The sequence below is a fragment of the Panthera onca genome, chromosome D4, assembly GCF_046562875.1.
Source record: "Panthera onca isolate mPanOnc1 chromosome D4, mPanOnc1 haplotype 2, whole genome shotgun sequence".
Classification (NCBI taxonomy): domain Eukaryota; kingdom Metazoa; phylum Chordata; class Mammalia; order Carnivora; family Felidae; genus Panthera; species Panthera onca.
The window spans coordinates 31,029,327-31,151,012 of NC_138351.1; the positions used below are offsets into that span (position 1 = coordinate 31,029,327).

At 39.1% G+C, this 121,686-nt stretch overlaps 2 protein-coding genes and 2 pseudogenes across 4 annotated transcripts; 1 reads left to right on the top strand and 3 right to left on the bottom strand.

The window, feature by feature from the left end:
• Positions 1 to 15,561: 15,561 nt before the first annotated feature.
• LOC132663401 (syntaxin-18-like) lies at positions 15,562 to 20,364 on the top strand (annotated as a pseudogene).
• A 3,279-nt stretch (positions 20,365 to 23,643) lies between these two features.
• SLC35D2 (solute carrier family 35 member D2) lies at positions 23,644 to 83,229 on the bottom strand. 3 transcript variants are annotated; one of them, XM_060609868.2, is made up of 13 exons: positions 83,010 to 83,126; positions 82,614 to 82,713; positions 75,880 to 75,913; positions 73,787 to 73,873; positions 68,774 to 68,841; positions 60,311 to 60,382; positions 59,342 to 59,410; positions 54,597 to 54,699; positions 53,224 to 53,316; positions 48,297 to 48,364; positions 26,576 to 26,654; positions 24,969 to 25,051; positions 23,644 to 24,337 (listed from the first exon to the last, which is right to left on the bottom strand). In XM_060609868.2, the coding sequence occupies exons 4-13, from the start codon at positions 73,871 to 73,873 to the stop codon at positions 24,235 to 24,237; spliced, it is 825 nt and encodes a 274-aa protein (XP_060465851.1). In that variant the 5' UTR covers positions 75,880 to 75,913; positions 82,614 to 82,713; positions 83,010 to 83,126; the 3' UTR covers positions 23,644 to 24,234. The 3 variants fall into 3 exon arrangements, with proteins under 3 accessions (XP_060465851.1, XP_060465848.2, XP_060465849.2); XM_060609865.3 differs by lacking the exon at positions 82,614 to 82,713 and having other exon boundaries at positions 83,010 to 83,228; XM_060609866.3 differs by lacking the exons at positions 23,644 to 24,337; positions 24,969 to 25,051; positions 26,576 to 26,654; positions 82,614 to 82,713 and adding an exon at positions 31,407 to 31,652 and having other exon boundaries at positions 83,010 to 83,229.
• Positions 29,171 to 31,259, bottom strand: LOC132663524 (large ribosomal subunit protein eL33 pseudogene; annotated as a pseudogene).
• A 2,480-nt stretch (positions 83,230 to 85,709) lies between the features above and the next one.
• Positions 85,710 to 111,927, bottom strand: ZNF367 (zinc finger protein 367). Its single transcript, XM_060609864.3, has 5 exons — positions 111,298 to 111,927; positions 95,257 to 95,407; positions 92,087 to 92,206; positions 90,855 to 90,993; positions 85,710 to 88,269 (listed from the first exon to the last, which is right to left on the bottom strand). The coding sequence occupies exons 1-5, from the start codon at positions 111,712 to 111,714 to the stop codon at positions 88,047 to 88,049; spliced, it is 1,050 nt and encodes a 349-aa protein (XP_060465847.2). The 5' UTR covers positions 111,715 to 111,927; the 3' UTR covers positions 85,710 to 88,046.
• Between the last annotated feature and the right edge of the window lie 9,759 nt (positions 111,928 to 121,686).

Below are 121,686 nucleotides of genomic sequence, written 5' to 3' on the forward strand. Positions count from 1 at the left end.
TAGTAAGGGAGACAGACAATATGCAAATAAGTAAGATAATGTCAGATATCAGTGCCATGAATAAGTGCTATTGAGTGACCTGTTCAAGCGACTAGTGGACAATTACTTTAGAGAGTGTGTTCAGGAAGGGATCCTATGGAGAAGCAGCATTTAGAGCTGAAATTTGAATTAAGAGACAGAGCTAGCCCTATGAAGATGAGGTTCCCCATCCAGGCTGAAGGAACAGCTAGCACAAATGCCCCGAGAGAGATCCATGTATTTGAGGAATAAATAACACTACATAGCAGAAGGAATGGTCTGTAGAGAGCAGAGAAAGAGTCAAGTAAGGTGGAGGCCTGGGGAGGAGCCAGATCCTCTAGGTGAGGAGTTTGGACTTTAGTCTATAAGCAACAGGAAGCCAACTGAAGAGGCTCAGGCAATAGAGTCATATAACTTGAATCATGCTTTTGGAAGGTCAGTCTGGATGCTAACAGATCATGACCTTTTGAGGGTGGGAATGGAGGGTGAGAAAGACAACCAAAGCAGGGGGTGTGAGGAGACAATGGCAGCCATCCAAGAAGACTGTCCCAAAGCTCAGACCTTGACCCTCTTCTCTTTCCTATCCATGCTCACTCATTTGGTGACATTACCTGACTTTTAAGTCAGCACTTTAAGTGAATTGCTTGACTTTAAGGACTTTAAGAACTCTCTCTATGTTGAGGACCTCCAAACGTATAATTTCAATGGTAACCCAGGCTGGTCATCCAGACTTGCATATCTAACTGCCTACTTAACACCTTCATTTGAATGCCTAAAAGGCATCTCAAATTTAATGTATATGAAACTGGCTTCTAAGATTATCTCCAAATGTGAAAACTGCTCCTTTTTCAGACTTTCCTATCTCAGAGAATGGTAATTCTCATCTTCCAGCTATTCAGATTAGAAATCTTGGAGATATCCTTGACTCCTCTTTCTCTCACATACCGCAGCCAGTCTGTCTCCTATTGATGAAGACTGGATTTGTTTTCAGTTTTAGATTATGCTGAACAACACTGCTGTTGATATTCTTGTGTATCTACGTTATTATACATGTGGAAGTTCCTCCCTGTCTCTGTCTCTGTCTCTCTTTGTCATATGCACACACGCACACTCACACACATGATTTCTGGGTCCCACATGTTATATATATGTACAACTTCAATTCTACTAGTATATTGGTCATATCCACTCAGAAGACACAAACCACACAGCAGTTTGAATAGGGACTATTAAATTATTAACTATTTATAGGGAATTAGCTACTAAAAGGTCACATAAAAGAACTCAAAGGAGTCTAGGGCTAAAGGAAAGTATCTAAGAAACAAACAAATGTGAACCCAAGGCTGGGTTTCAGACCTCACCGGAAAGAGTGTGATTGCAGCCAACTGGATGGTGAAGAAGTTCTCTGGGTTGCCTGAGACAGAGCCCTTCACAGTCAGGAGGATAAGACTGGTTGGCAGGGAATTGCTGCCTGAGACTGGAAATCCCCATGGAGATATTGACAAATGTGAGGGTGCTGTAGAACTCACTGAAGTGAGCCCTACTGTGACTCAATTTAGGAAGAATTGACATTTTTGCAATATTGAGTCTTTCAACTATAAACATGGTCTATGTCTCCTTTTAGGTCTTCTTATTGTCCTTCTTAATGTTGCTCAATAATTTTTTATAATTGCTCCTAAAATTCTTGCAATCGTAAAAGTTTATATTAAGACAAATATCAAAAACATACAAAAGTAGGAGACTAACTTAATGAACTCCCATTTACCCATACTTTATGAGTAACTATAATGTAACATAAGAAACTATAGCATATTAAATAAATGCCCTTTATTTACTGTGCTTTGTGTACCAGAAATTAACTGTCATTTCATTGGCCATTGTTAGTTTGTATATACCCACTTTCCTTACCCTCCTCACTCCATGACAGCAAGGACTCTTTAAAAGAATAACATAAAAGCTGGGGTGCCTGGGTGGCTCAGTCGGTTAAGCATCTGACTTCAGCTCAGGTCATGATCTTGTGGTTTGTGAGTTTGAGCCCTGCATCAGGCTCTGTGCTGACAGCTCAGAGCCTGAAGCTTGCTTTGAATTCTGTGTCTCCCCCTGTCTCTGCCCCTCCCATGCTCATGCTCTGTCTCTCTCTGTCTCTCAATAATAAATAAACATTAAAAAAAATTTTTTAAAGAATAACATAAAAGCAATATTGTTGTTACAACTGAACAATTAATAGTAATTCTCTGGCACTATCAAATATTCAGTCAATACTTAGACATCTCTGATTGTTCATTCATATTTTTAAGTTGACTTTTGAATCAGGATTTTTCTTAAAAGCCTACACTTTACATTAAGTTGATGTGTTTCCTACAGGTACTCTCTCCCACTCTTAAAAAATTCTTGGGGTGGGGCACCTGGGAGGCTCAGTTGGTTAAGCATCCGACTTTGGCTCAGGTCATGATCTCACGGTCTGTGGGCTCGAGCCCCGTGTCAGGCTCTGTGCTGACAGCTCAGAGCCTGGAGCCTGTTTCAGATTCTGTGTCTCCCTCTTTCTCTGACCCTCCCCTGTTCATGCTCTCTCCCTCTCTCTGTCTCAAAAATAAATACATGTTAAAAAAATTTTTTTTTAAATTCTTGGGGCACCTGGTGGCTCAGTTGGTTAAGGGTCTGACTTCGGCTCAGGTCATGTTTCCCCAGTTTGTGGGTTTGAGCCCCATGGCTCTGTGCTGACAGCTCAGAGCCTGGAGCCTGCTTCAGATTCTGTGTCTCCCTCTCTTTCTGCTCCTCCCCTCCTCACACTCTGACTCTGTCTCTGTCTCTGTCTCTCTCCCTCTCTCTCAAGAATAAACATTAACAACAATTTTTTAATTATTTTACTAGCATTTACTTGTTAAAGAAATTAATTTGTTTTATTTCATAGATTATTTCACATTTTGAATTTTGCTGATTACTCTCTATGGTGTCACTTAAACATGTTCCTCTGTCCCCTATATTTCCTCTAAACTATTAGAACTAGAGCAAGGACAGCAAACTGTTTCTTTAAGAGGATAGATAGTAAAGATTTTAGGGTTAGTGGGCTGAAGGGTCTCTGTTGCAAACAAAGACCCTGGCCATTGTGGTTCAAAAGCAGTCACAGGTATTTAGTCACAAATACAATAACTATATGAATGGGTGGATCTCAAGAGTATTATGCTAAATGAAATAAGTCAGAAAACAAAAGACAAATACTGTAATATCTCTCTTACATGTGTGAATATAAATACATGTTTATAATTTATATATAAATAATGTATTAATAATTGAATAATAATATGTGAAATATATACCTATATATACACACTAAGCCCATAGATGTAAAGAACAGATTGATGGCTGCCAGAAGTAGGGGTTGAGGGATGGAAGAGATGGATAAAGTGTTTTTGTTTTTGTTTAGTTTAAATAACTTAAACCTTTTTAAAAAGAAAGTAAGAAAGGGGTTGAGGAGAGAGATGTGCAAGAATCATGTATAATCAAAATGTTCCCACCTTCTCTGAACTTCAGAAGTTATAAATGCCTAAATAACATAGTCTAAGTCTCTATTCTACTGCCATCAAGGAGTTCAGTATTTTATTTTTTTTTTCAATATATGAAATTTATTGTCAAATTGGTTTCCATACAACACCCAGTGCTCATCCCAAAAGGTACCCTCCTCTATACCCATCACCCCTCCCTCCCACCCCCCATCAACCCTCAGTTTGTTCTCAGTTTTTAAGAGTCTCTTATGCTTTGGCTCTAGGAGTTCAGTATTTTATTAGGTTTTTCCTCCTCAAGTAATATTTGGGTACCCCTAAAGAAACTCTTCCCCAAATCATCTCCTTCCAGCCAGGCAATTCTATAGTCTCTGGGTCAGGACAATGCTCCTCTTCTGCTGGTCACTCCTTGCCATCCTGTTGCTTATCCAGGCTGTTGTCTCTCTGCTTCTTCCCAAGGGCAAATAAAAACATTTCATTATAAAACAGCTTAAATCTACATTTAAGGGGGAAAAAATAATGCTGTAGACCAATAATTCAGCTAGCTATATTCAATTTTTATTCCAAAACAGAATATTTAACATCTCAGTCTGAAGCATTTGCATATATATATATATATATATATATATATATATATATATATACACACACATACATACATACATACATACATATATGAATTTAATGGGAGTCAGAAGTGGTAGATGCATTAGCATTACCAAAAGATTCATCAAAATGTTGCTTCTGGAATTAAAGAACAGTCTGCACTCTAAAATACAACCTTCAAATGACAGTTCATTGTAACCCTCCAAATGACAGTATTCCAACTTGAAAAAATTTAAGACCTTGTCTCTACCAGCTATAGAGGTGGAAATGTAGACTTTGTTAATCAAAGAGAAATTTGGTAATAAGTGATGTGATCCCTGGATTTTGTTTACATGTACAGAAACAGTTATCATCAGCTTGGCTAAGCTGGAGCCAAACATATACTGAAAGAGAAGTCTAAAAGGTCCTTGGCAGAGAAACTGTGTGCTAATCTGATGACTGAAACTTCCTACCTTGAGTTAAAATGTCCATACTACCCAAATTAATCTACTGATTAATACCTGCAGCATTTTTCACAGAACCAGAACAAATAAAACTAAAATTTGTGTGGAATCACAAAAGAACCTGAATAGCCAAGGCAATCTTGAGAAAGAAGAACAAAACTGAAGTTATCACAATTTCAGACTTCAAACTATACTACAAAGCTGTAGTAATCGAAACAATATGATACTGGAACATAGATCAATGGAAGAAAACAGAGAGGCCAGAAATAAACCAACACTTATATGGTCAATTAGACTATGACAAAGGAGGCAAGAATATGCAATGGGGAAAGATAGTCTCTTCAATAAACGGTGTTGGTAAAACTGAATAGCTACATGCAAAAGAATGAGACTAGACTATTTTCTTACACCACATACAAAAATACCTAAATGTGACATCTAAATGTGAGACCTGAAACCATAAAACTCCTAGAAGGAAACATAGGCAGTCATCTTTTGGACAGCAGCTGTAGCAACATTTTCTGGATATGTTTACTCAGGTAGAGAAACAAAAGCAATAAACTATTTGGACTACACCAAAATAAAAAGCTTTTGCACACCAAAGGAAACCATCAACAAAATGAAAAGGCAGCCTAATGAATGAGAGAAGATATTTGAAAATGATATATCCAAAAAAGGTTAATATCCAAATAATATAAAGAACTTATATAACTCAACACCAAAAAAACAAATAATCCAATTTAAAAATGGGCAGAGGACCTGAATAAACATTTTTCCAAAGAAGACATACAAATGGCCAACAGACATGTGAAAAGATGCTCAACATCACTAATCATCAGGGAAATGCAAATCAAAACCACAATAAGATATCAGCTCACACCTGTCAGAATGGTTAAAATCAAACAGAGAGGAAATAACATATGTTGGCAAGGATGTGGAGAAAAAGGAATCCTCATGTTCCATTGGTGGGAATATAAATTGGTACAACCACTATGGAAGACAGTATGGAAGACCCTCAAAAAATTAAATATAGAATTACCATATGATCCAATAATTTCATTAGGTATTTACCCTCCCCCCAAAAAAAACACTAATTCAAAAAGATACATGCACCCTTATGTTTATTGCAGCCTTCTTTAAAATAGCCAAGATATGGAAGAAACCTGTGTTCATCAATAAATGAATGTATAAAGAAGATGTCACACACACACACACACACACACACACACACACACACACGGTGGAATAATACACAGCCATAAAAAAGAATGAGATCTGGGGCGCCTGGGTGGCTCAGTCGGTTAAGCGGCTGACTTCAGCTCAGGTCATGATCTCACGGTCCGTGAGTTCGAGCCCCGCGTCGGGCTCTGTGCTGACAGCTCAGAGCCTGGAGCCTGTTTCAGATTCTGTGTCTCCCTCTCTCTGACCCTCCCCCGTTCATGCTCTGTCTCTCTCTGTCTCAAAAATAAATAGACGTTAAAAAAAAATTAAAAAAAAAAAAAAAAAAGAATGAGATCTTGTGCTACCTGGGTGGCTCAGTCAGTTAAGCGACTGACTTCAGCTCAGGTCATGATCTCGCAGTTCATGAGTTCGAGCCCCACATCAGGCTCTGTGCTGATAACTTGGAGCCTGGAGCCTGCTTCAGAGTCTCCCTCTCTCTCTGCCCCTCTCCCACTCACACTGTCTCTCTCTCTCAAAAATAAAATAAACATTAAAATTTTTTTTTAAAAAAGGATGAGATTTTGCCATTTGGGACAATATGGACTAGAGAGTATGCTAAGTGAAATAAATCAGACAGAGAAAGACAAATACTGTATTATTTCACTTATATGTGGAATCTAAAAAACAAAACAAATGAGTAAACCAACAAAAAGCAGAAACAGACCCATAAATACAGACAACAAACTGATGGCTGCCAGAGGGGAGAGGGGTGGGGGGGATGGGCAAAATGGGTGAAGGGGAGTGGGAGACACAGGCTTCCAGTCACAGAATGAATAAATCATACGTATAAAAGGCACAACAGAGGGAACGTAGTCAATGGTACTATAATAGTTTTGTAGGGTGGCAGATGGTAGCTACACTTGTGAACATAGCATGCAGTATAGAGTTATAAAATCACTATGTTTTACACTTGAAACTAATGTAGCATGTGTGTCAACTATACTCAAATTAAAAAAACTTGTAGGAGCTATGAAGAAGCAAAGAGACTATAGATAGTTTCATATATATATATGAATATGAATATATATAATTTATATATAAATATTGGGAGATAGAATCTAAAAGGAAAGACCAGCATATAAATAGTGAGACCATCTTAGTCTGAGTTTTTCCTGATATAAAGGCCTTATGAAGGTAATTATTTTGGAAAGTGATTCCAATGAGCAAGACTTAGGTTGGGACCAGGAGATTAAAAACAGAGAAAGATGGAAAGATGTGTCCCTTCAGCTGGTCACTGCTAAGTTTCCATCCTGGAAAGGCTCTGAGAAGCCATAGAATGCACTGCAGCCCCTTCTGCCCTAAGTACAGAAGCAAAGTGTGTTTATGTATTGGCCCTCATGCCCATTGATCAAGGTTGCCCTGTGGACTATTACCTCCCTCAATTCCAGGTTTGCCTGTGTGTCAGGTGACCAAATGAATTTCTGTGGGTAAAGAGAAGCCCCAGGGACAAAAGTGAGACATACCAGCTACTGTCAAGTTCAGCCTGCATTCCTTCCAAACTGTGCCATTTGTTGATCATATCACTTTCAGCTAAGATCTTTATCTGGAGCATCTTCTCAGTGCAAGGGTCAATTGCTCATAAAGCTACGAGATGCCTGAAGAAAGCACAAATAGTGTGAAGAGTGAGCTAAAAGTAGAGCAAAAGAGATGGACTTTGCCAATGGCAGCTCCCCTCTCCTTCCCATTTTTTCTGGCCACCCTGTATTTAGTATGCTTTTTGGGTTTTTTTGGTTTTTTTTTTTAATTTTTTTTTCAACGTTTTTTATTTATTTTTGGGACAGAGAGAGACAGAGCATGAACGGGGGAGGGGCAGAGAGAGAGGGAGACACAGAATCGGAAACAGGCTCCAGGCTCCGAGCCATCAGCCCAGAGCCCGACGCAGGGCTCGAACTCAGGGACCGCGAGATCGTGACCTGGCTGAAGTCGGACGCTTAACCGACTGCGCCACCCAGGCGCCCCTTAGTATGCTTTTTGTATCAGACACTGCATTAAGTACTTTACAAGGACTACATATCTTGTTTAATCTTCATGAGGTGAATATTATTACTCCTCCCACTTGAGGGTTGGTTGGCAAAAGCAGGTGTTGTTGATCAGTTATCTCAATACATCCACACCTGGGGATGTCTGGGTGGCTCAGTCAGCTAAGCATCCAACTTCAGCTCAGGTCATGATCTTGCAGTTTGTGAGTTCGAGTCCCCCCATTGGGCTCTGTGCTGACAGCTTGGAGCCTGGAGCCTGCTTCAGATTCTGTCTTCCTCTCTGCCCCTTCCCTGCTCGTGCTCTCTCAAAAATAAATAAACATTTTTTAAAAATTAAAAAAATTCAGTGCATCCACATCTGTTGCCAAAGGAGTAATAGACTTAGACATTTGATAAATATGAAGACAACAAGTAACTATTTTTGCTAAGGTTTGGTAACAGGCCAAGCCAAGCCCACCTCCCATCACTCTTTCCCATGACTCTGCTTCTTTTTTCTTCTGAGTATATTATTTATTGTTTTATTTATTTACTTATTCTTGGCCTCCTGCTGATGCTCCATTGGAATGAGACTTTATCTGTTTTGTCAGAACAGTGCCTGGAACATAGTAGGTAGTCAATAAATATTTACTATTGAATGAGAAAGGAAAAATGAACTTTCACTGGTGTGGGTGCCATGAAGAACTTTTTGACGAAGATGTGATATACTCTTGTACAGGTAAAGGGAAAATCGCAAAGTCTCAGAGACCAAGTACAGACCTTAACTGGAAGCCCATGAAATGAGGAAATGAGAAAAACAGGATGAAAAAGGAAAAGATAGAAAGGTATTCATTCATAATCACCCCGCTATTCAAATGTTTATTTGGGTGTTTTATCTATCCCAGTACATAATAGAGGACACAAGAGTTTGCCTACAATGTGATAAGGTATTTAGGAGAGAGCAAAGGGGAACCAGAAGCTGAGGCAATTTAGAGGAGGAAACAGGTGTGAAGAAGTTCCGAAGAAGGCTCTCTGTAGGCTGTTTGTAAGGGCCTGGTCTTCTCTCCAAAACATCTGTGTAAGTGATCTGTGGTATGTGTTAGGGAAAAGGATTACAGGAAGTTTCGCACTAGAGAGACCTGAAGGGAATTTGACTTTGTGGCCAAGTTTTCAGAGTCGAAGAGGGCAAAGCTGATGTTTTCTACGGATGCAGATCATCCAGAAATGGAGAACAAGTTTTCCTGAAGAAACACAGAGAACAAACAATTATGTAAAAATTAGCTCCCTGAGGGTGAATTTCTTAAAAGTGATAAGGTTTAGAAAATCTGAGAGGAGAAAGGAACAAAACAAATTATCTCGGGCTTGGGGGTTGTGGATGGTGGAATTGGATGCTGTGTATCTAGTCAGTAATTGAACCGGAACCGTTTGACCAGTGAATCATTCTTTCCTTGGTCAAAGGTAAATTTGTCAGATAGACCCTCAAAGGGTTCAAGGATCCCAAGGGTCATAGCATATGTGTGTCCACTCCTCCTTCTTTGTTTTATAGAAAGAGACCAAGGGCAGGCTGCTCCAAGATGGTTCACTTTGGCATGTAAATTATTCTGAGCAGAAAATAATAAAGGCCCAAAAGTCTCAGAAAGAAACTTTGACCTCTCCCTCACAACTCTGCCTAGAGGAATTTAGAGAGAAGACCTGCTCCAGAAGGAGAGCTGTCACCACAGAGAACTATATCATGATATGAACTAGGTATGGTAGACAAGGAGGAACCTAGCAAGGCCTGTTCTTTAAAAGTTCTCTCTATGTCCCTTTGTTTCTGAGTGGCCCCAGCAAATATTTGGTTTTCCAAACATTTACTCTTCTTGTGAATTGCATTGCTTACCTTTGTAGTCCCAGACCTCTACCCCCTTCTTTTTAGTTCAGGATGGCATATACGGTTAATTTTGCCTGACAGTCTTTGGAATCTCATGTCTATATTTCCCCATACATACAGAGCTAAATTTGATTGTCTTTTGTTAATCTGTCTCTCATGTCCATTTTTTTACATTTATTTATTTATTTTGAGAGACAGCAAGTGTGAGCAGGAGAAGAGCAGAGAATCCCAAGCAGGCTCCACACTATCAGTGCAGAGCCCAATATGGGGCTCAAACACATGAGCCATGAGATCATGACCTGAGCTGAAATCAAGAGTTGGATGCTTAACCAAGTCACCCAGGTGCCTCATGTCTTCTTGGTCCAGCTAACAGAACTTTGAAGGGTAGAGGAAAACTTTTTCCTCCCCAACAGTATCAAAACCCCTCTCCCACTGTTGTCTGCAGGGCTACATTTCCTTGTTTGTGGGGCAGGGTATGGTTGGCTCTAGAGGCTGGAATCAGAAGAGACATTCCTGACTCCTACACACCCATGTTTCTTCCCCATCTTTCAGTGTTGGAAATCTAGGAACCAAATTCAAAATGGCATTTCTGGACTTTCCTGAAACTCTCTGTGCTGTTCTAACAAACAATATCACTGTTATATAGGTGATATAAGGCTGACACATACTGCCCAGGGAAGAAGTACATTTAATGTTTTGATTTCTTCCTTTCTTTTAACAAAAACTTGTTGTTCCCATCCATTTCTGCTAGGGCAGAAATAAAGTCCACTTGGGGAGGAGACCATTTTGTTTGCACTTTAGCCTGGTGCCTGGTCAGGATGTCCCATTGAGTACAGCATAGCCATGGTGGAAATGCACAGTGTGTGTAGGCCTAGGCTTGCACGAACAAGGTGCTCCAGCCTCCACATTGGCTCTCATAAGATTTTCAACCATGGCCAGGTCTTCTTAGTGCAGAATGATTGCAAATTTGATAAAACTTCACTGGATCACATGGTTAGTAGAGCCTTAAGTTAAGAGGTGAGTCTGAATTGAAGAAATACTTTTTGCCTAATAGAGATTACATTTATTATTAAACAGATTGTGAAATCAGTACCCTTTGTGGGATCAGCCTCCTTTCTCCCAGATACCCAGGCTGGAAAAATTAGAGTGCTTGGGAAATTTCTCTCTTTCCTTTATGCCCTAGATAGAAGCAGTCACCAAATCCAATCTTAGAACCAATCTCACCCAGTGATTCTTTCCTTTCCATGCCCTGCCATCTCCATGGTGCAGCTCATGGTCTACAAGGCAGCTGGGAGGAAGCCATAGGCTCTGAGAAAGACATTCTAGATGTGCATTTTGGCTCTGTCATGTGAGTTGGACAAGCTCAACTTTCTGCCTCTCAAGTCATTCTTATAAAATTGATTGATAATACTTCTTACTTTGGAGAGTTATTGCGAAGTTTAAATGAAATAATAACATTATAGAAGTGCAGGTGACTAAACAGTGTAGTCCCAACTGTTCATTTAGACATGACAATTAGTAGAAAAGAAATTATAAGGTTATATACCAAAATGTTAACAATGTTTTTCTAGTGAGATGGTGGATTTAAGGGCTTGTTTTTTCAACTTGCATCTTTGGGCTTTTTTATACTTTTTAAATCTCCACAATTAAATCTCCACAGAGAACATGTACTACTTTTATAACTAAAAATCATAAATTTGAAAAAATAAAATTCCACCAAACCTTTAAGAACTAGCTGAGTTGATACTTCCTTTATTAAAACTTTCCAGATCTTCCCATTGGGAGAGATCCTTCTCTGAGCAAGTTACTGGATCACTCTGAGACATAGCTTGCTCAGCCACAAAATAGGGACTAAAACCTTTAAATGAAAAATATATATACACTATTATGTATATAAAATATACATATATATTATACATAAATATATATTTTATATATTATATATAGATTATATATTACATAGATTTTCAATATATATTTTCTCTATATATATTTTTAAATGTCTGGGCTATAAGAAGTACTTAATAAATGCACTTTTCTTTTTCTGAAAACCAGAAACAAACAAGCAAACAAAAACAAAAAAAAAAAACTATGTGAATGTGTTCCAGTAAAATGTAATTTACAAAAACAGTCAGTGGGCCAGATTTGGACTACAGGCCATAGTCTGCCAACTCCTGTCCTAAAGACTTGATAAGATTTGGGGTTCAATTTTTCAGTAAGACTTCTTCATATTCAGTGTTGTGTGTTTCTAGAGGAGATATGTGATGTCCAGTTGTCTCTTTTTCTGACACTAGCAGTCACTGATGATCAATGCCTAGATCCAGTCTTTTTCTTTTTTTTAAGTTTATTTATTTTGAGAGAGAGACAGCACAAGTTGGGGAGGGGCAGAGAGAGAGAGGGAGACAGAGAATCCCAAGCAGGTTCCACACTGTCAGCACAGAGACCTGTGTGGGGTTTGAACCCCTGAAACCATGAGATCATTACCTGAGCTGGAACCAAGAGTCAATGCTTAACTGACTGAGTCACCCAGGCACCCCTAGGACCAATCTTTAATTACGAATTGCAAAATGGTGATATTCTAATTCTATCATTTTTCTTCCATTGTTCTAAAAAAAAAAAAGAAACTGAGCTACAGGACTACACTGAACACTGAAGTATAGTTAACACAGAAAAGGTGAAGTAAATGCTTTATTCTTTCTCTTTATTTACTGATTTTAAAGTAATGAATTGGTTCCCTGGTATCCTCCAAGGTGGACCAAAGACCTGGTTGGTTATTTTTTGTGGTTTTTCTGTTTTTGGGGTTTTTTTAAATTTGTTTCAATTGTTTGTAGTTATTGTTCTTATCAGTGCTCAAAGTGGCCCAACTTTGGCCAGGGGGGCCTCTTCACATTCACTCCTAGATTCTTTAGGCAAGATTGACAAGACCCCAGCAGTCTTTGCTAGTGTCCATGTTTTTCTAGAATGACATCTTGTCTAGTTCCTGCTTCAGACAAGAAATGTGTTTTTTCTCAAAGAAGCCTGATCTTTTAGTGGAAAATGAGTATCCATCATTACTAAATTTGTCATTATTTCTAACCCTTCTAGGGCAAAACTGGGAACATTTTTTAAGCAAATATACTTCATGAGTCATTCAGAGTTAGGATTATATGAGTTTTACTTAATATCTTTGATGATTTTATATTTGGATTATTTTCATCTGACACTGAAAATCTTGATTCTTTATGTATTAGCTTTCTCCTCTTGGATGTAAATATACTTGTTTCTTTTGTTTTCATTTTTTCAGAGAGTGGATCTTTTTTAATTCTTTATGGTTTAACTTTATAAATGTGTAAAACATTTACATGGCTTCAAAGACAAATTTACAAAAGTAATTACATTTGGGAAAGTCTTGAGTCTATCCTTTTTTAAAATTGAAATATAGTTTACATACAATGTCATATTAATTTCAGGTGTACAATATAGTAATTTGACAATTTTATACATTATTCTTGCTCACCATGGTACGTGCAGTTACCATCTGTTGCCATATAAAGTTACACAATATTTTGGGGTGCCTTGGTGGCTCAGCCGGGTAAGTATCCACCTTTTGGTTTTGGTTCATGTCATGATCTCATGGTCCATGGGATTGAGCCCCACCTCAGGCTCTGCACTTGCAGTGTGGAGCCTGCTTGCAATTCTCTGTCTCCTTCTCTTTCTGCCCCTCACCCACTCACACAGCCTCTGTCTCTCTCAAAATAAATAGACTTAAAAACATTTTTTAAATTTGTTTTCAAAAAGAAGTTATTACAATATTATTGACTATATACCCTATTCTTCTGGATCACACATATCCTGAGCAAGTAAATGCCTTTTGGGATCCCAGTTTTACGGAGAGATGTTCTTATACCAGACTCTTCTTGAGTCAGTTTTTGTCCCCACACAATCAAAACTGACACTCAAAGTCACTCCATTTAACTAATGTGGTTTCAGTGCTCAATATACTTCTCTAGACTGAAGCTTACTCCCACAGTGGAATATTTTGCTGTCTTGGTAGCTTTTGATGCTTTTAATAAGATTTTTAAGAATATATCTTCCTATACCCACAAAAAACAAGACTGAAAATCAGACATTTTGTTGAACAAAAGAAACCAGACATCAAAAAGTACTGCACTAGTTATCTATTTTGTAGGAAAATTAAGCCAAAACTTAGGCCCTTACAACATTACTTATTATCTCATGCTTTCTGTGGATTAGGAATCCAAGCATGGTTGGCTGGGTGTCTCTGGCTCAAGGTCTTTCACAGGCTGCAATCAAAGTACAGCCATGACTGCAGTCATATCAAGGCTCAGCTCAGAAAAAATGCATTCCAAGTTCACTCATTTTTGTTGCCTGGATTAAGTACACACACACACACACACACACACACACACACACACACACACACACAGCTGTTCCTTGGCAGGTGGGCCTCTCCATAAAGCAGCTCACAAAATGGCAGTTTGCTTCACCAGGTCAGGCAAGTGAGTAGAGTCAGAGAGAGAAAGATAGAAGCCACACTCTTTTATGATCTAGTCTTGAAAGGAACATCACATCACTTTTGCTGTATTCTGTGCATGAGAAGCAAGCCCACATTCCAGCCACATTCAAAGGGAGATTATGCAAAGATGTAAATATAATGAGGTAGGGATCATTGAGATCCACTTTGGAAGCTATCTACCACATGTACATACTATAATTATGCCATTTATAAGAAGTTCAAGAACAGACAAATCTAATCTTCAGGAAATTATTTAGAACACTGCTTTCTTAGTAGAAGTGCAGGATTGACTGGTTAGGGTCATAAGGAACTTTTCTAGGTTGATGAAGATGTTCTATATTTTGTTAAGTGTATGTGTTTCATGGAGTATGCTATTATTAAAACTCATTGTACTGTACACTTAAGGACTGTGTAATTACTGCATGTAAATTATACTTCAATTTTAAACAAATGTTATCCTACAATTAATGGGCAGAGGAAAGATGGGGGTGGATAACTTAGCCTTCCATATTACCAGATATGGAAGCTGCAGCTCACTTCTGTACTTGATTTTGAACCAAAGTTCTCACCTTTACTTCACAATATTAAAAAATATATTCCAAGGCGCCTGGATGGCTCAGTCAGTTAAGTGTCCAACTTCGGCTCAGGTCATGATCTAGTTGTTTGTGAGTTTGAGCCCGTGTTGGGCTCTGTGCATCCCATGATTTATTTATTTTATAGCTGGAACTTTGTACCTTTTGACCTCCTTCACCCACCGCCACCCCACCCCTCTAGCAACCACCAATCTGTTCTCTATAAAGAAATTATTTTTTAATATTTATTTATTTATTTTTGAGAGAGAGAGAGAGAGTGGCGGAGGGGCAGAGAGAGAGGGAGACAGAGAATCTGAAGGAGGTTCTGCACTGTCAGCACAGAGCCCAATGCTGGGCTTGAACTTACAAACTCCACAAACCTCACAAACAGTGAAATCATGACCTGAGCCAAAGTCAGATGCTTAACTGACTGAGCCACACAGGTGCACCTATAAATAAATTATTTTTTAATGTTTATTTATTTATTTTTAGAGAGAGAGAGAGAGAGAGAGAGAGAGAGAGAGCACATGCACAAGATGGGGAAGGGAAGAGAGAGAATCCCAAGGAGGCTCCACGCACAGCACAGAGCCCAGTGTGGGGCCCAGGTCCCACGACTGCAAGATCTTGCATGACCTGAGCTAAAATCATGAGTCTGACACCCAACTGAGCCAATAAATACATTGTTTTTAAAGCACAATAATTAGTAACAAAAAAATTTCCCTACCATACATATCTAGCAACTCTGCCTGGGTTAGACACAGATAGTTTGAAAATGGGCCTCTGCAACTAGGATCAAAAACTCAAATGCCTAAGGCCTGGCCCAGGTAGGAGCCCAAAGGAGGCTCCAGGTTCAGGACATAATGTCGAGGGCAAAAGCCAAAGAACACCTTGAGGTAAAAGACGTAAACAGAAAATTAAATACAGAGGAAATACAATGAGTGTGCAATTGTGTGGGGTAATATTTAACCTCCTACATCATTAGAAATGCAAATTAAGTGAATAAAATACTACATTTATGTAAATTATTAAGTAGAACTTGAAGCTGTGGCTCAGAATTCATGAGGATGCAGTAAAACTGAACTTTTCCCTCATGTCCTAGTGGTGGTAGATTAACTGGCAAATGTTTTTGACATGTACTATAAACAAAGCAGGTCTGGGGCACCTGGGTGGCTATAGGTTAAGCGTCTGACTTCAGCTCAGGTCATGATCTTGCGGTTCCTGGGTTTGAGCCCTGCGGTGGGTTCTGTGCTTCAGATTCGGCATCTACCTCTCTCTCTGCCCCTCCCCTGCTTGCACTCTGTCTCTCTCTCTCTCAAAAATAAATAAACATTAAAAATATATTTTTTAAAATAAACAAAGCAGCTTAGTGGTTGTCTAGGGCTAGGGCTATGATTAGAAATTGACTGGAAATGGGATGAAGGCTCTTTCTGGGGTGATGATGGATACATTCTCAAATTATTTGGTGATGGGTGCACAACTCTATATATTTACCAACAAATCAGTAAACACTTGCAATTGGTAAATTTTATGGTATTTAAATAATACCTCAATAAATCTGTGTTTTAACATTGACAGAGCTAGGATGTAAACCCAGGCCATCTGATTCCAGAAGCCACCCTCACACAGCTAGTGCCTTCCTATACAACCATAACAAGAGAATAATATCGCAGTTGGAAAATGCAAGTCATCTAGATGTCAGCAATTTCCTCAATTGGTTTCCTAAATAAAACGCACAGTACTGGACCATTCCATTCAAAATTACATACATGGTAACACTATCCGCTCCCTGCTCTTCAAGCCAATACCATGCCAATACCTCAAGTCTGAAACAGGAATGCATGAACAACTCAGTCTAGAAGAGTTGCCCAAAAGGGAAGTCCCCAATCCCCTGGGGAGTTCTGAAAAAAGAAATTACCACCCTCAAGCAATTTTCAGTATCCCTAAAAAGTCAATTGCTCAATAACATCCCATCACAAAGCTGTAAGGGCTAAGAGAGAGCATAGAGTAGAGTCTACCAAATGTGGAACTTCCATTATTCTCTCCATGGAGTCAGGACACATGACTTTCCTAGCATCAGTGTGCGATAATATGCATGGAGTATTGCCAAACCAAACCTCAGTGTTCAGAGTTTTACTGGGGCTTCATTACATAGACATGATTGATTGCCCATATGGCTGATGTCAGTCTCCAGCCTCCCCAGGCCTCACCCAGGGTCCCCACCCTAAACCACATTGTTGGTCTTCCTGGTGTGGCCAGCCCCCATCCTAAATCATACTGTCAGACTATCCAGTATGACCCAGAGACACGAGGCAAACAATAACATTTCTATCAGGCATAATATTCCAAGGGCATAGAATTACCTAGAATCCAAGGGCAAAGGCCAGACATCTTTTTGTGTAAGGTCAAATTCTTCACTGCACAGACTGCCTCTTCTGGGCACACTGTCTGAGCCACTACTCTGAATGCTGGGCAAGGTGGTAGCCTCTGGTCTTGTCTGCTTGCCTCTCCCTACATCACACCTCTGCCCTATGATCAAGTTGGGGCAGGGTGATTGGGAACCCAATATTCTTGGCTTCCACACCTGGGTCGACCCTCCATCCTATGGGTGAGGGGTAGTAAATGGAGGCCCTTTCCATCTGCTGAACTCACCAGGAATTGCACCTCTTCTACTTGGAGAAGAGGAGAAACAATGGCGGCCTCCCCTCCTTGTCAGATATAGTAACCCTTGATTGGGAGCAGAGAAGAGAGGGAGCCCCATCTTCTTAGCCACACCTTAGCCCATCTTCTTGATGGATGGAGCTTCCATCAAGCTGAGCTGAGGAAAGGGAAAGGGAGAAAGTGTCAAGGCTCAAATGCCACATTCTCAGTGTTCTTGCCAAGTTTATTAGGCTTTCTTGAATCAATGTTTCCTCATTTGCTACATGCCCTTAGGATAGTTTCCAGAGACCTTAAATGGTTGTTTTTTACAGTTTTCTCTAGTTTTGTGTGTTTCACTGAAGAGTGGGTCCACAAAGCTCCTCACACGGCTGCTCCACCTTTGCATAGACCTTCAACATTATACTCCAGGTAAGCAGTCACAGGATTTGAAGAACAAGGTTCTGTACTGCGACACAATTGAGGATCCGCATTTCTGTCCTGATGTTCGAATGAGGAGGATATGGCAGTGAAGCCTAGCTGCCCTATTCCCATTGTCGGTCCCTCTCTGCTTCTCTCTCCTGCTCTCACGCTGGCCCTCCAGTTGCAGACAACTGACCACCACTGGCTGAAGGATGACCCCCCCCCCACCAGCTGGCAGATACAAGATACCTCTCCTAGGTACCTCTACACCCATTTGGACAACAAACCTCCACTGGTAGAAAGGCCAACAATGTAACAATTTCCTGAGAAAACATAATCTGGAAATTTCTCTTTCCCCCTTTGGCAGGGAATCCTTCCTTTTTCTCAGTGCCATGGACCACAGCAGTAGCTTAGGGATGGTTACAGCCTCCTCCCCTAAATAATGGCTTTAAATGCCTAGAATAAAATACATAAAATTATAAAGGAAACCAATTTCAAAAAAAAAGTTAAATTTTCTAAATATGATGTACTAAAAATATGCTTCTTTATGAACGTATTAAACATCAAGAATGAGTGGAAGGTCTGATAACTTAGAATCCTCAGCAGGGCATAAATGATTTTTCTGCAGAAAGTGTAAGGTGATCTGAAAATATCTCCACTTCCACTGGTAACAAAATCAGAAATACAGCTAATACTACATTGTTTTGTCTACATTTTCAAATGAAAAATGCTAAATTTTGGTTAGGGAGCATCAGGATGTATTCTTTCCCTATCCACATTCACCAGCCCCCTAAATCCTGTGAATCCCTGTCTGAGAACCACCAGTACTAAAAGTATGGCCTGGACCAATAGCCTGGGATGGTGCTTCTCAAATCACCTGGGTCAAAATGCAGATTGTTTGTGTGCACCCCGACATTCCGAATTTCTGACAAGTCCCCAGGTAACGCTGATGTTCGGTCCAGGCTGTGGAGAAAAGGCTCGGAGGCTTATCACAGGGGGAGTGGAGGTAAGAGTCAGAAGGCACACAGACAGTATTTCCTGACCCTGACCATCTGCAAGGGTGCCTTGGGGTTTCCTGGCTTCATCCCAAGGGGCATGCTTTCTTTTTTCCATGTATTTCAGTATCTTATGACAGAAAAGAAACAGAGATTCTGAACTGCTGGGCACTCTCAGCTTCATGAAAGGTGCCACGGAGCAGCAAGTACCGGTCACCTAGGCTGTTAACCCTCACCAAGTCCCAGCACCCAAAATGGATGCACGAGCACACGCATCCATTCACAGAAAGCAACAATGATTCACAAGTCCAAGTCACCAGGACTTTCAAGTTGAAGTGGTCTTCCACCTTTGTCCTCATCTGATAAATTCCTAGCCATCCTCCCAATACACCTTCTCTGTAGAGCAACACTCTCTCCAGAGTTCTTCCCCACCACAAATAGAAATAAGAATGGTAACAATAATAATCACAACAGTAACAAATTTTATTGGTCACTAGGGGCCAAGTAATGCCAAAACATTCTACAGGTGTTATCTCATTGAATTCTAGAATAACCCTTAGAGGAAGTGCTGTCTTCATCTGGTGGATCGGAATGGCTGTGGGTTGAGGGGAAACAAAGGCCTGTGGCCTCTAGCTCGGTGCCTTGCATACCTGCTCTGTGCTGGCACTGACTGCACCCAGCTGGTCACCACCCATGCGCTTCTGTCCTGCATAAGCTTTTGCACACTGGCAAACTGAGAAGTTATCTTCTGGAACACAGGACAGATTACATTAATGCTTATAGCCACATCACGTCTGGGTGTGAGAGGATGACACATATCAGATAGACCAGGGTGCTCAGACATTCGTGAGGATCTGCTCAGAAGCAACTCAGCAACTTAAGACACAAGCCCACAAGAAGATACGTTTCCAGCAAGCACAGGACTGCTGTTTCAGTGTGTTGCACCACGGAGCCTGCTTGGGATTCTCTTTCTCTGCCCCTCCCCAACTGCTCTCACATTCTCTCTCAAAAATAAATAAATAAACTTAAAAAAAAAAAAAGACTATGTAAACTTTACTGAGAACAAAGAGCCACTAGAGTTAAACGAACAGTGATGAGAAAAGATCATGCAAGTTGGAACCAGAACCAAATACAAAGACAAGAGAATTTATGTCTTCTGAGAAAGTTTCACAGAATCCTTCAAAAGACTATGAAAAAAAAAACCTGTCACTGAGGAATACCCAAAATAGACTCCGAACAAAGCACAACCTGAATTGAGCATGTGGGGAGATGGCAAAGGGGAAGATGAATTATCCCCAGAAGAAATACAAATGTTTGAACAAGAAAATCAATGCCTCATTGGTGAAGAGAACAGCCTGTTTGATGAACTGGGGTAAATCAAAGGAATAGTGGTTGAAATTTCCAGTCTCTAAGAGATAGTCACAGACAAGGGTTTACAACAAGAAGCTGAAACTGAAGGCATTCACCAATGGGTTACAGAAGTAACTGAGGATATCAAGGAAAGCGATGAAGAGCAGCCCTTAAGAAAAATGCTGGCTTCCAAGTGTGGGTGCTCTTCTTCTGGTGATGTGCTCCTTCTCCTTGCTCTAACTTGATATGCACCCACCATAGTCTAGGCAACTGCTATGGTGGGTGCTGCCCCATTACTCCTGGCACACGGTATGCTGTCCTGGGTCTCCAACATCAGAGTGTGGTTTGTGACCACATGTTATCCCAGAGCCACTGGGGGGAGGGATGCTGAGATAAATATGTACTCTCACAGAAGGTACACCAAAACCTGTGGTTTTAAGCTTATTTTGTAGCTGAAAAACAATGAACACAAATTGAAAAGAAAGGAGAAAATTAAGTGCAAATGATTGTGCAAAAAAAAAGAAACTAAAGACTATGAAATTATGGACATTTGTACCTTCACTATTTTCCTGAGGGCACAGAAAAATATATATAGAACACTTCTCTAAACTAGGTTCTATTCCCTAAGAAAACTCAGCTGTCCAAAACTCTAGTGCCTCTGTATTTGAGATACATTTAATATGCAGGCAAAATATTAAAAGAGCAGGAAAAAGTCTAAGTTAACAAATGGTGTCACTGTTATTTGCAGTACAACAGCTAGGAGTAAGCAAAATATCAAAGATATTAGTTTATTTTCTTTGTCCCACCCAGAGTGGCTTTTACAACTTCTTCAGTAAGAAAAGAGAAGTCTGAAGATCTGGGGCATTAGGCTGCATTTCCCCTTTAACCTCCTTGAGGCTAATGAATCCCTTTTGTACCACCTCTCTGCCACCCAGCTTCCTCAGCTAATCTTAATTCCAAAGCCAGACCGAGCTCCCACCAACCCCACAGCTGGAGAATCTGGGTCTTTAAAGGTACTGTGGAAATTGCTAATTTCAACCCAGCTACGAGGGCTGCTGAGCTGCTCTTAGGGTGCCCTCTGCTGGCCATGCATGGAAGCAGGAGAAGACGCCTCCATAGGAAGGTAAAAAAAGGGTCATATAAAAAAAGGCCAAGAAAAGTACTCAGGGTGATTACAGAAGAAAAAAAAAAAGTAAATAAGAACACCCAGGAGGCATCCCAACTATGAAAACAAAGGATTAATCATTTTAAGAATAGAAAAACACAAAATCATCTTCCTTTAAGAATTCTGAGAATGAAAATCAGAAAAAACATTTTGAAAGAAAGCAAAAACTTGCTACTTTTGGTTTTGTCACTGAAAACATGAGTTGATGTTTACAGTTGATGTTTTCAAATCTTAGCATTTTTGGCCTCTGGGTTTCAGAACTGGTGTTCATGACACAAGAAAGTGTTACAACAGCTTGGGAGCCCCAAAGGTCAGACTCTAGGAGCCTTTTAAAAGGAAAAGGGAAACAATAAAGGACTCTTGCAACTCAACAACAACAAAACAAACAACCCAATTCAAAAATGGGCAAAGGGTTTAAATAGATTTTTTTTAGAGAGAGAGAGAGAGAGCCAGTGGGAAAGGGGAAGTGGGAGAGAGAATTCCAAGCAGAGTCTGATGCAGGGCTCGATCCCAAAACCCTGGGATCATGACCTGAGCCAAAGTCAAGAGTTGGAAACTCATCTGACTGAGCCACCCAGGTGCCTCAAATAGACATTTCTCCAAAGATACAAATGGCCAACAACAGCAACAGAAAAAAACGTTCAATATCACTAAAAATTAGAGAAATACAAATCAAAACTCTTAGGTAGGAGATAACTACCTCACACCCATCAGAATGGCTACTACAAAATAAACAATAATAACAACTGTTAGACAAGACATGGAGAAATTGGAACTTCTGTGTGAATGTAAAATGTTGCAGCAGCTGTAGGAAACAGTAAGGGCACCTAAGCCATGGGGTTTGGAGAGCTCCAGGTTGGTAAACACATCGATGTGTGGGAGGGTGGTGCACCCAGAGAGGGGATGGATGCACCAAGCCCCTTCCCACACACCTTTTCCTACGTATCTCTTCTTTCTGGCTATTCCAGGGCTGTATCCTTTATAATAAACCCTTAAGAGAGAGTAAGGCACTTCCTCTGGGTTCTGTGAGCCATTCTAGCAAACTGTGAAACCCAAGGAAGGGGGTATGGAAACTCCTGATTCATGGCCAGTTGGTCAGAAGCACAACCTGGGACTTGGGATCAGCATCTGAAGTGGGTGGGGGCAACCTTGTGGGACTGAGCCCTTAACCTGCGGGGTCTGCGCTAGCTCCAGGTAGTTAATGTCAGAATTGAATTGTAGGACACCCAGTTGGTGTCCAGAGAATGGGAGAATTCCTTAATATGAGGTCAACACCCCACACATTTGATGTCAGGAGTGTTATGTGTACAAAGGAAATAAATTTTAATGTCCAAAAGAATGGAAATCAGGGTCTCAAAGACACATCTGTACTCCCATATTCATAGCAGAATGATTCATAAATAGCCAAACGTCCATTGACAGACAAATGGATAAGCAAAATGTGGTATACCCATCCATATGAAGGAATATAATTCAGCCTTAGAAAGGAATTCTAACACATGCTACAACATGGATGAACTTTGGGGACATGAGTTAGCCTAACTAAGGTAAGCCAAGCACAAAAAGACAAGTACTGTGCAATTCCACTTATATACTTAGAGTAGTCATATTCAAGAGACAGAAAGAATGGTGGTTGCCAGGGGCTATGGGGACCTATTGTTTCATTGGTACAGAGTTTCAGTTTTGCAAGATGAAAATGTTCGAGAGATTGGTTGCACAACATGATAAATATACTTAACACTACTGAATGTATACATTTAGAAATAGTTAAGATAACAAATTTTGTGTTGTGTGTTTTACAATTAAAACTAAATTTTTTAAATTTTTTTTATGTTTATTCATTTTCTTTGAGAGAGAGAGACAGAGAGTGAGTGGAGGAGAGGCAGAGAGGGAGACACAGAATCCGAAGCAGACTCCAGGCTCTGAGCTGTCTCAGCACAGGGCCCGATGCAAGGTTCAAACCCAGGAACTGCGAGATCATGACCTAGGCTGAAGTCAGATGTTTAACCGACTGAGCCACCCAGGTGCCCCATCCCAGCTCATTTTTTGATGGAGATAAAAATAACACTCATCCATTCAGGGCTCCTTCCCACACACCACACATCTGGGAGGTTAGACGAGCCTGTGAAGAAATGTACCTTTGGTTAAAGTCCAAGTGATCTGAATGTCAAAGCCCCCTGAACTTAGAGAGATGGGAGAGAAATAAGAGCTACTTAAATGTTAACAGGACACATGGAGTTTTGTGTTTTTTTTCCTGTTGAGTTATTTTACAAGTTTTTTCCAGCATGAGCCTTAAAAGGAAGATCACCCTTGAAGGCACAGTGAATAATTGACTACCTTTCTGCCTATCTCCAATAATGGAACAGTATGAGACATGAGTATAAATTATTTTTTATTTTACTTTGATGACTGGGAAAAGATACCAAAATATAAAATGAAATCAGAGCTAACAAATAACTTGGAGCTAACTGGCTAACTTTATTAAAATAAAGACAAGTCTGCTTAAACTGAAAAAAAAATGCTCTCACTGGCACTTTGCTTTGGCTGGGACCTTTGAAATTAAGGCCAACGTGCTGATAATAATCACACCATCGACCTTTCCCCTCCTCTTAGCACACATGGTACTGGCAAACAGCAGCACAGATATTTGGATGGGTCACCAACCGTTCAGTGCTCTGCCTGTGCAAGACCTTTGGAAATAATACCTTTAACCAATGGTTACTGTGAAAGATTCACTTTCAGATGGTAAAGCTCTGCCCAAATACATTTCTCAGGGCTGATGAGGGCTCGCCGTGCAGCAGCACGTGAGGTAGATTCTCTCTGCATTTTGCAGACGTTCCTGTGGTGCTTTAAGCAGGGGGGTGAGTGTTGCCCATGACCAGAACATCAGGATCCACATTCCTACATGTGGGAATGCCGCTGCATGTTCCCAGTTTGTAAGCCAGGCTGCGATTCTGCCCCAGATCCTAACTCTTTAAATCCAGAGGGATGCTTTCTTCGTCCACAGATTGTTTAGGGTTTAACTGGCTGCTCAGAGTTAAAAACGAGTATCTCAAGCCCCCTGCCATGCTGAAAGGAGAAAAAAAAAGTGAGAATAAATAAATCTCATAGGTGGTACCACCAGCAATTCCTGACATCTTTATAAGTATAGCCTGCTTAATGTGAAGGGAATTTTTCTCCTCAAGTTTGTGGATTACTTGACGAGAATCACTCCTCTACAAATCTTTTGGGGAAGAAAAAAAGTAGATCAAATCTAATACAAAACTTTGGAGAGAAACAAATACTTTATTATTGAATAAACTATGCTATTATCTTAAAACAGCACTCCATGTGTAGGACCCCAAAATGCCTTTCAAAAGTATCTCAGCCACTCCTCCCAATATCCTTAGCGGATGGTGCTCTGACACAGCAGGACATCAGTGAGGCCCACTTCACAAGAGGAAGAAACATAATTTAGGAGACTTTTTTTGTGAGAAAGACACATGAATTAAATTTAGATCTCAGCCCCTTGAATTTTCATTATACACGTCCCCATGATCCACGTGAAGGAGCATGTCATTCAAACAGATGAACTGAGTGATTTAAGTAAAATTATCTTAGAAACTGAAATGTCAAAACATCTTGCATTCTTTCACTTATAAATCAGACTTTTTAAAACTCATATTTTACTAAAATGAGTTCATTTAGAAATCCCACTTACCAAATATTTAACCCTACAAAGTTTAACACAGAGAAAATGTAGTCTCCACCAACTAACATCCCAATGTAGGCAATGGATACATTCTGTAGAAAGAGAGAGAGGATTAGTCATTTTATTTTACTTTATTAAAGTTTATTTATTTATTTACTTACTTACTTACTTTCTTATTTAGAGGGAGAGAGAGAGAGAGAGAATGTGAGCAGGGGAGGGGCAGAGAGAGGGAGGGAGAGAATCCCAAGCAGGCTCCATGCTGTCAGCACAGAGCCCAACTTGGGGCTTGATCTCATGAACCACAAGATCATGACCTAAGCCAAAAATCAAGAGTTGGACACTTAACTGACCGAGCCACTCAGGTGCCCCGGATCAGTCATTTTAAAAGTGAAGAATTTAAGGGGGAAATACATGTATATGGTAAAATCTGAAACTAAATATTTTAGCTTTGCTCAGAGACTTTAACTTTGCTCAGAGACTTGTAAGTACAAGTGTTCACATAGGTGTTCACAGAGTGTTGAATGAATAAGTAAAAAACCATTACACATGGCTTTATAAAGAAATAAGGTAAACGATGGCATAATTACAGAACACTGCATCACACACAAAAAAAGATGTATAAGAGTTGACTTGTCATCAGCTTTTCAGATCCCATCTCTTTACCATCATTGGGCAGTGAATTTTAATCATACTGACCCTAAACTCACACAGATCAGACATCCAGCAAATTCCAAGTAGTGCCCTGCCCTGGGTATTCTAGGAGGGTCTGGGCAGCCAACAGACAAGTCAACTGTTAAAGCAGGCAGTCTTTCTCACTCATTTTATTCATGTGAATAGAGAAACAAAGCAACTGTATGAGAGAACACAGAAAACCCATCCTCTTCTTCAGGACTGTGTGGATTCAAACGCACACACGTAAAACACACCTACGCACAATCCATGAGTTTAGAACCTTTTAAGTGAGCATATACCTAGATTGAAAAACAGTTCTTCACGGGGCTTCCCTTTCTTACACATTTTTTAATTCTTATTTATTTGCTTAATTTTTGTTTGAGAGACAGAGAGAGACAGAGCATGAGAAGAGGAGGGGCAGAGAGAAAGGGAGACACAGAATCTGAAGCAGGCTCCAAGCTGTCAGCAGAGAGCCCAACATGGGACTCGAACTCACAAACCACGAGATCATGACCTGAGCCAAAGTCAGTCGCTTAACTGACTGAGCCACCCAGGCGCCTCACCTGGGCTTCTCTTTCCTAGTCAGCAGGCTCTCCCAGAAAACCAAACCGTACTAACAAGGTACCAAACAAGGTATCTTGCTGAGCGCAGAAATTTGGAATTTTTCTCAGTTTTACGTCATTTTCCCAGATCATCCCCTCTCACCACCCCTAACCTTAAAGTGATAATTTGTCTCTCCTTTTTAAATCAACAAGCCCTCCCTCTGTTTTACAGATTGGGGGATGAGAAGACCTAAGAAAGGATCACCCAGGTGCAGCTGAAAATGCCACAAGCCTCCATGCTCACTATCCCACCCGTTAACAACAATAAAATCAAACTCTGCTTCTATCATGAAGACTGGATTCATGGCTGATTTCCCAATTCCCAAGGTGTCACCCCCTTACCTTGATGGCTCCAACCACTGCCGTAGTGAGGGCTGAATTGTAATAGCTGCACAAAACTGTGGAGTACATCAACAGAAACCTGGGGCAAGGAAGGAAACGCTTGGATGTGTGCCTTACTGTGCTGGGTATAATAACAGATTAAGAAGAGTCCCCGTGTGACCCACCCACAAATGCTTTAAACAAATAAAAAAGAAAAACGTACAATAAAGATTTTATAACCTACATCTAAAAACATCCCCTTTGTAACTCCAAATTGTTACAGGAAAATCATCCAGTGGTGAATCAGCCAAACTTTCACCCTTAGGTATGCTTTTCATTCTATCTGTGCACTTCCCATTATATTTCCATGTAAAGGGGGGTAAGGACTGGGAAAGTTTTTGTAATGGTCTGAAATCTTTTGTTTAACAACTATGTCACAACAGTGCTCTCTAACCTTCTGTGCATCGGAATCAGCTGGCACACTTTTAACACACAATGATGCCTGACAGAAGTTCTCCTTCCGTTGATTTGAGGTGGGGCCCTTGGCTGCATGCAATATCAAAGCTCCATAGATAATTCTAATGTGCAGCAGCTGAGAACCACTGGTGTTAGAAGGGAAAATCAGGGAAGGGTCACTGGCTTTGGATGAAAAAGAATGAAATTAATGGATCCCACAGCAATGAGACAACAAAAAGAAACAAAAGACATCCAAATTGGTAAGGAAGAAGTAAAATTTTCACTATTTGCAGATGACATGATAATATATAAATTAAACCCAAAAGACTCCACCAAAAAACTGCTAGGACTGATCAACAAATTTAGTAGTATACAGGATACAAAATCAAAATGTATACAAAATGTATAGAAATCTGTTGCTATTCTATACACTAATGAAGCAACAGAAAGAGAAATTACAACAACAATCCCATTTACAATCGCACCAAAAATAATAAGATACCTAGGAATAAACTTAACCGAAGAGTGAAAGACCTGTCCTCTGAAAACTATAAAACACTGATGAAAGAAACTGAAGATGACACAAAGAAATGGAAAGATACTCCATGCTCCTGGATTGGAAGAACAAATATTGTTAAAATGTCTATACTACCCAAAGCAATCTACAGATTTAATGCAATCCCTATAAAAACACCAACAGCATTTTTCACAGAACTAGAACAAACAATCCTAAAATTTGTATGGAACCGGAAGAGACCCTGACTAGCCAAAGTAATCCTGAAAAAGAAAACCAAAGCTGGAGGTATCATAATTCCAGATTTTAAGTTATATTACAAAGATGTAGTCATCAAAACAGTATGGTACTGGCACAAAAATAGACACATAGATCAACAGTACAGAACAGAAAACCCAGAAATAAACCCACAATTACATGGTCAAGTAATATTCCACAAAGGAGGCAAGAATATACAATGGGAAAGACAGTCTCTTCAACTAATGAAAACTGGATGACAATGTACAAAAGAATGAAACTGAACCACTTTCTTTCACTGTACACAAAAAACTCAAAGTGGATTAAGGACCTAAATGTGAGACCTAAAACCATAAAAATCCTAGAAGAGAGCACAGGCAGTAATTTCTTTGACACTGGTCATAGCAACATCTTTCTAATTAGGTCTCCTGAGACAAAGGAAATAAAAGCAAAAGTAAACTACTGGGATTACATCAAAATCAAAGGCTGCATGGCAAAAGATACAATCAATAAAACTAAAAGGCAATGTACTGAATGGGAGAAGATATTTTCAAATGATAGATCTGATAAAGAGTCGGCATCCAAAATCTATAAAGAATTTATTAAACTCAACACCCCCAAAATAAGTAATCCAGTAAAAAATGGGCAGAACACATAAGCAAATATTTCTCCAAAGAAGACATTGAGATGGGCAACAGACAGATTAAAAGATGCTCAACATCATTGATCATCAGGGAAATGCAAATGAAAACCACAATGAGGTATCATCTCACACCTGTCAGAATGCCTAAAATCCAAAACACAGGAAACAACAAGTGTTGGTAAGGATGTGGAGAAAAGGGAATACTTGTGCACTGTTGGTGGGAATGTAGGCTGGTGTGGCCACTGTGGAAAATGTGGAGGTTCTTCATAAAGTAAAAACAGAACCACCCTATGATCTAGTAATCACACTACTATGTATTTACCCCCAAAATACAAAAGCACTAATTCAAAGGGATACATGCACCCTTATGTTTATTGCAGCATTATTTACAATAGCCGAATTATGGAAGCAGACCAAGTGTCCATCAAGAGATGAATGGATAATGGCAGTTGTAGAATGGGAGGGATGTCTAGCATATCAGGTATGATTGGTGAAAGGGAAATAGCATTGATTCTGATCACTCTTGGTCAGCTTCTTTCTTTTCTTTCTCTTTCCTTCCTTCCTTTCCTCCCTTCCTTCCTTCTTCCCTTTCCTTTCCTTCCTTCCTTCCTTCCTTCCTTCCTTTCTTCTTTCTTTCTTTCTTTCTTTCTTCTTTCTTTCTTTCTCTTTCTTTCTTTCTTTCTTTCTTTCTTTCTTTCTTTCTTTCCTTCCTTCCTTCCTTCTTTCTTTCTTTCTTTCTTTCTTTCTTTCTTTCTTTCTTTTTCTTTCTTTCTTTCTACAAAAGTTAGGGGCACCTATGTGACTCAGTCAATTAAGCTCCCGACTCTTGATCTCAGTGTTGCAAATTCAAACCCTGCACTGGGCTCCACACTGGGTGTGAAGCCTACTTTAAAAAAATTAAATTTAGGGGCAGCTGGGTGGCTCAGTCGGTTCAGTGTCTGACTTTGGCTCACAGTTCATGGGTTTGAGCCCACAATGGGCTGACAGCTCAGAGCCTGAAGCCTGCTTCAGATTCTCTGTCTCCCTCTCTCTCTGCCCCTCCCCTGCTTGCTCTCTGTGTGTCTGTCCCTCAAAAATAAAAAACATTTAAAAAAATTTTTTTAATTAAAAATAAAAAAAATTACATTTAACAGTTTTGCATTACAGGCTCGTGATTCATGCTTGCTCTAACGTGAAGGTTAAGGTTGTTGTAGAACTTCAAGCTCAGGGGTGCCTGAGTGGCCCAGTTGGTTAGGTGTCCGACTTTGGTTCAGGTCATGATCTAACAGTTCATGAGTTCGAGCCCCACATTGGGCTCTGTGCTGACAGCTCAGAGTCTGGAGCCTGCTTTGGATTCTGTGTCTCCCTCTCTATCTGCCCCTTCCCTGCTCACACTCTGTCTCTGTCTCTCAAAAATGAATAAACATTAAAAAAAAAAGAACTTCAAGCTCAGTAATTTTGAACACTGAAATGTTCATCTGGGATGTAATAGCAATATTCAGTACTGACCATCACTGTTAAAACAATTTTTAGTTTTCCTCAAGTTAGTTATATTGTAGGAGTGTGCCTAAGCAGCAAGTGTGTGTAGGTTAAAACAGTTACACTTATGTTAAATGATGTTTTTTTTTTCTTTCTACACCTTTATTTACTTTTCAGTTAGTTTAAATCCTTGAGGGATACAGCATTACATGGATTCTGTGGCCAATGGCTTTAGCAGGAAGGTTGCTTTGGAATTTGGCACGAACCATGCCACTGTTTCCATGAGCACGAGTTACCTTTCCCCAGATTACTCTGGTTTTATTTGGTTTGCCTTCAGGAGTCACTGTGTTGTTCTTTGCTTTGTACACATAAGCATATCTCTTGCCTAAAGAGAATTCAGTTTCATCTCAAGCATAAAGACCTTCAATTTGAAGAAGAGCTGTGTGCTCCCTCTGGTTCCGGAGACCCTGCTTACAGCCAGCAAAAATGGCTTTGGACCACAGCCTTCCAGATATATTTGTCATTTCAGGAGTCCTGTTCCCAGAAGGCCTCCACAGGTTCCAAGATGGCAGAAAGAGCGAAATGTTGCTCTTATAGCACAATATTCTGAAAGCTTTGGATACATGTTGAGAAATACACTTTTCTGCCAAACTGAAATGTAGGAGCTGTGTCTATGATTCAGAGTGAAAACACCTGGCATGTTTGTTAATTCTAACTGTTTGGTTTAATATCCTATAAGGCATGTAAGTGTACACTTGTATTTTTTTTAAGATCTGGGACAATTTTGAAATTTAATACCAATACTGTAGGAGTTTGGTCATGTTGTTTGTATGAGATGCTGAGGCTTTGATTTAAAACTTTCCTTGTATTGTGATTTCCATTAGATGTACTGTACTAAGTGAAATTTATTAAATAAATCTTTCTTTTAAAAACTGGGGGAAAAAATGAATGGATAAAGAAGATGTGCTATATACACACATAAATGGAATATTATTCCCCCATAAAAAAGAAAAAGAATGAAATCTTACCATTTGGAATGACATAGATGGAGCTAGAGAGTATTATGCTAAGAGAAATAAGTCAGTCACAGAAAAATAAATACCATATGATTTCACTCGTATGTGGAATTTAAAGAAAACAAGTGAGCACAGGAAAAAGAGAGAGAGACCAAGAAACAGACATTTAACTACAGAGACCAAACTGATGGTTGCCACAGGGAAGGTGGGTGGGGGGATGTGTGAAATAGGTGATGGGGACTCAAGAGTGCATGCGAAAAAGAGAGAGAGAGAGAGAAATTAGTGAATTCCATATGTCAGTGATAATCCTGTACCCTATGACCAAAGTTAATTCACCAGACATTCAACGTTGAGTACTATATTGAAAAGAAAATGACTACAGAACTGTGATCAAGAACCACACAAAAAGCATATATGTACAGGAAAGAATCCAATCAGAAGAAATATGTTCATTTCACTCAAGAAGTGAAGACAATTAGCTGAGGCGTAAGTGGGGTGCAAATTCCATCCACCCAAAAAGAGGGATCATAAGATGTGTTTGATTTTAAAGCTAAACCCCAGTTAGGAGGCATAAGCCTGGACTCCCAGTGACAGAGCAGAGGGAATCAGACTCTTCAGAAAGGGCTCAGCCTGTGTCCCTGTGTCTTAGGGAGTATCTTCCTGCCAGAATTTAGTGCCCAGCTCAGGGTCCAGGTGAGAATCTCCAAACTGTTAATAACAGAATCCGGATCACAAATCTTCAACACAGTAACTGCTTTTGGCCTGAGTATGTGTCTTAATAGGGATAGTAGAGAAAAATATTAGAGATAAAGTACACCAGGCTTTCATGTTAAGAAATAAACTCAATTACAAACTTAAATTCTGTAATCTTCAGAATACCATGTCTCTGTTATTAAGATAATTACCACAATTTGACAAGTTAGAGGACCCAACATCTTGGCCTCTGTGGTTTGAAACTGAAATTTGCAATTGGGATTACACTTGCAATTTTCATTTGAAAGAAGTAAGAAAATCTGAGTCCATCTGAACACAGTATCTGATGTTTAAAAGAAGCTGATCTACCACATTTCTAAGTTTGGTTTATTAGATTTCAAAGAGTTGCTTAGGTGTGTTAAGCAACCTGGCTCATAAGCTTTGTTAGGGCTTTATTAGGGCTTAGAATAGCTGGAGAAAAATCAGGTGAATTGTATTTGTAAATGCAGTTTAAAATGCTTAATTTTTTTTGGTAAATGAGACCAACGTACAGTAAATTGCTTAGGAGGTTTTAATCAGCTAAACTTGAGTTAATAAACCATTAATAAATAATGAAAGTAAATGCTATGTTAATACAAAAATTAGTAACTTTATAAAGAGAGCAACAGTATTCATAAACTGAATTTAAAGGCTTAAAAAAATCTAAGTTTTTTATGTTTATAATTTTCATAAATTCAACATTAATTCACAGCCCCAGGAACTATAAATAATCCTATTCATGCGTAAAATAAAAAGATTAAAAAATTCAATATGATGTTACTGAGTGCCTACTCTGCTAGGTCCAGATAGTAAGAGTACATAACCCACAGCATCTGCCCTGGAGGAGGTGAGTCTAATAAAATACCAGAGATTATAGCACAGAGAAGGGGTCTCACCCAACTTAGCGGATACAGAAAAGTTTCCTGCAGGCTTCCTAAATTAGTACAGACTTAAACCCAAAGCAGTCATAGTTTTTACTTTTATTTTTATTTAAAAATTCCTACCCCAGGGTTCTAATCATGCAACGTTTTCTCCATCCTAATTTTAGTGAAAACACCTCCACTTACATTCAGAATTGGAGAATACCTTGGATATAAGATCTCAGTATCCATGAGTGTGGACAACTAGGGCACAAACTCATCAGCTGGGCAGAGCACAGGAGGAGCTCCCCTCTCCAAGGTCTGGAGGAGTCTGAATTAGCCAATGTCCTAAGTAAAAGATGGCCTCTAGACCAAAAGGCTGCACTTCTCAGTATCACCACCAGGTGTCCCCAGAGGGAAGATAAATAGATACACATAGATCTATAGACATAGATGTATAGATATATATATAGATATATATCCACAAGGATCAAAGTAGTGTATTACAATTTTCTTTCTAAGAAACAATCCTTTCTATATGCAAATATGCACCCTATATAGTCCTTTGGCTAAGAACAAGGTTCTAAACTAAAAGAACTTCTATTAACTCAGTACAAAGGAAACCATACCACTTTTAACACTAAAAATGTCAACCTCCACTTGACAGTAGTTTTGCTTTTAGCATCCGTGGATTAACAAAATGCAGATATTTAAAGGCATTGCTGAATTAGCAGCTTCTTGCCATTCTGTATTTTTTAGATCAGATATCATCTATGTACATTTGAAAAATAATAGCACATATATATGATACACATTCAGACAACAGATGCCAACAGTATATTTGAGCTTACAGGTCTCCAAGAGATGGAGGTGCTCACATGGAAACCCTGGAGCAGAACTCCTGCTCCAAGGTTCTTACCATTTCTGAAAATGACACAAAAAAATAACTGATTTACCCAAAATTGTATGGCAAACCGGCGGCAGTCACAAATAGAACACAAATGATCTCATTTACAACTTGTGCTGGTTATCATTCCATGAATGAGCATATACATAAATTCAACACAAATGTTCAAATAATAATGAGCCACTTTTACAGTCCTTTCACAAACCATAGTGGTACCCTAGCACATTACTCTAATTCCAGATTTCAAAGAATTTCAAGTAATCTCATCTCACCCACCTCTAGTAAGAACACACTCCTACCCAAGCTCTCAGTGGTGTGCCAGGGATGCCAAAATCATGGGATAACTATGGTCCATCCTCCCAAAGCACCAATCTTACACTAAGATTTGATTTGTTGAGAATGTGGGAATATCTGCAGTCTTTAAAGTGCCGTCGCTCCTATGCCCCAGCTACCTGCAGGGTCCTGTTTTCTCTTATCTGTTACATCTTGGTGGGAGAAGTGAAGGTTCAAAGAATAAAACATTTTTTTCTCCTGTGATTAGAAAATATTTGATACTTCTGTGTTTTCATTAAGGAATATATTACTGCTTCAGTGGGATCAAAAGATCTGCTACTGGGGCAGAAAGAGACTAGAATAATCACCTCCAAGGCCCAAGGGTTGGGCCAGCCACTGGTATGAAGGAACTGGAGCCTGTAATTTTTCAGCAATATTAAAAAGACTTGCAGAGCGAGCTTTTTAAAATCTAGTTTGTCAACTTAAATTTCAGCCTATATTTTACTTTTGCCTGCATTAAATTATCTTAGGTCCCACAATCCAGTTTACCTTCCTGATATAATTAAACTCAATCATATGTTTTATTTACAAACTCCTGATTACAAACAGCATTTTCAAGAGCTGAATCTTTCTACCATAATTCGAAAAAAAATTAAAATCCTCCCCTTTTCACCATTCCATTCATTTAACACATATTTTTTAAGTGTTATAATTCTGTAATTATATTTCAACAGGGTACAGAGGTTTGGTGGTTAGAAAAAGCAAGTTTGAAATGCAAACTTGAAAGAGTGAAAATAAGTAAGAAGCTGAGCATCATAATCCTCTGGAATCAAGGGTTGGGATGCATATGTATGAGCCCTAAGTCATTCCTTGAGCAGGGGCTAAAGAAAAGGGACAGATGAGCCCAGTACCAATTGTTCTGAAAACCAAGAATGTGCTCAGAAGCTTATAATGGCTTCTCTTACTGTGAAAAAATAAGTGATCCAATGCTTTGAGTGAGAAACTTCGAGAAAGGATTTTGAAAAATACACTATGCCAAAATTGGACTTTCCTTCAAGAGCAGTTTCAGAATTAAAATTTGACCCCTGAAGGTAAAGTAGAGCTGATCCCTGAACAACACAGAAGCTAGGGGTGCCAACCCCACCCCCCAGTCAAAAATCTAGGTATAACTTTTGACTTCCCAAAAACTTAACTGCTAATAGCCTACTGTAGACCAGAAACCTTACTGACAACATAGTCAATTAACACATATTTTGTATATTATATGCATTGAATACTGCATTCTTACAATAAAGTAAGCTAGAGAAAAGAAAATATTATTAAGAAAATCATGAGTTATTGGGACCTCATCAAGATAAAAAACCTGCACAGTGAAGGAAACAATCAACAAAACTAAAAGGCAACCAATGGAATGGGAAAAAAATATTTACAAATGATATATCAGATAAAGGCTTAGTATCCAAAATCTATAAAGAACTGATCAAACTCAGGGAGAAGCCAAGATGGTAGAACAGCATGAAAGTTTTTTGTGTGTCTCACGTCCATGAAATGCAGCCAGATCAACACTAAACCATCCTGCACACTTAGAAAACGGATTTGAGGATTAACACAACAATCTGCACAACCTGAACCACAGAACTCAGCAGGTACATGGCATGAAGAAGTGAACTGGGGGAGAGAGAAGCCACAGAGGGAAGGGAGCTGTTTTGCTTGTGGAGAGAGGACACAGATAGGGAGAGAGTTCGGGAAAAGTACCTCCCCTCCAAAAGCAGCTGGAAAGTGGAAAACTGGAAACAGCCACAGGGACTGAACTAAAAAGGGAGAAAGGAGAAAGGAGAAAGGAGAGGGTTTAAATTCCATTAAGACTCTATAAACAGGGGGAGCACAGAGTCTGAAACTCCACAGCTCAATACTTGGCGGTGCTCTGGTGGGAAGGGCAAATCCCCAGAAGCAGAGTGGAGTCCGGGAGGTTCTCAGGCCACACGGGGAGAAACGGTTCCACTGCTGGAAGGGCATTTGGTAGAGGCTATGCAGCCACCCAGTCCCAGCAGACCCCAGAGAACAACCATATTCACTGGTGCTGGAGCAAGGTCATTAAGGGTGAAGCCTGGTGCCAGATGTGTGTTGTGATTTTCCATAATCCCTGAAACACTGCTGCTACACGATCACGTGAACTTTTTCTGGGGCAGGTTGCCACCCAGCCACAGTCTCTGGGAATCAGCAGCAACACGGTCCCGCGAACATTCCTGGGTGCAGCCGACACTCAGCCATTGCTTGGTGAGACCCTCCCCCAGAGGATCTGAGTGGGTGAAAGCCACAGCCCCTCAGAAGTGAGGGGTTGGGAAACACAGCCACATGTGAGATAAAACTCAGGAAGGAGGTGCGGCCTGACAACCTGATGGCTTGGTCACAGACAGTGTAAAAGCGGGGAGTAGACAGAAGCCGGAGAAAAAGTACAGGTGTGCAGTTGCTCATTGGGGAGAGCACAGAGTTCCAATACTAGAGATTGGGTAGCTGGGTGATGCCATTTTCACCCCTCCTGCACATGCTCATACATATCTACAAGCACCACAACAATCACCCCAGTAATCTAAGCAGCGCCATTTAGTGGAGAATGGAATTGTTGCACTAAGCCCCACCCAACTGGGCCAACCTCGCTCTTCAGGAACATCACAAATCTCTCCGCCTGCCTAGTTTGTGGACTATAAAGTGCTTCATAGTTTGACTTCTAGGGGAAACCAATGTAATTTCAATCATATTTCAGTCTGTTCAAGGGTCCATCTATTCAATTTTCTTTTTTTTTCTTTTTCATTTCTTTTCTTGAATAGAGAGAGAAAAAAGTTATTTTTATTTTCAATTTTTATTAAAAATATTTTTATTTTTTTAACTATATTTTTTTACTTTTTTTGTAAATTTTTCAAATTCTATTTTACTTCCATTTCATTTTATTCTATTTCACTGTATTCATTTTCTCAAATTTTTAAACTTTTTTTCTTTTTTTTTTCCTTTTTATTCTATCAAGCTCCTTTCAATAACCAGACCAAAACACACCTAGAATCTAGCATCATACATTTGATTTGCGTGTGTTGTTTTTAATTTTTTAATTTTCTTTTTTTTTTTACCTTATCAATTCCTTTTCTTCCTTCAAAATGATGAAATGAAGGAATTCACCACAAAGAAAGAGCTGGAAGAAATGACAGCCAGGGGCTTAAGCAACACACATACAAGCAAGATGTCTGAACCAGAATTTAGAATCACAATAACAAGAATACTAGCTAGGGTCGAAAACAGATTAGAATCCTTCTCTGTGGAGATAAGAAGTAAAAGCTAGTCAGGATGAAATAAAACATGCTATAACTGAGCTGTTATCATGAATGGATGCCACGGCAACAAGGATGGATGAGGCAGAATAGTGAATCAGCGATATAGAAGACAAACTTATGGAGAATAATGAAGCAGAAAAAAAAGAGGGAGACTAAGGCAAAAGAGTACAAGAATTAGAGAAATTGGTGACTCATTAATAAGGAACAACATTAGAATCATAGGGGTCCCAGAAGATGAAGAAAGAGAAAAAGGGGTAGAAGGGTTATGTGAGCAAATCATAGCAGAAAACTTCCCTAACCCGGGGAAAGACACAGACATCAAAATCCAGGAAACACAAAGGACTCCCATTAGATTCAACAAAAACCGACCATCAATAAGGCATATCACAGTCAAATTCACAAAACACTCAGGCAAGGAGAGAATCGTGAGAGCAGCAAGGGGAAAAAGGTCCTTAAACTACAAGGGAAGATAGATCAGGTTGCAGCAGACCTATCCACAGAAACTTGGCAGGCCAGAAAGGAGTGGCAGGACATATTCAATGTGCTGAATCAGAAAAAATGCAGCCAAGAATTCTTTATCCAGCAAGACTGTCATTCAAAATAGAAGGAGAGATTAAAAGTTTCCCAGACAAACAAAAATTAAAGGATTTCATGACCACTAAACCACCCCTGCAAGAAATTTTAATGGGGGCTCTCTGAAGGGAGAAAAGACGGAAAAAAGAAAAGAAAAAAAAAAGACCAAAAGCAACAAAGACTAGAAAGGACCAGAGAACACCACCAGAAACTCCAATTCTACAAGAAACATAATGGCAATAAATTCATATCTTTCAGTACTCACTCAACGTCAATGGACTAAATGCTCCAATCAAAAGACATAGGGTAACAGAATGGATAAGAAAACAAGATCCATCTAAATGCTGTTTACAAGAGACCCACTTTAGACCTAAAGACACCTTCAGATTGAAAGCAAGGGGATGGAGAACCATCTTTCATGGTAACAGTCGACAAAACAAAGCTGGAGTAGCCATATTTATATCAGATTATATCTAGGTTAAAATCTAGACTTTAAAATAAAGACTGTAACAAGAGATGAAGAAAAGCATTATATCATAATTAAGGGGTCTATCCACCAAGAAGATCTAACAATTGTAAACATTTATGCTCCAAATGTGAGAGTACCCAAATATATACATCAATTAATCATAAACATAAACTCACTGATTATAAATACCATAATAGTAGGGGACTTCAACATCCCACTTACAACAATGGACAGATCATCTAAGAAGAAAATCAAGAAGGAAACAATGGCTTTGAATGACACACTGGACCAGATGGGCTTAACAGATTGTTTCAGAACATTTCATCCTAAAGCAGCAGAATATACATTCTTCTCCAGTGCACATGGAACATTCTCCAGAATAGATTACATACTGGGACACAAATCAGCCCTCAACAAGCACAAAAAGATTGAGATTATACTGTGCATAGTTTCAGACCACAACGCTATGAAACTCGAAATCAACCACAAGAAAAAATTTGGAAAGATAACAAATACTTGGAGCCTAAAGAACATCCTACTAAAGAATGAATGGGTTAACCAAGAAGTTAAAGAGGCAATTAAAAAGTACATGGAAGCCAATGAAAATGATAACACCACCACCCAAAACCTCTGGGATGCAAAGGCAGTCATAAGAGGGAAGTATATAGCAATCCAGGTCTTCCTAAAGAAGGAAGAAAGGTCTCAGATACACAATCTAACCTTATATCTTAACGAGCTGGAAAAAGAACAGCAAATAAAACCCAAAGCCAGCAGAAGAAAGAAATAATAATGATTAGAGCAGGAATCAATGCTATTGAAAACAAAAACAAAAACAAACAAACAAAAAACAGTAGAACAGATCAATGAAACCAGAAGCTGGTTCTTTGAAAGAATTAACAAAATTGATAAACCACTATCCAATTTGGTCAAAAAGAAAAAGGAAAGGACCGAAATAAATAAAATCAAGAATGAAAGAGGAGAGATCACAACCAACACAGCAGAAATAAAAATACTAAGAAAATATTATGAGCAATTATATGCCAATAAAATGGGCAATCTGGAAGAAATGGACAAATTCCTAGAAACATATAAACTACCAAAACTGAAACAGGAAGAAATAGAAAATTTTAACAGACCCATAACCAGGAAAGAAATTGAATTAGTAATCAAAAATCTCCTTAAAAAACCAGAGTCCAGGGCTGGATGGCTTTCCAGGGGAATTCTACCAAACATTTAAGGAAGAGTTAACACCTATTCTTTTGAAGCTGTTCCAAAAATTAGAAATGGAAGGAAAACTTCCAAACTCTTTCTATGAAGCCAGCATTACCTTGATTCCAAAACCAGACAAAGACCCCACTAAAAAGGAGAACTACAGACCAATTTCTCTGATGAACACGGATGCAAAATCCTCAACAAGATATTAGCCAACCAGATCCAACAATACATTAAAAAAATTATTCACCACGACCAAGTGGGATTTACATCTGGGATGCAGGGCTGGTTCAATATTTGCAAAACAATCAATGTGATGCATCACATCAATAAAAGAAAGGAGAAGAACCACATGATCCTCTCAGTAGATGCAAAGAAAGCATTTGACAAAATACAGCATCCTCTATTGCTAAAAACCCTTAAGAAAGTAGGGATAGAAGAATCATACCTCAAGATCACAAAAGACATATATGAAAGACCTACCACTGATACCATCCTCAATGGAGAAAAATTGAGAGCTTTCCCCCTAAGGTCAGGAACAAGACAGGGATGTCCACTCTTGCCACTGTTATTCAACATAGTATTGGAAGTCTTAGCCTCAGCAATCAGACAATACAAAGAAATAAAAGGCACCCAAATCAGCCAGGGGGAAGCCAAACTTTCACTCTTCACAGATGACATGATACTCTATATGGAAAACCCAAAAGATTCCACCAAAAAACTGCTAGAACTGATCCATGAATTCAGCAAAGTTGCAGGATATAAAATCAATGCACAGAAATCGGTTGCATTCCTATACACCAACAATGAAGCAACAGAAAGAGAAATCAAGGAATTGATTACATTTACAACTGCACCAAAAACCATAAAATACCTAGGAATAAATCCAACCAAAAGAGGTGAAAAATCTATATACTGAAAACTATAGAAAGCTTATGAAAGAAATTGAAGAAGACACACATAAAAAAGGAAAAATATTCCATGTTCCTGGACTGGCAGAACAAACATCGTTAAAATGTTGATACTACCCAAAGCAATCTACACATTCAATTCAATCCCTATCAGAATAACACCAGCATCTTCACAGAGCTAGAACAAACAATCCTAAAATTTGTATGGAACCAGAAAAGACCCCAAATAGCCAAAGCAATCTTGAAAAAGAAAACCAAAGCAGGAGGCATCACAATCCTGGACTTCAAACTGTACTACAAAGCTGTAATCATCAAGACAGTATGATACTGGCACAAGAACAGACACTCAGGTCAATGGAACAGAATAGAGAATCTAGAAATGGACCCACAAACATATGGCCAACTAATCTTTGACAAAGCAGGAAAGAATATCCAATGGAATAAAGACAGTCTCTTCAGCAAGTGGTGCTGGGAAAACTGGATAGCGATATGCAAAAAAATGAACCTGGACCACTTCTAAGAAAAAAAAAATTTTTATTTATTTACAAAAATAAACTCAAAATGGACGACAGACCTAAATGTAAGACAGAAAGCCATCAAAATCCTAGAGGAGAAAGCAGGCAAAAACCTCTTTGACCTCGGCCACAGCAACTTCTTACTCAACACGTCTCCAGAGGCAAGGGAAACAAAAGCAAAAATGAACTATTGGGACCTCATAAAAATAAAAAACTTCTGCACAGCAAAGGAAACCATCAGCAAAACTAAAAGGCAACCAACAGAATGGGAGAAGATATTTGCAAATGACATATCAGATAAAGGGTTAGTATCCAAAATCTATAAAGAATTTAGCAAACTCAGCACGCAAAAAACAAATAATCCAGTGAAGAAATGGGCAAAAGACATGAACAGACTCTTCTCCAAAGAAGACATCCAGATGGCCAACAGATACATGAAAAAATGCTCAACATTACGTATTATCAGGGAAATACAAATCAAAACCACAATGAGATACCACCTCACACCTGTCAGAATGGCTAACATTAACAACTCAGGCAACAAGAGATCTTGATGAGGATGTGGAGAAAGAGGATCTCTTTTGCACTGCTGGTGGGAATGCAAACTGGTGCAGCCACTCTGGAAAACACTATGGAGGTTCCTCAAAAAATTAAAAATAGAACTACCCTAAGACCCAGCAATTGCACTACTAAGTATTTATCCAAGGGATACAGGTATGCTGCTTCGAAGGGACACATGCATCCCAATGTTTATAGCAGCACTATCAACAATAGCCAAAGTGTGGAGAGAGACCAAATGTCCATCCATGGATGAATGGATAAAGAAGATGTGGTGTGTATATAGTGTGTATATATGTATGTATATATATATATACATACATATATACACACATACACATACACACACACACACACACACACACACACACACACACACACACACACAATGGAGTATTACCCAGAAATCAAAGAGAATGAAATCTTGCCATTTGCAACTACGTGGATGGAACTAGAAGGTATTATGCTAAGCGAAATTAGTCAGAGAAAGACAAATACCATATGATTACACTCATATGAGGACTGTAAGATACAAAACAGATGAACATAGGGAAGGGAAGCAAAAATAATATAAAAACAGGGAGGGGGTCAAAACATAAGAGACTCTTAAATATGGAGAACAAACAGAGGGTTATTGGAGGGGTTGTGAGAGGGGGGATGGGCTAAATGGGTAAGGGGCATTAAGGAATCTACTCCTGAAATCATTGTTGCACCATATGCTAACTAACTTGGATGTAAATTTTAAAAAATTTAATTAATTAAATAAAGACATAAAAAAGAGAGAAGAAAAATAATATAGATCAGATATTCAGATCTACATAAAGAGCATCAAAGAAAAAATAATGAAGGCAAAATAAAAACTTATTTTCCTATTTTCAATATTTTATTTATTTATTTATTTATTTATTTATTTATTTATTTATTTATTTTATCTATCTATCTATCTAGTTAGAGAGATTGTGAGCAGGGTAGGGACAGAGAAAGAGGGAGAGAGAGAATCCCAAGCACACTTCACACCCAGCATAGAGCATGATGCAGGGCTTGATCTCACAACCGTGTGATCATGACCTGAGCCGCAATCCAGGGTCAGACGCTTAACTGAGCCACATGGGTAACCCTATTTTTCCTATTCTTAGCTGATGTAACAGAAAACAAATTGTTCAAATAATATTAAATAGGAACAAGGTACTCAATTATGTGTGTGTGTGTGTGTGTGCACTTATGTATGCTATATAAGTGAAATGTATGATAATGATACAAGAGACAAAAAGGGGGAGTTAGGATTATTTTATTATTGAATAGTACTCACACTATCTGTGAAGTGGTGTAGTGTTATGTGAAAGTGGATTTAGATTAGCTATAAATGTATATTTCAGACACAAAAGGCAGTAAAAGAGTGGAAGACGAAAAGAGCAACAAATAACAAGAGCAACAAATATAAAGCAGTAAGGAATATAATTGATATTAATCCAACTATGTCAATAATCACGTTGAACCTCAGTGGTCTAACTGCACCAATTTAAAGATACAGACTGACAGAGTGGATCAAAAAACAAGACTCAACTATATATACCTTGTCTACAAGAAACCAGCTTTAAATATAAAGAAACATACAGATTACAACTAATGGATGGAGAAAAATATAACTAACACTAATCAAAAGAAAGCAGGAATAGATATACTAATTTTAGAGCTGGCTTCAAAGCAAGCAAAGTTATCAGGAATATAGAAGTTCATTACATATTGATAAAGGCATAAATTCTCCAAGAAGATATAACAATCTTTAACTGGTATGTGCCTAATAATGGAGTATAAAATTATATGAGTAAAAAATAACAGAATTGCAAGGAGATGAATCTACTATCATAGCTGAAGATATGTCAACATCACTCTATCAGAAATGGACTGATCCAGTTGACAGAAAATCTGTAAGGACATAGTTGAACTCAAAAAAACCATCAATCAACTATATATATTGCCATTTGTAGTCTACTTCATCCAACCAGAGCAGAACACACATCCTTCACAATAGTTCACAAAAATGAACTATTGGGACCTCATCAAAATAAAAAGCTTCTGCACAGCAAAGGAAACAATCAGCAAAACTAAGAGGCAACCAACAGAATGGGAGAAGGTATTTGCAAATGACATATCAGATAAAGGGTTAGTATCCAAAATCTACAAAGAACTTAGCAAACTAAACACCCAAAAATCAAATAATCCTGTGAAGAAATGGCGGAAAGACATGAATAGACACTTCTCCAAAGAAGACATCCAGATGGCCAACTGACACATGAAAAAATGCTCAACATCACTCATCAACAGGGAAATACAAATCAAAACCACAATGAGATACCACCTCACACCTGTCCGAATGGCTAACATTAACAACTCAAGCAACAAGAGATGTTGGCGAGGATCAGAAGAGGACCTCTTTTGCACTGCTGGTGGGAATGCAAACTGGGGCAGCCAATCTGGAAAACAGTGTGGAGGTTCCTCAAAATATTAAAACTAGAACTACCCTATGACCCAGCAATTGCACTACTAAGTATTTATCCAAGGGATACAGGGATGCTGTTTCAAAGGGACACATGCACCCCAATGTTTATAGAAGCCCTATCAACAGTAGCCAAAGTATGGAAAGAGCCCAAATGTCCATCCATGGATGAATGGATAAAGAAAATGTGGTATATATATACAGTGGAGTATTACTCAGCAATCAAATAGAATGGAATCTTGCCATTTGCAACTACATGGACGGAACTGGAGGGTATTATGCTAAGCAAAATTAGTCAAAGAAAGATAAATATCATATGACTTCACTCACATGAGGACTTTAAGATACAAAACAGATGAACATAGGGAAGGGAAGCAAAAATAGTAAAAAACAGGGAGGGGGACAAAAACATAAGAGACTCTTAAATATGGAGAAGAAACAGAGGGTTACTGGAGAGATTGTAGGGGAGGGGGTGGGCTAAAAGGGTAAGGGGCATTAAGGAATCTACTCCTGAACAATGAAATCATTGTTGCATTATATGTTAACTAACTTGGATGTAAACTTAAAAAATAAATTAAACAAAAATTTTAAAAAAAGAATTTATCAAACTCAACACCCAAAAAACAAATAATCCAATAAAGAAGTAGTCAGAAGACATGAAGAGACACTTTTCCAAAGATGACATCCAGATAGCTAACAGACATATGAAAAGATGCTCCACATCACTCATCATCAGGGAAATACAAATCAAAACCAAAATAAGATACCACCTCACACCTGTTAGGATGGCTAAAATTAACAACTCAGGAAACAATAGATGTTGGCAAGGATACAGAGAAACGGGAACCCTCTTGAACTATTGATGAGAATGCAAACTGGAGTAGCCCCTCTGGAAAATAGTATGGTGGGCCCTCAAAAAATTAAAAATAGAACTACCCTATGACCCAGCAATTGCACTAGGTATTTATCCAAAGGAAACAAAAATGCTGATTCTGAAGGGGCACATGCACCCCAATGTTTTAGCAGCACTATCAACAATAGCCAAATCATGGAAAGAGCCAAATGGACATCAACTGATGACTGCATAAAGAAGATGTGGTGTATATATATATACAATGGAATATTACTCAGTGATCACAAAGAATGAAATCTTGCCATTTGCAACAATGTGGATGGAGCTAGAATGTATTATGCTAAATGAAATAAGTCAGTCAGAGAAAGACAAGTATTGTGGAATTTAATTAACAAAACAGATGATCACTGGGGAAGGGAAGGAAAAGTAAGACAAAAACAGAGAGGGAAGCAAACCATAAAAGACTCTTAAACACAGTGAAGAAACTGAGGGTTGGTGTTGGGATGGGCTACATGGGTGATGGGCATTAAGGAGGGCACTTGTTGGATAAGCACTGGGTCTTATATGGAAGTGATGAACCACTGGTTTCTCCTGTATGTTATGTTACTGTATGTTAACAAACTTCAATTTAAATAAATTATGTACTCTAAGAAAAAAAGAAAAGAAAAACCCTAAGTAACAAAGACAAGTCACATGCTGGAATGAGATATTTAAGTATATAAGGCTAATAAAGAGTCAATATCTATAATAAAAATAGAAAATAATAAGGAAGAGAAAATATACTTACAGTACTATATGTATTTATTGAGAAAATTCACACATAAATGAACCCACACAGTTCATTTACGTGTCGTTCAAGGGTCAACTGTATATGTAACAGAAAAAAAAACTATTGAAGCCATGCACTATAGGAAGAACCAATTCTCTCTGGGGTGAAAAGAGGTCAGCTCAAAAACAGGCTGACCTCAAGAAATAGAAATATTTAACAACAGTTAACATTACTGGGCATTTTCCGTGTCCAGCATTGTTCTAAGTGCTCATCTCTATTATCTCATTCAATCCACATCCTATGAATCAGATACTTTATCTCATTGTCCACATTTTAAAGATAAGGAAATTGAGGCTCAGAGTGGTTAAATAACTTGTCCAAGGACCCAGAGTTAGTAAGTGGCAAAGCCATGATTCAAACCCAGGCCATCTGATTCCAGAGTTCAGACACTTAGCTGCTGGAATAGTGCCATGATTTTAGTGTCCTCAAAAGACCCACTTAAAAAACAGACCTACCTAGTTTTCATCCTTAAAGTTGGGTAAAACCTGAAATCTTGATGATTTCATCATTTACTGATTTATTTATAATTGATATGCCTTTATGGCATTTTCATTTGCAAAGTGACTACTGATGACAAAAACCTTTATAAAGTATTTATTTTCTAAGAAACACATTATTAAAAAGGAAAAAATGCATGGAGTTATACACAGATAGGGCCAGGCCTATGGCAGGCAAGTCCCAGAGAGTGGCAGCTCACATCCAGACCCCCCCAGCACATCATTCACTGAGGACAGCTGACATTGGAGGGTTTACTTCTTGATTTCCTTCAAGGAATGACTAAGTGGTATAATGCAAGTAAAAAAAAACAAAAATTAAAAAACAAAATAGAAACAGTATCTCATTGAGTTTATAGTGAAATGAGAAAAACTTTGAAATTTAGCTCTGTTGTTCATAGGTGAATCTGGGATTAGCCAGGGAAAAGTGCTAGTCTGAGTTTGTGTGATATGGGTTGAATTTTTTTTAACCAGAGAGAAAAGATGGTTTGACAAAGGGTGATTCACAAGCATGGCTTAGATTTTGTTTTCAAAGTTAAATGTCAGCCAACAACTGGGAAAACTACAAATATTTCACTTATGTTTCTGACAATGGCTACCTAAGTGCCCTAAGGGACCCTCCCATTGCAAAGCAACCTATGCCTGGAAAGGACACACTACTTGAGAGATCACTGGTCTTGAAAGAGGCACAAGAGGTCACCCAAACCCTCCTCCTTTAAAAAAGGAGGAACTGGAATGAAATAAGTCAGTCAGAGAAAGACAAGTATTGTGTTAACAACAGTTAACAGTTAACATCAGTCTGTGGACTGATAAAGTATTAGGGCCAGGCAGGAGTCGGAGCAAAACACAACTGAAACAGAATAGGGGTGCCTTGGGGCAGAGACCTTAGCAGAACAGCACTGTCTGGAAACAGCCTTGAGCCAGACTCCACGTTGGGAGGGACACTTTAGCTCACTGAGCCTAGACCCTCAGAAATGCACACAGCGGTCCAGGTCAGGGGCAATGCCTGGCTGTCAGCAGGACCAGAAACAATTTGTCCCCACAGGAAGGTTTCTCAAATTTGCATTTTGTTATGAGCGTTCAGCCCATAACACTGATTAAGCACTGTGCTCACAATGACAAGTCACCAACCACACACAGTTTGACAGTCACAAACTATATATAACATTTAGATTCTTAAAAACTGCAGATAATTGGAATCATTAAATGAAGAATACAGAACAGCTATGTGTATAACATTTAAAGAAATGAAAGTTACTACAGTCACAAAGATCACCAATGAGAGAATGTTAGGAATGAATAAGTTTGTAAAAAAAAAAAAAAAAAAACACATGAAACTCACAAATAAAAAATTGTTAAAATCAAAAAGTCAATCAAGAGGCTCAACATTAAATCAGACACAGCTAAAAAGAGAATTAGTGAAATGGAAGTTATACATAAATGTTTTCATCGTGTGAGACTACATCACTGCAATTAAAATCAAGTTTGAGAATTTTTAAGTGTTGATCAAAGAGACTGAGGTGTTCTTAGCCAATTTAAACATAATGAAAACTGTACTATTGATGGTAAAAAAAAAAGGGGGGGGGGAAATTCACAGAATTACTTTTGATAAGTAATTCCCTGACATAGTCATTCAAAGCACCTTTCAGTATGGGATAAGATAGGTGTTCGTCTATGCATGTAGCCCCACTCAGGAAAGATATGCCAAAAACTTCAAACAGGGGTCACCTCTGAAGAAGAAAACTGCAGTGCTGGGGGACAGGGAAAAATAGAGTAGCTTTTGTTCCCTGTGAATTCTGTTGCAGTTCTTGGATTATTTAGTTGCGTGTATTACCTATTCATGAAAGGGAATTTTCAAGTTTTCAGAAGATAAAAGACACAGGCTGCAAGGCTTCTCAACAGGAAGACAGACGTAAGGAAAATTTTAAGACAAAAGCCTAAAACTGTTGGACAATACAATGGCTTGGACAATGCTCCTCAGAAATTTCCCTGAATACAGCAGGTACGGCACTAGAGTAAATGGTTGTCATTTCCACATATTTATGTGGGTGGAAGATCTTGAAAACTGAGGGACATTGTAGCAAAGACAACAAATAGCACTGAATGTAATACATCAGCGGACCTCATGCAGACTAACTTTCAGAAATCAATAGACAACATCATATTTTGGAGAAATGTGATGTTAACATGACTCTCAAAAATAACAGTGTTTCATGCTTGCTCCTGGTCTTTTGGGCTGTGTTCCCAGGGATCCTGGGTCTCACTCCACTCCTCTGCTGCAGGGGTACTTTCCAGAGAAAGCTGGAGAAGCATAGACAAAGGGATTTTAACAGAGCATACAGAACGTATATTTCGATTTGACTTGTCAAGAGATGTCATAGACCGAGCTTCTACTTGTCTATGGTTTCTTACCCCAAAAAACAGGAAAGAAGAAACTGTATGATAAATAGAACATTCTTCCATTCATTGAATTCAGTAGCCTATTACAAAAAAGAAAGAAAACTAATGGTTAGACTCATAATACTGCAGTTTAAATTTATGGATTTTACCAAATCGTGTTTTATTACAGGAACCACTTTCCCAAACAAAATACAACTTAAAAAATCCTAGCCAATACCAGCTGTGGGATGTTGGGCATATCACTTTTACTCCCTAAATCTCAGATTCCTTTCACAAAACAGGGATTTTTTTTAAAAAACTTCCTCAAAAAGTCCATGTGAGGATTTAATGAAACTATTGAGAACCTGGCGGGAGCCAAGGATCCAGTATCACTATTGTTGCTGTGACTTTATTAATCTGTAATTAACTCTTTATTAATCTGTAGTCACAAAATCAGGATTGGGTTTACTTTTTATAAATAATCTTAGAAGAAGGGTGCCCAGAGGGCTCAGTCAGTTGAGCACCCAACTTCGGCTCAGGTCATGATCTCACCAGTTTGTGAGTTCGAGCCCCACATTGGGCTCACGCTGTTAGCAAGAGCCCGCTTTGGATCCTCTGTCCCCTTCTCTCTGCCCTACCCCCACTCATGCTTGCTCGCTCTCTCTCAAAAATAAACATTAAAATTTTTTTTTTGTAATAAATAATCTTAGAAGAAAGCTTATTAGGGGCGCCTGGGTGGCGCAGTCGGTTAAGCGTCCGACTTCAGCCAGGTCACGATCTCGCGGTCCGTGAGTTCGAGCCCCGCGTCAGGCTCTGGGCTGATGGCTCGGAGCCTGGAGCCTGTTTCCGATTCTGTGTCTCCCTCTCTCTCTGCCCCTCCCCCGTTCATGCTCTGTCTCTCTCTGTCCCAAAAATAAAAAAAAAAAAAAAAAAAAAAAAAGAAGAAAGCTTATTAGAAAATTAATAATAATGGCTAAGTCCATGAAATATTTTCAAGAATTTACAAATGCTCAGTAAGTATTATGAACAAATAAACTAAATTATTTGCTTTTTGCAAAGCAAGGAAGTAATTGGGGTGGTGGAGTTAAGACAGAAGTTGGGTGCAGGAGTTTCAACTCTCAAGAACTTAGCTGAGAAGATGAAATTAACCCCCTTGAAATGACAGGTAACAATAAAAAGGAGCATTTTATTCATGATTTGCCCTTTGTCTACATCCAAAAATGATTTTAAAGTGACTCAAGACAATAAGCATGTGCTGCACATAAGCATGTGCTGAATAACACAGTTGAACATAAGCTCTATTCACTTCCTACTAGGCAAAACTTGGTTAATCAAGTTTTATAAGTTTACAGATTTAAAACTATTTAAATTCTTGTTAAGTTTAGAATTCAAAAAATTTAAGCCAATTAGAATGGAATTCTCCCCCCATTAATACAATCTTGCCACACTTGTTATTTTTTCATTAGTAAGACTCTGCCCACATCTCTTATCAAAAAGATACACGTTAAATATTGATGATAACTGTTGAAGCTGGTTGGTGGGTATGTGGGGTCTGTTATACTATTTGTTCTCCTTCTGTATAGGTTTGAAAGTTTCCAGCATAAAATTATTTTTTTAATGCTTACTTGTGAAAGGAAAATATAAATATAAAGCTGTCTTACTGTCAAAGGGGCAGAAAACATCCAAGGTAGTCAAAGATCAAAACCAAACAAAAACTATAGAAAACACTCTGTATCTAAAGTTAAAATAAAACTGGAAATAAGAGAAAACCATATGCTCCAAACTCCAAGCCACAGATAGAAAAACATTTATTTGCTCAACAAACTGGAAGTATTTACTCAACAAGCTGAAACTATTTCTGCAAACAGTAAATAAAAACTGTTCTGATACCATATAAACCACTGAGGGCTATGTAGTAATCTTCACAAAAATATCTGGATTCTTTGCCAATCTATATTTTAATAGATTTTAGTTTTATTTTGTTCCTTTAATAATGATGAGGCTGTGCTGGTGGCATTTTAAAAAACAATGTAAAAAATAATGTAGTATGACATTTATTTTAAAACAAATTAATTAAAGGTGAAGAATGATGAAGTGCTGCTTCCTTTAGACTTGCTATTGCTGTGCTCGCTTCGGCAGCACATATACTAGACTTGCTATTTCTCTAGCAGTATGGTGGAGCATGCATCTTTTTTATTTTGCATTTATGCGTTTTTTTTATCAGAAAAATAAATCCTATTATTTACCCTATTCATCAAATGCAATATACCCCATGTACTTTGAGCCTGGTGCAGCAATTCAAATGACTAAAAAAAGGTCACCCAAACAGTATTATCCAGGGGCCCAAACTGTTGACAAGAGGAGCTGGCATCATGGACCTGGACAATCAGAGACAGAGCCAAGGTGCTGTTACCAGGTTTGTTGACCGTGTAAGTCCAAGGTCCCAGAGTGAGTGAATCTCCATGCAGTAAGTCATACACATGAGTCTTAACCACAACTTCTGATCCTCTCCAGCCAACCAGGAAAAATGCTTCACCTAAGTACTTTTTCTATTAACAAGTTAATATTTTGCCCTAATTTATCAATCAATTTCTGCTATAATCAAACCAAACTTGGCAAACAAAATGCAATTTTATAGGCTAACACATCTAATTATATAAGTTCTCTTCTTTATTACATTCGGTTCACAATCTAAAACGGATTCACACATGGTTAAAAGTAACCAATTGGAAGAAGCTTACAATTCAATGGAACGAACACACAGCAGAACAATCTTACTAGTGAAAAATACATTATTTTTTTCCACAGGATTTTAAAAATCACTGATTATAGTGAGTGTCCCATATCTTCTGGATCTCCTATCATACAATACTTTTAAATTAAAATAGAGTCAAATTTTTAACTTCGTGATTTTGTATCTTATCATTTTTACAGAAGGCCCTTTTAACAGTTATAAACACATTCTATTTTTTTCCAATTATAAGTTTCTTATAGATTTTTAAATAAATCTATATATTTAGCTCTGATCCATCTGGAATTTCTGTGGAGAATAATCACAGCTGGGGCTCTAAGGTACCTAGAGAAACTGTAGATTAGAAGCCTGGTCAAAAAAGAGACTAGATAGGGTACATATTGAGATAGTTCAGCACCAAAAACCAGGATAGGAGCATAACATTCTCCTAGAACACCACTACTTAATAAGTTAAAGTATACGTTAGGCCTCTTGTACTTCCTAAGATATAAGATATGGTTTTTCATGCATGAAGGCAAGAAACACTTTTCATGTACAATAAGGTAACTAAGATTACAGTGGAGAATGGGTTCCAGAGCAAGACTGCCTGGATCGATCACCTGCTGTCCTTGGATGGTATTTAAACACCGTGCTCTAGATTCCTCATCTACAAGATGAATAGCAAACAGTCCCTTCTCCTCAGAAGGCTGCTGTGGAAAGCAGTGAAATCGTTCATGTACAGTGCTTTAAACAATGTCTGATACAATAAGTCCTCAATAAATATCAGCTGCTATTATTTTTATTATTACCTGAGAAAGTATAATAATTCTGCAGGGATAATCGTTACAAGGAAGAGAAACTTCTGAGAGCCCATGTTACAAGTTATAAAGCAATGGTTTGGGTGTGGGAACATATATTCCTATCAAAACAATGTTATCAATTATTAACATAATACATCTAGTCAATTTAATTCATAAGGTACCTAAACTTCAGTTTCTGGTCTGTTTCCTCTTCTGAACAGGAACTGTACAAATGAAAAGTATAGCTTTGAGAAAGAGTATGAAACCCTGACATCCACCCAGGAGCCCACAAGAGCCTGCAGCCTTCTGGAAGTACTCAACCCCCTAAAAGGCGGGGGTTGGATGGGGGGAGATGGAATCAACTCAAACTGTTTGCACCACAGAAACATGCTGATTAGTAAACACAGAAATAACAGTCATGTGGCAGGATTGGGTTACTGCACAAGGCCTCTCTGAACACCCCCTCTCACCCCCACCCCTGTCGGTCCAGCAACAAAAGGGTTGCTGAGGGTTGGTTCTGTGGGTGGAGGCCAGACTGGACCACAATTTTGCCTAGCAAATCTTCTCATGCGAACTTAAACATCTCCCTTAAGATACAGGCAAAATTCTTAGAAGGGGTGTAGCTGGCAACTTTCTGAAAAAGTAGGGCTTGGCAGCGGCTGACACACCTCAAGGTGGCTACTGTGGATGCTACTGGGTGAACATCACCCTTCCTGAATGACTGGTCTTCACTCCCTCCAGCTGGGCCCCCTCTGTTTCTACTCATCTACCATCTTATTTGTCTCTCATGTATGTGCAGCAGACAGGTGAGCAGGGCAGATACCAAAAGAGCAACACATTCTCAAAATTCAAATGTACATCCTGGAATATTTAGAGACAAAATCCCATGATATCTGGAATTTGCTTTAAAATATTCCAGAGGGGGGAAAAAATGAAAGCAGATGGGGACAGATGAAATAAGAATGACAAAACGCTGAAAAGTATTGACCCTGGGCGGTGGGTACAGGAGAGTTCATTTAATTATTCTCTGTACTTTGCATATGTTTCAAAATGTGCATTATAAAGGTAATAGATAAATAAATCCATTTTTAAAACTATCAAAATCCCCTTCTAAGTTAGTTTTCCTAGGATCCCCACATCAGCAAACGGGGATACGAAGGCTCAAACTCAGATTTTTACTGTTGTAGTTTTCCAAAATCTTCAAGTCCAGAATTCTTGTGACTACTTCTGCTGCTTCCCAGGTGTCTAAAGATAAACACCAAAGGAAGGATAGCATCAGAGGTATTACTGGTGATGTCACACATCTCGATTCCATGTACCCTCCTGGTAATCCGACTTACCTTTACGCTTTACACTGCAGTACAAAAAGTTAACTATTAAGACTCTCAGAGGCTGCTCAGCAGGAATGTAATGACTGTCACCAGCTCACCTGCTGAAGGTCTCCAGTAGAGACACTGATGATAAGAGTTGGTATAATCATGAAGCAGGCATTGTAGAAAAGCACTCCATATTTGCCTAACTCCTACAAAAACAAAGAAAACACTGAATTTTAGAAACACAAAGCATCAAATTTCGAAGGCATTTATATAACTATGTATTTATGCAGAGTTAAAAATCTATTCTGACCAACTCTGTATTGGAATATTTTCAGTAAATTCCTAATGTAAAATGCTTCACCTCCAGCATATCATGATAGCAAAACATTTCTTTTAAACAAAAATGGCAGATAAAATGGATGAATATGGATGGACTCTGAGGCCCACCCATCTCTCACATTCTAATTGTTTTTTTTTATCATTTTGTCTGCAAAATGAGAAATCTGGAACAAAATTAAGAACATTTAAAATGTTAATATAAACAGAACTCCTTAAAAACATCTGCTCTTTCTGGTAAGGAACAGCAGTGTTAAAATACAAGGTATCTCATTTTCTAATCTTGCATAAATTTACTTTTCATTAAAGTGGCTTCACTACTTCTCTACCATTTTTCATAAAGGGTGACATACTGTGACCCTCAAAAGGCAAAAAACCTGTTTTTGTAAAACTGCCACCAGTAAAAAAACAAAGGGCCCTGCAGAAAAAAACAGTGCAGATAAAAAGCAGCTCACAGAAATGAGTCTGTCCATCAAAGCAAACTCCCTCACTCAACACAAAGAACTTGGAACAAAGCAACATATGCCTGGCTCATCCTCCAGAGCTTCCGGAACAGCTGGGGTGGGGTAAGCACTGTCCCCCCACCCCCACAGACGTGGAGGCGGCCACATGTAAGAAACGCCCATCTGCCCACCAGTCTCTGGGGAGACCGCTCAGTTACTGACCAGGAGAGGCAGTTCCTGCTGGGCAAGACCTTACAAATGATCCATTCCACAGATGATGAAACTGAGGTTTGGAGAAGTTTAAGGGTCCAAGTCACAACAACCAGTAAGCAGCGTAACTTTTATATGTAACCCATACCTTCAGACTCTCAAACTGGAGTGGCGCTCAGAATACCCCTGACTTTGCCTTGGTCACTGATGAGGATAGCAAAAAAACACCTTTTAATTTTAATCTGCCTCTCAAAATAATCTCTTTATATATTCTGACTTTGCATCTAAAATAGTGTCTTATTTTCAACCAAAACTTTGTAAGGTAAGGGATAACAAGAACCCATACAAACAAGATAACTGAAAAGAAATTAGTGACTTATAAAGCATATCATGTAAATTAAATTATGTGCCAACTTTACAAATCCATTTTATTTTTTCATGTAATTTCAGGGGCCAGAGGACAAAGCCTAAAAATCAAAGGAGTGAAGATCTGGTACCTTTGGGTCCATTTTCTGTTTGGTATAAACTCCATTTGCTGCTGTGAAGATATCATTCAGGAATACAAAAATATAGCCTTCCAAGTTAAAGGCAAGGTCAGAACTGGGAGGGAGAACACAAAAGGATGATTATTCAGAAACTCACAACTTGGCCTTCAAGCCTGCCTGTTTTATCTTGCCCTAATCAAATCCACTTGTGATGCTAGTAACCACCTTCTTTTCCTCTAGCATATTTCCCCCCTGTGGTTAATTCCTCTGCTTTGCCTCCAGACAAAACAAAACCAGGCCATCAGGTGGCTTCAATTTAATCATGAATGGCTTAAAACCAGAGCAACATTAACCACCTTCCTTTAACTGCAAAGCCCTTTCTTTCGCCAACTGATCAAATGGCGTAATAATCGGTGAGCTCTGCTTTTCTGAGGGGAATGATTTGTCCAACCCACCCAGTGGCTTTGCTTATTGTAATAAACAGGGCCATCTCCAGGGGAGATGCCCTGTGGGGACAGCTGGGCAGTGACTGGGGCAAGAGAGGTCGAAAGAGGAACTGACACCTCCATCTGGTGTCCCGCTGGTCACATCATCCACCAGCACGCCCCCACCCTGTTTGTCAAAAAGGCAAGGCAGCGATCCATTCCTTCTCTGCAATTCCTCTAAGGCTACCTTCTCCTCATTCTTTTGAACATCTTCTTTTCTACTTCCATTTTATATAAATAATACTGGTATAAAAATGTTCGGGGGCACACGGCACAGGGAGAGAAAGAACAGCTGAGCCATGATATGAGTCACCTACTACGCTTGATCCTACAGACAGTGCCAGACCCATGTCATAATTCATAAATACATATCATCAAGGAGGTTTCCTCTACCCTCTTAGGTTCAGTGACTGGAGCCTGCAAATTTAACTGACAGTAGCTTAACAAGAAAAAAGGAATACAACTTTTATAAAACATTTCACATGTACAGGAGTTCACAAAAAAGAAATGAATCTCAAATAAGTGGTTAGACTCTGCGGCTTATATATCATTTTAACAAAAAAAGACATTTGGATTCCAAGGAACAAATAAATTATGGAGAAAGGACTAGGAAATGCATGGGGGAAACCAATGGAAGATAAGTGTTACTGTAGTAAGGTTTATCTACACAGACTCATCTCGGTGCAGGTCCTCTGTCTCCAGTGAGAACTGCTCTCCTACTCCTGGTGCAGGAGAAGGGGGGCACATTCACAAAGGGAAATTTATGGTCTGCTTTTAGGCAGGAAAAGGGGAAGATCGAGAACTCTTCCTACATCTGTTGGTTCTCAATTGCCTTCAGCTCAAAATAATGTTTGTGCCCAAGTGGCATATTTTAGAATGGCATATCCTGATCTCCTGCAACATAAAAATTTGTTTTAAAGAAAGATCATTTCTAACCAAAGAAAAAGAAATAGAGAGGCAAAAGTTGTGTCAAAATCTGAATGCAAACTAAACCAGATTTGCTTGAGGCTTCTGCTGGCATTATTAACTACAAATATATTTGTGAGAATGTAAATTAACTTTAGATCATCATAAATCAGAATTCTCTGGCTCAATCACACAAAAAATAAAATCTCTTAAAATAAGGGTCTTCCAAATCTCATCCCTACCCACATTTGGCTCCATGTTAAGAAGCGTCTGCTGTTCCGCAAAATGGCAAAGAGTCCAATGGATAAAAGAGCCAGGTTTCTAGGGGAGTGGAAAGGTGTTGCTCACTTCCTAGGAGAGCCCGAGGGAAATTCCCAGAGTTCTCAGATCTGCTCCGGGGGCCTCAAGTTTCCTAGCACCACTTGTTTAGGCCACTGGTAAAAGCACAGAAATTTGAAAAGAATTGATTTGCTTTAATAAATGAGAGCAAATTCATGGTTAACCCTTTAGTTGTCCTTTATGGCTGTTTACAGACATGATATTTTAACTTTATCTGGCCATGTAACTTGCTTCAGCAAACAAAATGTAAGAGGAAGTAATGCATGGCATTTCCAGGAAAAAGCTTGAAGAGCTGGGGCACGATTCCCCACATGCCCTTTTCCCTCCCTTTGAGGCAGGGGTTCCATCAGCTTGGGTCCCTGAGTAGCTACAATGAGCTGAGCACCCTCAGAGCGTTAACTAATGTTGGTCTGAGTAAGTAGTGTGAGCAGAATATACTTGGTATGTTAATGTGGGAGCTGTTTGTTACAGCAGCATAAACTGGCTCATCTGAGTAAATCAGCTCTACAGTTATTTGCATTTAGACGAGGTGATTTGAATGAGCAGAGAGAAGGTTGGGGGTCACAGCTAGCCTGCAGCTAAGAACTGTGCTTGTCACCCACCTAGATAGTATCCATTCTGTGGGTGCTGAGGATGGGAAAGGTTGAGAAGTACTGTTCCAAGCTGGCTCTTGGGGGAAAGTTAGATGTTTTGGGAACACTACCCTTTGAGCTCATTAGAATATCACATGTGCTAATTATGAGCTGAATTTCTATTCACTGGGTCTGGAAATACGCCTCCGTATACACAGCATCTGAAGCACCATTCCTCACGAAAGCCTTACAGACATTTTTATAAACCATTTTTGTAAAAGTATACAATTGACTCTGAGTAGTTTCCAAATCAAGCTCTAAGAAACTTACAAAAAAGAGGCTGCCCAGGGGACACCTCAAAGCGCTGTGGGAGGAGGGCACTTTCAACAGAGCACCTCCCTCTTTTAGCTACTTTGCTCCTATGATTATCTTGGAACAAAATCTTCATGACTACAACAGGCTCTAAGTTCTGCTGTTTAAAGTCCACATACCAGAGACCTAAAACAGTGCTGAAAGTAGAGGCCAGCTTGTAGAGGGGCTGAACTCAGCCACAGATACGACTGGGGACAGGGATGTTACGGATGAAAATGTAAATAATAAACTTTGGTTAGGCAAGGGACTAAACACATTTATAATAATAAAAAAACAAAACAAATAAATTGTTAATATCTGTCACCATCTGGCATGATATATTTTCTAATCTGTTTCTTTTACTTATTGTCTGTCTCCACCAACTAGAATGGAAGCTCCGTACAGGCAAGGTTTCTTGTCTGTTTTGTTAACAGCTGTACTCCCCAGCACCTAGAATGATGCCTCGTGTATAGTACACACTCAACACGTATTTGGTGAACTTGGCCACATGCTAGAGTAAACCCCAGTTTTCTATCTCATTTCATTCTCACAAAGACACTACTAGGTGGGTCTGTTCTAACCTCCATTGCATAGTCGAAATAACTGGGGTGCGGGCAGGCTAAATCACTTGTCCTGGTTGTACAGCTAGTAAGCAAGGAGACTAGAATAAGAGAATATCCATGCCCTTATTTAATTTGCAATTAATGATCCAGAACTCTTCTTTCTCAATCAGTTAAGGAAACTAATTTAACTGAAATTCATCCAGTCTGCATTCTTCCCTTCACTCAGGTAGGGTTTTTTTTTTTTTTTTTCTATTCTTTACTGTACACATGAGTAAAACTGAGGCACAGAGAGGCTGAGAAACGGCTGACAAGGGGCTGGGCTAAGTTTTGGACCCAGGGAATATAACTGCACATATGCTTTAAGCACCAGGCTATAAAAGCCAGGAGTCTAGGGCGCCTGGGTGGCTCAGTCAGTTAAGCATCGGACTTCGGCACAGGTCATGATCTCACAGTGAATTCGAGCCCTGCGTCGGGCTTCGTGCTGACAGCTCAGAGCCTGCAGCCTGCTTCAGATTCTGGGTCCCCCTTTCTCTCAGCCCCTCCCCTGCTTGCACTCTGTCTCTGTCTCTCAAAAATAAATAAACATTTTAAAAAAATCTATTTAAAAGCCAGGAGTCTGAGTGTCTGCTTTCAAATGCAAACTTGGAGTCCGAATTCCTGGTCTTACATATTAACAAAAATGATACTATAATTGACCCTGAACAACACAGGTTTGAACTGTGCTGGTCCATTTATCCATGGATTTTTTTTTTTCAATAAATACAGTACAATATTGTATTTGTATTTTGTATTTGTATTTGTAAATGTAAATGTATTTTCTCTTCCTTATGATTTTCTTAACATTTTTCTTTAGTTTGCTTTACTTTAGGAATACGGTATATGATACATATAACATACAAAATATGTGTTAATTGACTATGTTATCAGTAAGACTTCCAGTCAACAATAGGCTATTAGTAGTGAAGTTTTTAGGGAGTTGAAAGTTATACTTGGATTTTCCACAGAGGGAGGGGGAGTGGGAGGGAGTGCAGTTGGCACCCTTAATCCCCGTGTTGTTCAAGGGTCAACTTAGTCATGCACTGGTATTGGCTCCTGTCCCAGATATACAAATACATTTAATTAGAGTACCCCACCTGGGAAACAGACTGCTAAGGCATCACAGGTGATAAAACAAATCAGCATACAAGGGCTTTATAAAGCTGTTAATCTTGACCAAATGCCCAAGAACTTTTCAAGTAAATTTTTTGTACTGAAGACAAACATTCAGTAATAAAAGCAAGTAGTTTACTCCTTTTTATGAAAAAAAGCTGTATTCATATCTTCTAATGTTCCCTTTATACATTCTCAGAAATGTTCCGGCCAAGTTAGAACCCAGTCTGACTTTCACAGGAACACATGGGGAACCCACTAACATCAACAGACTTGTCTCCTGGCTGCTCAATTCAACTGCAGCCAGATGGAAAATGGAAAATGAGGGCGGGGTGGGGCCTATTGTCAAAGGCACAAAGAAGTTACTGAACAGAAACAGTCCAGAGTCTTACCCAGCTGCTATGAAAGCGCCAAGTATGATGGTAAAAACACTGACGATGATGTTCAAGGAATAGTGTTTCCTGGGATAAATAGATGGATAGATGATAGAGAAAGAAAGAAAAAGGAAAAAATATAGATTATAATTCTTAAACTGAAAATACACATTGCTCACAGTTTTATAGCTAAAATCTAACGGACATCGCTTTACAGAGAGAAAGCACTGTAAGTATCTGTAAGAGGATTAATAAATCAGACCAAATGTCTTTTTTAAACAGTTGTCTAATTTAATTATAAGTGTATTTCTCTGTTCTCATTAGAAAGATGCTATGACAGAATGCAGAAGGGCTCCTGCTGACAGTTCTAGATGGTCTTATATCAAGCATCCAAAGACTAAGACAAAATTCAACATAGGACTTAGAACATTGGGCCATCATCAAAATTCCATTGCTAAATAATCTTCCTAAGCAAAATCAGGAACCACCTTTTCTGATACTGGCCTGAGTATCTTTATGAGGAATTTTTAAACTAACATTATAAAAATTAATTTATTCCTATGTTCTATTGTAATCACTACATCAGAATGGATTTTCATGACTTCCTGCATTCCTATTCTATATGTACACATGGAGAATTTTTCCTCTGTATTCCTGTCAGGGTATATTCCAGCTGGCTCAGGAAACATACTTACATCTGTTTGGGGATTGTTGGGGTTTTTTTTTTTTTATAATTTTCTATTATAAACACATATTATTAGTCTACTATAAAATCACAAGCAAAAAAAAAATCACTCATGTTCTTATGGAATCATGGAAACAGGAGACTGCTTTTAAATGAATAAACCATTTGTCCTTAAGTTATTGCTACTAGCAATTCAAATTGACTATTTGGAAAAAAAATTAGATATTGAGAACTTGCTAAGCAAAAATAATATGGGATGAGGGGAAAGGACATGAGAGGAACAGAGGAAACAGAAAAATCACCCAAGTATGATGGTTTCCAGGAGTAAAGTAAGTGGAATGGTAAATTTCCTGAGCACGGTGAACATCGGCAAACTGTCGGGAAAAGATTCAAGTATAGTAACATCAGACACCAAGTATTTTTTTCACATGCTTTACATTTTTAATTAAGCCCACTAACTTTCCAAATTAAATATAAGAAATTAACCTTAATTCTCACATATAACACCAACAAATCACATTAAATAATAGAAATGGAGATTTAGTAGTTTCATGCCACTTTTGCTTATTAGCAATTTTTTTCACTTGCTAGCAATTTTTAAAAATCATGTTATCCAACTACTGCAAAGATTGTGCTAAAACTACAAAGACTATGCTAAAATACCGTATGCAGTATACACCAACACACCCTTTGGCAAATTAAGTTGGAATTATGTATCAACAGTCATTAAGTGCTAACCTTGGACCTAATGATTTCTTTTTGGGAAATTCAGCCCAAGGTAATAATACAAAAGAAAAAAAAAAAAACAGGTGCGCAAAATGTGTTCATTACAACAGTGTCTTTGGAGAAAACATCAGAAACAACCTAAAAGTCATACAATAAGGGGCGCCTGGGTGGCTCAGTACATTAAGCATCTGACTTCGGCTCAGGTCATGATACTGTGTTTGCGGGTTTGAGCCCTGCAGCAGGCTCTGTGCTGACAGCTCAGAGCCTGGAGCCTGCTTTGGATTCTGTGTCTCCCTTTCTCTCTGCCCCTCCCCTGCTCACTCTCTCTCTCTCTCTCCGTCTCTTAAAATATAAAATAAAACATTAAAAAACAGTCACACAATAAGACAGTGATAAAATATATGATAAATCTATTTGAGGGAACATTACACATTAACTCTACAATGTAAAACTTTATACCACTATTGTAAAATATATATTAAATAAAACAAGGAGAATACAGAACTATGTAGAAGCTACAACTGTAACATGACACATTGTACATATGGGGAAACACTGAAATCAATATTTAAAATAGTATGTTAGAAGATAAAGTTGAGTTATTTTTTCCTCAAAACTTTATGTAATGAGGCTATATTCATTGCCTTTTAAAAATACTTAAGAACTTTCAGTGGGGCCTCAAAACTCAGAGATTCCAAAACACAGCTCAATGCACACCCAAAAAAACTGACTAGGCTGGAACAGCCAACCTCCACCTGCTTCCAGATGTCACCCTGAGAAGATGGTGACCTGGAGAAAGAAAGTCAGAACCACAGCCAGGACAGCAGTGACCATCTCCTCTGGACCAGACCTGTGGAGGGGTTCCATGTGATCAATGATGCCACAACCAGAGAACAAGTACAGAAAGAATTTTCAGGAACTTTATACCCACACTTAAAGATATCTTATGAGGGGTGCCTGGGTGGCTCAGTTGGTTAAGCGGCCGACTTCGGCTCAGGTCACAATTTCGTGGTCCGTGAGTTTGAGCCCCGCGTTGGGCTCTGTGCTGACAGCTCAGAGCCTGGAGCCCGTTTCAGATTCTGTGTCTCCCTCTCTCTGACCCTCCCCCGTTCATGATCTGTCTCTCTCTGTCTCAAAAATAAATAAATGTTAAAAAAAAAAAAAAAGATCTCTTATGAGACTGATTAGAACTGCCTTTTTCAAAGCACCCAAAAAGTCAATTAATTCCAAAAAGTATTTTAATGATGCCTTTTAAAAGCAAGTAAGTTATACTTAATGATGAAAAGCTGACTGTTTTCCCCTTAAGATCAGCAATAAGACCAGAATGTTTGCTCTCAACACTACATCAATTCAACATATACTTGGGATTCTAGAAGAGGCAATTAAACTGAAAAAAAAAAAAAAAGGATACTGTTTAGAAAGCAAGAAATAAAGTTATCCCTATTTGCAAATGACACATAAAGAAAATCCTAAGGAATCCACTAAAGAGTTATCATAATGAATAGTTAAGTAAGAGTGCAGGAAAAAAATTGCATATACAAAAATCAATTACATTTCTATATATATTGCAATGAGCAATCCAAAAAGGAAATTAAAACAATTCCATTAATGATAGCATCAAAAGAAAAAAATTCTTAGGAATAAATTTAAGAAAATAAGTGTAAGACTTGTACACTAAAAACTACAAAATATTGTTAGAGGATTAAAGAAGCGTTAAGTGGAAAGATACTCCATGTTTCTGGATCAATAGGCTTAAAATTGTTAAAGTATTGGAAATACTCCCAAATAGATCTATAGTTTCAACACAATCCTATCAAAATCTCAGTTGGCTTTTTTTTCCCCCCAGAAATTAACAAGCTGATGTTAAAACTGATATGGTGAGGCACCTGGCTGGCTCAGACAGTACAGCATGAGACTCTTGATCTCAGGGTCGTGAGTTCAAGCCCCGTACTGGGTATGGAGCCTACTTAAAATAAAGATTGGGGCACCTGAGTGGCTCACTCGGTTGAGTATCTGACTCTTGTTTTCAGTTCAGGTCATGATCCCAGGGTCGTGGGATTGAGCCCCACATTGGGCTCTGAGCTGAGCATGGAGCCTACTTAAGATTCTCTCCCTGTCCCTGTCCCTGTCCCTCTCCCTCTCTCTCCCCCACCCACCCCATGCCCCTTTCCCCAGCTTGCACTTTTTCTCTATCTAAAATTTAAAAAATCTATAAAAAATAAAGATTAAAAAAATCAAAATATGGCCATGCAAGAAAGCTAAAACAAGAAAGCTAAACCAGAAAGCTAGAACAATCTTGAAAAAGAATAAAGTTGGTGGACCCAATGTGAAAACTTATTACAAAGGTACAGTAATTAGCACTATCTAGTTATTGATTATAGACATGTAATCAAAGGAATAGGATTAAGAATCTAGAAATAAATCCATACAATTATGGTCAATTCATTTTCAACAAGGGTTCCAAGACAATACAATGGGGAAAGAAAAGTCTTTTCAATAAATGGTGCTGGGACAACTGAATATGCATCCACATGCAAAAGAATGAATTTGAACCCCTTTCTCACACCATATACAAGAATTTATCACATATCAAAGACCTAAATATGGGAGCTAAAATTATTAAAATTTTTGAAGAAAGCATAGGGATAAATCTTCATGACCTTGGATTAGGCAGTCTTCTTAGATATAATACCAAAAGTACAAGCAGCAAAAGAAAGACTTGATAAATAAGACTTCATCAAAATTTTCAACTTTTATAAATGGATAATCAGAAGGTGATATATACAAACAATAGAATATTATTTAGCCTTAAAAAAGTAATAGGGGTGCCTGGCTGGCACAGTTGGCAGAGCATGTGACTCATGATTTTGGGGTTGTGAGTTCAAGCCCCAGGGTGGATGTAGAGATCACTTTAAAAATAAAATCTTTTAAAAAGAGAATAAAATTCTTATACATGCTACAACATGAGTGAACCTTGAAAACATTATACTGAAATAAGCCGTAACTTAAAAAAAAAAAAAGACTGTATCATTTCACTTGTATGAAATATCTGGAGTAGGCAAGTTAATTGAGACAGAATGTAATATAAAGGTTACCTGTGGCTGGAAGCATGAGAAAATTGGCAGTTATTTTTTAATGGGTACAGAGCTTCAGTTTAAGATGATGTTAAAGTTCAAGGAATAGATACTGAAGATGGTTGCTCAACATGTGAATATACTGAATGCCAATGAACCATATACTTAAAAATGGTTAAAATGGTAAATTTTATGTTACATATATTTTACCTTAATTGTTAATTAAATTTTTAAAAACCTAAAACTTTTGTGTTTCAAAGTATACCATTAAGAGAGTAAAAAGACAACCTACAAAATAAGAGAAAACTTTGCAATCTTGTGTGTTAAGTGTTAGGGGACTTGTATATAAAATATATAAAGAGGACTTACAGCTTAATAATAAAAAGATGAATAACCATATTAAAAATACGCAGAAGATCTGAATAGATATTTCTCTAAAATATATCTATATCTATATCTATATAGATAGATGGCCAATAAGCACATGAAAAGATGCCCAATACCATTAGTTATCAGAGAAATGGAATCAAAACTATGAGATACTACTTCACAACTACTAGAACAGCCATAATCAGAACAACAGACAATAACAAATTTGGCAAGAATGTAGAGAAGTTGTAGCCCTCTTACATGGCTGGTGGACTGTAAACTGGTATAGCTACTTTGAGAAATAGTTTGACGTTCCACAAAATGTTAAACAAAGAACTGCCATATGACCAGCAATCCTACTCCTAGACATAAATCCAATCAATGGCAATCCCATTCTTCAATGAAGTCATCCTTGTCTCCTTTCTTTCTCCCACACATGTTATTTATCAGGAAATTGTGTTGGCTGGTCCTTCACAATATATCCAGAACCTAGATTGTGGCCTGAACATAACCTTTACCATTAAAAACAACCAGGGGAGGGGTGCCTGGGTGGCTCAGATAGTTGAGCGTCCAACTTTTGATTTTTGCTCAGGTCATAATCCCAGGGTCATGGGATGGAGCCCTACATCAGACCTGCTTAAGATTCTCTCTCTCTCCCCTGCCCCTCTCCCCTGCTCATGTGCTCTCTCTCTCCCTCCAAAATAAATAAAATAAAATAAAATAAAATAAAATAAAATAAAATAAAATAAAATAAAATAAAAATAAACAGGGGATCCTTGGAGAATGGCAGGAAAAGTTCAAGACAAGCCTGGGACATCATGTGCCAGAAAGCAAGGAACTAACCAGAGCACTGGGGCACTAGAACATAAAAGCCAACTCATAGGGGCTCCCATTGGCCTGAGATGGGATAATGTGAGCATCAAAAGAATTATTTATATAATTAACTAAAAACATCAAGTAAATGAAATAGATCAATAGAATATACTAGAGCACCCAGAAATAAACCCACACAAATATAGTCAACTGACCTTTGACAAAGGAGCAACCATAATTTAATGGAGAATGGATGGTCTTTTCAACAAACCATGCTAAAACAACTAGACATCTACATGCAAAAAACGGAATCTAGACAGACCCTACACCTTTCACAAATAAACTCAAAATAGACCATATGCTTAAATGTAAAATGCAACCTATCAAATTCCTGGAAGATAGCACAGGACAAAATGTAGGTGATGGGGTACAGCAATGAGTTGTTTTTTTTTTATCTTTAAAGAAATTTTTTAATGTTTTATTTTATTTTTGAGAGTGGGGGGAGAGAGGGAGAGTGGGGGAGAAACAGAGACAGAGGGAGACAGAATCCCAAGCAGGCTCCAGACTGCAAGCTGTCAGCACAAAGCCCAACACGGGGCTCTAACCCACGTACCATGAGATCATGACCTGAGCCAAAGTTGGACACTTAACCAACTCAGGCACCCCTAAGATTTTATTAAGTAATCTCTACACCCAACATGGGATTCAAACTTACAACCCCAAGATCAAAAGTCATATGCTCCACCAACTGAGCCAGCCAGACACCCCTCAACAATGAGTTTTTAAATACAACACCAAAAGCATGAACCACGAGAGAAAAAAATGATATGGAACTTCATTAAAATTTAAAACTTCTCTGAAAGACAACACTAAGAGAACAAAAAGACAAAACTACAGACTGAAAGAAAATACTTGCAAAACACAGATCTGACAAAAGACTTCTATCAAGTAAATGGAAATTCATGAGTTTATAATGATTATAGTAAAAAAACCAAACAAGCAAAAACTCTCACTGGTCACCACTGAAGGTGACAGGACACTAATTTATTATACTGAACATGTATAAATAAAGCTTACGCCCTGCCTTTCTTGTGTGAAATGGTGAAAGTTTGTATTTATTAAAGAAGTTTACATAATACATGAAGACAGGGTGATCTGCAACTTGTAATGAAATAATGGATCTAGAAAGTCATCATCAATGAATCTAAAACCATTAGGTGAAAGACTGATGGGAGTGCCTGGGTGGCTCAGTCAGTTAGGCATCTGACTTCAGCTCAGGTCATGATCTCACGGTTTATGACTCTGAGCCCCATGTCGGGCTCTGTGCTGACAGTCAGAGCCAGGAGCCGTCTTTGGATCTGTGTCTCCCTCTCTCTCTGCCCCTCCCTCACTCATTCTCATTCTGTCTCTCTCTCTCTCTCAAAAATGAATAAAACATTAAAAAAGGAAGGAAGGAAGGAAGGAAGGAAGAAAGAAAAAGAGAGAAAGAAAGAAAAAGAAAGAGAAAGAAAGAGAAGAAAGAAAGAAAGAAAGAAAGAAAGAAAGAAAGAAAGAAAGAAAAAGAAAAGACTGGCTGACTGACTGACTGACTGACTGATGGGGCACTTTCTTTTTTTTTTTTTTTTTTTTTTTTTTTATTTTTTTTTTTTTTTTAATATATGAAATTTACTGTCAAATTGGTTTCCATACAACACCCAGTGCTCATCCCAAAAAGTGCCCTCCTCAATACCCATCACCCACCCTGCCCTCCCTCCCACCCTGCCCTCCCTCCCACCCCCCATCAACCCTCAGTTTGTTCTCAGTTTTTAACAGTCTCTAATGCTTTGGCTCTCTCCCACTCTAACCTCTTTTTTTTTTTTTTTTTTTTTTTTTTTTTCCTTCCCCTCCCCCATGGGTTTCTGTTATGTTTCTCAGGATCCACATAAGAGTGAAACCATATGGTATCTGTCTTTCTCTGTATGGCTTATTTCACTTAGCATCACACTCTCCAGTTCCATCCATGTTGCTACAAAAGGCCATATTTCATTTTTTCTCATTGCCACGTAGTATTCCATTGTGTATATAAACCACAATTTCTTTATCCATTCATCAGTTGATGGACATTTAGGCTCTTTCCATAATTTGGCTATTGTTGAGAGTGCCGCTATAAACATTGGGGTACAGGTGCCTGATGGGGCACTTTCTAATGAAGGGACCAGACTGACCCCTTAAAATCATTAAAAGGGGAATCGATCAATGTAATATCATTATAAGTAGGTCACTTGAGGAAATCTTTATGGGTGTTAGATACTGCAGTGATAGATTTCACAGACTTATACACAGGCCAAAACTTATCATTTGTGCATTATAATTATGTACAGTTTATTTTATACCAATTATACCTCAAAAAGGGGTTTTTTAAAAAAGTGGGCTAGGGGTACCGGGGTGGCTCAGTCGGTTAACAGTCCAAAGCTATGATCTCACAGTTCATGGGATCAAGCCCCATGTGCTTGGTATTCTCTCTCTCCCTCTCCCTCTGTCCCTCCTCTGCTCGTGCTCTCTCTCAAAATAAAGAAAATAAACATTTTTTTAAGAAGTGGGCTAAAACATTATGTGCCCCATGATGCAATAGAAAGAACCCAACATCACCAATAAACTGATCTTGTCTGAAAAACTGAACCTAATATGATCAAAGCAGTAGAACCAGCTACCAGTTTACAGAAAATATGAGGCACAGCAGAACACATTACATGACACCACGTGAACAATCTTTCTTCCTCCTTACTCTCATTTTCTGGTTAACTCTCTTCTCCTAGAAACCCCACGGCACTTGAGAAGCCATCTTCTCCAAATGCATGTAGGGAAGTGTTTAAGAACACTTGTAATAAAGATGTTTCTAACACTGCTACCTTGAGAACAGTGTTGTATCAATGAATGGAAGTTATACTCATTCCTCAATGCATGTAGAGCCTTTCAGAACACCTATAATAAGTATGCTTCTAAAATCACTTTAAAAAAAAAAGAAGAGGGGCACCTGGGTGGCTCAGTCGGTTAAGCGTTCAACTCCTGATCTCAGCTCAGGTCTTCAGTTCAAGCCCCTCATTGGGCTCTACACTGGGGGTGAAGCCTACTTTTAAAAAAGAAGAGGACGAAGAAGGTGGGGAGGGGAGGAGGGGGAGGGAGGAGGGAGAAGGGAGGAGGGGGAGGGAGAAGGGAGGAGGGGGAGGGAGAAGGGAGGAGGGGGAGGGGGGAGAAAGAGGGGTGGGGGAAGGAAGAGGAAGAAGAAGGAAACAAAGCCTTCATCTGTGAAGCGGAGACCCCTGATGCAAGGAGTGAGCAGCTGTCAGTGTTAACCGAAACCATTCCCCACAGCTGCAGGTGAACTCACTCAGAGACAAGCCAATAAGATCCATGGTAACACAGCAATAGCACCTAACTCCGGAAGCTTTAATACAAATTTGATACAATTAAGGAAAACCGTCCCAATCCCAGAAAGAAACAAAACAAAAAAAAAAAAAAAACTAAAATGTAGAACTAAAACCAGTATTTCACATTTTATTTTCTACAACTACAATCTGTCCTTTCCAAATAAGAGGAAAGAGGAGAGGTCTACTTTCTGTTGTCAGTTTTATATGTCCTTCTTCCGGTCTACCTTCCACCTGCCCCCTTTTTACTCTCACTATACAAATAGGGCTTTCCTCAATCTCATGTAATATTTTGAAAAAATCAAACTTGGTCTTTGTATTGTACCATTAGAAACAAACGAGTGAAGAACCTCCCATCAACCATTCCCCTGCACCATACCTTAATTTACTTGTGCTTGATAATCCACTTATGTGGTTTCCAACATAGAGGAGAGGCAGAGGAAACAGCTTCCATGAAAAAAAAAAAAGAATATTTGATTAGAACTCCAATAATGATTTTCCTTCATATATATAGATGGTGACACTCACTCCCCATCAGTAAGCAAATCATTTCCCTGTAACAACTGTGAATTTTCCACAATCTAAAACACACCACAGGGTGCCTGGGTGGCTTAGTCAGTTAAGCGTCTGCGTTCAGCTCAGGTCATGATCTCACAGTTCGTGAATTCGAGCCCCACGAGCCCCACATCAGGCTCTCTGCTATCCGAGCAGAGCCCGCTTCATACCCTCTGTCCCCGTCTCTTTCTGCCCCTCCCCTGCTTGCTCACACACACACACTCTCTCTCTCTCAAAAATAAATAAAATAAAAACTTTAAATAAATAAAACACACCACTGGAATGTCACAAGGTTGGTGACCCTTTCAAAAAGTTGTGTCTACCACCCACATTACTTTGGAGTTACTTTATTTGTTTTCAAGGTCTAGAATGATTACATATCTACCAAGGTTAAACAACATACCAGTAGTACTTGAATTAGGTTTACTGAGCTCTGACCTCCTGAATTATTTTGTCAAGAGAAATACTGTTCAGAACATACTGAAGAAACATACAAAAGACCTACTCTTCCATAAATGAAAAAAATATATATCCTTTCATAAGGTCACACACTAACTGAGAACTTTTTGACTGATATACAATCCACAGCTATCAAGGGGAGTCCAACATTTTTTTCCCACTAAAAAGACATTAAGTGTGCAATTCAGATAAGACATCCTTTGAAGGATTTTGAAATACTAAGTGTCATTTACCCCCCAAAAATTAGAAAACGTTATTATCAGGAGATTTGTTCAAGAAAGAAAGAGAGGGCCTCACATCCAAGACCTTCCCCTTCATTCACAACATTCTGGTTGACAGCCTACAACTGGCTAAACAATAAAACTTCTGGGATATTACAACTTTAGAGGTTCTTAGGTATTGAAAAGAATCAGTTGCCCTCCTTTCCATGTATAATTCAAAATAAAAACAATACTGACTTCTAGTTCCTGGTAACGGTGAACTAGATTATCTGTGTTAATCTCCCTGCTAAAAACAATTAAAAATGCTAGGTAAAATAACTTAAAACCTTTATAAAAGCATGAAATATGTGGGAGATAGTGAGTCTCCAAGCCAAAAACTAAAGCAAGAACAGAAACCCAGAAACAATGGAAGGCAGAGGGCAGCAGAACTGCATCATCTTCAAGGGTCTGTCAGATTAGAATGCTACCCCCCAACAAGAATGTCTTTTGAAAGCAAAGGAAAAATATGCAGTCTTTTTCAGACAAAGAAAAAAAAAAAAAAAAAAAAAAAACTAAGGGAATTTAAGCAGACTATTAGTAAAGGAAATTCTAAAGGAGGTAATTTAATCAGGAGGAAAGTAGAAAGTGTGGGATGCAAAAAGGAGAGAAAAGCAAAGGGAGCAGTAAATACGTGGGTAAATATAAATAAACATTGATGGGTTTTTTTTTTTAAAGAAAATAAAAATATATTGTGAGATCTACATAAAGTTATTCAAGTACCTGTTGAAAACAGCACATTAAATTGGGAGGAGGGGTAAATGTGTAAAAGTCCTTACACTGTTGAAGGGGAAGATACACTTATTTTTTTTTAAGTTTCTTTCTTGTGAGAGAAAGAGAGAGAGAGAGCATGAGCAAGGGAGGGGCAGAGAGAAAGAGCGAGAGAGAATCCCAAGCAGGCTTCGTGCTGTCAGGAAAGAGCCCAAAGTGGGCTCAATTTCACAAACCATGAGATCATGACCTGAGCTGAAGTCAAGATTTGGACGCTTACTGACTGAGCCACCCAGGAGCATGAGGGGGAAGGTACACTTATTAATTAACTTTACAGTTTGATAAGTTAGATATGCCTGCTGTAGTTTCCAGGTACACTAAAAGAACTGAAACAGAAGTCCACCTCATATATAGTTGATCCTTGGACAATGTGAAGCTTAGGGATGCCAACACCCTACACAGTCAAAAATCCATGTATAGCTTTTGATTTCCCCAAAACCTAACTGCTAATAGCCTACTGTTGACTGGCAGTCTTAGTAATAACATAAACAGGCACTCATATTTTGTATGTTACATGTGTTATATACTACATTCTTACATAAAGTAAGCTAGAGAAAAGAAAATGTTAAAATCATAAGAAAAAACGCATTTACAACCCTGTACTGTATTCATCCAAAATAAAAAAAAAAATCCACATATGATGAACCTACGCAGTTGAAATCCATGTTGTTTCAGGGTGAGCTGTGATTAAACACTTTACCTGGAAGATTTAGCTAAAGTTTTAGGCACCTAACGATATGGCCTCAAAATAAATTAAACAAAACAAAAAACCTGACATCAATACCAAGAGAAATAGACAAATCCATAATCAGAGATGATGGCTACAATAATATTTTCTATTTCACATGCTCTTAAAATGTGACTTTAACACTTTCTTCCATCCAGAGGTATGATCTAGGTCCCTTCCTCTTAAAACTGCATGGGATTGTTTCAATTAATAATGTACAGATGAAATGCTGCTATGTGACCTTTGAGGCTAGGTCATAAAAAGCAAGGCAGTTTTGCCCTGCTTGCTGGAACACTCACCCTTGAAGAATTCAGCACCATGTGACCACTTTGACTCCCCTGAGCCTGCCATTTTGTAAGGAAGCCCAAATTAGCCTATAGGAGTGACCACACAGAGAGGCCTAAGATTATAGGAAGAGAGGTTTGTGACCAGCTCCCAGCTGCACTAACCAGCAACCCCATCATTGTTTCCACTCTGCTACTGTCTGTCCGAAACTATATAGAAGCCTTAAGCCAGAACTACCCAGTTGACACTGTCCTGAATTCCTGAACCACAGTTACTGTGAGAAATAACACAGTGATTATTATTTTGAGTCACAAGTTATGTAGCAAATGATAACTGGAATAGGCATATAAGGTATCAACAAAAAGCCTACAACAAACAACACACTAAACGGTGAAATGCCAAAAGCTTCCCCTTGGAGATCAGCCAGTATTACCACTTCTACCAAATTGTACTGAGGGTCCTATACAATACAGTAACCAAAGTAAAAGAATAAAAGTTAGAATGTTGGAAAGAATGAAGCAAAACTGTCATTTGTTGTAGAAGATGACCTGATCGTGAATGTAGAAAAATCTAAAGGAAACCACAAATAAATTATGATTAATATTCTATAATTTTGCAAATATAAAAACAATATATAAATGCAATATAAAAACATATCCATCTAATTTTCCAAATTATATATACATATATAAATATAGTCATTTATAATATATAAATGAGTAAACATCAAATATATATAAAAAGTATATTATTAAATATATATATAAGTAAAGATTAAATTATTAAATATATATTTATACATAAATATATAAATAAGTAAACATTAAATATATATATACATTTTGAGAGTGAGCAGGGGAGGGTGAGAGAGAGAGAGAGAGAGAGAGAGAGACAGAGACAGAGAATCCCAAGCAGGCTCCATGCCCAACATGGAGCCCCCACATGGGGCTTGATCTCATGAACCATGAGATCACGACCTGAGCCGAAATCAAGAGTTGGATGCTTAACTGACTGAGCCATCCAGGTGCCCCCAAATAATATATTTTTTAAAGATATATGCAATAGCAAAAACTCAAAAAAAAATGTTCACAACAGTATTCTCTTTACAGAACACTCAAGAATAGTATGAGTTCAGCAAAACATAATTCAGGGACACATATTAGAATAATTACAAAGAAAGTAAGAAAATTATTATTACGAAAGTCAAAATAGTGGGTAAGGAGGATTCTGTGATCCCATCTCATGATCTAGGTAATGATTACATGCGTTATTATTCATTCAAGTATACATTCATGTATGATGCCTTTTCCCTACATATAGATCATATTTCACAGTGCTTAAAGTGTTTTAAAACTATAGCATATCATAAACTAAGTGTAGCAAGGCCAACGATGTTCTGATTGTTCCTATGATGATTGGGTTAATAGCCTTCATTATACTTCAATATTTTGTTTTTCTCTTTTTGTGGATGTCCCTGATGCTTAGTCAGACTGATGATTAATCTAGTGACAGATGCCAGCATCTTTCCAGGGCTTAGAGACATGGTAGTGAACAAGCCAGGAGAGGTTCTCACTCTCAAGGAACTGACAGCCTGATTTAACTTCCCTAAATCCAAAAATGTCATCAAAATACAGTTAATACTACCTGTTGTATAGGACTGTTCTAAGAATTAAATGGTTGACTTAAAGCAACTGTTTATTGAGCCAGCAACTGTTTAAAAAAGGTAGCTCTGTTCCTCATTCCCAGGAAGGTAAGGCAGGTTTTATGTTTCTAGTTCCACCACAGAAAAACCCATGTATTTCTATGTGCATCAAATTATATTTTTCATTCTACTCACAGCTTTTATCAATCCAGGCAAAAAATGAAAACTTAAAATAGGATCAGAAAAGAAGGCCCTATGAGCCAAATCTGGCCCATCTTTTGTCTATGTAAATAAAGTTTCATTAGAAGACGATGACAGCAATTTATTTATCTATCATGGTACAGTGGCAGAGCTGAATAATTGCAACAGAGATGGTCTGGCCCACAAAGCCTAAATATTTACTATCTGCTTTTTTACCAAAAAAGCCTACCAAATCCTAATACTATAGGGCTTTGCCATTTCAGAAGACACATAGTATTATTTAGTGTCAGTTGCTAAGCACACACTTTGACTATTATTACATTATGTTAATGAACAACTGAATGAATGATATAAAATCTCTGTTAAGAAGTTTCTACCCAGTGTAGGCAGGAAGCACAGTGTGTATGGAAACCGACATGCATTCTAAGATCAATTTGTAATTCTATAGTATTTTCATATCTTTCACCATAGTTATTTGTACTCGTCATCACATACCTTCACGGGAATTTTCTTGTCAAAATCAGGGAAGTGAATTATTTTATTTAGTTTGGACACATACAGTATCATTATGGTAGCTGCCATCTAAAAAAAAGGGAAGGAGAAACTTCAGCAAAATATCTGGAAAGACTGAGGTACAAAGACACCTTCAGAAGAAAATACATTCATCAAAAAGAATATATTATCCAAAAAAAATCCATTTTCTAGGTTCCAAAAAATAACTATTTCTTGGAATATCAAAATTGTTTTTCTTGCCAATGTATGAATTCTATCAGAACTATAGGCAAAAAGTGTTAAGATCAAATAGACTCACACACATATATGCATATTATCTCAAGGGGTTCAGAGAAAGAAATGGTGTCCCCAAAACTGGCCAGGGTAACCACAGTTGGTGAGGCCAGTCCTTGATCCTGGACCATACTTCCCATGTACTGAACATATGGACACCTTTCCACATAAAGTGAGTCTAGGGGTACTGCAAGGGGGCAAACTCCACACTAACACACTTTTTGTAAAGTCTAATATTCCTATAACACAGAAGACAAATTAAGAGAAAAACAATTTTAAAAGGGATCTAGTTTTCTCTTCAATCTTAGCCGGTACTGCAAAAATGTCTCATTTAAATCCTACTCATCTAGAGTACAAGTATATTAGAAATACTCCAGATTATTATGAAATAAAAAATTTTAATATCATCTTCCTATGCAAATTTTAGAACTTACTCAATTGTTTCCATATTATTATGAAAAAATTTAAGGCATCCTTCAACATGATTATCCCTAAACCCTGAGCCTAATGAATTTACAAATGTAATACTTATGATAGATCGTAACATAAGGCCATCTTGAATTATAATTATAGTTTGTATTTATAACTGACCTTATAATTCTTACAGAAATATACTAACATTTATTTAAAATATTCTGTAACTCAGACTTTTAAATGAGGTCTGCTGCCCTCTTCCCCCACAAATTGTGTATCAGAAAGGCTTTATTTTGAGCACAAGCCAGTGAATTTTTATTTGCCTTGGGGATTACTAAGGGCACATTATCACATATTCACTGATCTTTTAGAGTACTTTTTTCTACATTTTTCACACTGAAACATTAAGATGATGTATTTTTGGCATTAAGGAAATATATTATTATATTTTTTATTCCTAAAATGATATTGCAAAGAGTACCTTATCAGCAAAACATTTAACCAGAATAATGTTTAATCATATAAATGACATCCTTCTCAAGATTCACAATTAAAAAATTAATTAACAGACACAATTTTCACAATTTTATGTTTTTCTCCCTATAAATTAAAGCAAAACCAACCAAACAAAAAAAAAAAAAGGTGCCTTTGGTGCCTGTTACCACTTGCCTACTGGAAATCACCAGCATATGATCAAGATAGTAAACAAGCCACAAATTAATATTAATGGGAAATTTCAGAAGCAGCTAAATGGGGTTAGTCTGAAAGTTTACCCAATCTTGTCTTTACACTTGAGAACAAAAATCACAAACTGCAGGAAACAAAATGCAAACATGTTTAGTTAGGCCCACAGAGAGTTTTGTAAAAATCTGAATGTGTTGCTGGCATTTACAAATTTGATGTAAAAATTCAAAATCCCTGCTTCTCTTGGAAAACGTCCAGAGGTGTTAAAATAAGGGCATAGTGAACCCAATCTCATCTCCTGAGTCCTTTCCTCTCAGCACAGTGGCTTAAACTGAGTCCCAAATGCACACTTCAACTTTGGCAACTATATCCTTGTCCCACTCCAGCCTCCAATTTATTCATTTGTTCCCCACCAGGCCTTGAGGCTTTCAGTCTTCTGGCCCCTTGCTTTAAAGGGTAATTAAATTCAATTAAGAAAGCTGAAACAAGTAATTGCTTTTTCCTACAAATACAACTGTTCCTAAATTATAGAAAGACTTAAAATGTGTGTCAATATTTCATGCTGTTTCACCAAAAGTACCATGATCCTCTGGCCCTCCGTCAGCTGAATAAATTTGTAAACCGCAGTCTTAAACAAAAGCACTTAAAATTTCTTTGTGTATAATGACAACTAATTAAGTGGTTAATTTTTCATTTTCACTTACCTGTCCAATTCCAAGAAAAATTGGTGATGGGAAACTATAAAAAACACAGAATAACAATTTTAGCAACTGATAAAAATTTGCAGTCTATAATATGTAATGGCAGGAGTTATTTAAAAATCTTAGACTTTTTTTTCATTCTTAGACCATTAAAACTTAACATAAAATTCATTGACTTTTCATTTGTTCATTTCTTTTCATTTTTAAACTGATTGTTGCTAAACTTGGCAATTTTCTATTGCCCCTTGTCTGTCATCATATTAACAGATAACATGACTATGTATATAGAAAGCCAAAATAATCTGGGGATAAATTATTAGAACAAATAATTTTTAGCAAGGTCACTGGCTACAAGATGAATATATGAAAAAACATCATTTCTATATCTACATGCCAGAAGAAACAAAGTGAAAATTTTAAAGAGATCATTTATAATAACACTAAAAGCACATCAAATAATACTAACTGTATATTTTATGATATTAGGAATTACCTTTAGTTTTTTAGGTATGAAAGGTATTGGGGTGGTGTTTTTTTTAAATGAAAGAGCCCTTCTTATAATTTAGAAATACATCTTGAAATGCATATGATGATATGTTTTTAATTTGCCTCAAAATAACTCGGCGGGCGGGAGGGCGCCTGGGTGGCTCAGTCGACTGAGCGTCCAACTTCGGCTCAGGTCATGATTTTGCGGCCTGTGAGTTCAAGCCCCACGTCAGGCTCTGTGCTGACAGCTCAGAGCCTGGAGCCTGCTTCGGATTCTGTGTCTCCCTCTGTCTCTGACCCTCCCCCGCTCATGCTCTGTCTCTCTCTCTCTCTCTGTCAAAAATAAATAAACATTAAAAAAATTTTTTTTTTAAACTCTGGGGGGAAATGGTAGGATTGAGTGCAAGGGGGGATACAAATGTAATGAGTTGTTGACACTGGATGACGGCTACTGGGTGATTCATTAGACAGATATATCTCATTTTATCACTCTTCACTTTATTATGCTTTGCAGACACTGCATTTCTTACAAAGTGAGGGTTTGTGGTAACCCTGCCTTGAGCAAGTTTATCGGCACCATTTTTCCAGCAGCATTTGCTCACTTTGTGTCTCTGTGTCACATTTCGATAATGCTCGTGATATTTCACACTTTTTCATTATTATTATTATACTTGTGATGGTGATCTGTGACTAGTGATTATGACTCCCTGAAAACTCAGATGATGGTTAGCATTTTTTTAGCAATAAAGTATTTTTTTAATTAAGGTATGTACATTGTTTTTCAGACATAATGCTATTGCACACTTAACAGACTACAGTATAGTATAAACATAACTTTTATATGCCCTGGAAAACCACAAAATTCAATTGACTCACTTTACTGCAATACTTACTGTATTGTGGTGGTCTAGAACCAAACCCACAACATCTCTGAAGTATGCCTATGCTATTTTTTTTTAAATAATATATCCAGGAACAAACCTAACAAAAGATTAATTAAAGATTACAATAAATGCATTCCATTACAACTGGTGAGAGAAAAAATTCTTTAAAGGCCTGGGATATAAGAGAAGCCATTTTGGATTTCTTTCTAAGTCAGCATAACTACACGTACGCTTTGTTGAAACCAAAAGCCTGATTCATGGCCCACCAAGCATACAATGTACCCCTGCTTTGTGAATGAGTAGCCTAAAAGAAGACCATGTTGTTCTTAAGATAGCAATCAATGCTCCTACTCCCTGTTCCTTGACATTAAAACTTGTGATTCTTGCCTATATGCTAATATATAATCTGAGCTTTTACGAGATGTGAAAACTGTAAAAACCCTGTAAAGCCTGTTCATTCTCTGGAGCTCTTTCTTCTTTGTAAAGAATATGTTTCCTGGGCAGCTGTCCTAACTTGGGCTCGAATAAAGCTCTTACTTTTAGAGACTCCAAAAGGTTTGTTCATTTTGCATCCACACAATGGAAGAGAACAAAGATGAGGACAGATACACACATACATGACACAGATGACAGTGCACAGCAGTGAGGGAAAGATGGTCTTTCAACAAACGGCATTGGGTAAGTTAGATGATACACTTCACACCACATTTAACAAGGCAGCACATCACCTCACCCTGCTCACTACCCAAACCTGCACTGGCTCCCAGTCATTCTCTCAGAGACTCTCCCACACACACACCCCTAGCTCAGCCCTCAATCTGCATGTCAGAGGAAAACACACCTATTTCAGATAGGGCAAGAAGAGAGTAAAGAGCTGACTCGCCTTATCAAAGAAAACAGAATGAATGTCTGGACAGTAACACCATGAGAATGAAATCCATTCTAGTGGATGGATACCAGTTGTGCCACCCAGATACCCCCTTCTACGCTGAGGTATTCATTCCCCAGTTGCCCAAGAACATCCTCAGCTGAAGAAAGCTACCTTGCCAATGGCAAACACCCTCCCTGTGAGCACCCTGCATTCCAAGCCCCACCCCAAGTCAGAATTCTGTTGAGTCCTCTCAGCTCCAGAACCCCTGGGATCAGGCTTTTAACATTTATTCGTTTTTGAAAGACAGAATGTGAGCAGGAGAGGGGCAGAGAGATAGAGGGAGACAGAGAATAGGAAGCAGGCTCTAGGCTCTGAGCTGTCAGCACAGGGCCCAAGGCTGGGCTGAAACTCACGAACCACCACGAGATCATGACCTGAGCGGAAGTTGGAAGCTTAAGGGACTGAGCCACCCAGGAGCCCCCAACCCCACAAAATAATTTTAATTTTTTTTAATGTTTACTTTTGAGACAGACAGTGTTAGTGGGGGAGGAGCAGCCAAAAAAAATTTAACAGATATTGATTCTAGGTAGGGGGAATATAGATAATTATTTTCTTTGTACTTTTCTGTATTTAAATAATCCCCAATTTTTTAAATGAATTCTTGTAGGAGTGAACGCGAGGAAGTGAAGACAATAAGTGTGTACACAACTGGTAAGACTCAGACTCTGAGAGGAACAGAGAAACGAGGGTCCACGAGGGATCAAAAATGGGTTGTTGTTGCTTAAGAAACCTGAACACGTTTTCAGGGCTAGAGCTGCTGAGGCAGAATGAGGAGGGGGTAGAAGGAGTGGAGCATTGCACCCACAGAGAGGAGAGGGGGACCTTAGGTGGATAAAAGGCTCCCTACATATTAGCATAAGGGCACCGTGGGGGCCTCAAATGACACCTTCCACTTTCTCAATAAAGTATCGGAGAAGGGGAGTGGAGGGCGGGGGGAGAGGGGGCGGGTGGGATTCCAGGAGGCAGGAGAAAGCAGAAAGGAGTCAAAGCAAAACCCCAGAAGAAACGAGTGGGCAGGAAGGAGAGTCAGCTGAGCTTTGCGATCACCACTCTAAAGCTCAGAAGTGGTTTCCCTCCCACAACAGTCTGACTTGCTCAGTGAAGGAAGGAGGCATGCGGCAGGCTGTGCCAGACCAGGGCCAGGCCCAGTGGGCCCCAGAAAGGACTCCAAGGTTGGATGTGGACACCAGCAGGAGACAGCACCGGGCGTGAAAAGCTGGTGGGTCACAGCCAAGCATGCACCCCCCGGGGAGTGTCTGCAGGAAGCAAGGCCACATCGACTGCCAGGGTTCCCCGCAAGGAGTCCCTGAGTCCCCAAGGTTGACACCAGTCCAGATGGAGATCAGGCCTCTTCCTTCTGTGAGTGACAGGAGCTCAGAAGCCACCACAAAAGACCATAAGGAGTGGTAAGTCTGGAGCACACAGAGTCTGGGCAGTGGGGAGCCACGAGGACCCCACCCCACCTCCTGGCCACACCTGCGGTGAAACCAACATCCAGCTGCGTCCAGGGGCCAAGGAAGCCAAGGAAGCGGTGTCTTCAGGAGAGAGCAGGTTTTCACCAAAGAAAGAGAAAATTACAAGTTGTTTTTGTTTTTAGTATGGATTTCCAGTTCCCACTGCCCGAGACTCGATACAATATATTTTATAAAAACCTCTCCAAGTAATTCACAGTCCCAGGCAGGTTTGAAAACCACTGTGCTAAATGATCCCAATACCCTAGGATACATAAAGAACTAGACATACAGGAAATACTCATTGAACTGAATACAACTAAGGTCTATATTTTTATTAAGCACCATTAGTAAATTCTTGCATGTCCTAGAGAACAGTGTATTTCAGTGGCAACAAAAAAGCAACTCCAGACCACCCCACCACCCTCATGAATCTGATTCCAAAGACCCACTAGTGTAACCAACTAGCCACAGATTCTTAGGTGACCTTGCTTTTCCCTCCCACCCTAACAGATTCTGAGAGTTCATATCCTTCAAAGATTTCTCTGTCCAACTAGATAAATCTAGCATTACAATGAACCAGATAAGTCTAGCGTAAGAAATAAGGAACACCACTCATCAGACCTGAACCCCAACCAGAAACAATCTGTTCAAAATGCAGGAGAAAAAAAATATTCCTTGAGCTACATTCCCATGACCCTGTGCATTAGGTAATTATCAAAATGCCCTTCTTTCTACTCTACAACACAATATTCTATCTTCAAACATCTAATGTTTGGATCAGATTTTTGTGGTTTATTGTTGTAACCAAATCAACCCAACCCTCCTCCCCTCAAAGATGTGCTCCTAAAGCATTTTGAGATGAGAGAATGAATAATGTTATTTGAACAGGGTTCTCCAACTGTATATTACATTACGGAAATGTGAAATGTTTACTTCTAAGGATTGAAAGAGTTTTGTCTTACAGAGAAAAAAAAAACTCCATTTCCTCCTTTAATCATGGACCTCAACATTTTAAAGATGGAAAGGCTAGAGTGTAAGATATCTCATATAATCCTTCCTGGTTGGAGACTTCCCCTTCATCTTCAAAGCACTTAACCACTGTTTACTGGTCCCTGCTTCCAACAAGAAGACACCTGTTTTTGGAGGCAGTGACTGCCATGGCCAGAGAGCACACGGCTCATTCAAGTGCAGAAAATAGAGACCAACCTTCAAACTTCATCCAACATAACTGCCAACCACTCCCAAACAAGCCTATTAGTAGCATTCTCTTATTCTTTTTGGTCAAAAATGTTTAGTTTTCTTTTTTGTTCATTAGCAGTGTTGGTGTTTCCCATGGACACCAGCAAGCATGCTTGCAACACACTGGGAGAGACTTGTAAAGAACATCAACAGCTGTAAGATCACCAAAAAATATCCCAGATCTCTCTCTTCCCTCCATATCTGTCTGCTGCTGCCCCTCCCCACAGTCTAAGACATCTTTTAGAATTATCTAGAATACTAGATAATTCCCTGTGCTTCCACCCTGGTCCTCAAGATCATGTTACTCCTCTGCTCAACACTGGCTGGTGGCTCCCATCTCCTGAGAGCCTCCATGGCAGCTTCATAGGCCCTCCAGGATCTAACAATCCATCACCCTCACCTAGTACCATTTCTACCCAAACACCCTTCTCTTTCACGCTTGGAATGTTCTTTCCTCATTTCCTTCGTGTCACTCATCTCTTGGCTCAACTGTCACCTCCTCAGTGAAGCTTCACTGATCACACTGAGATGGCAAACTCCTTCCCATGCCACACTCCCTAACTCCCTTCCCTGCCTTATTTTTCTCTCCTGACCACACAACTGCATCTGACATAATATAAATTCTATCAGTTTATTTACTGATTCAGTAGAAAGCTCCATGTAAGCTTTAGGAGGATAGATATTTGCTCCATGACATTTAGGTTTCTGATCTGCTTTATTCACTCCTATATCTCAAGTGCCTAGAATAGTGCCTGGCACATAATAGGTGCTTAAGAAATATTATTGAGTGAATGAAGGGTCTGATCCTGCCTTTCCTGCCTCCCTCCCCCCATCATCTCTCCTACCTTCTTCCATTTGCTCATTCAGTTCCTCCAACAGAGCAAACTCATGCCCACTTCATCAGACTGCCTGTCTGGAATGCTCTAGCACCAACCGCTCCATCCCAGGCACTCTCATAACATACCTGAAATCACCCTGCTTATTCTTGAACCCACTTCCTTTCTGTCTCTACCAATGGTATGGAATCTCCAGAGCAGTGGCTCTGTGTTGATCACACCTGCTTCTCTGGTGCCTGCAATGGGCTTGGCACACAGTAGGTGCTCAGTAAATATCTGTGGGAGATGTAACCGGCCAAGCACCTGTGGGTCGCAGCTTTCTCAGGTATAACATAAGAAACCTGAAGATACTCTCTGAGGTCTCTTTAGGCTCTTTATAAAATTCTGATTTTACACTCTTGTAGCACAGACAGTATAGTTTACAAAGAGCAGCTTTACTTAAACGGCAGCTCCTGTGAAGCTTTGGAAGGTAATTAACAGGTAATTAACAGGACTGTAATTATCCGGCTTTTGCATTTGAGAAAACTGCTGACTTTGGGTCTGGCCCAACAGGCACAGCTATTAGATGGTGGAACTGGATCTAAATCCACAATGCTCTCAGTGCTGCTATAAGGATAGCAGAATTAAACAGGATTTTCTAGTCCTTACAAATAGGCTCAAGGAACCAGGAATCTGGTTTACTGCACACTAATCCAAGAAAGTACGTCATGAGAACTTTTTTTCCTCGTCATGTGAACTCCTAATGGTTTTCCCCAGTCTTCTATGAATACACTGGTAATTTGACAATGAATGATCAAACGATAAACATAAACTTATCCGCTTAGGACTCATCTGATTGTTGAACATCTCCACTTGTGTAAACTGTTCGCCTTTAAAGTTCACATTCAGATCACTTGTTTCAGCGCACCGGGGCACTTGAACGCTTTGGGGTGTAGCTCTACAAGCGCGCTACGCAGGGTCTCTGTCTCGCAGTAGTAGTAAGCGGTGGAGAGGCGTATCCGCGATTACTGAGAGTAAAACGACTTTGTTACCTTGTGGCTTGGGTTGTGGAAGGTCCCGGCTCGGTAAAAACGCAGTCAGTGTGTCGAGCCCACAGCCACCCGCGTTGGCACCGGAGTCGGCAGTGAGACCCCACGCGCTCCGTTCCTGCCAGCCCGCGGACCCCCGCGCGGCCAACGTGCTGGGAGCGCAGGGGCAGCCCCGCCGCGCCCCGAACCCCGGGACCTCACGCGGCGCCGCGAACGGACGGTCCCGGGACCCGGCGCCCCGCGGACCCCGCCCGACCCCCTGGCGCTCTCCTCACCGGTAGGTGGTCAGCAGCGCCTTGTTGACCAGCACGATGAGGAAGGAGCAGGCCCCGTAAAAGAGCGCCGACAGCAGTTTGGCCACCCGGGAAGGCCCCCGCGCGGACGCGGGATCCGCGTCCGCGCCCTCGGCCTGGCGGCCGGCAGTCATGTCCCGCGGCCGCGCGCCGCCCGCCGGCCTCCGCCACTCTCCGGCCCGCTCCGCCCCAGTTCCGTCCCCGCCCGCGGCTGGCCCGCGAGAGGGCGCGGCCGAAACAGGAAGGGCCGCGGCCGCCCCGAGCGCGCCCCGCCGCTGCGGCGTCGAGGGGCTGGAGCCCGCGTCCCGCAGTGCCCGGGTCTGAGCTCGGCAGAAACGGGGTCCCGAGAGGTGAAAAGTCCTCGCTCCTTCCCAGCGCCCCTCCCGGGGAGACGCTTCAGTTTGGTCTGAACGTTTGTTTTGCCTTTTTTTTTTTTTTCATACATTTTAAACATATAATTAACGTACAACGAAATGCAGGCTTTACGACCCACAGTTCGTTGTTTGGACAAATGCTTACACCCTTGTAACCACCCAATCAACACATTAACATCACCTCAAAAAGTGCCCTTTGTGCCCCCTCTGAAACCAACCCCATCTCATTCTGACTTCTATTGCCGAGTTAGAGGTCCCTTTTTCTAGAATTTCATAAATAAATTTCATGTATGTACTCTTTCAAGGCTTTTTTGTACTCTTCTTTATTGCTTTTGCTTCCCACCCTTGTTTCTTTAACTTGCTGAAGAGGACCACAGTTTGCCTATTCACCAGTTGATGGGCATGTTGGTTGTTCCTCGTTTAGGACTATAACCCAAAATGCTTCCATGACCATTCGTGTACAGGTTCTTCCGTGAACCATTTCCATTTCTCTCCGGTAAACACGAAGGAGGAAAGGTTAAGATGGGTGCAAAGTCTCGAGTCTTTTCTTGCCTCTATGTGCTTTATGGCAAGTTGTCTCCTTACACACGGGCCCATTTCTTTTCTAGGCAAAGGGCAACTAGCTCCAGTGTCTGTTGTTCATAGGAATTGAAGAGTCTCCCACAACGGTCTACTTTGACCACACTCTACCTGCTGTAACATTTTGCAGGTAAGTGTCCCCTATTTTCATTCTATAATGAACTTATAAAAATCTTAAAGTCTAAGGGTGCCTGGGTGGCTGAGTCGGTCAGCCATCCGACTTTGGCTCAGGTCATGATCTTGCAGTTCCTTGAGTTTGAGATCCTCATCTGGTTCTGTGCGGATAGCTCAGCCTGGAGCCTGCTCCGGATTCTGTGTCTCCCTCTCTGCCCCTCCCCTGCTGACACTCTGACTCACTCTCTTTCTCAAAAATAAATAAACATTAAAAAAAATTTAAATTAAAAAAATCTGAAACTTTGGCTTTTTAGAAAAGCTGAAGATTTCAAATGAAAGAAACATTTGAGTGTAACTGTATTCATGCCATGCAATTGTTTGCCATGCAATCTGTAGGCATTGAACAACCAGGAACATTTTCAGCAGTGATAAGAACCAAAGTAGAACTCTTAATGAATAACTAGCTCTTAAAAAGCCATAAAGAGTCCACATTACCCAAAATAAGAAAGCAAACACACATTAAGACCATTTTAAAATAGAAAATGAAGTCAGATTCCAGTTGAACCAAAAACTCAGAACTTGAAGTCATTTTGGATTATTTCCTTTTAAAAAGATCAGTTTAGTTCCCGTGAGTCTCCAAATAGTTTTGACTGCAAAACAGTAAAGTCATTTTTAATATTTAATCATATTTGCACTTAATTTGCTTCTACATACATACTTCCAGGACCTTCAGTCACTATTGAAATCTCATCCTGTTTAAATCACAACTCACACTGAAGAGTTGCGTGTGAAATTCTCTTGCTCAAAGCCTGGACAGGCTGAACCTTGCCAATTGCAAGTATACGACTAAAGATAAATAATGAAAAAATTAAACCAATTTGCTTGATTCTTTAAACAGTAAACAGGCCCCGGGGTGCCTGGGTGGCTCAGTCGGTTGAGCTTCTGACTTCGGCTCAGGCCATGGTGAGTTCCAGCCCCGCGTCAGGCTCTGTGCTGACAGCTTAGAGCCTGGAGCCTGCTTCAGATTCTGTGTCTCCCTCTCTCTCTGACCCTCCCCCATCCATGCTCTGTCTCTCTCTGTCTCGAAAATAAAATAAAACATTAAAAAAAATTTAAAACAAAACAGTAAACAGGCCCTGAGCGTCTCCTCAGGGAGGTGACCCCAGATTCAACACATCCTGAATATACGATCTTCAGTCTAATGCTCTCCCAGCTGCGCTATTTCGGCTGCTCAACACATCCTGAATATAAATGAAATGAAATCCCAGGTCCTGATCACCCATCAGGCCTAATATAGAGCTGGCAATACTATCCACACCAGTGTATTTTTAACACTGTAATAATGAACCAGATGAGGAAGTTAAATTTACATCTATAATCTAAAAGGCCATAATTTTAAAGTAAAAAAAGCAATCTACACTATGGTGTCTACTATGCTGAAAAGATACCTGAGATGAGCTCATACTGGAATGAAGTAGAAAATGCACCAAATAATAATGATAGGAGAACGCAGGGCCATAGGTGACATTTCTACCTTTTCAATTTTTTATATTATGGTTATTGTTGACAGGAAAACAAATTATAAAGGGTTCAAGAATGAACATGTACTTTAAACTGTAAATTAAAATAAATTTTTATTCAAAGCATCTTTTAAAATTACAGCATGTTTATTCTTATGCTGTTATCTCTGCCAAACTACATCTTAGCCATATGAAGCATAAAACACTTCAAAAATTTGAATGTAAACCACATTTTTAAAACAAAAAGCAGTCTTAACATACCTCAAATTTTAGATGCCAATGTATTTTTTCCAAGCATATAGCTTATATCAAAAAAGAACATTTTAAATATTTCTATAGTATGTAGTTGTAATAATTTCTTAAACTTCCAATTATACAAATAAAAAATGTTTGCGAATATAACTATTATAGTTGACAAAAGCTGACCAAGAAACAAACAAAAACCCTTACTTTTGAAGGCTGTAAATTTTATTATCTGTGAATTGACAAGTATTTGTATTTTTAAAATTCCTATTGCCCTTCCTTCTTTAGGTAAGTTCATCAAATTTTAAATTTCCCAAGACTGATGAGTGTTGCTTTTCATAGTTCATTTAAGTCATATTTGAGAGCAAAAAATCTAGAGAAAATGTTGAAACCTAAACCAAGAAAATTCAGATGCTACAGTCTCTCTCCCTGTGCTTATAAGTGCTCCAAGTTAAAATTCTATATACCAGATTACAAACAAAATTCTCAGACCATTACAAATATAAATTCTCTTATTACAAAAAAAAAATCCCTCAAGATTTGTAATTTACTGTACAGAGGAATTACATTTTTAAAGTATGTCCTCATTCATACACATTATTTGTTACTATCATCTCTCACACTTTTGCTTCCTTCCAAGACATTTACATACCTCCCCTTCCCCATGGCTAGTATTTTAAACTATCTGTGTACTGCAACACACTGGGATTTTTGGATAAAGAAGCCTACATTTTAGATAATGTTTAAACTACATTTGTAGGCTACTACTTCAAAAAAAAAAAAAAAAAAAAAAAAAAAAAGGCGCTGAAGAGCCCATATTGCCCTCTATTACTCTTGAGGTCTACTCCAATTAAGCAATCTATCAAATTACCATGCTATGCATGTTATTTAGTTTCTGCTTAAAACAAAAGCATAAATGATGGAGGTTTATGCCTACATAAAGGAGGTGAACTGCTCTGGTCTTGATTTTTCTGTTCATGCCTCAGTACATAAAGTGGTATTTAAAAACTTCATCTATTTGGAAAAATGGCTTAAAACCACCACACAAGTTAACACACTTGCAGCTGAAACTATTCCAGAAACCTACTTATTTGAGTAGCTAATATTTTCTGCAGTGTTTACCTGATAACTAAATTTAGTGAACACAAAATAGCTTGGCATGTTATTCTGAAGAAAAGCAAGAAGGTGGCTTTATGCACTGAAAATATAAATAGGAGGCTTCCATTTGCTAGTAATTCTAAACAAGCAATACAATTAAAATTTAGTGTTTGCTAACAAAAGATCTAAAACAGTTCACTACAAAACAACCCTGTAGGTGTCCCTTTTATTAATAAAAATCCAAGTGCCAAATCTCTTACAGGGCCCATAATATATATATAAAAAAATACCAATTACCAAGTTACCTAGACTTTGCAAGATTAATCACTCAATTTCAGCAAATGAGAAATATGCAACGTGCAAAAGCTCCCAAGTTAACATAACAGGGATGCCAAGTGCTTTTCAAACCTGAACATCAGAGTGAGCTGTTAAGCCTCGGAAAGACAGAATAAGACTGATATTATCCAATTCTGAAAATTCTCAACTATTGTGCATCTTGCCAAGATCCTCAAATATCTCTTTTCTTCCAAAGTCCATAACTTAGAACATCTTCCAAAATAGTCAGTTTTCCACTTTTCATTAGGCACACTATTTTGCAATTTAAAAATCTATATCTTACACACATATCTTATACTTTCTGGCTTGCCTCAGTGTTTACAGTATTGTTAAACATACTAATATACATTGTTAAAAAATGATCTTATAAATAATCTATTTCAACGTTCTTTGGCTACATGTACCATTCTGTTTTTTCATACAAGTGTCTTATTCAGAAAGTGCTTCCTGTGAGAACTGCTTCCAATGAATGCATTAAACTTGCAAAATCTAGCTTCCCACAATATGTCCTTTTCTACCCTGTACTAGAAGTCCCATATTTACAAAATATTTTAAACTTTACAACAAATCCATTACCATATAAAAAAAGTGCAATTCTCTCTCACCCCATATTCTGGGGCAATGACATTCTTCATAAGTTTCTACAGAATAGCAGCCTATGATAAGCAAATAAGGTGCTTAGCTTATGCCCAAGGATCTACTTTTTAAGTACGCTGGGCAGTACTTTTTGTACAGTGGCAGAGTCAGTGTCGAGGCTACTGGCGGAGCGGCGCCCCGGTCAGGTTGGCGAGCTCTATGAGAGCAAGGGCTCCGTGCAGACGCTCCCGCTGCTCTTGCAGCCGGCGCTGGGCACCGCGCTTCTCGTCGTCCTCCTCGTCAGACTGAAGGTACTCCAGAGGGTCCTGCTGCTCCTGATCAGCTTTCTGCACGAGCTTCCCTTTCAAGGTGGGGGCACGCTGCTCTCTTGTCTCCCAATACCTACATGGAACGCAGGCACATTAGCTATTTGTATACACGACCTCCTCAAACCTTTACTTTTCTTTAGCAAACAGGTTCTTTACCACAGTATTGTTTTCTGTGTCTTAGGTTATAAAGTTCTAAAGTGATTCATATACTTTACATATATTTCCCATTATAGAGGGAAAGTTGAGGGACACACTCAGATTTCCAAAATCAAAAACTGGCAGTTCTGGGTCTTATACTCAACTCTCTAATCATAGGTTTTCACCAATTAACTGCCTTTAAGATCATATGTGAAATGGACTACAGTAAAATACACAAACAGTAGAACAAATATTGTCTGTCAATTACACCTCAATAAAAAATTAAACAGAGTAGAACAAATAATCATTAGAAAACTATTTATCCTATTCTTCTGACAGAGTTAACTGTAAGAAATTTTAAACCCACAAAATGTGACAGATTAGTGTCTACAACACACAGAGCTTATTCAAAAATCTAAGAGGTACCATGATTATTCTATTACAAAACCAACTGATAATTCATAAGAGAAAATATTCTACCTTTTGGTAACTAAAGAAAGGCATATTTAAAGAACAGTACCACTATATACAAAAATGTCCCATACAAAGACCTGCATATCAATGCTCATATTAGCTTTATTTGTAATGGCCAAAAACAACCCAAAAGCCCAGCAATAGGCAAATGAATAAACAAGCTGAGGTGTATCCATACAATGGTGTACTACTCAACAGTAAGAAGGAATGAGCCTAGGGTTATACGGTGACAGATGGTAGCTACACTTGTGAGCCAGCATAATGCATAGACTTGGAGAATCGCTATGTTGTACACCTGAAACTAATGTAACATTGTGTACGAATTATACTTCAATTAAAAAAATAAACTAAAAAAAGAAAAAGAAATAAACCATTGATAACAGTCAACAACATGGATGAATCCCCAAATAATTACACTGAATAAAAGAAGCCAGACAACAGAAGTGTATACTGTATGACTCCATTTGTATAAAACTGTAGAAAATGCAAACTAGTTTATAATAACAGAAATCAGATCAGTCTGGGGAGCAGGGGAGCAGGAAAGCAGGGAGGGACAAGAGTGATGACTTACAAAGGGGCATGAGGAAACTTTTGAAAGTGACAGATATGTTCACCATCTTAACTGGGATGATGGTTTCACAGGTGTATACATATGTCAAAATGTATCAAATTGTACACTTTATTGTGTGCTGATTACACCTCAGTAAAGCTGTTTTTAAAATTATACAAAAATAACACAACTATTAGATTTCAGGAAATCCAGACATCTCAAACCTGGAAAAACTTGGGCAATACTCAGAGATACAAAAAAAGAACTGCAAACAGTTCAGTATGACTTGAAGGACAACTTGGAACGGAGAATGGCAAAGAAGTTTAACAAGGTCAGCAGGGACCACCAGGCAATGAAGGACTTCGAATCACATGATACCGGGTTTAGACTTTATACTGAGTAGAATCCATTAGTCTGTCATTGAGTAGATGGGAGAATGAGAGGAAAACACAAAGATGACCAACAAGTTTCTGACTTGAGCAAAGTTAGAGCTCATGGGGTGGCAGAGGCCAGCCAGGAGCAAGAGGGAGGGAGGAAGTGACGCAGTAATCCAGACAAACAACGCCTGTCTAAGTGGAGCTTCTGGTCTAACAGGGATGACAGACACTAAACGAATAAATAAATGTGTGATGAAGGTTTTGAAAAAGAAAACACACTGTGTTATAAAAGGATCTATTAAGTCGGTCTAACCTTGTTTGTTCTGGAGGTTAGTGAGCAGGTTAGGGAAGAACTTCCTGACGCAATGTTTGACCTCAGTAAGAAATGAAGAATGAGTAGTGGCTAAACGAAGAGGAAAGCAGCATTCCGGGCAGAGGGAGCAGGGGGCACAGAGGCCTGCAAGCCACAGTGAGGGTGGTGCTGACAAACAGGAAGGCCGGGTAGCTGGAGACAGGTGCGAGGCCAGAGGGAGGCAGAGCTAAACAGCACAATGAGGGATTCCAGACTTTTCCTTAGTGCAGAGGAATCTGATGAAGGAGGGGGTGCCCCGAACAGCCAGTGCTGGTTTGTACACAACAGATGACCAGATGACTCCTTAAATCAGAATGCCTTTAGAGATACTTTTTCATGCTGGCCCCCTTGTTGCCATTAAAAAAATTCAACCAGGTGCTTTTCAGAACTTTACTTTAGAAGAATCTCTAGCCTATATCCCAGGAATAATCAGCACCTAACTGATATGAAGAAAACAAAGACAGGCTGCACGGTAGAGTACAACTCATATAAAACAATCTTTAAGAATGAGGAAAATTCTTGCTTTTAAAATAAATTGTGGTCTGGGCACTCAGACTAATTAATATCGTGTACTTGTTTTCTATGGCACAAAGATCCTCACACCACTCCTAACAATTCTGTGGTTTAAAGAAATAAAGCACCATTTCAAGTTATTTTATAAAATATGTATAAAAGCAACTTATTTAAAAGGAGAGAACCGTCAAAGCTCCCAGTGCCAGCCCATGTGCAGGGCAGTACTGTGCAGTGGAGTGCAGGGAGAGCCTTACTTCGCCAACCACTCGGCGGCAGCCTGGTTGTCCACAGCCTGGTGCTTACTGAGAGCGTCTGTGGGCTCCTCCCGTTTCAGCCTGGCATAAGGGTGCTTCGGACAGTGGCGGTTTGCATGGGTGAATCTGCTTAGGCAGCCTTCAAAACACAGAGGGAAACACTTATCAGAATCTGGACATCCAGCAGACGTGGAAAATGTTCATTTTCACTGGTATCCAAGAAAAGTGAATTAAGACCATGGGATTTAGCATTCTGTAACTTGGAGGAGAAAAAAAAACCCTAAGGAGAAGCAAGCAGTGCCTTCACCTTTTGGTCATGGCAATATAAATGCATCAACCCCACCAGAAAGTGATTTATTAGCAAAAATGATCAAAACCTCTGACCCAGGAATCCCATTCTTGGAATCCATCATAAGGAAACATCCCATAAGATGAACAAAGCTTTAAGGAGGAAGCCGTGTCCCTCAGCTTTGTTGGCAACAAACAAATTTTAAAAACAAATATTCAATATCCAACATTGAGACAATCATAGTGTATATGCTTACGCAAATGAAAAAGCATATAGACATTCATAACAGCTGACAACAATCAAGAGAACCACACAACAGCAGCACAAAACTATACTGAATTTCAGGTATAACTATGTAAAAAGGTGCATAAGGAAAACATCTCAAGAAATGTGATAAGAGATTTAGAAAATCACTTATGAAAAGTGGTAAGAAATTACTAACAGTGGCAGTAGCAAGATGGTAAAATCTCCCCCTTTGTTGAAAATTAAGACAATGATGTATTTCTTTCCATTTAATAGTTGAAAAGTTTAAAATCAATTAAAAGCCTACTATAAAGGCTGCTTTTACTTCTATAGATCTTTCCATCACCTCTACCTAAATCTACTATTTTTTTTTCTTTTTTTAAGTAATCTCTCCACCCATTGTAGAGCTCAAACTCACAACCTCAAGATCAAGAGTTGCATGCTCTGCCAACTGAGCCAGCCAGGTGCTCCCTGAATATACTACTACTTTTAATTACCTTTTAATATTTTCACCTAGAAGGAATATTTTATTTAAAAATCAATTATTCCCAGAAAATGAGCATGGATTTCAATTTAGAAAGAGAACTTATGATGTTTTATAAAATTTACATCGAAATCTCTCCTCCCAAAAATCTTAAAAGATATTTTAGCTTTTAACTCACAACCAGTTCTTACATAAACTTAACTCTTAACACCATACCATTTTCTGAACAAACAAAAGGTTTCTCTCCGGTGTGAAGACGCTGATGTGTTTTGAGCTGTCCGCTTTGAACAAAGGCTTTTCCACAGTCTGGATAGTCACACAGATAGGGCCTCTCACCTAAGTAGACAAATAGTATATATTATTTCTGAGACAATAATGTAAGAAGAGAAAGGGACAGAGAGAACTGACCTCCATATAGGTCATGACTCCAAACAACAATAAAACATGTCATAGCCTCTACAAAGCTGCAAGTGTTAATGCTAACAACAGCTATCCATGCTACCAAGTAGCTATCCACTTGAAAGCAAAATAATATTTTCGTTAGGCCTTGAGCTTTTAGGCTCCCAGGTTCAAATCCTTGAAGTTATCTTCGGCTTATCCTGTCATTTTTCTCCCCATAATCCAAATCACTAGCTCTTGCTAATTCTTTTTTTTTTTTTTTTAATGTTTATTTATTTTTGAGAGAGAGACAGACAGACAGACAGCACAAGCAGGGGAGGGGCAGAGAGAGAGGGAGACACAAAATCCGAAGCAGGCTCCAGGCTCCGAGCTGTCAGCACAGAGCCCGACACGGGACCCAAACCCACGAACCGAGAGATCATGACCTGAGCCGAAGTCAGACGCTGAGCACCCAGGTGCCCCTCTAGTTAATTCTTTAAAATGGCTCCCACTCCTGATTTCCCATTGCAACTTCCCCACCCCTCCCACCCAGCAGGAACCCTAGCTGGCCTCTATTCTCCACCCCTGCACAGTACTTCTGGAGTGAATGACATAGAACATTTGCTTTTGTCATACAAACTACCTCCTAAATCACTCCAAACCCTACTACACCCCTTGAACAGCTGAAAATTATCTGCTGACTTTTCAGTGGTCCCCTAATATCTGCACTATAGCTACTGCATAAGAGGGCAGGGTTTAACTTTACTTCATTCCATGAGATTCATTCCATCCACAAGGCAGTTAGTTCCTCATGTTGTTGTACTCCTTGAAAATCCAATCTTCTCTGCCCATTCAAATGTTCCCAGTCCTGTAGGCTCTCTCAGTGAATCTCCTTATACCTCCCTGCTACCTCCAAATAATTGAACTATGTATCCCTTCACTACCTCATAATCCACTGTTATTTATGTATCCTGGTACTCTCCTGACACAAAGATGTATAATACTTTGTATTCCATTGCAATTCATATATACAACACAGTGCTAGGCTTGAGAAAGTGCTCAAAAATATTGTTTAACCATAATTAAAATCATTTTTTGAAAAGTCATTCTGTGATCAACAAGTATGCACTGGTACTTCCAATATGACTCAATTAACAGTAACAAGTACTCCCTTAATTTCTCATTATTTAGAAATGTACCAAATGATTGTGATAGACACGTGTTAATAAAACAGGGATATGGGGGTATTTAAAATAGTAAGAGATGGGGCGCCTGGGTGGCTCAGTCAGTTAAGCATCCAACTTCATCTCAGGTCATAATCTCACGGTTGTTTGTGAGTTCTACCCCTAAGTCGGGCTCTGGGCTGACAGCTTAGAGCCTGGAGCCTGCTTCAGCATCTGTGACTCCCTCTCTCTCTCTCTGCCCCTCCCCCACTCATGCTCTGTCTCTGTCTCAAAAAATAAATGTTTAAAAAATTTTTTTAAGTTAATAAATAATAAAATAGTAAGAGAAAGTTTTTTGCAAACCATATACATACTACTAGAGCTTAACCATACCATGGAGATCTTGGGCTCAGCCCTCTGGCATACAGCATAGTAGGCCAAGGCCTGAAAATACAGGGTGACACATGGTGGACTGGTGGTAGATCAGGCCTGAGACTCCGGGATCTTATCATTACACCACATGGTCCCGAATCTTATCTACACTGGCAATATGTACTCTGTGGCTTGTGAACCAGTTATCTGGGGATATTTCAGACCAATTAGATTGAAAATAAATCTGAAAATTCTCAAAATCATGTATTTCGTTTTGTAATGGTTTTACTGAATGGTTCCTAAAGTCAAAAACCTCTTGGCCACCTTAGTTTGTAATAATTCAAAATTAAAACTTTTACCCTTTTTCAGGGATTTAGCTAAGAAAACTATATTCTAGCATATTATTAAAATGTATCTTTTCAAAAACAAACCAAAAAACCAAACAGGTGGTGCCATAAACACTGCAAAAAAAATAGGGAACTAAGCCTTAACAGCCCAAGTTCTAACTGGTACTGCCCAATGGAAAGAGAATAGGAACCACTTCTAGGAACCACATTAAAAAAGCAAAAATAAACAGGTGGAATTAATTTTGATAATATATTTTATTTAACCCAATATATCTAAAATATAATTTCAACATATAATCAATATCAAAAGTAATTAAGGACATTGTTTACTCTCTTTTATTCATACTCAGCATAGTTTACACATATTGCCCATCTCAATTTAGACTAGCCAAATTTCAACTGCTCAAGAGCAGCATGTGCTACGATATCTGCCAGCACAGCCCTAGACTTAAAGGTATGGGAGGCTGTAAGGCAGTGGTCTTTGCTTTTCTTGATGCCTCAGTTTTATCATCTGTAAATTATTAAATACCATTATTATAACCATAAAGCTCCTTCTTCTGGGGCCAACTTTCTCTATGGAAAGAACAAGGGCTCTTTCTATGTTATTTCTTTGCTCTCTATATGGTATTTAAAATTTAAGTATAATTTCTCTACACAAATAGAGATATGTGATAGTCCTGGGATAGCTACCTATAATACATTTAATTCTGAAAAATTATACTTCACCTTAGATTAAATAGCTAGGTGAAACATTCTGATGGCACACTGGGGATTCTAGTAATTCTGCTAAAAACTGGACACTGTTTTAGTATTTGGCCTACAAATCAGTCTTATCAATTACACAGACAACTGAAGGGCATATCAAATATTGACATTTAAGTAGGCAGAATGATAGAATTCAATTTAGCAATAATATTCCTATGACAACTAGATTAATTACCATGATACTTTTAGAAATCACATGGTACCAATGCTGAGAAAACCAGTCTTTCCTACCAAAAAAGAAACCGACTATACAGTGCCTGTCTTAAAAAACTTCACAGTAAGGAAATATAAAGCAACTAAAATATTAATTTATGGGCCCAAACATCAAATCAGCTTTTAGTAATACTTCTGCTCAACTTACCTGTATGAGTCCTTTTGTGAGCCTGGAGTGATTTCTCCCGTGGAAACACCCTATTACAGATGTTACAACGGATTCTGCTGGATGAATGCTCTCCTTCATTTATTAAATCCCGGACAGTATCTGCTCTAGGTCTACCACGTCGGATTCCATCCTATTAACAATTTGTATAAATGTTAATGTAATTTCTTAGATCCTCTCATTAAAGTAAAATATCACAATAAATCATTTTTTAAATCTTTCTTGAGTGACATCAGTGAATATAGTAGAATAGGTAGTTCCAAAGGCCCATCCCTCCACAGATCACTGAAAAATTGAGAAAAAACTGTCAAAATCACCTTTATCACAACTCCAGAAAATAGATTTACAGCAACACAGGGAACACTGAATCAAAATACAGGCAACCTAAAACAATAGGAAAGCTTTGCAGTATTTTTATTCCCTGCCCTTGCCTCTCCCTGACCCCCACCAGTGATCTTGAAGAGCCTTCATTCTCACTCAGTCCCTGGCTCCACAAAGAGCAAAGCAGATTTAATTCTAAAAGAATTGTGTTTGTCTGTTTTGATCTGTCAGGGTGCTACTTGAAGAACTAACACAAGGTGTTTGTCTTTGTTTGACCTAACTCAGAACTCTCTCAGGGCAGTAAAGTGGCTAAACAGAGCCGCTCAAAACCTTGTAAGGCTAGGAGCACCTGGGTGGCTCAGTCGGTTAAGCGTCTGACTCTTGATTTCAGCTCAAGTCATGATCCAGCTGACTCTTTGGTCCAATTCTTTGGCAGCTCTGTGTTGGCATTGCAGAGCCTACTTGGGATTCTCTCTTTCTTTCTCTCTCAGTCTCTCTGCTACTCATGTGCGCATACTTTCTCTCTCTCAAAAATAAACAAACATAGAAAGAAAGAAAGAAGTCACCATCTTTAAAAGAGAGAGAGAAAAAAAAAAAAAACCTTGTAAGGTTTCAATAATAACTTGCTGCCACCAGGGGCAAAACGTTTCAACTGAGACAAAAGGACACATCAAAAGCCCGGGAGGAAAAGCTGGAGGGAGAGTTTCTTTGGGTAATTAGGGCATTGAAAATTGCCCTGGTATCCTAAAGATAAAAATTTAGAAAGCCACCGACTTGCCCAGGGCAGGAAGCATGCTCAGAAAAGACCTGAAAAGACCCTGAACTGTCACACCTCTGATCCTCAGCTAGGCACAAGCAGGAAATGAAGGCTAAGACAGAGTTATAATGAGTGTAAGCATTGAGAGAAAGCTACAACACAGAGCCATCTCTGCAAAGTCAGGTATTTGTTCCCTTTCAGTTTTTGGCTACAGGCATTCAAGGCAATCTCTAGCAATCTCTAGCTGAGAACAAACACAACAAATAGAGTTTACAAAAATAGTTTAGAAAATTTGCAAACCAGGAGAACCTGGGTGGCTCAGTCAGTTAAGCTTCTGACTTTGGCTCAGTTCATGATCTCACAGTTCATGGGTTGAAGCCCTGCATCCAGGCCCTGTGCTGATAGCTCAGAGCCTGGCACCTGCTTCGTATTCTGTATCTCCCTCTCTCTCTGACCCTTCCCTACTCACTCTCTCTCTCTCTCAAAAAATAAATAAATAAACATTAAAAAAATAATAAAAAAAAAAAAAGAAAAGAAAAAGCAAATTTACAAAACAAGTAACTACAACCCCCAGCACACAACCAAACCAAACTCTGGGGAAACAGAAGAATCTGATTTCCAGAATCACCACAGTAGAATATTCAAAGCATCCCATTCTCAACAAAATATTACTAAACATGTAAAGACACAAAGTATGGTCCATACACAAGAGATATTCATAGAAACAGACCAAGAGGAAGTAGATGCAGGTCTAACTAGACAAAGACTTTAAATAAATGGTCTTAAATATGCTGAATGAGGTCATGGAATCCATGGACAAAGGACAAAAGGAAAAACGGAAGAACATTGTTGCAACAAACAGAAAATATCAATAAAGAAACAAATTATAGGGATGCCTGGGTGGCTCAGTCTGTTAAGCATCCAACTCTTGGTTTTAGCTCAGGTCATGATCTCACAGTTTGTGGGTTTGAGCTCCACGTTGGGCTCTGTGCTGACAGTGCAGAATCTGCTTCAGCTCCTCTGTCTCTCTGCCCTTCCCCTTCTCACACACTCTCTCTCAAAAATAAATAAACATTTTTAAAAAGGTGGGGAAGACACTTGGGTGGCTCAGTTGGTTAAACATCCAACTTCAGCTCAAGTCATGGTCTCACAGTTCGTGAGTTTGAGTCCAATGTCGCAGGCTCTGTGCTGAAAGCTCAGAGCCTAGAGCCTGCTTCAGATTCTGTGTCTTCCTCTCTCTCTGCCCCTCCCCCACTTGCACTCTGTCTCTCTCTCTCTCACTCTCAAGAATAAATAACCATTAATTTTTTAAAAAATTATAAAAAGAAACCAAATAGAAATTCTGGAGCTAAAAAAAAAAAGTATGATGACTAAAATGGAAAAATTCACTAGAGAATTTGAATGGCAGATTTGAACTGGCAGGAAGAAAGAATCAGCAAATTTGAAGACTAGTCAATTGAAATTATCCAGTCTGAGGAACTGAAAGAGAAAAGAATGGACAGAGCCCAAGATACCTGTAGGACATCAAGTGTCTTAGTCCATTTGGGCTGCTATAACAAAATACCACAGACTGGGTAACTTACAAACAACAGAAATGTGTTTCTCACAGTCCTGGAGGCTGGAAAGTCCAAGATCAAGGCACCAGTATAGTCAAGTGAGGGCCCTCTTCCTGGCTCATAGATGGTACCCTCTAGCTATGTCTTCACATGGGAGTTCTCTAGAGCCTTTTTCAGAAAGGCATTAATCCCCCGTCAAGAGGGCACCACCCTCATGATACCACCTCCCAATGGCCCCACCTCCTAACAGCATCATCTTTTGGCAGTCAGGATCTCACCACACAAACTTTGGGGTGCATAAACACTCAAACTATAGCATCAAGCATACCAACATACACATAATTGGAGACCCAGAGGCAAGAAAGAAATGGGCAGAGAGAATATTTGAAGAAATAAGGGATGAAAACTTCTCAATTTTGATAAGACATAAGTGTAAACATCTAAGAAGCTCAAAGAACTTCAAGAAGGATAAACGCAAAGAAAGATCACTCTGAGACACATTAGATCAAACTGTCAAGAGACAAAAGGCAGAGAATCACGAAAACAGGAGAAGCAATTCATCAGTTACAAGGAGTCCTCAAGAAGATTAAAAACTGACTTCTCAGGAGAAACTACAGAAAGCAGTAGGATGACATGTCTGAAGTGCTGAAAAGAAAAAAAAGTCAACCAACAATCTTATATCCAACATGATTATCCTTCAAAAATGAAGAAGAAATTAAGACATTTCCAGAGAAACAAAAGTTGAGTTCATGGCTAGTAGACCTGCCCTACAATAAATCTAAAGGAAGTTCTTCAGGCAGAAATGAAAGGACACCTGACAAAGTCAAAGCCATACAAAGAAATAAAGAACCCCAGTAAAGGTATTTACATAAGTAAATACAAATGCCAAAAGTATTGTATTCAGGGCTTGTAACTCTTCTTTTTCTCCTATATAATTTAAAAGACAATTGCCAGGGGCACCTGGCTGGCTCAATCAGAGGAACATGCGACTCTTAGATATTGGGGTCATGAGTTTGGGTACCACATTGGGTGTAGAGATTGCTTAAATAAATAAACAAACAAACAAACTTTAAAAAAAAAAAGGCAAATGCCAAATGTATTTTAAAAATTATAAATCCAGGGGCACCTGAGTGGCTCAGTCAAACATCTGACTCTTGATTTGGGCTCAGCTCATAATCTCAGTCAAGGGTTCAAGACCCATGTCAGGCTCTGAGCTGACAGCATGGAGCTTGCTTGGGATTTTCTCTCTCCCTGTCTCTCTGCCCCTTCCCTGCTTGCACTTTCTCTCTCAAAATAAATAAATAAACTTAAAAAAAATTATAAATCCGGGGCACCTGGGTGGCTCAGTTGGTTAAGCATCTACTTCAGCTCAGGTCATGATATTAAAGTTCTCAAGGTCAAGCCTGCCTTGGGCTCTGTGCTGACAGCTCAGATCCCAGAGCCTGCATCGGATTCTGTGTCTCCCTCTCTCTCTTCCCCTCTCCTGTTCATGCTCTGTTTCTCTCAAACATAAATGAGCAATAAAAAGAAATTATAAATCCATGTTAGTGGGAACATAATGTAAGAATATGTAATTTGTGACTATAGCAGAGGTTTTATACACTATTGTAGCTAAGGTGGTTATTAATTCAAAATATATTGTTTTAAGTCTAAGAGATTAATTGAAATTCCCAGGGCAGCCAGTTGAAAAAACAAAAAACAAACAAACAAAAACCCTAAAAATCAAGAAGAAAACAAGAAAGATATGAAAATAGTAAACTAAAAGAAGGCAGTGAGAGGAACTGAGAAATGAAACAGGTAGAAGACATACAGAAAACAGATAACAAAATACCAAAAGTTCTTCCTTAACAGTAACCACTTTAAATATAAATAGATTAAAATCACCAATTAAAAGGCAGAGATGGGCAGAATGGATTTTTCAAAAAACGGTCCAACTATATGCTGCCTCCAACAGACTTCTTTAGATCCAAAAACACAAATAAGTTAGAAGAGTTAGAAGAGAATAGCATGGAAAGGAGGGGCTCCTGGCTGGCTCAGTTGGTAAACCATGTAACTCTTGATCTCAGTGTGGTGAGTTCAAGCACCACCTTAGGCCTAAAGCTTACTTAGAAAAAAAAGAACGGAAAAAGGGATAACAATTATAAACACTCACCTAACAACAGAACCCCCAAAATGCATGAAGCAAAAATTGACAGAATTGAAAGGAGAAAGAATTCAAAATAGTTGGGGTCTGACTTTTAATAATAGATAGAACTAGACAGGTCAACAAAGATATAGAACACTTGAACACTCTAAACCAACTAGACCTAACAGACATATATAGATCACTCAAAATACACAGCAAAATATACATTTTTCTCAAGTGCACATGGAATATTCCCCAGGAAAGACCATGTGTTAGGCCACAAAGCAAGTAACAATAAATTTTAAAAGACTGAGAAAATCATCCAAAGTATCTTCTGTGACAAACATGGAATGAACCTATAAACCAAAAACAAAAACAAAACTGGAAAATTCACAAATATGTGAAATTAAACAATGCAGTCTTAAACAGCAATGGGTCAAAGAAGAAATCACAAAGGAAATTAGAAAATACTTTGACACAAATGTAAACTAAAACACAACATGTCAAAACTTATGGGATACAGTTCTTGGATTTGAAGGCTTCATAGAAGATAACAATGCGGGGTGCCTGGGTGGCGCAGTCGGTTAAGCGTCCGACTTCAGCCAGGTCACGATCTCGCGGTCCGTGAGTTCGAGCCCCGCATCGGGCTCTGGGCTGATGGCTCAGAGCCTGGAGCCTGTTTCCGATTCTGTGTCTCCCTCTCTCTGCCCCTCCCCCGTTCATGCTCTGTCTGTCTCTCTCTGTCCCAAAAATAAATAAAAAACGCTGGAAAAAAAAAAAAAAAAAAAAAAAAAAAAAAAGAAGATAACAATGCTACCTAAACTGATGTGCAGATTTGGTGCAATCCCTATTAAAATTACAAAGGCCCAGAAATGGAAAGTGATCCTCCAACTCATGTAAAACTGCAAGAGGCTCCAAATAACAATATTTAAAAAGAACAAAGCAGGACACATATGTCCCTATTTCAAAACTCACTACAAAGCAGCAACAATCAAGACAGTGTGGTACGAGCCTAAGTAAAGACACACTGAGACAGAATTGAGAGTCAAGAGATAAACCCTTATTGGGTTGCCTGGGTGGCTCAGTTGGTTAAATGTCCAGCTCTTGATATAGGCTCAGGTCATGATCTCCCGTTTGTGAGTTCAAGCCCCACATCAGACTCCATTCCAACAGTGTGGAGCCTACTTGGGATTCTCTCTCTCTCTCTCTCTCTCTCTCTCTCTCAAAATAAGTAAATTAAAAAAAAAAGAATAAATAAGCTGGACTTAAAATGAAAAAACATTTAAGTATCAAAGGACAGTCTCAAGAAAATGAAAAGACAACCTTACAGAACAGGAAATTAATATTTGCAAATTATATCTAATAAGTGTCTAGTATCCAGAATATGTAAAGAACTTTTACAACTCAACAAAAAGACAAAGAACCCAATTTAATGTGTAAAGATCTTAAAAACACATTTCTCCAAAGTAGTTATACAAATGGCCAGCAAGTTCATGAAAAGATGCCCAACATCATTAGCAAAATGCAAATCAAAACAATTATAAGGTAAATTACATCTCGATAAAATTAATTTTTCAAAAAGCACAATAAGATACTACTTCACACCAACTAGATTATACTCAAAAAAAGAAAAAGAAAAAAATAGGAAATAAAAGTGGTTTTTGGCAAAGAGGTAGAGAAATTGGAGCCCTCAAAATCACTGCTGGTGGGAAAACAATTTCAGAGTATGGTACAATGTCATAAACATACACAATGGAATATTTTCAGCAATAGAAAGGATACATGCTACAAGGTAGACAAACCTCAAAAACAGTAGCTAAATGAAAGAAGGCAGACTCAAAAGGCCAAATATGTAGGATTCCGTGTAATGAAACTTCCAGAATAGTTAAGTGTACAGAAACAGAACTCAGATTGGTTTCCAGAAATTGCATGTAGTGGAGAATAGGAAGTAACTACTGAGGACAGGGCTTTCTTTTGGGGTAATAAAAATGTTCTGAAACTTGATATAGGTGGTAGTTGCACAACATTGTGAATTATTAAATGTTACTGAATTACATTTTAAAATGGTTAATTTTGGGGTGGCTCAGTCAGTTGAGTGTCCGACTTTGGCTCAGGTCATGATCTCGCCATTCCTGAGTTTGAGCTTCACGATGGGCTCTGTGCTGACAGCTCACAGCCTGGAGGCTGCTTTAGATTCTGTGTCTCCCTCTCTGTCTCTGCCCCTCCCCTGCTCATGCTCTCTCTGTCTCTCTGTGTGTGTGTCTCTGTCAAAAATAAATAAACATTAAAAAAAATTTTAATGGTTAGTTTTATGTTATGTGAATTTCACTTCAATTTAAAAAAAAAAACTAAGGAAATCTGAATACACTATGGATGTTAGTTAATAACAATTTATCAAGCTTGTTCATTAATCGTAACACACATACCATGCTAATTTAAGATGTTAGCAATGGGAAAACTGGGTATGTGATTTATGGGAACACCCGGTACTATCTTAACTTTTCCATACATCTAGAACTAATCTAAAATAAACATTCACTTGAAAAAAAAAAAAACTTTCTCATTTCCCAGGTAAGTTAAATTTTATACATACAAGTTACATGAAAAAAAATCATAAAAGGATTATATACAACTACAAACAAAATGAAGATGTTTTTACTGCCTACAATATAAAAACGTAAAGCCTTCCAAATCCTTAAAAACATCAGGCCAAAGCCTTGATGGATAACAATAAGCTCCAGCAAAATTCCATTCCATCAATTTTCACTTTGAAAGAAAAGCTCAATCTCAACATGGGTGAGTTATCTTAAGGATAAGTCATGTTTAAAAAATTCATAGATATTAAAATCCATTTCCTTAACAGTCAACAGGTGGAAGCAATCTAAATGTCCACTGACAGATTTAAAAGAAAAAAAAGGTGGTATTTACAATACAATGGAAAATTATTCGGTCTTAAAAAAAGAGAATCCTGCCATGTGCTGTAATGTGGATGAACTTTAAAAGGGCTACGCTAAGTGAAATAAACCAGTCACACACACACCACAAACTCTACAGGATTCCACTATGTGAGGTATCGAAACTAGTCAAACTCTTAAAAAGTAGAATGGTGGTTGCTAGGGACTATGGGGAGAGAGAAAAGAAGAGTTCAATGGGTACAGAGTTTCAGTTTTGCAAGATCAATAAGTTCCTGAGATCTGTTATACAACAATGTGCATATAGTTAACACCAAAAAACAATTAAGATGATAAATTTTGTTGTTTTTTTGCCATACACACACCCCAAAAAGGAATGTGGAAAGGCAGTATGGCAGATAATAATACTGTAAAAATATTCACTGCCCCTCTTCTCACTGTGGGTACCAATGAGGCAAACTTGACCATATGATTTGCTTTGGCCAATAAAATGTGAGTGGAAATTATATGTATGACCTCTAAGCAAAAGCTTTAGAAGCCATCACATGACTCTTTCATCTCTCATTTCTCTCTGCCTTGAGACCCAAATGTCCCCAGGTAGGAGATGTTCCTTCGGGGTCCCAGAATGATCAAGACAAGGTGCATACCAGCACAGGACAGAACAACCCTCACAGGACAGAACAACATGAGTCATGATCAGGCTGAAACTGGGATTTCCAAAGTTGCATTCTGCACCATGCTCCAGCCTAAGCTGGAGGCACTTTGTTAATAAATATTTGCTGATGGGATAAAGATCTCATCAATTCTTTTTGATATCAAAATTAACAAAAGAGGCACATAATTGATGTATTTCCTTAACCTTATATAACTCTTTTAGAAGTTTCCATTTATAATGAAGCTAGGAATTGGGAAGGTCCTACCTGGACCCTGACTTAGTGCAAATTAGCAAATCAACTTGTAGCAATTACTGGTCATTACCAAATACTTTCACCTTCACCTTTACTCCTTGGCTGGGACTCTTACTAGCTACACTTTGCTCTAGTCTTGCTTACTGAAACTGTTAATCCAGAGTCAGCAAAGATCTAACCAGGAGTAAAACTAGAGAATCTATTACCATCATTTATTGAGTTACAATAATTGGATTGTTGCTGGTAATGTTTATATGATGAATAATTGGTTTAAATCTTGTTTTAAAAATGTAAAATGCAAAATAAATAAATAAATAATCAATCTATGATCCATAAAAATAGCAGGTGATTTTGTTAAGAAATGGAACATGAAATTAGGTTAATTAAAAACCTTAGTAATATAACTCCTCTGCCATGAAAGGATCTTTTCCTAATATTTTTTTAAATACATAAAAATAATGCAAATGCAAAAACAAAATGATACTAGACCACTTCCTTACACCATACACAAAAATAAACTCAAAATGGACTAAAGACCTAAAAGTGAGATGTGAAACCATAAAATTCTTAGAAGAAAACATAGGTAGTAATTTCTTTGACATTAGCTATAGAAACATTTTTCTAGATGTGTCTCCTAAGGCAAGGGTAACAAAAGCAAAATTAAACTATTGGGATTATATCGAAATATAAAATTTTGCCCAATGAAGGAAACCATCAACAAAATGAAAAGGCAACCCACTGAATGGGAGAAGATATTTGCAAATGATATATCCAAAATATACAAAGAACTTATACAACAACACCCCAAAAAAACAAATAATCTGATTAAAAACAGGCAGAGGACTGACCAGGGCGCCCAGTTGGCTCAGTCAGGTATGCATCCAATTCTTGATTTTGGCACAGGTCATGATCTCACGGTTCATGAGTTCAAGCCCCACATTGGTCTCCAGTCTGGCAGTGTGGAGCCTGCTTGGGATTCTCTCTGCCTCCTCTCTCTTTCAAAAATAAATAAATAAACTTAAAATAAAATGGGAAGAGGACCTGAATAGACATTTTTCCAAAGACATAGATGGCCAACAGAAAAATGAAAAGATGCTCAACATCACTATTCATCAGGGAAATACAAATTAAAACTGCAATAAAATACACTTTACCCCTATCAGAATGGCTAAAGTCAAAAAGAAGTAACAGGTGTTGACACGGATGTGGAGAAAAAGGAACACTTTTGGTGGGAATGCAGATTGGTACAGCCACTTTGGAAAACAGTATGGAGGTTCCTCAAAAAATTAAAAATGGAACTACCCTATGATCCAAGAATTCCACTACTAAGTATTTACCTAAAGAAAACAAAAATACTAATTCAAATAGATGCACCAAATATGCACCTCTATGTTTATGGCAGCACTATTTACAACAGCCAAGATATGGAAGCAAACCAAGTATCTATCCATAGATGAATGGATAAAGAAGATATGGTATACATATACACACATACACACAATGGAACGTTACTCAGCCATTAAAAAGAATGAGGTCTTGCCATTTGCTACAACATGGATGGACCTAGAGGCCATAATGCTAAGTAAATACATTACAGAAAGACAAAAACCATATGATTTCACTCATGTGAAATTTATGAAACATAACAAAGGAAAAAAGAGACCAACACAAAACAGATTCTTAAATACAGACAGCAGGGTGCCTGGATGGCTCAGTCGGTTAAGCGTCCGACTTCAGCTAAGGTCATGATCTCATAGTCTGTGAGTTCGAGCCCCACATCAGGCTCTGTGCTGACAGCTCCAAGCCTGGAGCCTGCTTCGGATTCTGTGTCTCCCTCTCTCTCTGTCTCAAAAATAAATAAGAACATTTAAAAAATTAAAAAAACAAATACAGAGAGCAAACTAGTGGTTGCCACAGGGGAGGTAGGTAAGAGGATGAGTGAAATAGATAAAGGGGATTAAGATTACACTTATCTTGATAAGCAATAAGAAATGTATAGACTTGTCAAATCATCATGTTGTACACCTGAAACTAATAATACTGTATGTGTTTAATTTTTAAAAAGCCTTAGTGACACAATTACTCCATGATGAAAGAATCTTTTCGCAGTATTTTTATTTATTTATTTTTTAAATTTTTGAGAGAGTGCACACACACATGAGCAGGGGAGGCTCAGAGGGAGAGAGAGAATCTTGAGCAGGATCCATACCCAATGTGGGCCCAACTCAGGCTGGATCTCAGGACTCTGGGATCCTGACCTGAGCCAAAATCAAGAGCTGGACATCTAACCAACTGAACAACCCACATGCCCCTTCCCAGTATTTTTAAATACATAAAAGCATACTGTTGCCTCTATTATAATTTGAAATAACTCACTAGTTAATATCAAAATTTTTAGATTATCCATTACTATCTTCTGTTTCCATTAAAAAAACAAAAATAATACAAAACAAAAAATTGTTTTCAATCATGTCTAATGGGGGTTTGAGTATTTATAAAGTTAACAATTTGTTGCTTCCCCGCCTAAATCATATATTTGCAATTTCCAAATGAGAAATAGAGAGCTAAAAAAATAAATAAAATATAATACAACATCCTAGCCATATACAGGTTAAGGCTTCACTAAGTATATCATTTCAACTGTGAAAATTAAGCAAGGTAAGTAATCATCTTATGCCCTAAATAAATAAAGAGCATCTTTTTTTAACCATACATACAAAAATGAGCTGCATTACTTAAAGGTCCTTTCCATTTTGGCCTTAGCAATAAGAAAACTATGCATCTAGGTACATTCTGACAATAACAGAGTGTTAACTAACTCCTCAGCAATCCAGTATGCCTGGAGTCTAAGAGACAAATCTTGTCAGGATTGCTTGATGGCTCACAAGAGAAAGTTAAGTTAAAAAGAAATTCAACAGGCACCTGGGTGGCTCAGTCAGTTAAGTGCCCAACTTCAGTTCAAGTCATGATCTCACAGTCAGTGAGTTTGAGCCCTGTGTCAGGCTTTGTGCTGACACCTCAGAGCCTGGAGCCTGCAATGGATTCTGTGTCTCCCTGTCTCTCCGCCCCGTCCTTCTCACACTCTGTCTGTCACACAGAAATAAACATTTTTAAAAAAAAGAAGTTTTTAGTTCTATAAAATATTTTTTAAAAATTTTAAAAACAAATTCAACACATTATTTTGTGGCATCTCCTGCAAAATAAGCTACTAAAAAGAAGCAAAATGATTAAATTACAAAAAAACACTTGCAAACTTTTGTAATTTATTTAGAGAGAGCACAAGATCATGCATGCAAGGTGGGAAGAGGGGCAGAGAGAGACAATCATCAGCAGGCTCCACACTCAGCACAGAGCCCAATGCGGAACCCGAAGCAGAGCTCGGTCCCACGACTCTGGGATTATGACCTGAGCTGAAATCAAGAGTCCAAAGCTCAGCAGAAGGAGCCACCCAGGCATCCCTAAATTTCATTTTTAAGACAGACTTTCAGTACCACCAGATGGTAGATTAGCAATTTTCAAAGTGTTTTCTGAAATATATATGATAAATGTTTTGAGTTTTCAATGTCAATAACTATCTTTAAAAAGTTATTTAAGGGGCCCCTGAGTGGCTCAGTCGGTTAAGCATCCAACTCTTGATTTCGGCTCAGGTCATGATCTCACAGTTTGTCAGTTCAAGCCCCACATCGGGCTCTATGCTGACTGCACAGAGCGTGTTTGAGATTCTCTGTCTCCCTCTCTCTCTGCCCCTGCTCTCTCTCTTTCAAAAATAAATAAACATTTTTTTTTAAAGTTACTTAATAGGGGCACCTGGGTGGCTCAGTTGGTTAAGCATCCAACTTTGGCTCAGGTCATGATCTCGTGGTTGGTGAGTTCAAGCCCCGCGCCGGGCTCTGGGCTGACAGCTCAGAGCCTGGAGCCTGCTTCGGATTCTGTGTTTCCCTCTCTCTCTGCCCCTCCCCTGCTCATGCTCTGTCTCTCTCGTCTCAAAAATAAATAAAACATTTAAAAAAAAAAAAAAAAGAAAATCTTTACGAAAAAAAGTTTTTTAATAAAATTTGGGTTATTTCTCAAGCCACTTAGAATAATGGACACATTTACCTAGATTTTACAGAAAGGTATACTCAAACTGGGTGATGACAAACCTAAAAGTCCTTGGCACATTTTTATACAAAGTAAAATTCAAATAAAGTGCACAAATATAACCTAGAAGGAAAAGAAAAATAGGTCTCAGAGGAAGGCATGTGGACCTTGACAAGAAAATGAGAAAAATGTAATTGATCATATTTCCCTTTTTAAATTCAGATTTAGATCCAAATTTTCTTTGGCTATCATATCTGCTTCCTCATTCTATCCCCCACCTTGCCTTACCTGCATAACTTTCCAAGTCTTAATTTGCATTTGTCAATTGTATTGTGTGTACCCTCATAAAGCAGGTCAGTTGAGAAACATACATGTGTAAACAATGTGTATTTCATATGTCTACCATCATCAGCTTACTACTAAAAAAATAATAAACCCCTAAAGTCAATTCATACATGATATATACAGAAGCAATACCACATAGGGATTAAGAACACGGGCTCTTGAAAGTGCCAATCAGTTCTGCCACTTACCATACTATGTTAACTAAACAATCTTGGAGACTCTTTTCTCAAATTCCTCCTTGTTCGTTGGATAAACAAGGTTAATTTAATTAAGGAATTCAAAAGCCCAGCAGTTTGCTGTGCTAGGCAATAAACTGTGGCCACTACATTAACAGGTTATGTTTAACATCGTGGTGATCAAAATTATATGTATTAATCTGCTATCTGTAAGACTCTGTGCAGTGTTCAGGTGACAGAAAGGCAAAGTGGAATAGGCAGCTGGCAGGTCCTGAAGAGTGAATGGTATCTGAGGCTATGCACAGAGAAGCCAAACACAGGTCCAACAGTGAAGAGTAACCTCATGAACATAGTCTGAGTAGATAGGACACAAGGTGCAGAAGCTTGGAAATAACCTAAGGGCAGAGAGAAATTAGACCTGCACCCTCCCCTCCACTCCCCTCTCAGAATTCACAAACTGAGAGAAGATAATGCTAATATATAATTATACCCCAACAGTGCGAAGCAATCTTGTGATGATGGGCCAAAATAAGTTGGTGGATGGTGGATGTTCTCCCCACAGGCAGAAAAGGAAGTGTAGGGCAGGAACAAACAAGAAAGCTGGCAAGAGCTGACACTTAGTGTGAAGGTCTCAGATGTTAACATCTGCCCTTGGGGAGGGGGGGCAATGGCAACAAACAGACAATAAACGAACACAAATGTTTTTCTCAAACTCACAACTGTTATTGCCTCTAACCTATATACTGAGAGAAGGGACTAGGGGGAAACATGTTACTGGTGTCCTATCTTTCCGTAAAGTAAACAGATTCAGTCAGCATGATTCACCCGTGTAGAGATAAAGAACTACAAGTACTTTAGAGAAACAAAACAAAGTAAAGGGGACTGGAATTCCCTACCTTTAGTCTAGAACTGATTACAAACAAAACTAGTTACCATCCTTAAATAAAGGTATATTCCAGACCTTTCCCCTCAAGATGGAAAAGCTAAAATGAATGAATTTTTGCAGCTGTAGCTGATTGCTTCACTGATTAAAGGACAAATTAAAATCAAGTCATCTAGTAATTCTGAAATATGACTGTATGAGAAAAAAAGTGAAATATAAAACAGCCTTTTTGCTTACATATTCTTCAAAATTTCTGGTATATTTTACCTCTAAAAAGAGGTGGAGAAAGAGGACCTAAAATTCAAACCCACGCACTGTGGGCAACTTTTATATAAGGTTTGTTAAGGTAAGTCTATTTTAGGCCAAAATGAACATACCTATAAATTTCATTTATCTATTATAACACTAATCTTCTTGGATAATCCAAAATTAGATTAGTAAAATAATAAATGCAAAATATTTTACGAGTACCTGTGCACTGTATGCCTTTATGGTTCCAACTATATAACCTAACTTTTTTTTGTTTGCTTTTTTAAAGACCAGGTATGTTAACACAGGAAAGTATCTAGGCTACCCAGCCATCTCACTAAGGGCTACCTAGAGACAGCAACAGGGATTGTTTCCTTCACAAACTCACTCAGCACTATTATGAGTATTTTCACTGCTTGTCCTCTCAAATTTGTTTTAAATTTCTACTGAAGTGCAGCTTCAAGAATTACAAGGGTGTCAAACACAGAGTTTTATAATTCTGTAGTTCTTTAATAACAATGCCATTAGTAACAAAGTATATCAATTTCCTCTGGGCTCAAAACACATGGAGTTTCAACATCTTTGTTACTGCATGTAAAATCATGACCAAGTTAAACTTGTTTCAATTTGTAGATACAGTATTTGCCAATATCCAGGCACTTATCCACTAATTTACGGTTTTTTCTTCAGTAAACTGCTTATCTGACATAGCCACTTAACAAATAGAACCTGAATATTAACCTTGTATTAGCACAATTCATTCATTACACAAATATTTACCGAGCACTTTTATTCAGCATTTGGAGTGTGAGGAATTAAAGTTGAACAGTCTTCCAGAGAAAAATTATCCCGGCTCTCTAGCAGCTTACAGTCTATAGAGATAAGTATGTCAGCAGAGAGGCACCCGTGAATACAAGCTTCAGGACTGCGAGCCACAAAAACTACCATAGTCCCAGTGTTCCCACTACCTAGCTGTGGGACCTTGAGGAGGTCCCTTCACCAATCCCTCTAAGGCTTAGTTGCCTGATCCATAGTAAGCTTGAACCAGGTAGTCCTATCTTTCCCAGCTCTCAACAGTCTGAGCGTAAGCAATTCAAGGTTAACAGCCTCCCATTCCACTGCTTGCTCTCAGCCAACTAGCAAGGTGGTACGCTGGATGCATGAGGGGCAGTGAGGGCCCACTTCCGCTATGGAAGATTGCCCTAAAATCCCTTCTCGCTCTTCGGCTATCTCTGCTGGACATCTTTAGTAGGGCCGGGTTATCTGCATTGATGGAGGGAATCTGAGCAATCCCTGCCGTCCAGCACCCAGAGGAACAGCTGAAGGCCCGCATCCCTTCGCTCCCTCTCCGGCCAGAGAGGACTCAGCGGTCGGCCCAGCGTCTGCACCGCGAGTGGGCCTCCTCCGCGACCCCAGGCTGCGCTCACTGCACCTGCTGCTGGGTGGCCTCGGGTCTGCCCGCCACCCCTCCGCTAGCCTCACGTGACCGTCGCCCCGCCTCCCCCCCCCGCGAGGACCCGTTTTTTGGCGCGCGGCAGTGACGTCAGCGTCCTGTCACCCGCCACCGCCCCCGCCGCGGCCAGAGGCGACCTCGCGTTTTAAACTCGGCCCCGCCCCGCCCTCCGCATCCGCGGGCACTGCCGGCTCCCTGGCCGCGCCGTTAACGGGCCTTGGCTGCCCCGCGCTCCTCCCACCCGCCCGCGCCGCTCACCTTGAGGTGGCCGCTGTCCGGGCTGCTCGCTTCCTCCTCGTCCTCACCTCCCGAGGCGGCGGCGGCGGCGGAGGCGGCGGGCGGGGGCGCGCTCCGGCCTCGAAGCCCCGGGTGCTCGGCGGCGGCGGCGGCAGGCAAGGCGGCCGAGGCGGCGCCCCCCGCGGCCCCAGGGCTGAGTGTCACGTTGTGCGCGTTCTCGCCCCAGCGCCACGGGTACACCATGAAGTCGCTGAAGCCGGGGCTGGTGGGGATGAGTGGCGGCGGCGGCTCCGGCTCCCCCCCGCCGCCGCACGTGGGCTTGATCGGGGTCGTCCTGATGACCGACACCAGCACCCGCTTTGGGGAGTCGTGGCAGAAGATGACGGGCGGCGGCTGCGGCGGGTTGTCCGCCATCGGCGCCTCCATGCCCCGGATCATCGCCCGGCCCCGATCCGCAGCTCCGGCAGCCGCACTCCCTAAGCCCCGGCCTGGCCCTTCGCTCCGCTCGCCCGCGCTGCTGCCCAGTCGCCGGCGCTCAGTCCCGCCGGCTCATGGCCGGCGGACGTTTCCCGGAAACCTCTTGCGCGGCGGCCAGCGAAGCAGCGGAGCGGCTCGGCTGGCACCGGGCGGCCAGCGCCAGACCCCCAACCCTGAGTCAGGCCCGCCCTCCGCTCTTTGTACTCCCCAACGCAGGCTGCACCGGCGGGAAGCTGCGGGCGGCCTGCCTCTCGGTGACAGGAAAGCAGGACGTGCTGCGCCGAGCCCCCGAAAATAACAACCTGCCGCCTGGGTCACTGCTCCGGCTTTTCCCGCGTTACATTTCGCGCCTGGGCGGAACCAATCACTGCGAGGCCCCTGCCCGCTGGCCGCAGCGGCGAGTGACAGGTCGCGCGAGCCAATGGCCGGGCCTGGACTTCTTTCTAGCCGAGGGGGGCGGAGCCGGGCCTGCGCGCGGGTCCTTTCTGCCATGCCATTGGCCGCCGTTCTCGTATTTTTTTCTGCCTCGAGGGCCAACTGCGTTCGAAACTCCGGGGGAGCGCGCGACAACGGCACTCGCCCAGACACACCCGCCAGGAGCCCCGGCCCCCGTCATCCCTCTGCGCGGGTTGTCAGGGTCGGAGGCGCGCGGGGCGGGAGGCCAGAGAGGTACGCATTGGAGAGGCTTCGGCGAGGGGATGAGGCCGGGACGGGGGGCGGTCGTTGGCCAGCGGGGGCGCGCGCCCGCCGGCCCCGCCCGTCAGCCCCACCCGCCTAAGGCTGTTGGGCCGCGGTTCCCGCGCGCAGGGAGTTTAAAGGGCTTGGTCCGCGGCCGCCCGCCCCGCCCCCGGCTCCCGCCACCCGCTCTGCGGGACCCAGGCCTTCCTACTGCAGGTCTCTAGTAGACGTCCAGAGGTGCCTAGTTTCTTAACCGGCTCTGCCTGTCCATTTGCTGGATTCGCTGACCCTGTCTGCACCCCCTAACTCCCCGCCCTCAGGCTGAGGTGGGCATCAGCCCTGGCCTTCGCCTTCCCGGGCCTCCGTTTCCCCTCTATAACTGGGGTAGTTAAGACGGTGGTCTTCGAAGTCCCTATGTGCTCTCAGTGCAGAGGGGACAGGAACGCAGGCCTGTGTTCTCACACCTGGGACCGAGGCCCCGAGGACCCCCGCCCCCTTGCCCTGCTTCCCCCCCCCTTCCCGGGGCCTACCTCCATTCCCGCGTCTGGATGGGCGTGGAGCTCCGGGCTCTCGGGAGTTTTCCGGTCATTCCTGACTCTGTCTGCCCGCTCTTGCTCAGGGATCCCACCCTGCACCAGAGGGATGCAGGACGACCGGGTTAATCGGACACCCATGAGCGCCAGTGGGGGCTCAAAAGCACCATGCAGCAAAGGATGGGGCAAAAATGGAATGTCCAGCCTCATATTATTAACTAGAATGTGAAAGAAGTGACTGTGTGTCTGTTTTGTTCTTTGATGCATTGCCGGGGCCCAGCGTGACTCATGCTAGGCCTTCACTATTTGTTGAATGAATGAATGAATATCCAGTAGTTAGGGTTAGAATTGGTAATTAAATTGGAACACGCCTATATAATAGATGTGTGTATAAGACATGCACGCGTACACACACACAAATACAAACAGCTATGCCTAAATTAATTTAGCCACAACTGTTTAAAAAGAAATTTAACCTATATGAACAACTTCTAAGATACATTTTAAGTGATAAGAAAACTATTCTATGAATAGAAAACTATTCTATGGGTTCTATTTCATTCTAGCAAAAAATAAAAAGGTGAGGAAAGTATAAATTTTTGCTATATATTTTGCTATAAATTTTAGATATACAAAATAATCTCTAGCAAGATACACCAGAAATTGATATATTTGACTCCAACCAGGGGAATTATGTGGCTGAGAAAAAGAAGTGAAAATTTTTCAAAAGATGTAACTCTTTGTATCTTTTGCACTTTGAATCAAGTAACAGTATCTTCTCAATAAATAAAATTGTATATAGCTACCATTTCCTGGAGGCCTACTACAATAATATCATATGTCTACTGATATACAACAATATGGATAGATGATTTACTTACATTCTACTACAGTCAACAATTCTGTAAGGTAGATATTACTATAACCATTTTACAGATGAGGAAATATGTCCACGGTCACATACCTCAATAACTAAAAGAGGCCGGGTTTTCTGGACCTAAAAACTGCCTATGAGGGTGCCTGGGTGGCTCAGTCAGTTAAGCATCCAACTTTGGCTCAGGTCATGATCTTGTAGTTGGTGGGTGGGTTTGAGCCCCCAAGCGGGCTCTGTCCTGACATCTCAGAGCCTGGAACTTGCTAAGGATTCTGTTGTCTCCCTCTCTCTCTGCCCCTTCCCCACTCATGCTCTCTTTCTATCTCAAAAATAACACATTAAAAAAAAAAAAAAAAACTGCATATGGATTATACTTGAGTCTGCTGAACCAAAAGAAGAAGGCACTGAAAAATGGGGCTCCCACATTTCTAAGAACTCTTTCTCATATTTAAAACCTTCAGGTTTTAGGGGTTAAAACTAATTTGATATTTTAATAAATAGTTGATGTGGAAAGCTGGAAGTCCACTTCTCATTTCACGTAATAAACATTTTGTTTTCACAATTTAATGCCAAATGACTGCACCGTATGCTTCTGGAAGGGAAATCTAACACAACCATTTTATACTTGAAAGATAATAAAAAGAAAAAGTGATATGTCCATCATGGGCACTCAAATTATGGATTGAGTAAGATCCAAAAGATTAAGCACCAACTAATAGTTACTGTTTAACATGCCCCAGGGTGCAAGATAAATTATTCAGAACCAGGACACTGACTTTCTGTTTCTAAAAACTACTCTTCATCAACAGTAAATGGGCAACTCCACTTGCTCTCTGCCACAAGAGAATGAAAGACATGCCAGGAATGTGTGAAGTGAACCAGAGGGTGATTCCAGGAACAGAGCTGAGGTCATGCAAGATCTGCTTGTTTGGCTCCCTTTTCATGCAACTAGGAAGCTGAAGTGCGTGGATTGCATTCCTGATGTCTTGTTCTACCACAGACATCATCAACATCCCACAGTGGATATTAACTCTGAAGAATACTAAAACCGATCTCAGGATACTGTATTATTACAGTAATCTTTACAACTGTTAAAAATGTAGGCCTCTTCTGATAGTGTTTTTAAAAATTCATCTGGGTAAACTTTAAAAGATCTTATTGATTTTATTCAGTGATTCATGAGTCAGGCAGCATCCCATCTAGCAGAAAGGAATTCTGAAGAGCTGTAGAAAATGAAAGACTTTTATAGGTAAAAGGGAAAGTTAGTAGCCAAGAGGGGATTGTTTGTGTCAAGTCACCTTCTGTAGGGGGCTGTAGAAGTCTATGAGGAGGGTTACCTCACTAGAGTTGACCAAATAATTCTAGATTGACTGGTTTAAGACTTACTTCCCTAGGACCAGTTGAAACTGTGTATTTAAGTCTTGGTTTGGTAAAATAGGCTTAGCACAACTGACTCCATTGGGAGCCTTTGTCTCTTTTCTTAACAATAGCCCCCTTTTGATCAGGCTCTCAGCTTAATTGAGAGATGTGATCAAAATTTAAGGTATTAGTGCCGCTTCCAGCTACCACTCTGAACTTGTTGCAGTTTTTGCCAGTCCTCTGTGTGGTATTTACAGGTCATGATGTCTTTTTGCTGAATCATTGTGATATTCACACATTACAGCCTCAAGTTCACATTGGTTAAGTTGGTCATTCTCTTTATTCCATTCTTTTTCTGAAGTTCCAGTCTCAAGATTACTTGCTTGGTGGTCTGCAGCTGTGAACGTTCATTTAAAGTTTTTAAGAGAATATAGCACACAAGGAGAATATTCTGATCATTATAAACAAAATAATTCCCAATATATGGAGTGCACTCCAAAGCCATGGTCTCTAAGACTCAAATCAATCAATCAAATAAGTCAAAGAAGTGGGGTGCCTGGGTGGCTCAGTCGGTTGAGCATCCGACTTCAGATCTCATGGTCTGTGGGTTCGAGTCCCGCGTCGGGCTCTGTGCTGACAGCTCAGATCCTGGAGCCTGTTTCGGATTCTGTGTCTCCTCTCTCTCTGCCCCTCCCCCACTCTCACTTTGTCTCACTGTGTCTCTCAAAAATAAATAAATGTAAAAATAAGTCAAAGAAGGACCCCCATTGAAGGAGTCATTTTCTTAAGCCAAGTGGCCTACCTATTTAGTGATCTTATGCAGCTGAATTTCAACTTCCCTAGAGATGTCAATCCAAGTGCAGCAAGTGGTGTTACCAGAACACAGATACCTCCTGGTGTAGATAAAAGATAAGAGCTATTTTATTATCAACAACAACATTGGCCAGAGACTATAAGGTTGGTGGGGTGCGGGGTGGCAGGCAGCTATTGCTTTAAGGTAGATCCTAAAGTATTTTTAAGACTTAAAGAGAGGTTCCTGATCATGACCTCATTTGCACTCACTCCTAGCCCTAGAAGTAAGTGAAATCCTGCCAATGTAAGCAAATCCTGAATATCTCCTGGCAGGTCCTTTCTAATTTGACAGTGTAAATTCAGGGGAATTGACCAATGAGATTTCCCAGTTTGTGAACATTTGGAGGAAGAGTTAAACAACCTAAGAGGCATTGCCTAGTTGTACACCTGCCATGGAGGCATTCACAGGCCCCAGGAGAACAATAACCACCACAGACAAAGACCAAAGACAAACCCTGTCAGGACAAAAACCACTCCTCTTAAGGTGGCACTGTTAACACAATCAGTCATGGGGATTGTTGTGTTTGCCCAGGAGGTCAGTTAGGTTTTCAGTGCACTCAGGAGGTAAATCTCCTAGCCTGAAATTAAAAAAAAAAAAAAAAAAAAAAAGTTGTTCTAAATGCCTTGCCAAGATGGGTGCTGCTGGTAAGATCTTTTCACAATTGGGGGCAGATCTGATTTAGATAATCACAAGAACATGGGGGTGCAAATGTACTACAATTTACAAAGGTATTTGTGTCTAATTGTGCAAGTACAGTTATAATCAGAGAAACTTAAAATCAAGGCACTGTATATTCTGGCCATAAAAGTCAGACTCTGTAAGTGATTTCTAAGAGGGATTGGTTGTAGTTTATGGTGAGATTGGGAATAGAAGAAAAATTGGTCACAGGGAGGACCAAGGGGTCTCTAGCATCCTGGACAGATTGGAGTTTTTGATGATATATCCAATAGTCAGAAAGGTTGCTCCCATTGGCAATGGACTAATACAGATGATAGTGTTATCTTTCCATGCCAATGCCAGAGTAAAGGTAAAAAAGAGAATAAGAAAAAATTTCATTTTAGGTAAAGTATGAAGTCTTGATCCAGGGTCTTGGATAGAAGTAGTCTACCTCAATTCAGCTACTTCTCTTCTTTGTCAAATTGATTTGGTGGTCTCCAGTATTTTCATGAGACCAGAAAGTCAGGTGGAGCCTTCTTCAGTTGTGAAATATGCACTCAAAGTTTAATACCTTGTAATTTAGCAGCAATGTCCATGATCAAGAGTTCTTGGGGAGACTGGGTGGCTCAGTCAGTAAGCATCTGACTTCGGCTCAGGTCTTGATCTCATAGTTTGTGGGTTGGAGCCCTGTGTCCAGCTCTGTGCTGACAGCCCAGAGCCCCGAGCCTGCTTTAGATTCTGTGTCTCCCTCTCTCTCTGTCCCTCCCCCACTCATGCTCTGTCTCTTAAAAATAAATAAACATAGAGTTCTTAGTAGGGTCCTTTCCATGAGTCTCACTTTTGCAGAAGCATCACAGTAAAACAGTAACTGTCCGTAAATGACAAAAGACTTTAAAATGGCCATGATTAGGGGTCTGATGAAAGTTCATCATAATGGAACTGAGAGGGAAATTTCATTATTTCTGTAATATACAGCATATTAAGATAATAACTGTTATGATTGATAGCATTATACCAGGACATATCAGATTTCTAGGAATTTTGTACAATTTCTGGAGCACTTATGATATATACCTATACAAATAATACCTATACAAATACAAGATAAAGAAGGCTTAGTATTACTTCTTATTTGACAATGCTTTCCATGGAATTTAGCATATCAAATAAGCCTAATTAGTTTAACATCTCTCTTTTTATAAGGAAAGAGAACAGATTTTTTGAGATATCCCAGGGACACTCTGGAAAATCCCAAAGTTTCATTCAATGTAAAAAAAAAAAAATTAGAATTTTAATTTGGGGAAGTTTGTCAAAAATATCAAGAAGGTTTAAAACACTTGATTAGATATGATTATAAGTCACTGTGGAACAATACTTAGTTATACATTTAAAAAAATTTTTTTAAATATTTATTTAGTTTTGAGAGAGAGAGACAGAGCGTGGGTGGGGGAGGGGCAGAGACAGCAGGAGACACAGAATCTGAAGCAGGCTCCAGTCTCTGAGCTGTCAGAGCTGAGCCTGATGTGGTACTCAAACTCCAGAGCTGCAAGATCATGACCTGAGCTGGAGTTCAGAGGTTTAACCGACTGAGCCACCCAGGGGCTGAATTACTTAGTTACCCATTTAACCTAAGTGGCAACAAAAGATGTTAAAGGAAGATTAGGCCTACTTAAGTAAATCAAAGACTTGATGATAAGGAAAACATGAACACAGTAAATTATTGTGGTAAGACACAAAACCTCTGCTTTCCAGGCATATTACTTTTAAGGTAAAGAAAAACCTTTCACAATATCTTATCAAGAACAGACCAATAGTTTGAGAAAACTTTGTTCTTTAAACAGTGAGAAAACCAAATTCTAATTTTGTACTATTTTATATTTGATACTAAAATTCATTCCCTTCATTCCAACCTTAGCCAACTTGACCACACGTAAAATTCCTTTCTGAAGATTCCTTTTTCACAAACCTTCTACAACTTTTTAAATATCCCTTCAAATTTTGTCCTATGTTTTTCTTCTTTCTCATCATGGAACAATTAATCATTTTACTTTCCTTACTTACTTTTTATACATAGTTGTTTTCTTTTACCCTTGTAATTTCTAAGTGGTTTTAGTTGTATATATTGATTAGAATTCTCAACCCTTAAAATCCTTAATTCCCAGTAAACACTAAAAAGTAAGTAACTGTGTACTGCACTTACATTAGCATTCTGTGGATTGGCAAATTTATAAATTCATAATTTCTAGAAGTATATTCTTCCTCATAGTAATGTTTCCAATGTGGCACAAAACATGTTTACTAATAGACCTAAATATCTTTAGTTCTTTTGTAAAAGGAAACCAAAAATAGATAAGACTGTTCAGTGATCAATGTTTCAATATTTTATTTTATTTTATTTTATTTTATTTTATTTTATTATTTTATTTTATTTTATTTTATTTTATTTTATTTTATTTTATTTGAAAATGACCTAGATATTTAATGAATATCCATCCATCATTTAACTTATTTCCGGATAACTTTAAGTTTTCGAGTAACCAAAGCAATTTTGGAAACTATTTAAGTAGACATACCATAAAGCATAATTATTGATAAAAAGTTGACCTAGAAACACTTATCCCACTTACATCTATTGAATACTTTGTGCTTAACACTTATGTTTAAGTCACATATGAAAATTGAGAGACATTACACAAAGTCAGCCATCACCCCAAGCTATTTTTCTTGCTGACAAAATTTTAAAGGGATAACATGAACTTAATTGACCTTTACTAAACTTAGGCAGAATAAAAGAATTATATCTAATATGATAACTCTAAAGACATGCCTGTTTTAATCAAACCAACAAAGTTAAACCACTTTTACTTACTAATAATTAAACCTAGACCACATCAAGTTAAAAACATTTGGGTTAGTTTCTATATTTATGAGAGTTCAGAGAATATTTCATTCATATAAGGAATTTTTCAATTTTCTATAAGTCAATTAAATAGAGCTCTTTTACAAATTAATTTTGGCTATACTATCTGGAAGTAGAAAAATACCCCACATCTACAACACATGCATAGAGAGACACACATAAACATACAGAGAGACACAAACTAAGACTTTTCTAAATAGCTACTGTTGTAAAATTTTACCTGTGAATCAGCTACACTGATACAAAACTCACTACTTACAAAAAAAAGTTGGATCCAAATTGTTTTGGGCAGGTGGAATAAATTAAGATTACCTGCTAAGATGGCTAAAGTTTTTAACTAATATTTGTGGAGAAGAAACCTAAGATTTTCTATTTGCCTAAGTTTACAATAACGTTTCTCCCTTTTGTTTTTCTTCTGATAAGAATTACCTCCTTAAAGTTTTATTTCTAAGAGATGACCTAAAAGGGTGCCTGGAGAAGACCAGGGAGAACATTTACATCTCAAAGCTACAGGGGAAAAGAAAGCAAGTTTCTCCAAGAAGAACTTTTGTTTCCTAAGCTCAGAATTTTTACAATACTTACAAGTTTTTTGTTTGGAGTTTGTTTGTTTGTTTGTTTGTTTGTTTGTTTGTTTTTGAAATAAATAGGGAAGCTTTGGGATTGGTTAAAAGGGATAGGTAGACTTTGAACTGCTCCTAGAACCTGCATTTCTAGTTTTGCCAAGATTTTTAAAGATAAAGATATTAGCTTTTAATTTCTCAAGAAATTGGGTAGCAATTTAAATTATATCATAGGTTAATCTACCCATCCAACTACATTATCCTCAGTTTACTTCTTTATATCAGGGAGAAGATTTTTATCTAAGATAGAAAGCAAAAGGATTCCTAGATTTAGAGCTGTGTGTCTTTGGAATGTTTTAATAAATCCTTTCAGAAAAGCTTCAGAAGTTTTTTGTTTTCTCCTCTTTTCTCTGTGTACATTTAGTGTAGTGAAAACCTAAAAATAAGTTCCTGTCGGGATCTGAATATCAGCTTCCAATTCAGCCAATTTCTGGCCACAAAGCTACTTTTAAAAAAAATATCCTTCCAAATATCTTGTCAGTTTTCAGTTTGGTCAAGCAGTAAAGAAAGGGACAATGTAAAAATTTATTTTCCTCTCTTGATTGGGCAGTGCACACAGAGGTTCAGAGGAGCTGAGTCTGCTAAGAATTTTTTGTTTGTTTTTATTTAAATTACAGTTAGTTACTATACAGTGTAATATTAGTTTCAGGTGTACAGTGTAATTATTCAACAACTCCGTATATCACCCAGTGCTCATCACAAGGGCGCTACCATCACCTATTTCACCCATCCCTCCACCCACCTCCCCCTGGGAGCCATCAGTTTGTTCTCTATACTTAAGAGCCTCTTTCTTGGTTTGCCTCTCTTTTTTTCCCCTTCACTCATTTGTTTTGTTTCTTAAATTCCACATATGAATGAAATCATATGATGTTTGGCTATCTCTAACTGACTTATTTCGCTTAGCATAATACTCTCTAGCTCCATCCATGCCATTGCAAATGGAAAGGGATCATTCTTTCTCTTCTTTTCTTTCTTTTCTTTTTTGCCAATAATATTACTATGCATATATATATATATATATATCAATATATATATATATATATATATTGCTATATATATATATATTGATATATATATATATATATTACTATATATATATCACATCTTTATCTACTCATCAGTCAATGGACACTGGGCTGTGTCCATAATTTGGCTATTATAAATAATGTTGCTATAAACATCAGGGTGCCTGTATTCCTTTGAATTAGTATCTTTGTATTCTTTGAGTAAATACCTAGCAATATGATTGCTGGATCATAGGGTAGTTGTATTTTTAACTGTTTGAAGAAACTCCATACTGTTTTCCAGAATGACTGCACCAGTTTGCATTCCCACCAACAGTGCAAGAGAGTTTCCCCTTTCTCCACATCCTCTCCAACATCTGTTGTTTCTTGTGTTCTTGATTTTAGCCATTCTGACAGGTGTGAAGTGATATGACA

What these genes read in the sequence shown, in the direction of transcription:
- SLC35D2 (XM_060609865.3), bottom strand. Translation starts at nt 83,161, where the DNA reads ATGACTGCCGGCCGCCAGGCCGAGGGCGCGGACGCGGATCCCGCGTCC. An exon ending in GGCGCTTTCATAGCAGCTGG is followed by an intron (nt 54,700 to 59,341) that starts GTAAGACTCTGG and finishes TCTCCCTCCCAG; the next exon opens with TTCTGACCTTGCCTTTAACT. An exon ending in CTACTGGAGACCTTCAGCAG is followed by an intron (nt 48,365 to 53,223) that starts GTGAGCTGGTGA and finishes TTTTTGTAATAG; the next exon opens with GCTACTGAATTCAATGAATG.
- ZNF367 (XM_060609864.3), bottom strand. Translation starts at nt 111,714, where the DNA reads ATGATCCGGGGCATGGAGGCGCCGATGGCGGACAACCCGCCGCAGCCG. An exon ending in TCACAAAAGGACTCATACAG is followed by an intron (nt 92,207 to 95,256) that starts GTAAGTTGAGCA and finishes TTGTCTACTTAG; the next exon opens with GTGAGAGGCCCTATCTGTGT. An exon ending in TTTTGTTTGTTCAGAAAATG is followed by an intron (nt 90,994 to 92,086) that starts GTATGGTGTTAA and finishes TGTGTTTTGAAG; the next exon opens with GCTGCCTAAGCAGATTCACC.